The sequence below is a fragment of the Telmatherina bonti genome (assembly GCF_933228915.1).
Source record: "Telmatherina bonti genome assembly, chromosome: 14".
Lineage (NCBI taxonomy): Eukaryota > Metazoa > Chordata > Actinopteri > Atheriniformes > Telmatherinidae > Telmatherina > Telmatherina bonti.
In genome coordinates, this window is record NC_136612.1 from 23586014 (window position 1) to 23730192 (window position 144179).

The following is a 144179-nucleotide window of genomic DNA, read 5'->3' on the forward strand; positions in this document are numbered from 1 at the left end:
TAGCAGTTTGTAGATCTTTTCCTGCTGTAATTGGTAAGCTCAAATTTATGAGTCATTAACAGGCTTCTGTAGAGCTTGGTAAGAAAGCTATTGGTGACATTCTTTTCATTTGTCACTTGTGAACTTCTAAAATCTGCAGGGAAGTGCCCCACCCACCCACCTGAAATATACTGTTGGATGCTTATATTAGTTATTTTAGAGCTGGAAATTACCTATCCTCTTTAGATGATGAAAAAAGAATGACTGACAAAAAATCTTCTGAAACTTTTTTGATGCTGAATTACACGTTATGTTAAAATTTTAATACCATATAAAGGAACCGGCTTCTAATACAGTGAATTAAGTTGAATTATGGAATCTGGTGTTGGCCAACTAAGTGGGACAAGTTTATTGATCATACTGGTTGGTGCTAGCCTGTGATAGACGATATTAACCAAATGGCTGATTTAAAACACAAGCCAATTAGCCAAATAGATTACCATTAGAAAACGTCTGCCCCTTACCTTTTAAAAGAAAGCTTTCCAGATGTTTTTAGAAAGCAACCGGTAGTTGTCCTTTAGGTAAAAATGCCACTCAAACATCCTCTGTTGAGCACTTTTTGCTGGACAGAGAAGCAACAAAGGCAGAAGGCTGATGTCGCTGCATTACCAGACAAGAGATCTTGTGTCCTCCCAGCCATGAGGCTTTTTATTGATCTCCAGTAACATCAGTTCATGGTAATTTTATTAAGCCAAGTATCACATTATGATTGAGTAATGTGTTCTACAGGTAGCTGCCAGAACTTTTTTTTATTGCTTTGTGATTTAATGAATCACATGTGTGTTTTTGAACATTTGTTATGTTGCCACCATAGACTGTCTATAAAGAGATGGACAGAGCCTCCGTGACGTCACCTGTAGGTTTCTGAAGAGCCAAGTTGAAGCTCGGTGGGAGATTCCAACCATCGTCATCTTGGCAGAGCTATGCACGTCATCTCGCCTGAAAAATACAAATATGGGCAAAGAGGTGGAGCTGAGAGGGGGGCTGTGAGCGTCATGGTGGATGATTGACATCGAGCAAACTCCGATCTTTCTGTAGCAAAGAGCTAACCAAGCTAACCCGGAGATAACAGGAGCTAACCAGCTAATGGAGGTAAGCGGGCTAAAGCTAAGTCACGGTGTTATCCGGCTAAAAACCACAGTTGTTCTATGTTCTTCTTACTTGAGGCGGGAGATTGGTACCTGTCAATCAAAAGAATACACCCCTAAATATGCTGAACTTCAAGATTAAATTACTTTTAAACGGGCGAGTTAGAAAAAAAATCACTCCCCCCAAAGTTCTCATGAAGGTGAACCTGACCTATTAACTGAAAATGAGTTTTTGAACCAGGCTGTAAACATGTTTATTTCTGCTGTGAAGTTGACCTTTTTAACATGGGAGTCTATGGGGATTTGTTCTGTTTTGCAGCCCCTAGCAGATGAAGGGGGAACTGCAGTTTTATGCACTTCCACATAGGCTTCACTTTTAACCGCTGGAGGCTGCCGCTTGGTTGCCACTTAAAGATTGTTATAGCTGCTCTGTCTTTGTGCAAAAATTGCAATTTCAGTTTCACTGGCTGTCTTGTTAGGCTTAGGCACCATGACTACCAAGTCAGGTTTTCATCATAGACAAGTGTAAAATACCGCCTTTCAAAATCCCACACATCCCTCAGAAAGTGTGACGAGTTGGGGAAAAAAACAAGTGTCTTTTGGTTTGAGAGACATCCATTCAGGACACGTCTATGGCTAAGTTGAGATGACACATATCCCTATTTTCTATAAATGTAAAGTAACAATCTGGTGACCTGGCTGTGGGCTCTAGTCACTGTTAAGTACTATCCTTTCTGGACATCCTGGATGGCGATGCCTTGCTGGATTATTTATGTGTCTTGAGTCACTCAGCTTTTGATGTTGTGTGACAAAGAACTGAAACATTCAGGGTAATTCAAACATATGAGTAATGCTAAACTCATATAAGATGAACATCTAGGATGCTCCCATAGTAGAACATGCCTCAGCAGGTAAAATCATTAAAGGATTTATAATTCAGGAGCAGTGAGGAGCATCAAGCTACACAGGTCTATATTATCTGTGCTTTTGCATGCATGAAACACTTTGTGATCCCTACAGTTTGATATGAATTACCTCAAGCAGACATATGGATCTGTGGGTCAGCAGTCTGTCTCAGGAGAGTGTTTGATGATGACGTTTTATTGTTTCAGAAGGTCAAGATCTTCAAAGCTCTCCTTCTGTTCTCTACAGGGCACCCGGGCAGCAGCTGTCAGAATACACTCGTCTTTGTGTTTTTATACGAGAGAAGAGGTAGGTCAAGCCCACTCTCACAGAAATGTTTTTACTGGGGGGGTAGGCACTCAGTGGACACCATAATATTGTTGTTCTGCCCTTTTGTGCAGAAGAGCGAGGAGCGTGTGAATCCTGTCGGATGGGACGTCACCACTCCCGAGTCTGACGCTGATCAAATAGCCTTTTTGGCATGCTTCAGCAGTATGCCCATGAGTGTGAATGAATGTGTATGTGTGTGAACTGTTATAAACCAAACAGAACACCATTTGGGCTTTAGATCAGATTTCTACTCTTTTGCACTCCTATAAAGCACTGCGTAAGATCTTTTAGACCGCAGTCTTGTACAACCAACTGTATTTTGACAGGTTTACACAGCAGATGATCTGACTTGACTTGCTGCTTGTATCAGAATATAGAAGAACATCTGAATTATATGGTACCATCAGATCTTTGGAAATGGCCAAGACTATTTTTTTGGAGGAGATAGTGTAACCTTTTTATTAACTGCCTTTGAACCCCCTTTGTGTTTGTGATGACTGTAAAACTATAGATTACTTTTTTCTCTTGCTGAGCAAATGTAAAGATTTAAGAATTTGTAAATGGAGACAGGCTGTAACTCAGGGGTGTCCGAAGTCGGTCCTCGAGGGCCGTTGCCCTGCAGGTTTTTGATGCATCCCTGTTCCAACACAGCTGGTTTCTAGTAAATGGTTACAGCAGCCAATGAAGTTCTGCACAATGAGGGATATATGGAAAACCTGCAGGACTTTGGCCCTCAAGGACCGGAGCTGGGCACCCCTGCTGTAGCTGGTTGTTAATATCACATACATAAAGCTCCCGACTGCAAAATCCTGTCCAAAATGGTGATCTCAATACTAAGTTGAAGAGAAAGAGGAATATTGCCTCTACATCTAATTAAGAGATGAAACACAGGTAAAAGTGTGTGATTGTGGTTTAGAGTTTCCATGTGGTTTGATGGCCTCCTACCTGTTATTTGCCTGTTAGTTACCCAGCTGACAAAGATGCAGTGACAAAAACTGGATTGTTTGACCAACAGTTTTCTTGTGACCTCCTGCGCTCTATAGCTGACCACCCTGAAATGCTGACTTTCCTCAGTATTACCGCTCCACCCTCACCCTTTTCTCTTGACAGGATGTCCATGAAAGACTCCCTCTTGCTCCCTTCACCTGTTTTCACATCCAGCAAGTTGAAGAAGTTCCTTTTCATGCTGCCGTCATGAATTTGATGTTTCCTGTTGCTGAACACGTACACTTGAGACTGTCTGTGGTTTGTGCTTTTGATAGCTGGAATGCTGCTTTGGACTTTCTTACACAGCTATGGGTCAAAATTTGTCAACCTCAGTAAATTTATTTTCCAGCTTTACAGCCATGTAGAATAAGACTGGATTCATGTAGGGATGAATGGAACTTATTTCCTGTAAAGTCCACTGAAATAAAAACAGAGACAATTCAACATGCGAAACTCACCGTTAATTGAGAGATTTAAAGTCCTGTCCTCCATACCCACACAGATTTGCCACAACTGTCATTAAAACATTTTTATCCAGCATAGGATAAAATCTAAGTTGTGTGTTCCCCCTGAAAAGGTTCTCACACTGGAGCTGACTGACTCAGTTTGCCATTTTTCAATGCATAATATGCAACATTTCTCTGTCTTTCTGTTTTTGGAACATCAAGCAATGAATGACAAAACTTAGATTACAAGCAATAAGTTTAAATCAGTGTGGCGTAAAAGACAAAAAACAGGATGCAGCAAGCCAGATTTTTCTCATGTATCATCAGCTGTGTGGTAAGGACTGGGACACAGTAGCAGAAGAAAAAAAAAGCTTTGAACTGGACTTTGATAATTTCCTACTTGACTTTGATCTCAGTGCTCTTGAAAGGGTCGATAATGATGTTAAATTGATTATGTAGCATGAACAAGCTTGGTTTTCTCTCATATCATTCATGCCTCCTTTTTTGTGTTCACTGCAAAAGAAGATCGCTTGCATGCCATATTGCCCTTTCCCTTTCTTCTTCTAAAACAAATAAAGACGTCAAACATCAAAGACGTTCTTGGTTAATAAAAGAGGACCTCAAATATTTTCCATTATGTTTAACATGGTTTTGGGTTTCGCCAGGCAAAGGAACAACAACAGGACAGAATAAAATGACGCCTTTTTGTTGTGCTCCATTTCTGTGTTACAGAGGTTAAACAGACCAAATTTGAGGCTGTTCTTTGATCTTGTTGGCTCTAATTATTCAAAGGTAGTCTCTCTCTCTTGCACTCCTCTACATAAGCCCCCCCCTCCCTACTGCCCAAACTGTAGCTCTCTATTCTTACTGTCCCTTTCCACCATCCTGATTATGATATCCAGAGTTCCTGACTGAAACAACAGTCTGTCAAAGAATCACTTTCCTTTGAAGTCAATGTCAGTCCGTTGAGTTTCTGTCTCGGGCCATAGCACTGACCCCTGACCTGCAGTGATTACTTCCGTGGTGCAGTCAAGCAGAGATAACTGTAAATGCAGGCCTTTGATATCTACTTGAGAACAGGAGGTTGAGCCTAAAGGGAAATAAAATGATGCTCAGGCACTTTAGCATGTGAGTGCACATGTATTCACATAGTTACACCAACAAAGCAGCGCATGGAAGACGCCAAAGAAACTGGTATGACTGCATGATCAAAGCTGTACAATTATCTATGAATATCACTAAATCCAAATAAAAGAAGGTTTGTGGATGGTTGACAATAAAATTTACACATGAATTACAGTTTCTATTGTAGCTGTTATGTAATGATAATCACTATGGTCACATGCACAATGGCATTGTTTGGTCCACTTCAAACAAACCCTGGTCTGCTTCCACGTATAGGATAGTTTGTTTAAAGTATGAACACTTATTCCCACTCTGATGTAGACCAAACGAGGAAACTCTGGTCCGCTTGAAAACTTGTGGTCTCGGTTCACTTGCAAGGGAACTATGGACGTGTCTGTTTACAGTGTGAGTGCAAACAGACTATCCAGAGAGAAAGTAACACAAAATGCATTGTCTTTGGCCAGTTTCTTGTGAAAAAGCTATTAGGTTTGAATCCCAAAGTAAAACCACAAACCCCCAAGACTGCATGAATTAATGTTGCTTTAATGTGTATTTGAAGGGAATGAGCTGGCTGAAGGTATTTGACTCCTGACAGTCAAAATTATGCCACTGTGAAATTTAGATGTATGATTGAGATTGTTGTGGTTCAGATGTTTCTTGCAATCCAGCTTACCGTCCATCCATTTTCTTAACCATTTAGTCCAATACAGGGTCGCAGGAAGCTGGAACCTATTCCAGCAATTATTGGGTGAGATGCAGGGTACACCCCGTTTAGGTTGCCAGTCTATCACAGGGCCAGCACAGAGACAAACAACCTCTCATGCTCACATTCAGTCCTGGGGACAATTTAGGGTGCATTCACATTAGGATTGTCCACTAGACTCAGTCTGATTAGGGACTTGGCCCAGTTGTAGAGGGTCTTATCCATTCAGGCTGAGATCGCATTCATGCTGCACTTTGGTCAAATGCCCCAAACCTTAACAATAATATATCCCCATTCCCACCAAAGGTGGTGCTGCACTGGTATTTAGCAAAAGATAGAATAAGACCTGCATGAGGAAGAAAACTCTGTTGTTAGAACATAGAGCACAAATCTATCGTTGTTTTGAGTTTTTTGTTTTGTCTTATGCAAGTATACTGCAGAAATACACTGCAAAATTATTGCAGTAATAAAAGACGAGGCATTGCATTGCGGGTAAATCACTATGTATTTACTCGAAATGCAACACCATGCCAAATGCAAGAAGTGACTTTTTTTTAATTGTCCCCTTTCTTTATTAGGTCCGCTTAAACGGGCTGAGACCTGTGTTTGTAGGGTGGACCAAGTCTGCTTCTTTGGTCCAAATCAGAATACGTTTGGCGCATTCACAAACGAACTCAGATTCAAATCAAAAAGGCTGATGTGAATGTGCCCTTAGAGTAACCAGCTAACCTAACCTGCATGTTTTTGGATGGTGGAAGGAAACTGGAGTACCCAAAGAGAATCCACGCATACACAGGGAGATCATGCAAACACAATACAAAAAGGCCACTGTTCAAATACCACCACACCATCTCTTCTTTTAAACCATTGTTTCCCCTCCATCTTGCTTTGTTCCACAGTGTGATTCATTGATTGGCAAAAGCATAAGAAGGAGGTGGGACAAACTCACATTGCCAAATATGCTCACATAAGAAAAGGTAAATTTGTATTGTGCATTTTCTTATTCCTTAACTTGGATATTTAAAAAATATTTAAAAAATATATCAATATTTGTATAAACTACAAATAACATTCGGAAAACTTGTTCCTTCTGTTCCTATTTATCACAAACCAATGTGTCATTAGACGTTAAAGGCTTCGGGCTTTTTTGGATGATTAATGAAAATGTAAATTTTGGTTTAACATAAAACCTTGCCTTGCTTTTTGCATGACTGTCCTAAAAATTAAAACAATACAGCACAAGTCTCTGACTTTAAAACTTTATGCTTCTGACTCGTTTTGATGGTACACTGAAAGTCATTATGCCCATTCCTGGAGCCATCCTGGGGATGAGAAACCACATTTTCTTTTTTCTTTTTCCCAGTTTTGGGCATCACATGAGCTGCATTTTTGCTTTACGGCACCACATCACACGCCAGCAAATGAATATCAACACGCTGACCATTTTCTATGTGCACTGTGGTTGATCATCAAAGAAATGCAAAAAAACATAATTGGAAGAAGAAAGGAAAAGAAAGAATGAAAAAGAAAAAAAAGAGAGGTATCAAGAGTCAATATCATACTTATTTTTCCAGACAAGAGACAACTCAGTGCAGGTAGGACACACGATGGATGCTGCTGAATTAGATGTTGTTAGGGGGCTGCAAAAATTCAGTAGTGCTTCTGGAAGCTAGAATAAGCTCTTTGCTAGCCTAGCTAGAAAGAAATTAGGGAAATAGAAACAAAACTACCATTAACACACTTCTAAAGACAAAAAAGTACATGTACACTTTAAAGTACACTTTAAATTAAAGGAAAGGGAGGTTTAAACTTAATTCTGAAGGGCTTTGTTACTTTAAGACAAACCCAAACTAGCCAATTTCCAATGTTCATTTTGCTAAGCTAACTAGCCACTCGCAGAAGATGAATATTTTTAATAAGAAGTCCAGAAACGTTGCCGTCTTTTATAACTTGTTTTTTTCTTGTGTTATGAATGAATTAATGATATAATCAGGAAGTCCATTTTTATTTGATGAAGATATAGAGAAAAGAAAAGACAAGAAAACAAATTAAAAGAAAACAAAAAAGAAAAGAACAGTTCAAAATAGCACTTTTTTTTTTAACCGGAGCCAGGTGTTGAAGTCCCTTAGAAGACATATGGGATGATTTACTGTATAGAAAAAGTTCATTTACCGGGCATCATTCAACTTATATCAGTACTGATCGAGCACGAAGGATGTTTTGTTGGTATTGTGTTCCACTTTTTTTTGTGCCAATATACGGATGTCCTTGATGTGAGCATTTAGTCCATGTCACAGTCCATTTTACTCAGTGGCAGACCTAAATATCATCTGCAGAAGTGTATGGATAACATCCATTCTTACATGCATAAAAATGCACAAAAACTGTAATTGGTAAAGATGCCTTCAGTTCAACAGTCAAACCCACCATCATGGCTGATAAACCAATTCTTCAAAGTTATTACATTTAGAAATAGCTACAGTCAACGTGAGTGAGTGTATTTAAGCCTTCAAAGAGTTCTGTGCCCAACGTTGTGACAAAGGCATATATAGTCATTACTGAAACAACTGTTGACATGTTCCACTAAACAAGACCAGGACTGACCACACTCTCATGTGAAGGACAAATGAAGATGAGCAGATCAGAGTTACTGATGGGGACTCACTCTCCCTCTTGATCCTCAGTTCTAATTATGGCCTTCTTTTCTTCGCTGTGTGCTTCCAGTTGGCTGTGGTGTTTCTTTTTTTTCTGAAGAAAAGAAAAAAGCAGAAAGATCAGCATGCCACTGAGCTGAATGTCATGTACAAGCTTAGAATAGTAAACAGAAAGCCTTGTAATTTGCTGAATGCTTTTGTCATCTTTACCTCAAATTGTTTTTTTTTCTTTTCATTTCAAAACATTGTGAGTCCCATGTACGAAAAGCAGGATTCAAAGGAAGCTGATGATAGTCTTAGGGTAAAATGAATGCAAACATGATTTTTTTTGTGCAATTATAAGTAGGCCTATATCTCAAATAGCTATAGTTTTGCAGGATATAGAAATGCAGGCAGTTTAAGATGGAAAAAAATGGCATTTAAAGTACCACAATGCCAGCCTCTCATTGAACACAAAACCCAGCCATAGACAATGCTTACATCTTACATGTTTTTTGTTAAAATAGTGTTCATGATGCAATCAGCAATACATCATAAACTTTTAGGATGCTTGATTTGATTAGTAAGATTGTACCAGATATGATATTCATGGCAAGAAAGATATCTAAGGTGTGTTTTATATGAGGCGTATCATGAAGCTTATGTTGTTCCAAACATCTACCTCAGGAGGGAGCTGCAACTGCTAAAGATTCTGCCTTAATTTCAGCCACAACCATCGTCAGTAGGTCTCGTCACCTGTCTGTACACTCTCACGTTGGTGCCAACAAGCTCTTAAAATCTGCAGTAGATCTGTCTGCAAAAAGAAAGAAAATGAGTCCGTATCTCAGCCTCTTGTGTCTCTCGTCATGTCAGCACCCTTCCTGTATTCTTTCTGCCATTTCCTTTGATGACATGAGTCCGATGACAACACCACGACATCCTGTTGTATGACTTCCCCCAGGTGACAGCTGATGATGTGAGCATGCAGCAGCTTCTTTCTTCCTTTCATTTCTGTTCTGTGCACATCGTGAGAAATCCTATACCTCTTTGGAACGATTCCTGTTTTCATGTTGATCTTGGCGGAGTAAGTGAGGACCTGATTTAATGCACTTGTTTGGCTGACAGGGCAGTGCCGTTCTTTCATGTCCCCTCTGTAATTACTTCAATTAGTCATGCAAGAGAGGGGGGTTTCAGCTGCTGTCTCTGAGATTATAATTTACTTCCAAACCAAGATAAACTCCGCTGTGTTCATGGCATATTCATCATTTTAATTTCTGTCATTTCGGTCCAAAAGTAACAGGATGAAAGACACCAACAAAGTCAGTCCCTCATTCATATAAATTATATTAGGCTGTTACTGTGATTTATAAGAGGTAGGATTTTAAATTAAGACCTGCGTTTTTTTCTTCCTTTTTTAAACAGTGGCATGTTGTCCTCTTGTCTTTGAAATGTAAATAATTTGACCGCTCCCATGGTTACACCTCCCGTGTAAACAGCCTCAGTGCCATGGGCCCTCCACTGATACAAACTTTATTTTGGGGTAGAATCGGGTCAAAGAGAAGGGACCACTCGAGGAAACGTAATTTTAAAAACCCCTTTCATGTTGTGGAAAAGCGATGGATTTCTGTTGTAGTTTATTGCTGGTGTGACTTTTAAAAGCATCCCTCTGGTTCTTTGAAGTGGGAACGGATCTGCGTTTCCTCTGCAGAGGTATCACTGTGCAACTGCCCGTCTGGTTCTCGTCTGTGATTGGATCAGATTAAATCTTTTTTGGTTGTTGTTGTTTTTGTCCAACAGGTGTTTGAGCAAATCTTGTGTTTGGTCTTATCTCACATAGTTTCTGTGCCACTTAGTCTACATAGTCTACTTCTTGTTAGAAGATTTTTTTTGAAAGTGAGATAAAAACATTTATACTTTTTGATTGTATTATTCATTATGTAAGTAAAATTTCTATTTGAGCATGAAATAACCTTTTCATCCTCAAAGTGGGCCTGCATTGCCTTGAACACACACTCCCTGTGTGATCTCCCAGAATGTCTTGGATGTGTAAAACAGAACTCGATTTTTTTTATTTAAAATGGATTGCTTCTATATTCCTCCATGTTTCTGGACCCAACGTACTTACACATTAGATCCATTTTCCTGTCGAGCTAAGTGAGATCATGCCCACCCAAGACTTCTTTTCATTTGGTTCTCCATTCATGTTTCATGTATAATTAAATAATATGACAAAACACATTTCAACTGTTAATGGACCAAATGGATCAAATTCTGATATGTCTCAGAAATTATAGTAATGTACAGAATGATTGTCATTTAAAACTGCTTCATCACACAGAGATAATGACAGCAAAACAACATGATAATACATAGTCTTAAGAGAAAAAACTGAAACACCTTAAAAAAAAAACTTCAAAAACAAAAATCTAAATGTTATCATGAAATAACACAACATGAACAACTAATAGATTTTGGACTTTTTTTTTTTTTCTTTTTTTTTTTTTTAACAACTTTACATTCCATGCATTTACATGGGAGTTTTAATTCCTCTTTAATTTTGAATAAAAGTTAATTCCGCTTTAAACTGATTTTTTTTTAAAAAAAACAAAAAAAAACAACACATGTAGTGGTTGTTTGTCTCTGTGTGGCCCTGTGATGGAGTGGCAAGCTGTCCAGGGTGTACCCTGCCCTTCGCCCAAAGCCAGCTGGGATAGGCTCCAGCTTCCCCGCGTCCCTGAATTGGATTAAGCGGTTTAGAAAATGAATGAATGAATGAATGCCAATTTCAATTTGGAATTATTATTTTCATGTAAACTCGTAAAAGAATAAGTAAATTCTGAATTATTTAATTCCGAATTATCAATTCCGAATTAAAAATCATGTAACCGTAGCCATTGACTGAAATAATCTATTTTTGTCTAATTTTTTCAAATAGAAGTGTATTCTTAGTATTTCCCCAAAATTTTAGCAGAAACATACACTTCTTGGAAACCATTCAGGCTCCAACTGAAGATCACCTGATTTCCAATTAGGGACTAGTCAACTATGAAGCAGCATGGCAGGGGTGAAAGACAGTATTCAACCAGCTTTTCATTAAGCTTCATTATTTGGCACTGCAGTTACCTGCTTCCTCTCAGTTTCTATGTTTACATGGGAGTTTTAAAAGTTAATTCCATGTAAAAATGACCATGTAAACTCTTAATTCCTAATTGCAAATTTCTATTTGGAATTAAACTTAATTCCAAAGTGGCTGGTTTGTTCACATTTTAATTCCGAACTATTTAAATTCCTCTGTCATGTAAACCTTAATTCCGCTCTAAATTAATTCTGGTCGTTCCGCGCATGCTTGATACCTCGTCCTGTCCCGATGACGCGCATTGTTTTGCCTCCTGTGTTTGGTGGTCTATCTTTCTTCTCCTTCGAGGTTGCTACATAAAAGTGAAGTAGTATACTTAAAAACTGAGCATGAAACAGTATGTCCAGCTCCACTTTTGTCCAAGTCCTTTTAGACAGGGTATTTCTTCACTTTGTTATTGTTAAATTTACTGATTATTTGATCTGGTGTTCAGGTGAACCCTACCTTTCCTCGCTGATGATAACATAATTCATGAAAAAGAACAATTATTTGTTGCTTCCAGTTGATAATGGACTTTTCAGGTCCCAAGCTGACTTTTTTATCGGTCTAAATGATCTGGCCTATTTAGAATAATAAAATAATAAAATGATAAACTGGCACCAGCATGGAGTCCTGCTGCTGTGAAAGGACTATTATAGCTCTTTCAAACTGGCAGGGCTCCATGACTGAGTGTGTACATGTGAATTTGTATGTTTTTGTAATGATATAAACTTTTCCTTCATTTTTAAAAATGAAATTAAAAACATTATATAGATTAGGAATATTTGTTCATCCTCCAGATCTTCTTTGATTATTTTATTATTGAAAAATACAAATATGTTGTTGTGCATCATGTGATAAAAATGGAAGTTCGATGTTGTTTATGGTGGCTGGGAAATGCTTAACAGTATTACATCAGATTAAACACTTTTACATTTTCACAACACACATTTAGGTTAAAGAAACCATGCTTACACGAAATAACAAAAATACAATAGTAAAATGCTTATTTGATGGGACAAACAACTTTACTTAACTTATTACAAAAAATAACTGTAAAAATTGTGAAACACTTGCACTTTTACAGAGTTCTGAATAAACAGCTGAGGACAAAGACCTGACCTACCTGGAAGTGATGTTGTGGGGTTTGGTGTAGATGGGGACAAGACTGTGCAAACAGGAACCTAATCAGTTGCAGAATGGATCCAGGCAGTGCCTTAATCAACAGAGATGTTTTGCCCCATTCAGCAACTACTCTCAAGTGTTAGGGCCATTTATAGGTTACCAGGACACAACTTGGGCTTTCTCAACAATGTGGAATGAGAAAAGTTTGGCTTTAGAGACTTCTGCCATATATAAACTGAATCTAATGGAAAATGCTTAGCTTACGTGGTCTGGCACAGTGTTTCACATTTTGTATAGTTTTTATTCAGAAATGTTGTTTTGCTCTTGGTAAAAGTGTTTCAGCACTATGTTTTTTATTTTGTCCACGTTAACACGGTTTCTATTTTGTAAATGTATATAGAAAATGTAAATGTTTCACTAGAGGTAATATTCTTTTGCACTTCCCCTTTCACTGTAGTTTAATTACTTTTCCTGAGGACTAATGACTGTATTATATATTTAGATAAGATAATACATAATGATCTGCACTTCTATAGGTAACAAGAAACACAACCATTGAGGTATTTTCTTTATTATGTGCCTGCAAAGAATACTTTTCTGCAGTAAAAACCTACTCTGATTATATATCTCAGCTGCTCTTGGTTTCTAATGTCTTTTCAGAGAACAAGAATTTATTTCTCCCTAATTCCAGTTTTTATGCTAAGCTCAGCTAACCACCTGCTGGCATGTTCATGTTTCTTTCCATTATTTCCCAAACCTGTCCTTGAAGTGAAAGAGAGATTAAAGATCAGTGCATTCACAGTAAAAAAAAAAAACCTTTTCAGTGTGAGCTGACCAGGCCATGATCGAAGTATCTTTTCTCACTTTTTACAGATTTAGTTCTGTATGCCTCCAAGCTGCTGAAGCTACTTCATCATGTTTTTATGACCTATTCCGGCCAAACTAGCACTGCGGTCGCACACGCCGAATTGTTCTCTTGACAGCTGTTTGTGTCTTTATAATAGCTACTTGAAGGGGAATAAGTTTTATTTTCCCTCTGCACATTATTTTTGCTGATTCATGTGTCTTTTTATGATGTTGTTTCAGCTCTGAGCAGAATTCAAAAATAGTTACAAAGTGCTATTTCCAAGTATTTATATATCTACCAAATAAACTTCTTTATTGCTCAAATGTTGTTTTTTGGGCAGCAATAAGAGGGGACGACAAAAAGACTCACATTTCTTGATTTCCTCCCAATAAATTTTTGGAATTGTGATGTTACTGTCTCATGTGGCTTGAGGATCCGGGTAGTTTTCTCTCTGTGGTGTGTGAGCCCAAGGGCTTGTAACTCTGAGGTCTTTGTTTGTGTAATGAAGTGGCAATCTGCCTACACAGAGGATCACCCTCAAATCTGATGTTCACTATATCAAGTCTTTCTGTTTTTAATCTTCATTTTAGGAAAAAGTGTATTTTTCACCTCAGTCTTTAGGCATGGTTAACATTGGGGCATATTGGTATATTTGAGGTGCATGAAGAGTGCTTTTTTTCCCATGTGGCTACCACCTCTGTGTGTGTGTTCTTATATTTGACCTCTTACTGATATTGAACCCCTGTTTGGGCTCTGCCGTGCTGAGGGCCAAATGCAAATTGTATCTTAGAGGGCAGCTGGCAGGGAAAGTGCACGCTGCCCAAAGGATGTTGTGTTCTGCCTGACTATGGTGTGTTTGTATAGTCTTTTTTTTCCAAGGATGCTGTGGACTTTCCAGCTGTGGCACTGCAGGATCATCAGAAAAAACAACATCAACATTCGAGTAAATGGGAGGGGGACTGAAAACATGATCCACTCCACAGTGTGTTTGAAATGTTAACTAAAGAAAACAAGCTGTCTAATGGTTTTGTATTTATATATTTTCTTTGGAGGCTTTGAAGTCACGGCCCATGTTGCATGTCAGGCCCCAAGCAACCCCGTAAAGTAGCCTAACTGTGAATATACAGATTCCGAAATAAGCTTGATCTCACCTTTGACTCAGAGATGATTTCATTTAAACACTTTCCTTAAGACCTGGGTGTTCTTCTGACTAACTGTGTGTCTAAACGACAGAGTTACAACTTTTAAATCACACAATAACAAATCACCACACAAACTTTTTAATATTCCTGTATTTGGTAGTGCCTATTTCTAGGGAATAAGATTTTTTAAAAAAGTTTATAAAATGTTTAAATTAGGCAACAACCTGCAAAGCTTTTATGAGTTAACTCAGCTAGGTTGTGTGAACTACCAAACTTAACCCATCAAGACCAAACCCATGAAAAACATGATCAGATGAGTTAACTTTTTTATATGAGGTGTTTATTTGTCCTTTTAGCTAAATAAAAAATAAAGTAAGTGCCAAAATTGTGTGGGAATTTTTACCATTTATTACCATGTGATAGTTCAAAGTTGTAGTGATCTGCTTTCTGGTGGCCATTAATGGACAGAAGACAAAAATCAGACTGTGTTCCATTTGATTTTGAGCAAAGTTTGTCACATAAAGTGATGCAAAATGTCTCAGAAACTGTATCATATATGTCATGGTTGGTTTGTATGGGTTGAGATATTTCTATAAGTCTGCTCATGTCTGAACTGAAATAGCTCCTTTGTTAAGTTGACCGTGTCTCTGAAGTTCTTCAACTTATATGTACCCATTTAAATGTAGGTTCTCACAACAGTGGGTCTTTTTCCTGAGTTCACTCAAAAATGTTTGGCAGCTGGTCACTATCCTTTCTTTAGATTTTCTTTACTCATTCTTTACTTGTTAAGTCTTTATTCCATCCATCCATTTTCTATACTTGCTTCTCACTCATTCCACTGTGGGGTAATGGAGGAGATATGAGTTGAGAGGGAGAGAAGGGGAGGAAGGGAGATACAGACAAGTCGCCCGTCCATTGCACATCCAGCATAGAGACAAATAAGCACTCACACTCACTTCTATAGGGAGAAATTAGAGTGAACCATTGACCTTTTGGCCTGTTAGAGGAAGTTGGATACCCCCAAATACACATGAATACACATGAATAATCTACACTCAAACACCCTCATATACACTATTCTGCCATGTGTGTGAGATCCTTTATTTGGTACTAGCAACTGACATGTATTCATAGTATTTTGTTATGGTGAGATGACACAATTCCTAAGACTTGAACAACCATTTCACCATGCATGTTACCCTCACTTGTATTCATGGGGGCACAAATCATTATCTAAATTTGTCTTAGCTAAACTGTTGTTTCATCGCTCACTGACTTTGTAAACTTGGCATTTGCTCACTTAATTTACATTACCTAACTTTGCTCACCTATTTCTGATTTGGGTTTTTGCAGTGTAGAGGAAAAAGTGGGGAGAAAATGTATGGTAAGTTTTTACAGCCTCGATTCCATGCTTCTGTGATGGATTCATGTGTATTCAATACAATTTTGATTTAATTTTGTCAGTCCACATTGTTTATTAGATGTTAACTCCATAACTTATGCCTGCTGCAAAATTTTTTTTAAAGGAAATGTAAAAATTACATTTCAAAGAAGTTTAGAGAGCTTACCTTCATTCATTATCCTAACCGCTTAGTCCGATGAAGGGTCGCGGGGAAGCTGGAGCCTATCCCAGCAGTCTTTGGGTGAAAGGCAGGGTACACCCTGGACAGCTCGCCAGTCCATTGCAGTGCCACACAGAGAAAAACAACCACTCACTCCTATGGGCAATTTGTGACCAATAAACCTAACATGCATGTCTTTGGATGGTGGTTTTGAAACACAATGTTTTGCCTCCTCAAAAGTTACAGTGTAATTGCCCAAAACATTGTACTTTACAGACTTAAAAAGTAATGTAACCATGTTTAATAAGCTCAAGTAACAGCATATTTAAACCATCTAACACAATTATTCATTTTTTAACATTTAACCATCATTTGCTGTTTAGTTTAATACTTAAAGATGATGGAAATGACTCTACCTACAAACAAAATGTGATACTCTTTCATTGTATTGATGTGTATTAAATGCCTAATCTATAGTATAATAAATCTACAAATACCTCTGTTTTTTGTTCTTGGTCCCCTACAGGAAATTTTCCACAGTTTGAGTAAATGCATTTTATGTTCAAGAGAAGATTCCCTGCAGCCTATAAGACTCCTGTGTATGTGTTTGCCTTGTTTGCATTTGTGTGTCTGTGTGTTTGTGTGCATGGCTGTGTGGGCTGAGGGGTTATTACTGCTTCTTGTTGGTTGCGGCGCAGTCCTGTCTGTTCTGTGGGACATCTGTGGGTTGCGTGATGGGCTTTGTGGAACGGTGCTCTGTTAGTGGAGTTAAACAGGCACAGTCACGAGCTCTACCAGACGCCATGGGCACAAGTGGCCTTGTCTCTTTGAGGCTTCATATACACGCACATTTGGCAACACCCTTGAGCGGAAAAACGACAAAATGACACTTATATGCACATAAAGCACATTCAGTTATAACCACAGGCTGAAGTCTTGGTGGGTTTTTAGGAATATTTTATGCAGTGAAAATGCTTCACTGAAAAACCTGTACCCTAGAGGTTTCCTCTGTCCTGCCAAGCTGGCTAAGTCTCAGAAAGCTATGATTGAGATGTCCCGCAGCTGCCAATGTGTTTGGTTTTTATTGGCTTTACAGAACACATTAGATACCACAACATATCCCAACATTAATTTCTCAGTGATGACTGCAGTGCATACTGTTTTTAAAATACTTTACACAGCAGCCAAAAAAGCTGGGTTTAATTTCTTATGTATAGCAGTCCAACACTTTAATAGCAGCGTTTTTATGGTTATTGATCTAACCTATTTCAGGATGAAGTGTTTTATTTCCATCTTTCTTTGAAGAAATTAGGCTTAAACCTTTCTTAAGATCAGAGCATCCATTATGACTGCCAAACTCATCTGTACAAAGCAATGTGAGATCCCATGAGATGCAACATTTGGTGGAAGATAATTTGACAGTGACTGGAAAATGTGCTTTGGACTGCTTGTTGCAGTTCTCTTTCATATCTGAAAAGCTGTGTTCTTATGTCAGACACTGATAGATTTTAAATTATGTTAAAGGCATAGCAGGATAATGAAGACCAGAGTGTAAACAGGCCAGAGTGATGCTAAAAAGAGGAAAGATAGAAAAAAAAAAAAACTTGGGGGAGATCAAACAGCAAGTCTTTTTACTTTGAAGTTTGTTTCTTTCGTTGTGAGTTGCAGTAGTTTTAGTAGTTTTTAGTTTCAGACATTTTATTAGTCTTCCACAAAGATGCTTCATGCCTTTTCTTACCACCTATTTTTCACACGCACATTTTACATTTCAGTGGCATAAACAGGCAGTGTCCCTCTTTAGGTTTTACCCAGTGCAAAACACCCAAATATGAGCTCTTTAAATCCCACAGCTCCCATTATCGTTGCTGCTCACCATTCGGTTATTTCCCAGTTACAACAGGACTGCTGTAGCCTACCTCATCAGCTTACTTTGATACAAAATGTTTTATTTGTTTTGTGAAATTCTCTTTACACTAAAAGTTAGACTTTGACTTGTGTTTTTTTCTGAACTCTAGTATGAAGATCACACTGGCACAACTGCAGCCGCTGCTGTGCCTTGGATGGTGGGCTCTATCCATCAGAGCGGTCACTTTTTATGAGATTACATGAAAGTGTGGGAAATGGAAAAAGGGTTTGATCTGGATACCAAGCTGCTTTACTGGCGAACTCACCTCAGCTTACACCTGGCAGTGCATCACTTACTGTGGCCCGAGAGACAGATGAGAGTGAAATGTGGCCTCTCTCTCTCTCTGAGTTTACTACAATGGCTTGAGGTGCAGGTTTAATACTGGTACTTTTCAAAAACCCAGCCTTCAACTTTGTCGTTTTTGTGAGAAACTAATGAGCTAATGCATGGGAAGTCTTTAACTTATATGAGACATTTATGTATAATGGAGCAGAATTAACAGCATTCTTGTTAAAAAAAAAAAAAAAAAAAAAAATGGAAATGTCTGTCTTTCATCTTGGGCATTATGTCATTGGACTACACTCCATCTTTAAAGCTGTTCTACCTGAGACTCATGAAATTGCTTCCCACATGCCTATGTTTTAAAATAGTTTATAGATAATTGTGTTACTTTTGTTGGCAGTTGGCAACCTGGAGCAGTTTTTAAAGGAGCCACCTGGCTAATTTCCTTGACGGCATAGTGTTGTAACAACCTGTTAATAAGTCAGCAAAAAGTCGTAAAACCATTGTTGCACAATCGTGATTCACAGCAAATGTTATTTCTCATAATTCTACCCCTGAGCACAGTGTAACACATAACCATCAAAGACTGAGGCCACAAGAAAAGCAACCAACCAGTGTAATTATAACCACTAAACTCATACTTGTTTGATAGCAAATTGTTCTATGCTAAGAAGCAGCAGTTCTAGATTAGTTTCATCCCTCTGTGAAATGCTCTTAAATTCCAATCTGGTGTTAGTTATGTCACGTAAAGAAAAAGTGCTAAAAAAATCAATGAATTAACTGGGGATTTAAATATTCCTGCCTTCCTCTGTTCGTCCAAAAGATTTTGCTTTGATGAGTGAATGCCTGACAGAGATGAAGGACAGACAGAGACCCACTAGAAACCACAGTCGTCAATAGCATGTTTTACAAGAGACAAAACATTCAACAAAAGACAGAAAAGGATAAAGGATGCATTTGCTTCAAAGGTCTTACTGTAAGTGTAATTTCCAAAAGGGCTGGGTTGCCCCCGTTCTGTAATTAAGTTCTTCACATTGGGTTTGTCTGGAATTAAAAGGACTATTGCCACTTTTCAACAAGGATGTTTTTATATGTCTATGTTTGTCTGTGGTGAAGGATGAAAGGGAGATGCCTTCCCCTGTCTCCTGAAAAGTCTTTGCTCCAGTGGAAAGTAGACGAGGAAGAGGTTCCTCTGTGTTTGAACTCGTGTGTCGCGTCTTCCTTGTCTTTGACCACTCAACAGAGGTGGTTTCTTTTTTATTGTGTCCTTGACATTGCCACGCTTTTGTTTTCTTTTCATAAACTCTACCCAGATGACTCTAGATGTCTCGTCTTCACCCTTCACCTCGGATCTTCGCATGGCAAGTTAAATGCACTTTCTTGTGTGTTTGTCAGACATACATCTCCTGACATCTCATGCTCTGTGAAGCCTGCCTTCAGTTTGACTTGAGTGCTAGGCCTTTGCTCTGGAGTAACCCAGAATGACAATCTTTTTCAAGTATCTAACAAAGTGAAAATCTGATGACAGCACTTGAGACTAGTGGACTGTAAAGCATTATCTGTGGTTCCGTGGTTTCTTCCTCAAAGTACTGCTTCAGGGCAGATCCCAGAGTTCAATCACAATCCCTGCTCTGCTTCCAGTCTTCTCTTGAAATGACACCGATACGCTCATGTCACATGTGGGTGTTTTTTCTCAAAAAACCATGGCAGAAAAATTAGGATGCTACAATAAGGAGGGCCAAATGATAATCCTGAAAGTTTTAATTCATTTGAGCCGATAAGTTGAAGCTTCTTTGCTCCCTCCTACTTTTTGTGCAGCAGACATCATGTCTTCCTGATGAAGGATAGTCTGAAACTTTCTTCAAAGACACTTAAGATGTATAATTAATAACAGAAATCCATCATTTGAAGTTACAGAAGCGGACCTTCAGGTCTCTTTGAACCCATCAAATATTGGACTTGTGGTCCTGTAATTTGCCAGAACTAAAGAAACTGGGTTGGGTTTGTCATCCTTGTGCCACCACCTACCGCAAGCACCTCCACCCAACACCCCAGACTGAGTGGCAAATGAGAGTTTTTCTTGATGTGTAAGCGTTTTCCTCTTATCTGGCAAGGCAATTTAGCCATCTTGAAAAATATCTGACAGTCATATTGGTCTCACTGGCTGCTGACAAAGCTCTGAGATGTGCCACAAGCCTCAGTACACTTTGTGGTGTTGTCTGAGTAGTTTGTGTGATGTTGAAGTCCCCCCTGCCCACCCACTGATTCTGGCCTCCTTGGTTAGTTTCTCTGGCAGTGCAGTGCAGCCATGACATGCTTGCCTAAGTTCTGCCAGCTTTGTTTACATCTCCCCCTTCTAGCTAGGACCAAAAAAGGTCTCTGAGAAAGACAAGAACTAAATATAGAGCAGGGCTATCATTACCAGCATAATTTCAAAACTTGCTTGAAGCTACTTTTAAATCTGTAATACAAACAATGACATGAAGTACATTATTGGGGCATGGCCTATATGGGATGTATATTGAATCAATAATGATGCACATCAGCATTCATTCAATCAGTTTTCTGCTTGCTAACAAATTGATGACAGTTTCATTTACAAGACAGGGTGGTATCTCCTTCCATCTCTTTTCCTTGTTCCTTTGCCATGAAGATCTGAGCAAAAACCGAGTTACACGTCTCTCTGCTCTCCGTGGGTGGTCCAATAGAGGAGCCATGTGATCATTCTCACTTAATCTTTTGATTACAATTCAATATGGCCATCTTTTGAGACCTTTAGAACTAATTACATGAGAAAAGACAAGCACGTTGTCTTTGATCATCACTGTACCTGGTCATTTTGATTGTTTCAAATAAAAGTGTGCATTTTTTAGTGAATAAGCTGTATGGATGTAGACGTAATCAAAGGATAGAATTTCTCAGCATATTGTTAAGTTTGATAAATGAGTCTAGAGTTTGAGTGTTTGAAGAGGTGGAAATTTACTGAAAAGTAATGACAAGAATGCTTTGGACAAACAAACCCCATGATATATAAGGAAATGCTTTTATCTTACAGGGGAAAGCTGAGGAGTGCACATTTATCATTCTATATGTAGAAATCCTTCAGCTTAGATGTTACTCCCATGATCGACAGCCAAGATGAGTTTTAGAACTTGGAGTGGAATCCTTTGCATCGGTGATGCACTACATTTGCTGTTCACAGTATGGTGATGAGCAGGTGCACATCCGTGTAAAGAGCATCGCTTATAGTTTTTGTTATGAGATGAAGGTACAGTTCATGTTGATTTCAAGAAGCGTGGTCGCCTGTTGCTCAACCTCTACATTTTCCCTCCTTTTTCACTGTCCTCCTTTCCTTTCTTTGCCCATACTGGGACAATGGATTAGCTCCCTCCATTTCCATGTGACCTCAGCTGTGTCTGATTTTTGTCTACTTGAAATTGGCCATGGGGTTAACAGAGTCCTTTGATCAGTCTTGCCAGGAATAGGACTTGTTTATCTTGTTTATCTGATGATGGCCCCTTAATAGGGGGGCAGACATTTGGTAGGGGCATGCCTTGATGTGGGCCTTTATAGCTGCAGGACACAGGGAGAAGAGAGGACCAGGACGCTGTAATGGTCGGAGGTGAAGGAAAGGCGATTACAGATGTGACTTCAGGGTATCTGAAGCTTGTCTCCTCTCAGCCTCTTTCTTCCAACACTTATCTGACCACGTACACATGGCCCCTCATCATCATCAAAAAGCACAGAAATGCAACATCCTTTTTCTTCTCCTTTCAAGCTACTCAGCTCCTCCCTGTAGCCCCCAAAGATTGACAGTTATTAATCCAAATACTGATGGCTTTTCTATGCAGTCTGTAAGTACAGGAAGTGGCACATAATCAATGAGACTCTCTAATGAGACATTATCCTGATTTCTGTTCACTAATTTGCTGACGGACAAGTGAGGAAACAGTGCATGTGAACAGCCAGGCTCCATCCCATCACTTTCCTGGCTCGACCTCAGCCCTCTGAAATGAAAGCTTTCCTCTCCTGCGCTGCAGCTGGATGCCAGGGAGCCTGCAGAGGTCCTGTTTATTTGTGCAACAATGTAATCAGGGGGTCTGCCGTTACACGACCTAGCCTTTGCACCTTCCCTCTCTCCACCAGCTCATTCTCTCTTCTGTTCCCATCAGCTCCCTCCCCTTCTTTTACCGTCTCTCTTTCGCCACCCTCAATCTTTTTCTTTGAGCTTCATCGTTATCCAAATCCTTTTGCTGACCCTTGTTGACCTTAGGACTTGTTTGATGTGGTTCTGGCACGGAGAAAGATGAAGTAAAGTTGAAAGTTTATTGTTTAAAGTGGACATTTCCATGATTAGATTTTTAGGCATGCACATTCAATTTCTTTCTTCAGGAGATTGTGGATTTTTTGTGTGCGTATGTGTGTGTTTGAGACAGCACACGTTTCACTCTTCATGTGATGATCAATGAAAGTGGCCCCGGACCTTGGTCTCCCACTGCAGGCAGGGACAAAACAAAAAACATGTAGCGCAGTAATATGCTCATAATTTAGTCTGTTATGTTGTTTGAGTCTTGAGATTCCTTCAGTTAATTGTCAAGCATAAGTAAACAAGCTCGCACATGTGGCCACAATATTGCAGTTCCTTTGTCCAGAAGAGCTCTCTGTGTGGGAAAAATCGGTATTTTTCCATTCATTTTCATTAGGTGTTTTACAGAGATGCATGATGAAGCCCATGGGAGCACTAAGGTTTTGTCTCCAATGTATAGAAATATTAATCAACCAATTTTCCTCAAGACTTTGGGTTTCTGCATCCTTAAGCATCTATTGCATACAATCGTAATGAATGATGAATAAAAAGATTTTTGTGATGATACCATGTGATTTTAGTCTTATAAACTAAATTATGCAATTTAGTGATGTATGCATGTTCAAAACTTTAGTGCACTGCAAAAACTGAAATCTAAGTATGAGTAAAAATCTTAAATTGAGTACACATATGCTTATTTTTTTAAAGGTAGGATAATTCTTAGTTTTTATGCCAGAGAATTCCTCTTGTTTTAAGAGTATTTTTACTTGTTTTGGGAAGTCTTGACAAGCCAAATTTTCTTGTTCTGTTGGCAGATAATTTATCTTATTTTAAGCAACATTTACCTATTTTTTTTTCTATTTTTTTAAGGCTGAGTTTTTTGCAGTTTGACTCCTTCTTGTACTACCTTGAACTATTGTCTGAAGCTCATCCCGTCCTTTTATGAAACACAAGCTTCAACTGCTTTTCCAATTCATGCTGCCTCTCATTTCGCAGTTTGCCTCAAAGACAGACAGGCGGGTTAGCTTTGGGCTGGGCTGCCTTCTGAACAACAGCATCTCTGGTTTGGGCTGCTCTGCCGTGAGGAAGCATCTTGTTTTTCAACTGGTGGTTTTCTGAAGCCACAGTGTTTGATGTGGGTTTCCCTTAATCACACAACATGCTCTCTAAACATGAACTACATTCATCTTTGCTCGACGATTTCTGCCCCCCCTCCAAACCGGTTTGTCGCTGCTTTTTTGGTGAGTTATTGTGCAACAGAGTAGCGAAACAAGAGGAAGACAGTGGCCTTGATCTCAGTGAAGTGATTTTGATCAGACCAATCCAGCAATTAGGCTACTGAGGGAAGAATAAACCTCTAATTCTTGATTGGACATATGTTCTTTGTAGTCCTAATGTGTCTCTTCCTTCTATCTGATGGGACTCAGAGTAAGTATTAAACTGATGGCTCACATGGAAGCCTAACATTAAGATGGAGATGTTGTGCTCTTTGAGGCTGAGGACTTTTAATTACAAGCCGAAGGGCCCAGTGTAGTTGTGTTTCCTCCATCTTGCTGAATAGAGGGTTTGCTCGGCGCTGACTGGAGACCTGGTGCCAAGCTCTGGAGTCAGTGTGTCACTGGCGGGTACTTTGTGGGTACGAGATGAGGCGTGCTGAAACAGCTAGCTCGACTCTACAGGGGTCCCACATGGGGGCAGAGATGAAAGGCTTTTATCTCTGCTGAACCCCCCCTTCCTCCCCCATTCCACTGTCTCCTTCCCCGTGGAGCTCTGACTGACATGGCAGGAGGTGGAGAATAGAACTACAATAACCAGACTGGTTGTTAACATATCAGCCATTGATGCAGCTTCAAGGGCATCCCAAGAGATCAAAGCAAAGCATTCAGTCCAAAAGCACTACATTGTCCTGCACAATCTAGCTGTCCTCCAATTCAGCTGTCACTGAATGAGGAAGTGGTCACGAACGGTGGCCTTTCACTGTTTCCTAATGGGCTTTCATGATCCAGCACAAAGAAAGTGTCATAATGGTTTTATACATAGTATAATGTCTTTTTTCGTTTGTTTGTTGTTGAAATTAAACTAAGACTGACCCAACCCACACCTTTGTGTGTTCAGTAAATGATGACGAATGCCTGACAAGCTACCGAGCAAATCCCTCTTTCTTTCTTTCTTTCTTTCTCTGTCTGTCTGTCTGTCTGTATAAAGAAGCTGCTTTTTCGTTCCCTCTCTGGGGTGCTGTTGTGAATATTTCCCATCCCCTCTGGGATTTCTTTATTTTTCAGTTTTGTTTTGTTTTTAAGGCACTCTGCATTTACACCCAGCAGCTCTTTGATGTTGTTGCCTGGGTGCCGGTGGACAAAAGAACCTCCATCAGTTGGACTTAAGGATGGGGTGGCTGGGGGTTAGGAAAGGGGATTGGTGAATAAAGAATCAAAGTAACTGGAATGGGGCCTGAAGGCGGAGGGCTCGATGTCAGACTGTGAACTACGTATCCCTCTTAAAAATGGGCCTGGTTGTCATTGCTTTTCTTTTTCTCAGCCTCTGTACTCCTTTGTGTTCCATGTCATTGTCAACAAGTCTACTTGTGCTCATTAATATTTTTTGGCTTTTGTCGGCGCTGTACTTACCACAGGCCCATATTTTACTCTCTGCACTCAGGTGATGTAAAAGCCCACTAGCAGCTTTTGAGCTTTGTTTGTTCTCTCTGCACTTGGCTTTTTAAGGATCATAATGCCATCCACCTTGCAATGGCTGACAATGCGAGACAATGGCTGCAGAGCCTAATGGCACTGAAGTCATAACCTCTCCCTCCCGCTCTGTGATATCCATCCAATTGCACAGCAATGGCTACTGATGCCACTGCCTCCCATTACACCCCCACAGTGGGGGTGTGATGACCCATCTGTGCTCCCTCGGCACCATCAAGTCCCTGCAGGACCACTCTGGTCCACTGGAAGCGAATTCAGTCAGCAGTCTTTGGTGGAGCCGACACAGCAGCACTCTTTCACCAAGGGCCTCATTAAACCTGACAACATCCCCTCAGCCTGGATTTTATTGTTCAGCCAGCTTAATACTAAATGGCAATTAAAGGCATCACCAAGGTGCAGCCATTAATGCCATTGAGGAGATCAAGGTATTTGCAAGATAAAAATGATAGTTTAACAATACCTGAACATTTCATTTTAGACAACTGGATAAAAGATACATTAAAGTTGTCTCTTTTCTATGGTTAATTGAGTGTATAAGTGTATCATATTTGTTGTAGAAGCAATAATTAAAACAACTTAGACTGGTTTAGCTCTGGAGAACTGGCCCAATACTAAATGGTGACAAGGAAACACTGCACACCTCTAAATGCTAAAGCCTTGGGAAATTACAACGATGTCTCTGCACCGGCATTAAGATCCCACACACACAGCAAATCTTCTAGTTCTTTGACGAAACAAGCAGCAAATTTATGCTCACAAGGTTACGTAACCTTTATGCCTAATGGTATATATAAAGCCTGGCAGTTGTATGTACATGTCTCTTTTTTTTACTTCACTAAATAGTCACAGAACATGCTTATCATTCTATCTCTGACAAGAACACCTATGTACTCAGAGCTGGAAGGAAGGGTGTTGATCACTCATGTGAAGTTTTGTTTTAGTTCAGCATCTGTGTTACGTCAGTGTAAAGAGGTGCTATGATGATATGCAGTTGATCCAGCTCACACTGACAGGATATTTTCTACTACAGTAAACGAAGCTGAGTCAAGCACCATGAGATAGAAGCAACATTTCTCTGTAATTTCTGGTCTTTGCTAACAAGTTCATCATGTCAGACTTTGCCAAATTTATGCTCACAACTTGTTTGGTGTCCCCAAGTGGCAAAAACACAGCCATTGCAGCTTTTTGCAAAAGAAAATGAGTTTCACCCTCTTGACCCCAACATGTATGGCTTGAACATTTCTGCTGCATGCGGAAGTGGAAAACACAGGTAATGCGGTTTTGTTGCCAGGTTGTTTTCCACTGTAATTAACAGATCAAAGCATAATGTTCTGTGTCACTTGTTTAACTCACCCCATATATACACAATCATCAGAGGCTGTTTAGATCTCATACCCGTGAGGCCCACTCCTCTATGGATTACTTTTAAACATACATCTTTACTTTTTATTTGTTTGCTTGTGAGCAGTCACGAAATAAGCAGAGGGTGAAGAGTATCGGCCCCACATGCTGGAGGGGTTCTGTTGTGTAAACCACCCGGGTTGGCGAATGATTACAACTGGAAATGGTCATAGCACAGATGAATGAAAACTATCTAAACAGTCTGCAAACAATCAATATGCACTTGGGTGAGGTGGAGGGATGCCACTGTAACATCTGTGTCACTCGTGCCCCAGGAGAGTAATTAGGCCATATTGAAAGGTTGTGCAGTAAACAGATCCACAGCTTATCTTGCTGTGGTGTGGTTTGACACTGCTGGTTTGAGAAGACAACGGGGATATCACATCTTCTCATTGCCAGTCCGTGAATCTCGTCTGGTTCATTGTTGTTCATTTCTCGGAGTCAGGGAAAGTGCAGAAACTGAAGACAGCTCACTATGATTTCACTCACTTTTTCAGGACTTCAAACACTGTGAAATAACAAAAGGAAGTCTGGCAATCAAAAACCACTATGTTTGTCTATCTCCATCATTACCACATTTTGGGGTTTTTCCATTTCAAAAATCATGTCCGTAGTCACATAAGATAGACTTAAGTAGTTTACTCAGCTGTGGATGAACAAGGTCTGCTTCCCTTCCCAGTGTCATGGATTCAGAGAAGAATCTAATTTTTCTGGTGGCTGTTTTTTTTTGTATCATTGTTGCTGATGGAGGAAGATGAAGGAAGGAGATGAGATGGCCATCAGCAAATACAAGGTTTCATAACCTCAGAAATACTGTGGATATCAAATCCTGCCTGTGTTTTCAACACCTGTGTCAGCACACTTGGATCCCAACTCATAACATGGTTGGTTTGTTCACTTTACTCAAAACCTCAAGAAAAAAGGGACACTTCTGTTTAGTACATGAGCATTCATTTTTATTTCACCAGTTTGTCCCAAGTACAGCTTAGTTATCAAGAAATCTTGTTTTCTTACAATGAGGAAACCCATTTTTAGGCTGGATAAATTCTATTAAAATAAATTACCCATCTTGCAAATAAACATACTAAACTTTTGAGATCTTGTGTTGTTCACTTCAAGCAAAAAATGTTATGTGAAAATAAAAGCATCCTTTTTTAAATGCTGACATATTTCATCCAAGCAATTATACATAAGAAACACAACCCAATGATTGAGGTAGAATATTTGCTGTTTCATACACTTATCCAGCAAAGAAAATCAGCTTTTTGTATACCCTTATTGTCGTCGGTCAATCTCTGGCTTTGGCTGTTTAAACATTTCTGAAGTTGTTTTGGGTTCTCAGCTGTTGCAAATGATTTCTTTGATGTTTAACCTGATCACATGAGAATATGTAAAGCTAGCATGCCTCCAAAGTCAGTTTTCATGCATCATCAAAAACCTCAATTCCAAGAATGTGGTAATGCGTAGTAAAATGTAACAAACAACAGAATACAATTACTGTAAAATCTCACACCCACACTGATGGCAGCACTACATCTCAAAAAAGTTGGAAAAGGAGAGAAATAATGCTGAAAGACTAACTAAGAAAAGAAAAAACACTGGAGCTACATTTGACAACTAATTTGGTTAATTGGCAACAGGTATGTCACAGGTCTGGGAACAGAAGGAGGAGGAGCAAGTTCAGAAACTCAGGTCTGACATGAAGTAATATTTATAGGTTACAGTAATCAAACTTTTAAATTCCTATAGGAAACCGTGGGCACCATGTCCTGAACTAGAGAGAGTGAGGGACCTTCCAGCTTGTTGTCAGTGTTGTTAGTGAACAGGTCTAATTTTTTCACATTTTTTTAATCATTAAGCAAAAACAAAAGCCTGGGATTGTTGAGCAACTAGAATCCTGCATCAGACAATATTGGGGTAACATGATTTCCTAAAACTGCAGCAACTGGTCTCTTCACTTACAAGATTTTTACATAAAGTTATTAAAGAACACAGCACAATGATAAATATAATCTTTTTTCAGCTTTGTTTTTAGATTGTTTGAAACTTGCATTTTGCAAGAAATATTATGTCACAATATCAACATTTAATTTGTTGTTTGTGCTGTATTGGAAATGATATCTCAGTTTATGAGATTTGTAAACCATTGCATTGTTTCTTTACATCATTTTTAAAATTGATTTTTACACAACATTTACACAAGATTTTATAGAATTATGGTTGCAGATGCATTTCAAGCTTCATTATATTGTTAATATAACATTCTAAATTATTATAATTATTACAGAAAACATGACATGACCATAGCTATGTAGCGAAAAGTCAGGAGTTTAATCTATATATAACATATTAGTTGAATCAATAACTTATATTTGTTTTTCTTTTAAGCCATTTATGTGCCAAATATAATGATTGTCAAACTACCCACACAGATTTATCTTCAGCTTTCAAGAAAAAATGGTTTCAAATTGTCTTCAAGTGCTCTGACATAATCCAAACTTTAAATTTAAAACAGCAGTTGCAAGCAAAACAGAGCAACCCCAAACATGACTTCCCCACCTCTGTGCTTCATAGTTGGCATGAGAAATGTCCCCTAAATGTCCCCTAAAATGCTATCTGTAGTCGGCACCAAACATGTCTACTGTTTCTGTGGTCAATATTATATCAAAATGTTGAGGTTTTGCCCTTATGCTCAATGCCAAATTGCAGTTTTGCTTTAGATTGTTTTTGGACAGTAAAAAAATTTCTTCTGCTGTGATGCACTGGCGAGCTGTCCAGGGTGTACCCTGCCTTTCGCCCAAAGACTGCTGGGATAGGCTCCAGCTTCCCCGCGACCCTTCCTAAGCAGTTAGGAGAATGAATAAATTAATGAATGAAAGAATGAATGAAGACTTTCTTCTGGGATATCGTCTATTCAGGTCAAAATTAGGCAAATTGTTTCTGATCATACACATGGACCTTGACCCCAACTAAGTAACTATAGCCTGTGGTGGAATGATGGAGATCATAAACTTGATTGTGCATCAAACTTTTTGTTTTTAATTGTCTGTCATGGAGAAATTAGTAAATGTTTGAAATCCACTTACTCGTAAATGATTTTATTCCTTCTGTGTATAAAATAATATCAGGTCTCTTTTGTCTTTCTTATTTTTTTTTTTATTCTGAGAACTTTATATAACAAAAAAGTTTAAATATTCTTCAAGAAGATTTTACCTATCAAATCAAAATCTCTGAAAAATAAACAAAGGATTGTGGGTCAAATGAAAGTAGTTTGTTTTGTCCTGATACAGATATTTTTTAGGAAAATTTTAGTTTATCCACCATATTTTTCTATTACACCATCTTCCATTTAGGAAATGAGTCTGGCTTAGCTGACATGTAATTAAACTTCCTAAAGTTCTGGAAAGTAATTCATTTATCATTTGAAAAATCAATATTTAAATCAAGTCATTTGCAGGTCTAATATTTTAATGAATTTTCATCCCTCAGATAATTTTAGCTGATAGTTTCTTTATAGTTTAAACATTTCATATCATGTCTTTCTTTAGAGAAGTCTTTATCTACTACTGAAAGAAAAAAAAACTGCTGCTCATTTTAGAGACTTTGATCAATTGTCGCTGCTACTACTTTTGTGCATTCAGTTTATACAGATTATGTTTACATATCATATGTCAGCCCTGTGATGGACTGGAGACCTGTCCACGGTGTACCCTGCTTCTGGCCTGATGATTGCTGGGATAGGCTCCAGGTTTACCCCAACCTTTAATTGGACTAAGCAGCATAGAAAATGAATGAATGAATGTATATTAGAAGGAAAGTGATGCATGTTGTGTAGTTATACTAAATAACCAAAAGCTAATTTCCCTATAACTCCTCAGGCTCCTGCGCCATACAGCAACTCGCTGATACATGTTCTTGGTTAAGATCAGCACAGAGAGGGAAGAATTGAAAACAAGCAAGGAGCACTTGGACTTTTCTCTTGGGGCACTCAGATATGTCATGGATTTGCCTTCTTACAGAAACAGGATACAGGATATTACCCCTCCACTAAAGCCTGTATAGTGCATCAATGCAACAGCTCACTGGAATAGTTGTTTGCAGAAATATCTATTTTAATTATTGATGAAAGATTAGTTTTTAGTCCATGTTAGTGACACGTATGTTGGCTTTTTGAGATCTTAAAGTTGATTCACAGACAAACAAGGAGTTCTTGTGTGTCCTTTGTGGGCAAATATCACCATATTAAGTATGACTGCAAACCATTCAAGGTGAAAAAGGGTGAAAGGAAAAGATGATTAACTGTTCAGTCAACAGTCCCCAGTCAGACACCATAAAAGCCCATACAGAGTGAGCAAAATTCAAAGGAGCCTCACTCTCAGTCTCTGTCTCAGTTTGTTGTTGGATGTGTGTTTCATCGTGGCCTGAGCAATTGAGTGGTTTTTGAGTGTGCCGGTGTTTTGTTTTACGTACAGAGAAGTATGAGCACCAGCGGCGCCTTTGAAGCCTTTTCAAATTTATTGTTGTTTTTCCAGGAGAGGCATTTTTTTTAAAATTACAGCTTGTTGGAAGTGGATCTGCTTCCCTGCTCTTTTTGGAGAGGGTTTACATTTACTGTCTGGAAATGAGCATCACCCTCTCCACTTCATCAGATGACGGTTGAACAAGTCTGGAACAAGTGATCCAAATGTATCTGCTTTCAAAGGTCAGAGGTCACTTGTGTTGGCATCTTAATTAACAGAAATTCTCACTTAGGAAGGAAATAAGAGTTTTGCAGACATCTAAAAGCCAGCTGTCCCATGCAGGAGTACCCATACATCATCCACGGTCCTGCTGTACAATGTGAAACTCTGTTAATTCTGTTCTCTTTTCCAGACGAACATCTTTCCTGCAGCTCTGGTTTATTTCCAGTCTGATGTTAAGACAGCCTTAAGTAAATCACCTCTCCCAGGCGCCCTTTCTCATGCCAGAGAAACAAAAAGAGCTGTGTAATACCCTGCGGTGTTGACTACCAACTCCAAAGTTTCACCATTTCTTCCAATACAAATGTGCAGAAACAGGTGCACTTTTATAGTCAGAGAGGGCGGGGGCATTGCCACAACCTTTTTTTTAAAAAATATTTTTAAATGATATATCCATGTTAGAGATCACATAACTCATTAAATGCAGACCATTAAATCTCATTAATTGCACTTCAGAGATATATATCATACACATTAAAAGGACTAAATTCACTAACATCCTGCATTGTGTAATTAAAACCCCTGGATCAGGTTCTGCAGACATAAAATATATGTGCTTCGCAAATATCTAGCTCAGCACTGTTTCGATATCAACAAATCTAGCGGCGTCCCATGGCTGTACCAGAGGGTGAGGCTATCCTTTTGCTCTGAACTGCATCACAAGGGATTACAGCTCAGCACAGAAGAAGCTGTTTAAGACAAGGACCAACACTGCATACTGGCTTCTAACCCTTACATCTTGACCTCTCCTGCAATCTGACATGAGCCCTTGTCTACATGAAAGCTGTCCTGTTGACTCACAAGGGCTAATTTAGAGTTCCTGTGCCTTTGACCACTGTAAGGACAGACAGCAAACATGATGGCTTAAATTTGTGACAGAAACCTATGGAAGACTTGCATGAGTGTTTATTTACCTCCACTGGCTTGAAAAGTTTGAAGGATGATTGTGCACATGTAGCAAAAGGAATATTTCATTCTTATTGTTACTTCAATATAGCTGCTATCACTTTAACACATGGATAGTAAAAATTCAGCACTAAGCCAAATGGTCTCCATTTTGTTCAAATCAGATGTGCAGCAAAGTCACGTTAATATTTGGCATATTTGCCATTTCTGTCCACTATATGTATAGTGCTACTGCAAGAAATATTGGTAGTCGTCAAATGCTTTTCATGCCAACCAGTGAAGTCCTTTAACTTCACAAAGGCCAAGTATCACAAAGGCCAACCTCACACTGAGCCACCTGCCGCCAGCTAAAGAGATTTCAGTCATTACTTGGCTTCTTTTTAAATATCACCAAGCACAGCTTTCATCATTCCTAATGTGTGACCGTCGGGTTCTCAGCATCTCTACACATGACTGACAGATCCTCTGAGTATTTTTATATCACTGCTTTTGATGGGACCTAAATATAGAGCACTCTGCTGGCCTCCACCTCCCACACATCTTTTGACGTCACCTTGACTGAACGGTGTCTTTATTTTTAGATTCCCCAAAAATTAATTAAATGGCCTTGTTTCATTCAGTTTGTGCAGTGTTATGTAAGGGGATTACCCTGTTTTTGCTGCCTATCCCCTGACCATGTAGGCCACCACACAACAGAGGGAGGTGGAGATGGAGAGGAGAATGGGACTTGAGGGCAATGCATTTAAGGCAGTAGTACAGTGCTCCAGAAATAACCCAGCTGCAGGCCTAATTGTACATCTCTCCTGCTCCCTGTTCTCTCTTCAGCTGCGTGCCAAGGTCTTCGACCTTATCATCCACCTCACTGGTTCCGGAAGAATCCTTTCCGCCCCCTGTGGCTAGCAAAGCTCCAGCCGTTACACAGAGCACAGCAGCAGACCATCTCCAGCCTCAGACTAACAGCCAAGCGCCACAACCATTTAGGAGTGATCCCAACAGAGCGCCCAAGTGGCTCAAACTGCCAGGTATGTTCTAATCATCCCCAGTGTGGGCCTCGTGGCTCCTTAACAAAGCTTAGCCCAAGGACCCCAGGCCCCTTATTGAGGCCCGGGGCTTCCCACAAACCCTCATGTCACAGCAGCATATACATTGGGCCAAGATGCTCTGTATTGGCATTCTCTCCACACACGCGAGCTTCCTGTAAAGCGCATGCGCAATCAACATCTGTAGTCGTGTTTTGAGTTGTTTGGATGGTGCTTTAAAGGTTAGCAAGTTCTTCATGTGTGCAGTTTCACATGGGACATCCATGAGGAATGCACTCGATCTGTGTCCCCTGCAGCATTCTTCCATGGTTAGACAGTTCCGTGCCCACGAGGGGGCCACAAGGGCCTCTTGTCTCCAAGACGCTAATGCATCACAGCCCCAGATGAAGCACAACATTCATGCGAGCACATGCATTCAACAGATGCATGGCATCAAATATTTTTTGTAAGTACTTCTGAATGTGTAGTTGAAGTGATGAGAGTAAATGTAACACTCATGGCAGATGACACCTGTTGCTGCGTGAAGGATTATGACTTCCTGATGTCTCGTGTTTGTGCAGTAAGAAACAAAATCAAAAACACTTGCATAACCCCACTGATTTTCTTGGGCTTCATACCGTTAACCAAATTATTAACCAAATTCAAAGAATTTAAAAGACTTGCATCGCTTATTAAAGTAATGCAGTAAATGATAAAATTTCTTTTTCTTTTTTTTTCTGTGACATGCTCATGGTTAGTGTTTCATGCGCTATATAAGTCTAAAATTGTTATTTAGTTAATATGCTTTGGCTGTTACAGGTATTTATTTATTTTATGGAATGCCCGTTGAGATGTACCAGTTTGTTTTTGAGGGGGTCCAAAATATAAAACATATGACAATACATACTAAGCAACACAACAGGTATTGCAGAAAAGCCAGTAGTCAAGAGGATGGGTTTATTATGAGGCACTGGTATCAGTTTGGACCTAAGAGGATGAAAGCTTTGATGATGGAAAGTTGGAAAGGTAGAAGCTGTGTCATTGTAAAAGAAGGAAGAGAAGGAAGACTTAAAATTCAGAAATAATTTTATTGTACTTTAAAAACTCATTTTCATTTATAATTACATATTTAAAAAATGAATGATAAATGAGCTTTCTTGGAAGTGATTTAATTTAGCCTCTAAGCACATACTCATCATCATAATATAAGATGGTGCATTATATTTACATAACAGTATCATAGTATCACTTCGTTTGTTTTTTTTTTATATCTGCTTATGAAAACAGTGGACGATGCACGATATCCTGCCATTGATTATTGATCCATTATTAGCTAAACAAAAGTTAGTTTTCTGACCCAATGATCCTCACGGCGTTGTCAAACTAAACATCACTCAACCAAACTCAGCTGCTCCTGAAGGCCTGCTCTAGAAGTCACCCCTGGGAAACACAAATCCAGCCTGGGCCTTTCTAAAAAAGTTGCTGGGTCAAATTCCAGGTGCTGTGTCCTTAATACCTATTTGTGCCTGGACTTTCACTTAAGTTGCTTCCAGCTGTATACGAGAACGGTGAGTCACCCGAGAGCCACACACAGAAATAGTGTGATGTGTTGTACAACTATGCTGACTCATAGTCAAGACACTTTGGCTAAATGCACCAGTGGTAGAAAACCAGTAAAGCCACTTGGGTTAGAAAACCCCACATTACCCTCTCCTTTGTAGGCCAGACTCCCCCCTTCTACTGTGATGAAAGTAGAGAGAGCACCTCTGCTACTCGCCTCTTTTGTTTATTTACCTTCAGAATTACACCCTGCTCCTCTTGGACCATGTTCCAATGTGTTTTGTTGTGTTTCCTTTCAAACAGACTATCTATGCGTGTGGTCTCTGGCCATGTTTGGGTAACACGTGCACACATTGGTGCACACACTCTCCCATTCAATTTTCCCCCTGTGTTAGAGATCCCCTTTGCCCTTCCCCCTACCTCTAACCAAACATCGCAGGACAGCAAAAGGGAACTTCAAAGTGGCCGGAGGGGGTACTCCTTTTTTCCTGGCACTTGTCATCATCTAAGGGACTGGCTGCTCCCCTTATTACTCTAATTGCTTCCAACTGCTCCTGGAGGCTTTGATGAAGGGCGCCACGGAGCATGCTGGAAGCACCTGTTGTTGCACAGAGGAGCACAGGTGGCCCTTATTGGTGGACGTGGTGCAGTTGCAAATGAACAACACTGTTGCGTTTTACTTTATTGTAATCATACAAGTCAATTCAAGGCAATACAGAAAAAGAATCTCACTGTAAATGCAGATTTGGGTGAATCTGAAAATGAAATTGCAATGAAGATCTACACATCTGTATAACAAGAACAAAAAAAAGTGAGGAAAATCATCACTCTGGCTCCATCTTGTGGTTACGCTAGAAATCCAGCAGCTGCAAGAGAAGAGACAAAGTTGTGTTTCAACGAAACTGGGCTTTTTTTTTTTGTTTTGTTTTACCTCAAAGGAGCAACAAATTTTCTGGGTTTAATTATAGTTTAATAAAAGTAACTGATTTGTTATTTTCCAATTTATAAGGTACTGGTACACTCATAAGAGCTTACGTTCATGCTGCTTCCTTCCTTCTAGCAACAGTTTATTTTTTATAATATTAGCAGTTCACCCATTTAGGTTTAGCAAACTAGTATCCAAGTAAGAGTATAAAAAAAGATTAATATTCACACTTCAGTAGGAGACACATTCACTAATTTACCACATTTATATACAATCAAACAATAATGTCTGCATCTTACACAACAACTCAAGACCTGATAACACATATGAATAAACCAGTTCTTATGATAATAAGATCTACGACAGACAGACAGACATTGCTTATTTTTAAAGTAAAAATAAAACTGGTTAACTACATACAAGCTGAGGTAGGATCTTTTCGAAATGCTCAATTTCTACTTGGTTACAGTCCTCTGATTCAGCTTGTTTCTGTGATCTCACAGCAGCCTCTGGGAACAGAACAAAATGGTCTTCATCATGCAAGCATTTTCCACCATACACATATATACACACAACTACACTGATAACTCTTTACCTTGTACAAACACTTTCAACATCTCTGCCATGAGCAGTGCAGCATCACCACTTACTGTAATCACACAGAGATGTTTTAAGCCTTGGCACCACAAATAAATAAATAAACGGATGACAACATAATCCGGTTATGAAACTCACGTTTGGTTTTGTCCTCTTTGAAGGAACTAGACAAAAGTTTATGTAAAGTTTCCTGTATGCATAAATAGAGCACATGCAGACGTGAAACAAATTTATATCATGTCTTTTACCGAAAAGTTGACAGCATAAAATACTTTAATTTCTATTTCCGAGCGGAAATATATTTAATTTCCCAACTGTGGAATCGATCGTCCTTCCAATTACTAAACTAGCTTAAGAAAAGTGAAAATTTTACAATATCGCCGGCATTTCCATTTGTTTTCAACAAAAGTACTAATTGTAACGCACAGTTATGAATAACTATTAAGTATTCTTTCATTCGGCGTACATAGTTATTTATTAATCGACTTGATATCCGAATGATTGCGACTTTTTGTCCTTTAAAAAGGAACCATGCACTTAACTCTTTGGGTTTTAACCACATAAAATTTTAATGACGCAAGCAAAAAGGAAAAGGCAAACTTCGTTTTTGTTCACGAAGTCAACTAAGCGCTGACAAGCATAGTGAAGGTTACAAGTTAATGTTGTTGGTCCTACCTTTTTAAAGTAAATTTCTTCCTCATTCTCCGCCATGGTTTGACGCTGGCGTGCAAGTTGGCGCTCTGTGCAAGGATTGGCTGTTGACCCATGACGTAACTAGAACCGCCCTCTTACGACAGTCGCTTCCTATTTTCTCAGTCCTAATGGCACGAAAATTATTAAAATCTTCTCTAATGCTTCACGTTTTTATTTAAATGTGTCCAAATCTGTGTTAATGGTCGTTAAGAAAAGCGTACTGCCATACATTATGTAATACCCCAGTTAAAGACACTGTTACTAAGGGAAGGTTAGTTAAAATAAAAGAAGCTTCTTTTAAAATCATTTATCTACCCTGTGAAATAATTTTTGAAAAGATGTACAGAGGACATTGATATCACCTACATCTTTTGTAACACTCATTTAGAAACTGTCCACTTATTCTGGGCCTTTGAACACACTAGACTCCTGTGACAAGGTATTTGTCACTTTATTTTGGCCGATATCTGTAACGGATTTGAACTTTATTTTAAGCACGTATCATTTAAATTCATAACAAAAAAAAAACAAAAAAAAAAAGACCTGGCTGACTATGTTGTCTGTGTAATCCTATCTTGCTTTTGTCCATATTTCAAATCTTTAAGTTCAAAGATGTTGGACTCTGCCAAGGCTGCCCTTTATCACCGATTCTGTTCATAACTTATATGGACAGAATTTCTAGGCGCAGCCGAGGTGTTGAGGAGATCCGACTTGGTGGCCTCAGGATTGGGTCCCTGCTTTTTGCAGATGACGTGGTCCTGTTGGCTTCATCTGGTCGTGATCTCCAGCTCTCGCTTGAGCGATTCGCGGCCGAGTGTGAAGCGGCTGGGATGAGAATCAGCACCTCCAAATCTGAGACCATGGTCCTCAGCCGGAATAGGGTGGATTGCCCTCTCTGGGTCGGGAGTGAGGTCCTGCCTCAAGTGGAGGAGTTTAAATATCTCGGGGTCTTGTTTACGAGTGAGGGAAGGATGGAGTGTGAGATCGACAGACGGATCGGTGCGGCGTCTGCAGTAATGCGGGCTCCGCGCCGGTCTGTCGTGGTGAAGAAGGAGCTGAGCCAGAAGGCGAAGCTCTCGATTTATCAGTTGATCGACGTTCCTACCCTCACCTATGGTCATGAGCTGTGGGTCGTGACCGAAAGAACAAGATCTCATATACAGGCAGCTGAAATGGGTTTCCTCCGCAGGGTGGCTGGGCTCTCCCTTAGAGATAGGGTGAGGAGTTCAGTCATCCGGGAGGGGCTCAGAGTAGAGCTGCAGCTCCTCCGCATCGAGAGGAACCAGTTGAGGTGGCTCGGGTATCTGGTCAGGATGCCTCCTGGACGCCTCCCTGGTGAGGTGTTCCAGGCACGTCCCTCTGGGAGGAGACCCCGGGGAAGACCCAGGACACGCTGGAGGGATTATATCTCTCGGCTGGCCTGGGAACGCCTCGGGAAGTCTAGGCTTCCCTGCTTAGGCTGCCGCCTCCGCGACCCGACCCCGGATAAGCTGTCGAAGATGGATGGATGGATGGAAGTTCAAAGATATTAAGACGATGCCTTCATTTATCTGCTTTAGTAATGCTTTAAACTGGTACTTTTATACTTTCAACCTCCAGCAATAATGAAATGCTAACAACATTGTCTCCATGCTCTAAATTCTGTCTTTTTTTTTCTTTTTTATAAATTATACATGCTTACAAGTGTAAATCATTCTCTTGCTCTTTGTACAACCCCTAGTGTCAGTTAACATTTCCCATTCATGTGTTTTGTAAATTTTATGTTTTACATTTCTGTATCTGTCAAGAGTTATTACGATTACAGGTTTAATTTAAAAAAAAAATGGTTCTGTTTAATCATGAAAATGGATATTTTGTTAACAGCTCTAATTCAATGATTGTATCTTTTCCTACATACTTGATGTCCAATTAAATTACATTTGTGACTTTATCAACTTTTTAATCGCTCATACTTATTGAGATAATCCTTTGAATAAAATATGCTATGTGAAAATTTTGAGACAACACAAACAAGTTGTTCAATTTTTTTATTCAGAGCACCCATATGAGTCAATAGTGCGTGACATTTTTACACTTATCCAGTGTTAGTGTGATTTTGTAAGCAAGACAAACCACTAAGTGGCTGTGCAAAAGTTAGTATGCCAAAATTGGCAATATGCCATTGCCAAATGTCTGTGCAGAATGCAAGGTAGAAAACTTTCATAAAACAGGAAAATGTGTTGCATATTTGTGTATACATAGCAACATGCTTAAATGACAGAAATCACATTAAAGAAACAGGCTCACAGATGTGGCACAGTTTACATTTACATACCAAGTCTGATATACTTTTGAAAGTGTATGTGTGAAATTTGACAACAACCTTTTTAACAAGGAAAATACATATTTAGTTGTCATCCAACCAATGTGAGTCTTCTAGTAAGTAGCCCAGACCCCGTGAACGGCTTGGTAAAATTTTGACAGGGGCTGCATGAGTCACTGTAGCTGAAGTCTCCTCAATCTGCAAGAAAGATGGGGAATATGCTAAATTATGCTTTTAAAAGTCAAGTATTGCTAATAAATATGTTGTTCTGAAGCCAGTTGCATCTGTTTTATACGTAGTAAGAAAAAATGCCAATGAAACTGGAGTAACACCAATTACTGCTTACCTTTTCACAAACAACTCGATTCACTATCACATCTTCTCCGCCAATATTGTGAGGCCCAGCAAACTCTGCTCTGTCTGCTTCCTGCTCAGTAGAAAACCTCACAAAGGCCATTGTCTTTTCTTTGGCAAGCTCTGATCTGGGAAATTTCTTAATTGGGGATAAAATTCAAACATTTTCAAAAAGATCTTGTTAAACATTTTCAAAATAAAGACTAAGTCCAAATTTAAGCAATTTTTTTTCAACACTTACCTCACACAGTGTGATGGTGCCATATTCCCTGAAGTAATCCTGTATATATCGTTCACTCATGTAGGGATTTAAGTTCTTTATAAACAAACCATGGTCCTGTAATATGATGGAAAATTGACAGAAAATGTGTCGTATTTAACAAAAATGCTCAGATAAATTAAATAAAAATCATAATGATAATAATTGGATTAAGTTCAAAAGATCAAATTGACACTTTGAGAGTTAAGGAAATCTTACCAGTGGTGTCTTTTGGGAATAATCAGCCCAGTATTTCCTTGGAAGACTCACAAACACTATTTTTTTAGCTTCTTTTTTAGTGTTTTTTGGGGGGGAAAAAAGATAATTTCTTTTAACATTGGAAAGAGAAAAAATAAAGCGTGAAGTAAAGTAGGACTGAGAAGTTTAACATCTTTCTTTGAATGATGATACATAAAATCAAGACAGTTTTCACCTACCAGAAGTCATGATTGAGAAGCAGATGTGAGACAGACCCCTTGTAAAGTACACCAATTTAAAGGAGAGCTGCTGCATGTGGAGAAGGCTCATGCAAGATTAATATATATGCACTGACAATCAAATCTCCTCCTACTTCAAGTTTTGTTACCATTTCAAGTTCCCGAAAAGCAGCTGTCAAAGTGAACCAACTTGTTTAGCAGCCAAGAAAAATTTGTTTGGTATTAAAGGGTTTTTTTTTTAGAAAGAGCAGGTAGTGAAAACCTGTTCTTTGAAACGATGGAATTATCTGGTAGTGTGTAGGAACAAACCATTTCAACCTGAAAACGCTGATGCTTTGGATGAAGTGATATTGTTTGTTGTCTTTGCGGTTTTGTTTGACAAAATTAAACAGTTCATGTGGATGTAGAAGTGTCATCAGTAGCATGTTGAGAGCGGTATCATAGAATACTGCAAAATGAAATCATAAAAACAAAAGGGTTTGGAAGCCAAATGACTCCCCAAGCCTGTTTGACGTGGGATTTCAGCCAGAAATTTGTATATATATCTCACAATCTCAAGAGTTTTACCTTTATTCTAGACTTTTACCAGTTTTACAAAAAAAAAAAAAATCCTTTACGATTACACAGACCTTGAAAACTCATCAGGATAATTTAATTACTTTTTCAAGACTGTCATATTGGCTGGAAGAGAACAACTTTTAGAGCAGTCAAGACATAAGAACAAAGCCTTGTCTTCTTTTCTGCTGTTAATAGCAAAGGTAGCACATTTCCTTAATAGGAAAAATTATGGTTTGGAAACATTTATTTCAGCCAGTACAGTTGGTAAACTCCCATCTCAATACTGGTAGGGGACTCCTATCAGGTAACCATTACAGGAAACACCTGTAACTTAGTTTTTTTCTTCTACTTAGTTTTTCACAAATGACCCGAATCATTGTAACAGTCAGGTTTCCTCATTATGAATACACAGAATGTACCTAGAAAGATTTATTGTGCTTTTTTTTTTTTTTTTTTACATTTAACAACACAGTTTAGAAACTATACAAGACTTTCACTAAAATAGTTTTTAAAAATATGAAAATACCTTTTGACAATCACTCAAACATGTTTATTGCTCTGGAGTCAGGTTTTAGTCCACTGCAAAATCACTTAAAAGGCTCAGAGAAGGGAACGAGTTACTTCTTTTACTTTCAGTCTCTGACACTTGATGTGATGAGATAACACCATCTGGTATGCTTGACACAGGTTAGATCTCTGTGGAAAAGCAAACAGGAAATATTCTTCACAGGAATCTTTTTTTTAAATCCAAACATACAACTGTGACAGATGACAGATTCATTAGAACAACACAGAACCTACCTCATCTCTTGGGAGAAATCATATTACTCTGAGTGTAAAGATATTGCAGTTGGGTAATGAGGAACTTTTTATCCTTGCCCTCCTGTATGATATTTTAGAGATATAAAGAAATAACCTTTAAGATTGGTGTCAACATACTGTGTCATGTGTATAGCTCAAAAAAAAAAAAAATTTCCAAGCTTGACTTTATGCAGTTGTCATAGTTTTCTAAGCATGCACGAACATCTCTGACTGCCAAAACAACATTATCCAGCTAAGATTGCAAACAGTAGGACATGAAGTCTTGTAGGCAAATCTGTGTCTCTTCAAAACAAATACCTGAACTGCTGGCTTTTGGACATCTTTAAAAGTTTAATAGTTGTTTATTTTCAATCTTAAAACGGGATTTCTGATCAACAAGAGAATTATTAGATGATACTGCATTTAATTTTACTAAAATGCAGAGTGCATTCAACACCAGCCCTTCTGATCCAATCTCATTCGCTTGATATTTCCAAAAGGAAGCTTATTTAGGAAGAGATAGATGACAAGTTCATTCAACAGCAAGTACCTTCATTATATTGAACAAGAGGATCAGATTATCTTGAGTATTTGATAAATATATATAACACACTTGAAATCTTGAATCTACTTGGATGTCACTCCATCTGACAATGTCATCCTATACTTTCGAGATGTGGTTCAGAAGGTCCCAACCTTGTCACTGAACAAAGTGTAAGAGCTATCGGACACAGTAAAATAAAAAAAAATAAATAAAAAAAAAAAACTTGTGGAAAAGGCAGGATCAGCTGGATCTCCTGACTTCCCACCAAGAGAGGTTTTCAAAATCAAAATATCAAAATGCACAACAACAATGGCACTCGGACAACTGTCAAGTTGAAGCAACTTGGAAAAACTTGAACATACATTTTCTATTTGCTTTTCTAACCGCATGATGATTTTCCTTTGGCCATCAACAACTTGTACGTGGAAATATACCACCAGTCTGGGAGAGAAACAAAACATAAAGAATCAATAATATCAGATTTATAGACAAAAATGAATACTTCAGTAATACTGTGATCATGAGGAACTTACAAAACGACTCCAGCGGCCAAGAATAAAAAGAGTGGGTTCTCTATCAGGACGTCATAGGCCTGGCTCAGCCATTGCAGAAATGTGTGAGATTTCTTTAGCTCCTTGGCCCACAGCTGCCCTGACTCATACATTCTGGTTAGATTCCTGAATGGACCACATGTTGATGAGGGTTTAATCCTGGATGGTGAGAGATAGGCGTATTTAGTTCACCTTAATACTTTACCATTTCCGTTGCCTGTGCCAACTGCCAATCAGCTCACAAAAATGAGGATCTCCATGTTTTAAGCTGACGATTAACACATAGTAGATCATCAATACCAAATCATCAAATTCAACTTAACATGCAATAGTATGGCTCAATTTGTTGATTGTTTTAAGCTCTCTGTAATAACACTCACAAAGTACACATAAGCACACATTTTCTTTATTTCATTCTATTTGGACACAAAAACTTTGCTTTTTTTTTTTTCTCTCTTTTATTCCTGAGTGACCTCAACTTTTCATCTTAGAAAGCAATTAATTTTACAGTATATACCAATATGCTTTCTGAAAGCATTGTTTAAAACAAGAAAAGCACACTGTACTTACATCCAAACTGTATATGTGACAGAGACGGCAGCACCAAGGAACGAGGGGAACCACAAAAGTGTGATGAATAATGTTGTCATCTGAGTGGCCCTCCAGGGCTTTTTAGATGCCTGGCAATTGAGCATCAAACTAAACTGGGGTAGTAATTAGACAAAGAATGTTTCTTGTAAAAGTCTGTCACAACGCATCACCATCATGTGACAGGACAAGACATGCTGTACCGACCTTCTTCATGTAAAACAACATGAAAAGCTTAATAATTTGAACTGCAGGTAACAGAGGAGCAAACAATACACCAAGCCTGGAAATAATAAAAAATAAATAAGTAATTTTTTCCAAGTCTATTCTTAAATATGTTATTTATATATATATATATATATATATATATATATATATAAATACAGAAAATTTGCATATTTACCAAGTCAGCGTTTGTCCATATATGAGCTCTAGCACATTACGAGCAATGTCAAACACTGGCTTCCTGTTCCTTTTTATTATTTTCTGAGATAATTGCCTATTAGGGAAGATGACAGTGAATGTTTCAGTGTGGACATCAGAATGAAGTTACATGTCAGTTATAAAACCAACTTGCCTCCATAGAAATTCCCCCAATAAAGTGTAAAGCACCGTGACAATGAAGTCCATCAGGAGCAGCCGATAAAGTTCTTGGCCCACAAAACTCTCCCAACACTGAAACATGAAAGAACAAACAAAAGCTGGGCTCATATTTCTCTCATATGCACTGTTACATGAGTGGTGCTGTCTTTACTAAAGAAAAATTTAATAAATGTCACGCGTAAATGTCAGGTGTCACCTGAAATTGTGGCTTGTCTTGCAGCTCTGCAATTCTCCCCAGCCAGCGATAACACAACACTCCAATAAGACTGATCTTCAACAACAGATTCCTGAAATATTTAAGTCGAAAACACAAAATGTTTCCATTATCAAACAAAAGAAAAAACAAAACAAAAAAAGCCATTCTTGACGAGAGCCCCTTGTACAGGGTGCACCTTAGGATAATGCAGCACAAAAAAGCATCAATCCTAACATTTACTGTGCCAAAATGACAAACAACCTTTGTTAAAAGACTTTACCTTCCTCTGCCACCCAAATGAAACACAATTCACACTCCCAAATAATTACATGAGAATGAAACAAAAACTTGAGAACAGCACTGTCAGCGCTGAAACTTCTGCTAATTTTTATCCTTTAAGCAAACTGCATAAAGAAGGTGTGAAACTGATTATAAAGATGCACGTTTCATCACTGTGGGACAACAGCTGTGAGCAGCTCAGTCAGAAATCATCTTACTTTTGTTGTTTCTTTGTCAGAAGTTTTATTTCACCACAAAATAAACTCTGCGACTGCTTTTGTTTAAATCAATTCATGGAGGTCCTGGTAGTTTCCATGAGGATGAAATGTTTTTATATGAAACATTCACTCTTCTCATAACATATACTGAAGTTCACTTATGTCTGGATCCTGATGAAGTTTCTGAAGGGAATTTGGGGATTCTGACTGATGATTGATTAAGGCGATCTTTGTTTATTGTTGATCATCAAAAACAGCTATTGAGTTTTGTTTAAATTTGTCTGCATAATAACTATTAAAACTTCTGCAAAACCGCTCCGGTTCACATTTTTTTTTGCTTCCTCTTTTGCAGTTTCTTATCAAATATTGATCAATTCCTGGATAAATTAAGCTGCTATCATCTGGTTTAAACAGAAATTCCAGGTGAAATTGCTCTGACACAGTAACACGTGTCTTGATTCTGGCACTACAGTGGTGATCTCACATGCCTTACCTTTCCTTTGAGATAGGATTATACATGCAGCCCTAGTAGTTGTGATAATGTACTTATTTAATTTTGAGTCAGTAATTTTGAACACGAGGCAGAAAAAAATAGGCTGAGCAAAGTACAGGCTAATGTACTGTACTTTACAGTACATTATGGTAATCCTTTCCTTAAAAATAAGTTGTAAAAAAAGAGGTTATGAGAGTGTTCTTTCTACATATAATTATTTAAGATAATACTTACAAGTTGTAAACAACTTCTCAATTACACTAGACTGTTATATGCATTGATTGCATTACAGTGATCAGAGATGACTTCTGCTGTGAACTGATGTTCCATACATAAACTGGAATTAAATGACACGGCAGGCCATGAATCTGAGAACACACATTTCGCTTCCATGAAATAGATCCAGCAAAACCAAAAGGTTTTGCACAATGAGGGATTAGTTTGAGTTAGGTGTGTTGGAACAGGGATGCATGGAAAACCTGCAGGATCGTGGCCCTCGAAGACCGGAGCATTGTTGCATTTTAATACTTCTTCTTACCTGAAGATGGAGACATATACACGTGTCACGGGCGAGTCATGACTCTCCATCCAAGTGCACAAGTTGAAAACTCCAGGAAGTAAAAGGTTGACCCCTGACACCACTGCACACAAGATCAGCAGCACCTCGTCTTCAGCAGAATGGGATTCAATGATCTTCTGTGAAGGAATGAAGAAGAAAATACTGGGAAAACTGCCAAGTATCAACCAATATGTGGCAACCAGAGTAAAGACAAACTCTTTTTAAATGTATTGTTTGACTGCAAGGTTGTAAATGTGATTGTTGCAGTTCTGTTAAAAAGGAGTAAAACAGGAGTGCTGGGACACAAAAAAACTTGTCTTGACTCGGTCACTATGTCAGATGAGATATTAGGAAACTTGATACAGATTTAAAATAACAGATAAGAAATATGTAAAAAATGTGGCAGGAAAGAAATAGCAGAAGTTACTGAATGTGCTCGGAAGCATATTTTGCGGTAGAAAGAGTTGACTTTGCATACAGACTCAAAGCAGTTACAAATTTATCCTGTTCAGATACATGGCAATTTCTGAAGTTTCCTCTCTTACTTCTGAGAGCATGTGGACTCCCACGGCACCAAGTAAGATGCTTGCCAGACATATGAACCATGCGAAAAGATGGACAAAGAAGTGGTAGAATCTCTGCATGTAGCTCTGTTCCTCCCCTCTGCTGATCATCTCAGAAAGCTGTTCCTGTTGAAAGAGCCGTTTTTGAGATGTTTGAACAGTTTGTTAAAAAGTCATTGTACAGGATGCTTGTTGATGATATGCAACATTGTTCTTTTCCTTCCTTTTTCTCAAAAAAAAAAACCCAACAAACTCTTGCTCATGTTAAGTGTCATATTTGCAGATATGCATGTGTTAAGTATGCAGAAAAGGAAACACAAATGTGTGAATACGTTTTTTAAAAAAGCTGAGCGTGAAACTGTGACCAAACGTGAATTTGTTTTGTGGTCATTTGTAGTTGATCATTATTTAAAGAAGCACTTGTGAACTTCACACATCAGAAGGTTTGATAAATGTGATTATTTACTTTAAGCTGAGTGCTAATTTTCTCATGCTGGAGCCTGACAGAAGATTTCTTGCTGACTTTAAAGTCCCAGCTGCAGAAAACCTTCTCAGCCAAATTCCCGTTAGACTTCAGGACGTGGAAACTTTCGCCAAAGGACTTGGACAAGCTGCAAGAAAACAATATGACCATACAATGAAAAACATGTAGCTGATGTTTTAAAACTAAATAATGCATGAGTTTGTCTCCCAACCTGTACACCAGGATGATGCAGATAGTGAAAAAAGCAACGGCGATAGTGAACAAATAGGCTATGGGTATGTTGTAAGGCACCATCTGTAACTCACTGCTACATTGATGACCATTTTGATTCAAATCAGCAGCTTGACAAGTTTTAATTGTGCCATTTGAGTAGTAACCATAAAACATCAGGCTCTGAGAAAAGTAGCCCTGCAAAGAATGAGAAGTTGAAAACATCTGGATGAATTAGTTCTGTAGTAAGAAGTAAGCCTGAAAGTTGTGCTGAGGTTTAACAAACAGCCACCTCACCTTGCCTGTGAGAAGCTCAAGGCCAGCAAATAAGCTGAGCTGAGACTTGGGAGTCGGAGGAGGAGGGTGGATGGCTTGAGGGAAGATCAAAAACAGGCCATTGATGGCAAATAGGAGGAGATTTAAGAACAGGAGGGTTCGTAGAAATAAGAAGTAGGAGAGCACTCCAGTTCCGTAACGTCCACTCAGCCTCTTCAGGGGTGAATACCACAGCTGGACCGAGCTGAGCACAGAGAGGCAGCTGAACGTGCAGTGGCGCCAAGTCTTGCAAGTGAAGAGAAGAGACACACTCAGACACAGAGACACAAAGGTTTCACATCCCTGAATATAGATAGAAACTGTCTGAACTCACCTTTGAAATGGATATACAAAGATAACAGTTGCACTGACTATTTCTGTATCGTGAACTTTCACACTCAGAACTGAAGGCTAGATGTCTGGGTGGAGGGGAACACAAACAGAGGTACAAGTTTCTTCACAACATGATGAAAGCACATTTAAATGTGTCCAGATGCTTCTTTCTAATCTTTCAATTTTTTTTATTTTAGGAACAAAGTCTTGTGCCAGTACTTGATTTCCTTCTTGTCTGCCAGGCTAAGTGGCATCGCTCTCAGCTTACGCAGGCCGTCATTCATTGAGAGACCTTGTAGATCTAACACCAACTGCTCCCTATCATTTTCAGCAACTCCTGCACAGAAATATAAACTCTTTGTCAAATCATCATCATGCCGATTTACCAAGTGCGGCAGTGGTAGTTGACTTAGCATCTTTGATTCACCTTCAGCATTAATTTCCTCCACTTCTGCCTGAAATCTGGAAGTATGGAGACAGTCATGGGCCGAGATCTGGGCTGGAGGTTGCGGAGGTGAGCGTCTGGCTCGCACAGAAATGCCTGCGGAAGTGCGTAGCCCTGTGCAGATGAGGAGAATCAAACTTTTAAATTCACATGTGCATAAAAAAAATGTATTGTTGAACAAATGGAGATTTTAATTCACCAGCAGTGCGACTCGGCATGGAGGAAAGCACTTTCAGCGTAGCAGCTGACCATTTTTGTCTCTGCAGAGAGCCAGTTTTCCTTCTGTCAGTTATGTTCTCCATCGTTTCACTGCTGCTGGTTGACTCGCTGTCTGCAAGAGGAAGTTTAAAGTCTCAAAAACACTGCAATAATTGTGATTAAATTGTTAGTATCGTTGGCTTATCACAATGAAAACAGTTATTTTACACAGTAAGCTGCAGGGAAATAATTTTTCTCTAGGAAACATCAGGATTTTACCTGAATATTCCATAAACACGTCCATCTTTATAGTTTGAGGATACCTTTGGACAGGAACAGTTGGCTCTGTCGTGTTCCTGCAAAATGTCAAAATATTTCAACCAACCACCTTAATCCAAAAGCATTTGGATAAAGTGTCTTAAATGTTATTGTCAATACACTACAAAGACCACTCTTTCCAAAAGCATGGATTCCTTAAACCCCAGATGCTTTCAGATTTCATCATCTTTAAGAGCAAATGTATTCAAAATATTACAAAACATACTAAAAATGGATCTTTCCCATTATATGCCTGTTTGACAAACCCAGATGAAGAGTGGATTTTAATTAATTGTGAGGCTTTTTTAAGGCACTCTGTTGCTGCATTAGTTGGTGTAACTCATAATAATTAAAATAATCAACAGAGAGAAATAAAAACTTACTCATAGTCAGAGTCCAGCTCACAAATGTTGACACTGAAGCTCCCGCTGTATGCCATGGCTCTATAGCAAACACACACCTTGATTCCAGTCGTCTCTCATTTGGCCCTTGGTGAGGCACAGAGCAGTGTTTTATCACTGACACTGAACCCGAAAAAAAACTGTCAAAGCTTTCTGTTATTTACCCTCCCACAACATACAGCCACTTCTTATAAGAAACTCAAGAAGGTTGTTTAGTTTCCTGTGAAGTTGTCTCAGAATAGATGCTACTTTTGGTCCTGATCACACTGCTGCTGTATGCATCAGCAACCTCCTCAAAAATTAGAAATGTGTCAAATAAAAGAAAAAAATGTAGATGCAAATTAATGAAAAGTAAAATTAACAATAGTACCGAATCAAAAGACACCAGTCTTCCGAAAACACCATACCATACTTCCTCTTTCTCTTGAACAGCTGAGCCTTATTTGCAATCAGACAAATGGTGCATGGCCAACTGTGTGCAATGTAAGCATCTATGATATATTTTATGTTGGTATACAGTAAACAAATAGATATATTTAAATTGTTTGTAATATACAAAATTATGATAATATTTTCAATTAAATATGGAGTGCTCCATTTTCTGGTGGTTCTATAAAAAGCTGTCTTTGCTTCTCTCTAGTGGTCAGAATGCAGGGTTGCAACATTATAGCAAGTTAGTGAACATATCCCTGCAGGATTGTAGAGTTCATATCTTAAAATAAGTGGGGGTATATATATATATATGCACATATGCATGTGTGTGTGTGTGTGTTTGTATGTGTGTGAATATATATTAGATTTGGCTCTTAGATTAAATAATTTACAGTGAAAATGACAGCCTCACAAATATGGACTATCAACAACATTGTGTGTACAGTTTGAGAAAAGCTTTGGTTCTGTGCTTTTATCTATTTACATGTACATTTACCTTTTTTTCACATTATCTAGAATGGATTGAGCCATTTCCAAGTGATGTGAATTAGTGAAAAAAAAGATGTGACCAAAAGTAAATTAAACTTTATTAAGGTAGACTGATTTTATTAGGTTAAACTGGGCTAATAAAAATATTTAATTTGCAATACAAAGTAAAATTTTCAGATAGATGCAACACCCTTGAAACAGCTAAACTGTTATTAGACTGGATCCATAATGGATCAATAATGGTCAGAGATCAACTTGGAGTCGGGTTCTACCTGGTGGAGGATGTCAGTAGTAACCATGTGACGTTTTCAGTAAATGTGTTGTTGGACTTTTTAAAAATGACAATGAATTGAAAAAAAGCTCCATAACTGGGTGGCTTTTTACAACAAAACTTTAGCAAAAAAAAAAAAAAAAATGTGCTCCAAGCGGAAGTGATGATCTTTATGCAGAGCAATGCATTTTGTCATGCAAGTGGTCGCTCTTCTTAATGGGAGTTAATTGTGCTGAAGGACATTGAGTGGACTGAGAACTTATAAGATTTTGCCAGTTGAAAAAAATCTTTCATTACGTAGCCTATATTCCAAAAATGAGCAAGTTTTGTTTTATTTGTCACTAGTTGGTATGTCTTGAGATATGGTATATAAGTTTTCTTTGTGGGGAACCTGAATCTAGGAAGACCTCTCAGTCACATACCAGCAGTCAGTCAATAGTTTTGCAGACCTTCTCTGACATGTCTCTGGAGTTCAACATTGCCAAGACCAATGAGCTGTGCTATGCAGACAACCACTTCTGTTAACACCTCTTAGCATCCAAGGTCAACAGGTGGAGCAGGTTTTTAGCTTTCTAAATATCCTGAAACTGAAATTGACGCCTGTCTGTCCTTTAAACAACATGCTGCCACAGTACACACGAAAAAAAGCCCAGCAACATCTACACCAGCTGAGGAAACTCTGGCAATTCTGTGTAAACAAAGACAGTTTAACTGTAATGTACAAATCACTGACTGACTCCAAAATCGCCTGTTTCTACCTGGTTCAGCCGCCTCACCATCAGACATCAATCAAAACTCAACCATGCAATCACTTAGGCAAGCACAATAATTAACTAACTTAATTATTGTTTACTTAATTCTTTTTTTAACTTGAGAAGCAATGATGGTGCATTTCTGTCAATATAATGTGGAATCTTCATAAATCCTCAAATGGCCTGATTTCCTTTTGAGAGTCAGTTGTTACTTATATCCAACCCCACAAACCTCTAGGTGGAAGTTGACCTCAGAAATGAGAGTTTAATAAGTGATTACAGCTCATATATTGCTTAATTAAACAAATATTTTACTTTACATGGCTGCAGTTCATGTAAGAGAATCATATTATATCACCCAAGCACTAACCATAAGTGAAGAAAGACTTTTTGTTTTGGGCTTGTTTTCATCCAGCTGGTTGCTTGTTTTTCTCACACAACCTGGCAACACTGGTTAGACAGTCCCACTGGCCCGGTAACATGCCCACAACATGTCCACAACAAATCTTTCATTCCTATCTGTTGCTCTTTGTGTCCCTTTTTATTTTATTTTTTTACAGTTTGATGTGTTCAGATATGTGTTCTAGTGTCTTTCACATGTTTTACAATGTCTTCTTTTCTATTTACGTTCTTTTTCATTGTTAAATCATGTTTAATGGTTTTTTTAATCTCGTTTTAATTTATGTTGAATAAATAAACCATTTATATCAGTTCTTTGTTAATCCAGCGTTGGTTTCCTTTTGAAAGAAAGTGCTTTATGGTGGGAACCTACATGATTGAAGGCATGCCCCCAAAGCTCCTAAATAGTATCCTTAGATTTTTTTTTTAAGAAGATGACAAAAGAGTAGAGGGGGAATAACAAAAAGAAAAGGAAAAATAGAGAAGAGGAACAAAAACGTGGGCCTATCGGTGTATTTTAGGTACGGTAACGTCCCCGTTTAGTTTCGTTACGGTTTATTCGAGGTGCTCCTGAACGCATCGCAACGTGGGCGGACTGTGAAAAGTTTTCAGGAAGTTGTTTGAAAAGTCGGAACTCCCCGACCTGTGACAGAAAAGGTTTACAAGTCGTTCTTAGTGTCAGACAGGCTTTTTGTTTGTGTGTAAAAATGCAGAGCAGTGCTTACGGTGCCTCTTTGGCCGGCGGCACATTTGATTTAGGGAGCTTTGTGAAACAGCCTCAAACTATTTTGCGCTGCCTGAGCTGGGTGAGTGACTCCGCTTAGACTTCACTGTTAGCATCAGCTAGCTGTCACATCACTTTCTCTAAACAGCTGTTCGCTGCCAGCCTCCACCTAAAGATTATAATGATGCAGATTTTTAGCCTCGTGTGTTGCTAGAACAGAACATTAAATGCCTCCGTTTAAAATATTTTATAAACTTTATATTAAGTGTCGGCAAATCAATTCAGCTACTGAAATTAACATTAGCTTGTTAGCATGTCCACTGCTGTGTCACCGCAGGACACCTATCACCTGACCCAAACACATCCTGAGGAGGAGCGATCAGTCTTTTGAATTTACAGTTAAAATACTGGACCAAATATCTTACAAAAAATGTGATTATGTTTTCTGGATTAGTAGTTGTGGGCTGTACTTGTAAATATCAGGAAATGATGTCATCTGTTGCTGTGTTGGTGGTAGAGCTGTTTGACAACACAGCATGAGAGTTGGGATTCAATTTGATGGGACCTTACAATAATTTGATAAAACAAAGCGCATAAAAAGAGAAGTAACTACATTAAACTAATTGTTTAAGTTGCAAAAACATTGTTTAAGTTGCAAAAAAAATGTCTAGGTTTGACTTCATATTGTTTTAAAATTGAAATGCCTTTAGTTGTAAAATGTGGATATAGAACAGCAACAATGTTTGTCAGACAGCTGCTGATGACAGTATCATTTCTTTTTCTGGTCATATGATGCTATTGCAACTATGGATATAAGATTAAGTGATAGTTCACAAAAATCCATTTTAACACTTAACAAAGTTAAGTGCCTTAAGATAAGATAAACAATGGCAAAGGACATGGTAAAAAATAGTTTGTAGAATGTACCACTGTTGTTTATTTGCATACATTTACATATATTTTTTTCGAGTGAATAAAAGTAAATCTGCCAAAAATTGAGATAAACTTAATTGGTGTGGACAAAAACTCTCCATGCCTCTTGATTTAATGTAGTATTTTTCTTTGTTTTAACTGTAATCACTCACATTTACATACACAATAAAAAAATAAATAAATAAAAAAAAAAACCTGGCATTATACTTGTCTTCTTGGCCGCCCTCCTGGCTTTATAGCCTTTTATTTACCTTCTGAAGGAACTGTCTAAATGTTAAGTGGCACAATGGGAGTTTTCCAAAAGTCCCCTTTAGCTATTCTGGCTGTGCTTTTTAGAACTTTTTTTTTTTTTTTTTTTTTTTTTAAAGGAGTAAGTTTTTATGTAATAAATTAGACACAGACTAGAGTTTTAATTACTTGCTCCTGAAAGTAACATTGTTTGTCTGTTCTTTGCAGATATTTTCCATTGTAGTCTTTGCATCCATCACAGCAGAAGGCTACATGAACCCGGTGAAAAAGGAAGAAACCAAGTGCATGTTCAACTCCAACGACAGTGCCTGCAGCTATGCGGTGGGAATCGGAGTCTTAGCGTTCTTGGCTTGCGTTGTTTTCCTAATGCTGGATGCATACTTTCCTAAAATCAGCAATGCCAATGAGAGGAAGTACATAGTCATTGGAGACTTGGGCTTTTCAGGTGAGCGATAATTCAGAAGACAGTATAGTAAAATGAAGAACCTGTGCCCTAAAACAGCAAGTATATGCTGTCATCATATGTCATCTTCATCCTCACCTTTTTGCTTTTTTTGGCGTTCAACATGTGCAGCTCTTTGGACATTCCTGTGGTTCATCTGCTTCTGCGTCCTGGCCAACCAGTGGTCCAAAACCCAAGAAAATGCTGGTATCAGAGGCGATGCTGCCCGGGCTGTCATAGCCTTCTCCTTCTTCTCGATCATCAGCTGGGTGAGTCTCTGATGACCTCCATGCGTCACCACAATTTCACTTCACAAAACTGTTTAAAAAAAAATGTGCAACTGATTTGAATCCCATTGTGTAACAAATCTACTTAGTATTAAAAACTTCTTTCAACAGGCTTTATTGTCCTACTTTGCATTTGGGAGGTACCGCCAGGGAGTAGATGACTTTAACCAGGATTACACAGACCCAGCCACCAACCATACTACTCCATACCCACCTGCCCAGTATGCCAACAGTGGGCCCATGGGCTACCAGCAGTCACCTTTCTCCAACCAGGAGCACACTGGGGAGTACAAGCCTCCATCTTACTGAAGAACTGAAATTCAGACACATGAATCCAACCGGGGTCTTTCTTTTTAAATAAAGACGAGTGCCAATAGTTTTTCTTCACAACTTTGGGCTGTTCTTCGCACTCCGTTTTTTCTTCCTCAGAAGGTGTTTGTGTATGTTTGGGTGCACTGAATCTTAGTTTACTGCATTATCACATTGCTTGGTGGATACTTGCTGTGGTGTTTGAAATTTCACACAGGTGAGCTCTAAAGAGGGGTTTCCCTTTTTTTTCCTTATAGTTGATGATTGTCTTAATAGAAGAAGTGATAACTACGTTGTCTCACTATGAGTTTCACTTCCCCTTTCGTTTCAATTTTAAGTGGAATTTAAAGGCTGATAAACTAAGAAGAAATGATAAAATAAGTTAGGACTTATTTTCCTTTGGCAAACCACATTAGTATTTAAAAAGAAAATTTTTTAGGGATGTGTTATTGTCCAGTAGGTTAATGGTTTTTCTTATTAATTTGTAGCAAATTCAAAATTACTTCATCAATAAGATTCAGCAAATGTTTAATCACACAGCAAACACATTTTATTTCATTAATGTTTTTTTTTTTTTTAAACATTTTCTTTATAACTAATGTGTTGCATTTTTTTAAAAAAAATTAACCACTTAAAGATGGCTTTTATGCACTGAAAAACAATTAATATTGCTTTGGTAATTATTCTTTTGAATCAGCTTTGGCTTGAGTTTTTTTTCTTTGCAACTGTGTTTTGATGTAGCCAAACCATTTATAATTTTTATAGGTTAATGTGCCTTTTTGAAGTTCATACACATTTTTTTTTTCACTTAATTTTTTGGAATTCTTTTGATATTGTAATAAATTCATATTTATAATCTTATAAACACAGGCACATGACAATCACATTTTTTTATGGCACTTTGTCTTGTTGGTTTTTCCTTTTTGTTGGACTTCTAAATTTCCACTGTTGAACTTAATTGCTTTATAATTCCTCTTTCAAGTGCCTCATGCAGTGTCCTGTATCAGACAGGGATTTGCCAAATAAAAACTGTTCCTACTTTACTGTAAAGACAAAGACACAATGTGTGTGCTCTCCTTTGACAAATATTTGATGTGGAATTGTGTTGGCATGTGGGAAAGAGGTTTTAAAGTGTGGAGACATTAAAAAAAGAATAGTTGTGTTTGATATATTTTAAGCTTTACATTTGAGTTATTTAAAGCTGTCATGCTGAGCAAAATTAGAATCAGTTCATTATTTTTAACAGCAATAGAATAAATCCTGAATAAAAATTCCTGGTTTTTACTATCAATACAAACAATATGTTCCATATAAATGCTGGTAAGACTCACCATACTCGAAGTAAAGAAAATGTGTGTAAAGTATTGATCTTAGCTCATAAAATATTAGCACAAATTGTATAGCTCTATAGTCAAATTCACAAATGCTTATAGGTTCATGTTGACAATATTTTATATTTTGTCATGTTTCTCGTCCATCCACCTAGTTGTGTGAAATAAAATTTGAAACACCCTTTAAAACCTTCGTTTCAACGAGATTATTGTCAACTAAAAACAAGAGACGATGATTTATTTCACTTGAGCTCCTGAATGAAAAACATTGCCCTATTTAATATGGTAGACAAAACTTTAAAAAATTAAATAAAGATAAAAACAAACACTAAAAGAACAGGCCGTTTGTAGTCAAGTAACCTATAGACTACGACGTCGCGCTGTTAATATGAGTTGTCAAAGTTCCGACAGCACTTTAAGGCAGCATTTGATTTGTCTTCGCATCGACAGCACGCTGCCACGACGCGATGCTGTCGTCATCAGCACACACAGGAAATAATGGTCGTCTGTCCGGGTATCGCAGAGGGAGAAGGAAAAGTCTGATGGAGGATGAATAATGACAACAGAGCTGCAACCACCAGCGGACAGCGGCCACCAGCAGAATATCTAACCTCCGAGGTGAGTCCGAAGCCGCCCGGATTAGAAATATTTCCAGGCCACCTCTGAACGCAGCCATTTGTGATGACATCTGCGTGTTAACCTCTGACAGGATACGAACCGATCATACTGGTGTAGAGGCTTGTGTCACTTTGAACACGTACACCGTAAATCTTTACATTTATCTACCAAATCCATTCTGCTCTTCAGACTTTCTTCCTTAGGCAATGAAAAGTTGCTGGAGGTCAGAGGTTTAGTGATAACAGCGAAGTGGGGAACTTCCCTGATACACCTGAGGCCCCTGCAGCATACAGACTTTCTATTGACCAAAACCAGATCACTAACTGTTCGGGGATCCGTGACATCAAGAAGATTTAAGAGCCTGTCTTTTCAAGCACTTCGTTAACTATTTACAGGTCTTTATACCCTCCCTCACTCTCCATCTGCTACCTTTGAAGCCCACCTCCTCAAATGGAGGCTTATTGGTTAACCAGAAATCTCAGAAGCTGCTTTCATACAAACGAATGAAAACTTATCTTACTGGTATGAATGGTTTTATGAATACTATTTAGTCTGTATGCTAACTTGGACCTTTTTAAATTTACCATTGACAGACTTTTGTGTAGTTGTGCATACCAGTTGTTTTTAGTCATAAATGTAACAAGAAATAACCTTATGAATGAATTGAAATAGTAGGGTGCTGAGTTTTTGTGATAATTTTGCTTTTGTTTTAATTAATTTGCTTATCGGAAAGCATTGTATACTTTTACCGGAAGAGTGGGCTGACAGTCCACTGGCCAGTTTTTCAGATCAGAAGCTAAAAAGTTTGAGACCGCTGTTAACTCTCACATACAGTATAGTTTTTCATCATTAACATCTTTTTTCTTTTTTTTTAGGTGGGTTTGCACAATTACATTAAATACACTCTGGTTAACCACAACAGTGAAAACATCTCAAGATGTCTCCAGCACTGTCATACTGGAAGCTAATCTTTGGGGACCTTTGGGTTCCAGGTCTAATCTGTGAATTTGTAGTGATTCGGACTCTTTCCTGAGCAGCTTATGTGTCGTGGCAGGGTGTATTGTGCTGCTGAATGAGGATCCAGAATTTCCAGAAATAGGATATGTGCCCTGTTAATAAACCTTCAAATGTTGTAGAAGTCCATATTTGCTTTAAGGCTGTTTCCACTGGTTTGTTAATCTGACCAAATGAGCAATTTAATTAATAATGAATTTGTCATGTCTAATCTCAATCACAACCCCACAGACTTGTACTTCACATCCTTTGGCTGTGTAACTTTATTAGGTTAAACAATCTGAAACTGGAGGTGGTTGCATGAAAGGCCTCTGAACTAAAGCCAAGAAGGGTCAGTCAGAAATGAACAAATGACAAGGTTAAAACATCTTCCAGTTCCTGTAGGTATCTGGTTTACTGTGTAACTACTCCTCTGTTATTAAAAAAAAAAAAAAAAAAAAGGTTGAACTCTGGCTTTGATTGGCTTAAAGGACTCAAAGTACTGATTGCATCACAGCAACACCTCTGTTATGTTAAAAAAAAAAAAATTACTGCCATAATTAAGTATTTGCTGTTATCTTCTATTAATCATATGCAGTTGTTGCCTTTCACTGTTATGCTGGTAGTGTCATTGTTCAGCTTCTCCCAACCCACAGCCCTTTTGATTAATGTTGATGAATGATAACTGTGCTGGGTTGGCCTCCTGTACGATTTGCCCTTTTGGACTGGATGATAATCCTCCAAGTGTAGGTAAAGTTCGCAAGCATTGTATTCAAACGGCTGCAAGTCATAGTTGTTATGCACATATAGTTAACAAACAGAAGGAGTGTTTGGAGCTCAGTACTGATTGTGGGGATATTGTGAGGTGGACTTAATGGCACGAGTTGAGAATTCTGGCAGGAGGAGGCGGAAAGGTAGGCTTAACCCTTTTTTTTTTTTTTTTTTTTTTAGTGCATTGCAGCGAAGGTGAAGCAAAAAAAATATATATCAGTGTAATTCAGAAGTGTTCCCTTAAGAGTGTGAGCCCTAATTTTTGTGACCATAATGGAGTTCTTTTTGGCTCAGGGCCCTCGTATAAAAGAGCCATTCAGTTCTTAGCCCCCGTTCAGGAAAAATGTGCCATGATTACATTGACTGTGAAGCTCTGGTAACTGTGTCATATTTCATGCCCAAGTAGAGTCGCGAGGCTATGTTTTAACATCATACCCCGCCGCTGCAGTGTTTGGATTTTAATTGCGATTGTTGACTCAGCTGAGAGGTTACATTAGTTTATTTGGTGTTTAAGCAAATGTCAGTGTATTTAAGCTATTTTTCTCTTAGCAGCTGGGCATAGCAACTGTCACATTAAGTTAATAAACGTGCAAAACTGAGCTAAAGCTGCAGCTAAAGATTATAGCCTGTTTGATTTTGATAAAAATTCTGGCTTGTAGCACAAGCTTTCATTTGATGTGCTGAATTACAGAAAGGCTTGAAAGCACAGTCAGAATTTCTTAGAGGTGGAAGCTTAAAGCTATGCAGTTAATTCTAGTGCAAACTCAGATCATTGAGGGCCTCTAATTCGTGCTGAACTTGACGGCAAGTTGTTGGAGCAGGGAAGACTCTAAAACCTGCAGGACAGTGGCCCTTGAGGTCTGGAATTTGAGGTCCTTTGTCTAATGCAGGACAAAAAAAAACTTTCAGTCATTAGAAATCTCCTTATGTTTGACTCATTTTCTAAACATACTTTAAAATGGTTTATTCACCGGTTCTAGAAAGCATTTGGTGCTCTGTGTATAATATGCAAAGGCAGTGATTTGTTAATCCTTTTTATCCAAATAAAAGAATTGCAACAACTTCCTGTGAAATGTTGAACAGAAGATTTTCATGCTGTTGTTAAGCATAAAAAATGTGGTTTAATGTTGTCTTGTTGAAATAAGAGAAGTTCCCCCTGGATAATGAGCTGTTTTTGCCTTGCAAACCTGTACGGATTATGATTCACATGTGGGCAGCTTAAACAGATCGTTCTAAGCAGTCAATTTGGTGATGTATTTCCTGTTTAACCTGTTCATAGCTCCTGACTTTAGTGCTTCTTCCAGCTTCCAGATTAACCGGGTATACTGGTCAGCAGATATTCACCCCGCCTACAATCCTGCTTCTCCCCTCTTACTCCTTTCAGTCGTGTTTTTACACTCGCTTGTTTGAACTCATATTAGGGTTGTTTTTTATTTGCTTTAAAAGACAAAAATTAACCCGTGTTCTCAGCTGGGCAAGCTTCCCACCATCTGGTGTAACGCTGTTTCGCACGGAGAAGAAAGGCTACTTATGACAAGTATGTAAGTAATTCAGGCTTTCATGGTAGCAGGTTCAGACAGATGTTTAAGACAAACCTACTTTAGAAAATCCAAAGTATTTCTGTTCAGCTGAATTTCCTGAGTTTTAGCTACACAAAGTTATGACTGTGAGAGAAAATTTTACTTTACTTTAACTTGTGGAGCTTACAACACAGAACTCATTTATGTGTCTTGTAATTGCTCATCAGGTCAAACAGGCTTTAGGGCCATTTCTTTATTCGTGTACCAGCAGAAGATTAAATTAGCCTTTTCTGTCTTGCCCAATATTCTTCGGTCTGTTAGTGAAAAAACTTGTATGGTCCTTTTTATAAAACTAGATGAGCCGTTTTCTTGCTGCTTTTAGAGGGCACACCATTCAGATGTTGTCTCCCCCCCCCATGCTGCTAGAAGAGCTCTGATCAGCCAGGGTGTGTTGATCAGAGGGTCTCTGGGAGACCAATTGAAGACTTTAAACACAAGCCAGAGGTTTCCTTCCTGTTAAAAGGGAGTTTTTTCCTTCCCACTGTCGCCAGTGTGCTTGCTCAGGATGGGAGATTGAGTTGGACCCTCCAACTCAATCTGTTGGTTTCCTGATATAGGCTATTATGAATTGGCTTTCATTATGTTTTTTTTTTTCCTGTCTGTAAAGCGTCTTGAGATGGCATTGCCATGATTTGACGCTATATCAATAAAGTTGAATTGAATTGAAAGCTATCTTTCTCTGATTTTCAACAGGTCAAGCCAAGTCTCCATCCTCCATGCCTACCTCCGCAGGCTACAGTCAACTGGAGCAAGATGAGTCTATGAACCCGCTGCGTATCTCTGTAGGAGGTCTCCCCATGCTGGCTACCATGACCAACCCCACCGACCCTCGTTTCCGCCTCAAGTGGCGCCCTATCATGGCTGTGCTGCTCTTTTTGGCTCTGATCCTGCTGGTGTACATGCACTTCAGCTCGGGCCTGCGCTACCACCCTTACGCCTCACACAGCTGGAGAGTCAGTCATGGAGACACCAGGCAATCCGATTCCCGTTACAACGACACCTACCCTCTCAGTCCGCCTGAGCGCATACCGCAGGGCACGCGCTACCGTATCGGGGTCATCGCAGACCTGGACACAGGCTCTCAAAGTGACAAAAAGCTGACTTGGTTTAGCTACATGAGGCAGGGGTACCTGATGGTATCGCAGAGTGGCGACAAGGTGGCAGTTGAATTTGATACGGACAGGGTGCTGGAGAGCCACCTATCAGAGAAAGGCAGAGGGATGGAGCTGTCTGAGCTGGTGGTGTTCAATGGAAAGCTCTACAGCGTCGATGACAGAACAGGGGTCGTATACCACATAGATGGAAACAAGGCTGTGCCCTGGGTTATCTTGCCTGACGGTGATGGGAGTGTCGGCAAAGGTTTGTAAATCCTACTTGTCAGCAGCAAACTTAAATCAGCAGTGGACTTTGACGTACAATAACGTTACATTTTTTTTCATGATAGGGTTCAAAGCTGAGTGGCTGGCAGTGAAAGATGAGCATCTATATGTTGGTGGTCTGGGGAAAGAGTGGACCACCACTGAAGGGGAGTTTGTCAACAACAACCCCGAGTGGGTGAAAGTAGTGGGCTTCAGAGGGGATGTACAACACGAGAACTGGGCTCCCAAATACAGAGCCATGAAGTCTGCCGCGAAGATTGAGACACCAGGTGATGATGCTGATTTATTCTCTCTAATAACTCACTCTGCTTCTTCCTCTGTGCTTTAAGCCTTACTCAGCTCCACGTCTCCACAGGTTACTTCATTCACGAATCTGCAGCCTGGAGCGACACTCTGCAGCGCTGGTTTTTCCTTCCCCGGCGAGCAAGCAAAAAACGCTATGAGGAGACGGCGGACGAGCATCGCGGTACCAACCTCGTCCTCAGCTGCTCACCAGATTTCACAGACATTAATGTAAGCCAGGTGGGGCCGCTTCTCCCCACTCATGGTTTCTCCTCCTTCAAGTTTGTCCCCAACACTGACGACCAGATCATTCTGGCGCTCAAGTCAGAAGAAGACGCTGGAAAAATCGCAACATACATCACAGCCTTTACACTTGATGGACGCATCCTTTTAGCTGAAACCAAGATTGGTGATGTGAAATATGAGGGCTTGGAGTTTATATAGAGGTCTCTGAATCAGAGAGTCCTTGAGGTCACTTCACTGTGGCTCTAATTTGTTTACAACTCAGTCACCATTAAACTTCCTGCACTTATTTCCTGTAAAACACATCATTTCATCCTTTAAAGGATCATCTTTAGCACAAACAGGAAAAGCCCCGCACAGAAACGGGGAACTATTTATGAGTTTGAAGAAACTGCAAATCAGATTCAGCAGTGCCATCTTGTGTTGTGGTGGAACATCACCTTTGTAAGCCAGATGTGGGCTTCGGTAGTACTGTAACAATTTTTTTTTTTTTTTTCAAATGAATGTACATGAACTGATTTATTTTACTGTGATTAATCTTTACAGTAAAAGATGCATTATCATGCACTTACTTTAAACACTCAGATGGTTTTCTTTTTCCTCCATGTTGGAACAACCTGTTCATAACAGCACTGTTTTGTTTTTTGTTTATTTCAGCATAATTTGAAGGATGTTTTGATGAAAATTTAATTCTAATGTCTGCTATTTTTTGGGGGGGTGGGGGGGTGATTTATTTTTTTTGTTAGGGGGGCTGAGCGAAGGAACTGACAATAAAACGTTGATTCCTTGTTTTTTCTGAAGCTTGACTTTTAAGTCACATATGACAAACGAAGCTTTGCACTACTCAAAAACACTTTCTAACAGAATGAAGGACTGAAACAACTAATATTAAAAATACATACAGAGATATGAAAATTCCAATAAATTATACTGAAAATTATTAATTTTTTTCTATTAAAACCGATAAAATGTGGACAATATATATTTCTTTTATTTTCAACTGTTTTTTGTGAACTTATCTCTGCATTTTCCTCTTTTACTTTCATCTGACTTTCTTTTTCAGTTATTGACTCATTTTATATTCAGTCATATTAGTGCCTCACTATTTCCAGTCTTGGATTTTCTTCTTCTTCTATTTATTTGTCCCACCTCCACCAACCTCCTTGAGAACGGAAATATGGCTGGGAATACAAAATGTCAATAAATGAATAAAATGTGAAATTTAAATAAAATCCAGAAAAATAATACAGAAATGAAAAGAAAAGAGGAAATACATTTTCAATAAATAATATCAAATATATAAACAAACTAAAATTACATGGAAACTTGTATAAATGGGGAGTATTAATGTAAAGCGAAATTAAAACAGTTAAAGATGACAGAAATATAAATCATGTCACAATTTGTTGGTTTCCTAATGGGAAAACCTTTGGAATAGTTTTGTTTGATTTGTCATATCAGTTTCTTTACTGAGACATTTTTTATGTTTTTTTTTACCTCTGATTTTGGCAGTTTGTGCCTCGAGGCAGTTGTGCAACAGGATTGTTCTGGTTTATCCAGAAATGAAACTTAAGGAAAGAAGGAAGCTTGCCTTCATATGTAAAACCCTCCCTGTTAGAGCTAGGTAAAGTAGGGCTCTTTGTGCACGCAGAGTAGGGAGTCGCCTGCATGTGAGGACAGCACAGCTCAAAACCAAAGTTGGTAGGTGGCTTTATTATATGCAAAAACTGAACAAAATGCAGTTTCATATTCAGCTTTAAAGGCAATACTATAAAGGCCTATATCTCAGGAAAAGTCTTTTCCTGAGATTATTTCACAATGTAGATGTCAACAGGCAGAACTTGAATCTAACTTTATTTTTGGTGTCAGATTTCAACACTGGTGGTTGAAGATGCTCAGATATCAGAATCTGAACACTCTGGGGCTTCTGCTTCTGTGTGTCTTTGGAAGCGCAATGAGGTTTAACTTGTTCAGTAAGTCATTAAAAGCAAGACTTCCTCTTACTAAAACATATGCTATATATAACTAAACCATAAAATAATTTTCATCTGATGTTGTCTGATTTTAATCTTCTCATAATTATTAACTGAACTAATATTTGACATCCCTGTTGTCATGACCTTTGCCTCTTATTGTTCATACAGCCCAAACTGCAAAAGAGGGTAGTATTAGGCTGGCAGGGTCGAAGAGTATTTCAGAGGGCCGTGTTGAAGTTTTCCATGATGGACAATGGGGAACGGTCTGTGACGACGAGTGGGACATAAATGAGGCCCAGGTGGTGTGTCGACAGCTCAACTTCCCTGGAGCCAAATCTGTTGTCTTTGGGAAGGACTACGGACAAGGTGCCCTTTGGTTACAGTAATCCGCCACAAGATGGCAGTGTGGAGCTGTGACCTGAAGTCCACCACTCCATTTGGTCACTGTTTTACATGTTTATGCCAAAAGAGGTAAACTTTTGACACTTTTTGGCATCTTTGTACTTCTTTTTTTTTTTTTATTTCAGCACCCAAACCTATTTGGCTTGACGACATCACTTGCAAAGGTACAGAAACCCAGCTTGTGTCATGTGGATTTAAAGCCTGGGGATCAACTGACTGCAACCACAAGGAGGATGTTGGAGTCATTTGTGAAACAGGAAGTAAGTTTACTCTTACAAGTAAAGCTGTGCCTTATGCAAAACATCCAGTGTGGTAAACGTAAACTATGTGTCAACACTGCACATTCCTATTTTTCTGTCAAATATGCATTTCAACTTTCATGTGATTCCAGGCAACAATCTGACCATCAGCGATTCGACATACTCACTTGACCACAGCATCCACCTGTCTGATCGACTTGGCCAGATCTTCGACAGCGGGATTGGCTGTGACTTCCAAATCTTTCTCCAGAGTCCCACTGGAAACAAGCTTGAAGATGGCACCCCAGAAATAACTGAGCAAACTATTTGTTCACACAAAATATTCCTCTCACTATTTCCATTCTTCAGTGCTGCTTCGGAAATGACAAACATCACTGTCAGCGTTGACATGTCCTGCCAGTCGCATTTCACCTCCTTTATCAGGTGTGTTGAAACTAAGATGGAATGCTTTGTTACTCTTACAGTGGCTCTTAACAATCTAACCAATATTGTCAATCTGCTTTTTGACAGGTACTTTTACACCTATAAGATTGATGTGACCTTCTCCTCTGCGATGTGCCTCCATCAAATGGCTTCAAAATTTGGAGTCAAGCAGCTGAAAGAGGACATCGGCCGACTGTTCTCTCAAATCCTCCCAGAGGATGCCTCCTTCTCCACCCAGGTGTCCCTTTACCAATATGCTGTAGAGACTGAAGATTTAATCCTTGAGGAAAACTGCCTTCAATTTTTGGCTTGGAACTACCAAAACCTGACCTGCTCTCCAGCATGGACCAGCCTCTCAGTGGAGCTCCTTCGGGCTCTTCTTACCCGCTCAGATTTGGTGGCGCCAGATGAGTATTTTGTACTTCAAACTGTGGAGAAGTGGATCACAGAGAAGGCTAGCTCCATCAGCTTAGAAACCCAGGCAGAGCTGTTGAGTCACATTCGCTTTCCCATGATTCCCACAGAAAAACTCTATGAACTAGAGTCCAACTCTCTCCTCTACAATACGCATAAGAATATGTATCTGGAAAGTGTGTTGAAAGCATTTAATTTCAATTTCCTACTCTTGAACAATCTTCTGACCAATCCAAAGTTTCAAAAGGAAAATCCTGATTACAAACCCAGAATCTACACTGCTAAACCTTGGAGCATTTATCTTGACTCTCCAAGTAAAGTGTCATCAGATCAAAGACAACCAGTTTATCAAAACATATACAACAGGAGACAATATGATTATGGTTACGGCAGATATTATCCCACTCAGCCACCATACATTAGATCCAACTTATTTGGAACACCTGTCCATAACAGCCTGATCTTCCATGGAAATATAACCACCTGGGAAGCAGATGTCCTTAGCACCACGTATGCATGCTCAATAAAAGGTCTGAAGTGTGAGTCTGTCCCTGCAGCAAGACTGGACAACAGAAACTCCTATACGCCACTGCCCAACATCCTCTTTCGTAATCGCCTCCTGCTGATGTGCAAAAACAAGTACATCTTTCAGGTTCAGGGCTTCAAAGGCAACCTGGCTTATGTGTCTACAAATGGTACCCAGGCCTTTGCCTATCCTTGTCCTGATGATAACTACAAATACATATTTGTAGTGAGGCCAGAGTACGTCTGATACAAGAAAGAAAATAATCAGCATAATCAATTTAGGTGCAGCTTCATTACATAGCACCCTAAGGCTTGCTATTTGTGTGTTTCTTTGTTTTCCTTTGCATGGAAATACTACCCTATAGTTTTTAATACCACTTTTGCAGTGGTTCTAAGCATACCAAGCAAACAGTGTGTTAATGTTGAAACACTGTACAGCATTGACTGATCACTCATCACTTGTGGGCTTTTACAAATCTTGACAACAAATACCAACACATTTCCTTGTTCCATGAATTACTTTGAAAGTCCAGCATACAAATTGGAACAAAACTTATAAATAGTGGACATAGATCACACACTGTTTGTAAAACTAATGAATGCATGAACATGTTTGGATTTACAGACCTTTTTTTTCCTCATCTTTGGTGGAGCTGAGCTTTGCGGTGCTCCGTTGCTGTGATCATTTCCAACAGATATTTGAACTCCTCTGAACTAAAAGCCATTTTCATTATCATTCAGTACAATAACCACTCTGTGCTCCTGTTTTCTTAACTTGTACTTTGGATAAAAGCACCTGCTGAGTCAATGTATTTTATTACAGTTAAGTGTGTGTCATGTCACCAGTGTCACACTCTGTACCATATTGTGATGGAAAAAAGAAAAAACTGATTTTTATTCATCTAATTGCTTTCATATATTTCAGTTATAATCCATTCAAGTATTTCTTTTTTGAATGACTAATTGTGTAAAATGTTGTCACGTTTTTTCTTAATGAATATCTAAAGCTTCGCTATCATTTCCTGCATATACAGCAAACAATAAAATTGTTTTTTAAATCATATTTTCTGTGTTTTGACACTTATTTATTTACTCTGAGCTTCATCCTGAAATGAGATACAAAGAATCTACTACTAGTCTGATTGGACTAGCATGCCAAAGCTAGCTAACAAACCAGTTCACTTAGTTAGCCTCTGCATGACTGGAAAAGTATAATCTTGTTCGCTCACTGGAAACCCTATATCCTAACTCCTGTCACTTTTGTCTGTATGTAACCATTTTTCTTCAGCCTTCTTGCAACAGTTTTGTACATGAAACGTGTATAACCTTGGCAAGGCAAGGCAGGTTTATCTGTATAGCACATTTCATGTACAATATAATTCAAAGTGATTTACATAAAAACATTACAGCTTTGCAGCAAGGTGTAGAAAGCATTTAAAAAAAAAGTAAAGAAACAAACAAGTGAAATGTTTCAACGTAAATGAAAGTGATGAAATAAGAGGGAATAAAAATGCTTTGAATAAAAATGATGGTAAGGAACTAATAGTTACTTTGATGAAAGGTGGCAAATAGTTGCGAGTTTCAGCAGAGCTGCAGTTTTCTGAGAGTTTTTTCCACAAGTGAGGAGCATAAAAACTGAATGCTGCCTGTTTGGTTTTTACTCTGGGAACAGAAAGTAGACCTGTTCCTAATGGCCTGAGGGATCTGGTTGGTTCATAACAATTCATAAGATCCTGAATGTATTTTGGGCCAAATCCATTCAGTGCTTTACAAGCTAACAGCAAGGTTTTGAAGTCAACTCTTTGACAGAGGGGAAGCCAGCGTAAGAATCTGAGGACTGGAGTGATATGATCCACTTTCTTGGTCCTAGTAAGGACTCTGCAGCAGCATAGCCAAGCCAAATCTGGAGAGAAATATACTCACCTATATATTCAAGAGGCAAGTAAAAAGGTCAGATTTATCATTGCATTTCTTCTGGAACTTAATGAATGTAAGCTTTATCCGACATTAAGAGAAGACAGTGAATATGAGCAAATTTGTGTTGACTAAGGATGGTTACAGTTTCGTCTTTATGAATCATGGCATCTTCCCAGGGATCACACTTTTGTCACACAAACTGTCTTTATTACTCTCTTTACTTCTGCCTCATACAACTGACACTCACACACTGACAACATGCAGGCCTACATGCCTGGGCAGGTGTATTCATTTGTAGCATGCACTGACTCGGTATCTGTGAAAATCTGCCAAACCAACTCAAGCGGTGCATTCACTGATCAGTGTGTTTTTAAATGACTCGTCAACAATTGCTCTTCATTCCCAGATAAATTCACAGCAGTGGACTGGTAAGAGAAAGGGGAAAGGCCGTTGGATGTCTGCTTTAGATGTGAGTCATTCGCAAGTATGGCAGGCTGTATGTTTATACATACGTATTTCAGCAGGAGGAAAACTTCAGAAATTTCATAATAGGCTTTTGAGTAATTGCTGGCTGCATTCTCTATCTTGTGTCATGTCGCCTAGAAAATATTTCTTTCCACAAGTCATGAAACATGTTTTTGTTTGGTTTATACCAGAATTTTGAAATTTTTTGCCTGACCTTTAAAAACAAGTCATCTTTCTAACTCCAAAATTTCCACCCTCATGGCAGAGACAATACAAGTGCACAGCTAAAACCATTAATGCACCAAAATACAGACAGCAACCCTGAAAAGAATGACAAATTTCTGCAATGAGATAATAAATAATATAATATTGTAGTGTACCATTACATATTACCCCTCCCTGAAGGGTAATACCCACCCCCTCCACACACAAACCCCTCCACCTTATTGTGGTGGAGGAGTTTGCGTGTTCCGAAGATCCTAGCAGCTATGTTGTCTGGGGCTTTATGCCCCTGGTAGGGTCACCCATGGCAAACAGGTGTCCAGGGGAGGGACCAGACTAAGTACGGCTCATCGACCCCTGTGTTGAACACAAGCCTGGGCGGAGATGTTCCCTTGCCCTGGACCTCCCTCTGGAGCCAGGCTTGGAGGTGGGGTACGAGAGCGAGTGTCTGGTGGCCGGGCCTTCACCCATGGGGCCCGGTCGGGTTCAGCCCAAAAGGGTTACATGGGCCCCACTTCCCGTGGGCTCACCATCTGCGGGAGGAGCCGTAGGGGTCGCGTGCAGTGTGAGCTGGGCGGCAGCAAGGGGCGGGGACCCTGGAAGTCCAATCCCCGGCTACAGAAGCTGGCTCTAGGGATGTGGAATGTCACCTCTCCGGTGGGGAAGGAGTCTGAGCTTGTGCGCGAGGTTGAGCGATGATTCGATGATTCATTTTGTAGTCGTATCATCGGACCTGCGGCCACATGCCTTGGACACTCGGGTGAAGAGGGGAGCGGAGCTGTCAACTGATCACCACCTGGTGGTGAGTTGGCTCAGAAGGTGGGGGAAGAAGCCGGTCAGACCCAAACGTGTTGTGAGGGTCTGCTGGGAACATCTGGCTGAGTCCCCCGTCAGAGCGAGCTTCAACTCCCACCTTCAGCAGAGCTTCAAACGTGTCCCGAGTGAGGCAGGGGACATTGAGTCCAAATGGGCCTCTATTGCTGAGGCAGCCAGCCGGAGCTGTGGCTGTAAGGTCGTTGGTGCCTGTCGTGGTGGTAATCCCAGGACTCATTGGTGGACACCAGCAGTGAGGGATGTCGTCATGCTGAAGAAGGAGTCCTATCGGGCCTTCTTGGCCTGTGGGAATCTGGAGGCAGCTGTTGGGTACCGACAGGCTAAGCGGCATGCGGCTTCGGCTGTTGCCGAGGCAAAAACTCGAGCATGGGAGGAGTTCGGTGAGGCCATGGAGAAAGACTTCCTGAAGGCTTCAAGGCGATTCTAGTCCACCATCCAGCGGCTCAGGAGGGGGAAGCAGTGCTCCATCAACACTGTGTACAGTGGAGGTGGGGAGCTGCTGACCTCAACTCGGGACGTTGTGGGTCGGTGGAAGGAATACTTCAAAGACCTCCGCAATCCTACCAACATGTCTTCCAATGAGGAAGGAGAGCTGGGGGACTCAGGGGTGGACTCTCTTATCTCTGGGGCTGAAGTCGCTGAGGTGGTCAAAAACCTCCTTGGCAGCAAGGCCCCGGGGGTGGACGAGATCTGCCCAGAGTTCCTTAAGGCTCTGGATGCTGTGGGGCTATCCTGGCTGACACGCCTCTGCAGCATCGCGTGGACATTGGGGACAGTGCCGCTGGATTGGCAGACTTGGGTGGTGGTCCCTTTTCTTAAGAAGGGGGACTGGATGGTTTGTTCCAATTACAGGGGAATCACACTCCTCAGCCTCCCTGGTAAGGCGTATTTAGGGGTCCTGGAGAGGAGAGTCCACTGGATAGTCGAATCTCGATTGAGAAGGAGCAGTGTGGTTTTCGTCCTGGTCGCAGAACAGTGGACCAGCTCTATACCCTCTTTGGGGTCCTGGAGGGGGCATAGGAGTTGGCCCAACCAGTCTACATGTGCTTTGTGGACATGGAGAAGGCGTTCGACCGTGTCCCCTGTGGGGCACTCCTGTGGGGGGTACTCCGAGAGTATGGGGTACCGGACCCCCTTGTGCGAGCTCTCCGGTCCCTGTACAACAGGTGTCCGAGTTTGTACCACATTGCTGGTAGTAAGTCGGATTCGTTTCTGATGAGGGTTGGACTCCACCAAGGCTGCCCTTCATCACCGATTCTGTTCATAACTTATATGGACAGAATTTCTAGGCGCAGCCAAGGTGTTGACAGGATCCACCTTGGTGGCCTCAGGATTGGGTCCCTGCTTTTTGCAGATGATGTGGTCCTGTTGGCTTCATCTGGTCATCATCTCCAGCTCTCTCTTGAGCGATTCGCGGCCGAGTGTGAAGCGGCTGGGATGAGAATCAGCACCTCCAAATCTGAGACCATGGTCCTCAGCCGGAATAGGGTGGATTGCCCTCTCCAGGTGGGGAGTGAGGTCCTGCCTCAAATGGAGGAGTTTAAATATCTCGGGGTCTTGTTCACGAGTGAGGGAAGGATGGAGCGCGAGATTGACAGACGGATCGGTGCGGCGTCTGTAGTAATGCGGACTCTGCGCCGGTCTGTCGTGGTGAAGAAGGAGCTGTGCCAGAAGGCGAAGCTCTTGATTTACCAGTTGATCTATATTCCTACACTCACCTATGGTCATGAGCTGTGGGTCGTGACCGAAAGAACGAGATCTCGTGTACAGGTGGCTGAAATGAGTTTCCTCCGCAGGGTGGCCGGGCTCTCCCTTAGAGTTAGGGTGAGGAGCTCGGTCATCCGGGAGGGGCTCAGAGTAGAGCCACTGCTCCTCCGCATTGAGAGAAACCAGTTGAGGTGGCTCGGGTATCTGGTCAGGATGACTCCTGGACGCCTCCCTGGTGAGGGGACCCCGGAGAAGACCCAGGACACGCTGGAGGGATTATATCTCCCGGCTGGCCTGGGAACGCCTCGGGATCCCCCCTGCAGAGTTGGCAAATGTGGAAGTCTGGACTTCCCTGCTTTGGCTGCTGCCCCTGCAACCCGACCCCGGATAAGCGGCATGAAGACGAATGAACGAACATTACATATTAACATAAACACATCATAAAGAGCAGAACGTATGTGAAAGAGAAAATCCAAAAGAAAGAGCACGGAACATGAACATAGAAGACATATCTTCAAAAAGTGTTACCATTTAGTATTTTTCACATCAATAACCACATAATGTTTTATGTGAGACTACTTTTTGCAATGCAACATAGTTGTTCAAAGAAAAGAAACAAACTTATTGTATTTTATGCCTTTCTAGCAGGAAGAAAAATTAGCAAGTAGTTAATGACCTCAAGACTTGGCTAATTGATTTGCACTGCACGTTTCATACAGAAGCACATCAAATTTGCTGTACACGATAAACATTAAAAGACAAAGAATACATACAGTAAGTTACTTGTGATACAAAAACCACCATCACTGTCACCATTTTCACTGTCATCACCACCATCATCATCATCATCTGTTAACACTACATCTTCACCATCTCTATTAGAGTACATATGTGAGAAACTATTTAGAAAGAAAAAGAAAAATCCCCTATCTTAATTAAAAACAGGCAAATAAAATGGAGGATCTAAGTTGTAATATTCTGGATTGGTTCCAGTTATTTTAGCATTTTGATACACCTGTTAAAGCACTATACCACAGTAGTCAAGACTAAAAACAAATTAACAAGATTTTCTAAATCACAGTGAGCCATCGGTCCTTTTATCTTCAGGAGGTAAAACACTGATTTAATTAATGCTTTAATGAGGATATCAAAATGTTGTCCAAAATGATTGATTTGAATGAGGCAAACACGATGGAACCAGTAGTGGAGCATTTAAAACCCTGATTCAAGAGAACATAAATAAATGATCAATTATTTATTGAATTACAAGAATGTGTGATGCTGTTGATAAACAGCTTTTTAAATCCCACTTGAAAATGGACGTTTAAGATAGACACCATCATTGCCAATTTTAGGGTTTGTGGAACATCTTGACAAAAAACAGATGCAGATTATATACAGAAGGTCAGATGACATGCAGCTCACTTTTAAGAAAGTTTGTAAGATAAATGTCAGGATACAGACTTTAAATCTGGCATGGTCTCCTTTCATTTTCTGGTTAATGTGGTTAAACAAGTAGGCAAAAGCATTATGTAATTGCTACATGAATTTATTTATCCTATTGACATTTTAAGAGACATAAAGACAGTCAAACCAAAACGTAAATGGATGAAATGGACATCAAGTGGAGGAAGAAGTTCTTAAACCATTAGTTAAAAGGTTAAAAAAAAAAAAAAAAAAAAAAAAAAAAAAAAACCCACACAATTAGTGCACACATTCATGCTGCACTTTGCCAACTTCATGATAAAAATTAGTTTTAAAATACTTAAATTGATATGTTTTTCCAGAAGAAAATTTATTCTACTGCTTTTTTAGGCAGGATGCATTCACACCCTAAGAAAGTGATTCATTATCACCAAATCTACTTTCAACAGAATTAGAAAAGTGACCAAATGCTACTTCACTACCTAAAACGGGGATAATCATTTACTGTAGTGGTGACACTATCTCCTGTTATGTAAATCTATATCATCCGGCTGCGTTAATTTCTTTTTTCATTAAAGCTGCGCCAACCACAGGTCTGCATCACCTTTTTTTCTAATCCAGATTCATGATAAATTATTGCATTTTGCAATAATCTAATATTTCAGCCTTAGCTTCATCTCTTCAGTCCAATAAAAACTTTTTTTAAGTCTTAATAATGGCTTGGCTTTTGTTGATTTAATTTTTTTGTCTTCAGTCTTATTTTCACAGTAAGAGTCAGTCTGACATCAGTTTTTGTCTTTGCTCTTGTCTGGTCTCTCTTTTGTTTCCTAACAATAATGTCCTCTTGCATTTGTTGCTGAATCAGCCACATGATGATTTCCAGTTGCTGGGGTGTGATGTGGTAAAGCAAACGTGATGCTCCCATCGTAATCTGGCTCTGGCTCGCTCTTCTGGACAGAATCGGGGTCTCCTGTTTCAGCGAGACCTCCCTGTTTCTTGCCTGCCTCATGACTATCTGTATAAAGAGACAAGCTTCAGCCTTGCTGTCACCCAGATTATCAGCAGCCTTGTTGTTTTCTTCTCCTGTTTTGAGAGGCCTGCATTCAGCATACTTCCCTCAGCTTACCTGTTTGCTTTTTTCTGGATTCATTGTTTGTCCTTCCTGGTTGTCCTCTACTTGTGCCGCGAGCCTACTTACCCACACTGGTCATCCTCTGTCTCTGTGGATATATAAGACCCTTCTGTTAAAAGCACTCATCCTACTTTAAAGTAAAGTCCTCAATCAGTTCCATTTATTCTCAAACTACTAGCTATCCTGAATCATTTGCTTGTGGAAATGAACTCTTTTCTCTCCCCTCTGTCAGTGAAACTGTTTTTATTTTTGGTTTTCCCTCTGGCTCATCTTTGCCGTTTCCTTAGTGCCTGCTTCACCAATCCCATAAGAGACGACTGATCCTTAAAATGTCTGGTTTCTGAAGAGGGCAGGCCCCTCGGAGTGCTAACATGAGGCAAGCATTGTAATTTGACCCCAGAAATCATCCGCTATTGCTCACATTAGGCTAATGTTTGGGTTAAAAGTTACACGGTATCCTTTTAGGGTTAACTGCTTTTTCTTGAAGTTTAGGGAAATCTTGGGACCTCAGTAAATGTATTCCAGTGTTAAAAATGTTATATCTATTACTTTCCATGAGTAAATGGCAATAAAACTGATGAGAAATGTAAAAATTTCCACTCTTTTCCATTTCTTTTTCCCTATTTGACAGAAAATAACATCACTGATTTCCATTGATCACCTTCAGCAACAAAATTATTTCCAAACATTGTTTGCACTTCAATATAATTTCAGTCTTGTTTTGTGAAGATTTTGGGTCAAACTGACCAACAGTTGAAAAAAAAAACACCATTGTCTTTTTAAACTCCTTTTTTTAAAAAAGAAATGTCTGTAATTTCAAGGGGGCTGATAGCACTTCAAGGGTTAAATATGGAGCTAGATATATTTAGGCTGTTTTTTAAGACTCTTCAACACAGATGGTCAGACAAGTTTAAACATTTCCACAACACCAAATTATGTTTACGTTGTTAATCATTTCACTGCCTGCCTACAAAATTACGGTAAGATGACTGTTAACATAGCTGTCTGTAGAGGAAATCCGGGTCTGTTAGGTCAGTAGTGAAAGTTTCTGTGAAAGCACGTCACTTAAAGCAGCAGTGACTCCATTGTTATACCCTGATAGTCAAGAAGCACACATTGTCAGCAGACTCATGGTGACTAACTGGTAGATTTTGACACCACCCTGTGGACAGCTAAAACCATTTGACCTCAGTGTTGATGTTTTTTTTCTGTTTTGAGGTTTTTAAGGCATATGTTTTTCATCTGGTTGCTGTCCCTAAAGCTATTTGTTAATCCTTATTCACTGCCTTACATTGTCAACAGTGATATGGGAATCGTTTCACTGATGAATGGAAAGATTTTGGGAAATACCCCTGGACCGCGGCTCGGTGCACCACAGGGGATGGGTGGTCAGGTCATGTGGAATGTGTGCAAGCACCCAGGCATAGTGGGTAGGTGGGTGTCAGAGGATGTGGGCCACTGCCACAGTATCCACCAGTTCCCACAATGAGATCCTCTTTTTATGTTTTACCGGGCACTTCCTCTGGAGAGTATTCCTGGTCTTGCAAGTCTGTAATTTGGAGGACTGAGGTTCAGACCATTTTAAAGCACCTTTTGGCATTTTGTAGTGGGTAACATAGAGGGGAGATGGGGGGGGGGGGGGGGGGGGGGGGGGGAGGCTTACATTGCACTTCTTTGACAAATCCCCCTCCTTAAACAAATTAAAACCAAATGTGGATATCCAAATCTTAACTGGAAAGGAAAACTTTGTTCTAAAGAGAGAGTTGCAATGTGGGAAATAGCTCAGAATGATCATGCTGTGAGGTAATTTAAAATGTGCCCAGAAGCCCGGGATGCAATCTGAGCAGAACCCACCACATCAGCCAGCATCTAGGTGCAAAGGAAGCCAACTGTTTAGACAAGGGGAGGCAGGCTTTACCCAGAAGAAGGCATCTGCTGTTTCTTGACTCTGGAAAACAGCAGAAGGCGACAGAAACCCATTCCCGCCCATTTTCATCTTGGATGTGTCACTTCCTTAGATCTGTCTCATGCCAAAATGTCTCCATTGTTGTGCCTATTACGCCTTTTGTTTCTGGTAACTTCCACTCTGCTTACGAGTCATACCAACTTACCACACAAAACTACTGGGAATTTTTCTTATCTGTCTGGCAAATTTTTTATTCCCCCGATAAAGGCAAAGATAAAATTGGATGAATTCCCTGTCAGAAAAAAGGTGCTAAGGATATACTTTACAGACATAAATAGATTGTACTATTCTCCTTCTTTGCTCGCACGCGCTTTGTGTGTTTTTACTCAGACATCTATTGAGAGACATGTGGAAAAGAAAGCAGGAAAAACTGCTTAACCATGGAAAACAGTGGAAATATTTTTTAGAGTGGCCACATGACTGGCAGTCAGTAGCCAAATATGACGTCAGGGAGTGAAGCGGCCACAGTCCTCTTTCACGTTTTCATGTCTGTCCTTTTTATATTATAATTCATCACCACTAATCAAACATGCCCTCTCTGTGATCTCTCCTCTGTAAGCCAGAATCAACACAGAAGCCCTCAAAGCCAAAACGAATAAGATCTTCAGCCTCCTGAGGTGGTAAAGTTTCCAATTAAAGAAGCATCTAGTTCCAGTGCATGAGTGAGCGGTGACACAGAGCTCAGGAATTTACCTGTACCATACTGCTTCTTTCACAAAGAAGGAATTGTTGACAGATTGAATCCATTAAGTGTAAAGGCATGATATCAGCTGTACTTGCTCTAACACTACTCCTACATACTTTCTCAGTGTATTGACAGAAAGTGATTGGCCATATAAACTCTCACTGAAACATGAATAACTGTTCAGAGAAGGATGAGGATTATGTGGCATGACATATGTTAGAAATGAGGATTTTACAGTAGCATAAATCTTTAAACTTGCATAGCAACCACAGCCTTGTCTGTAAAATGATGTAACAAGGAGCTGCTTTCCCTCCCAGCCGAAGGAGAGCAAATATCATTAGAAGCATTAATTTATTGTGCAGAGGTGTGTCGTGGTCCATGAAAAGAAAAAAAAATGTAAGAGGAAACTTTCTGGATTTATAGAAATCCAAATAGGAAATAAGTTTGCTGTGACAGGGGCTAGAGAAACAATCATAAACTTACATTTAAAGCAATATATTCAGTTATAATCAAACTTTTTTTTTTTTATAGTTTAATTAATTCATAAGTAAACCCTGATGTCAAAGACTCTCTCTGAGCTTACATCCTGCTAGTTGTAGGATATGGTGCATTTGTTGAGCAGAAGGAATGGTATGAAACTTCACATCTCAGGTTCATGCTATCTGGAATGATTCTGGTGCTCATCTGAATCTAGTCTATTTATTTTTATTTACTTAAACAGTAGGACACTTATCTTTGTAATAAGAAATAAAGTTTGTAGATTTATTTTTTTCATTTGTTTGCTCAAATTTGGGACATTTCAGAGAGGTCAGTTTCAGTTTTAAAAATGTTCATTTCTTACATAAGAAAGGAACAAATTGGTGAGTGTATCTGGAAGTTCACTAGTTAATATCCTTATTGAAGAAAAGAATCATTTAGCTGCTCTTCCTCCGTCATAAGTGTGTCAGACACAAGGTGACGGAGTTCTCCAGAAGATGTGAAATGTAGGCAGCCCCTGACCCCACATCACTGCTATGACTCTGGCAAAGAGCTTAGTGGGGGCGGGGCCCGCTGCCATCTGCAGCAATAAAACGCGCCTGCTCCTCAGTGTGGTGGAAAACAGATTTGCGGGTGAGGGAGTGCGCTCTGCTACAGGAATGATCTGCTGCTTGTGTCTTGTGCATCTTTGACAGCTGGGCCTTTTCATTTTAAGCTGGGGATACTTTTTCTTCCTATCCAATTTTGTTTTTGCTTCACAAACTGCTCAATTGCATGCTTTTTTTTTTTTTTTTTAATTTCCCTGCTCCACACGTACACACATACACCCACTGTCACTTTTAGCTGAAACTTTGCAAAGATGACCTGGACGATGAACAGCTGTTTTGTCACTCTGGCCATCCTGCTCCTCTGGAGAGTGGAAGAAATGGCAGAGGCTTGCAGCTGCTCCCCTGCACATCCTCAGCAGGCATTTTGCAACTCAGATGTCGGTAAGTTGATTCACTAACAAAGAATCTGAGATAGTGTTGTCAAATGAGTGTTCAGAAGTTATTGTCTACTGATGAATGTGTTTGTTGTGGACTAAAACTAGAAAACTACCAGTTAGCTGTTTAGTTTGCAGTTTTAGGGAGGAAATGGAATTTTTCTTTCTCTCCTCCTCCTTTCCCTTTTTCCTTTCCCTTCTAGTCATCTGTTGAAACCCCTGAAGCTTAATAGACAGCAGTGAACTGTGTGTGTTTAAATGTTGTAATCTTCCATTACCAAGTTAGACTTTCATGTCACAATGCTGTTCGGGAGATAAATAAATTTATGTTTCTTTCTGTTTAATTGTTTTTATTTAAGCCCTTATTTATGTACAATTTATGACTTTTGTTTCATAAGAACACCACATAATAATTGTACTGTTTCTTAGTAGGATGCTATGCAGAGTAAGTTGCTCCCACCAACATTAACGGAGTGGTCAGGATGTTTTGATGCAGATATTAAAACTTTTTTTTTTTTTTTTTTAAAGTCTCTCAAAGACTGCTAGAATATTTTAGCCTTTTACAAGTCTCTGCTTGTTGCTGCCTTTAAGATGGACCTTAAGCTAACAAGAGTCTCAACAGTGACCAGCTTGTTTGGCTATTAAATTGGGGTTTTCTGAGGATCTTTTTTTTTCCTCCTTTGCTTGTGCGTTGCTGGGTGTGTGGCATTTACACAGAAGCTGGCTTATTCAAAGTTTTTTTTACTTGGAAGGATGAAGATACCTTGTTCTTTAGTATAGAATGGACTAAAATTTAATTTCTTTACAATCATTGATTGATTTGTTTTAATTGGCATCACATGGAAGAAGAGAGCAAATAGCTTTGGTGCCTAATAAAAACGATTCTAACCCTTTATTTAAAAATAAAATTACTCAGCAACAATAATTTTGTGCATTTCCCATCATATGTCAAAGTGTATATTATTTGTGCTCATTGAATAAACTTATTGAGTTTATTTTTATTTTTAAAGTTATTTTCTGTAGTGGAAAATCTGCTGAAGCATTTGACAACAGGAAGGAACTTAGCAATGTTTGTTGTTGTTAAAGCTGTCATTGCCAGAAAGGAGCCAAACAGGAAGTAAAACACGATTGACCACAACCATTTGAATTAGAAATGAGGAATTGATTTTGTTTTTGATGTAATCTTACAACACAGAGAAACACCTTTGAGCTATTTCACAAGGCAGGCTGGGCTGTGACTAAGCCAACGTGACTTGTAGTCTTGTGAGCTTCCTGACTGATTAATTTCAATTCTATAAGGTCAGGTCCTAACATGACCCTGACACAACTTCTTCTTACTTCAGCACCATGGATAGACCCTATTACTAACAAACAAGCAAGACGTCACAGGGGTTCTGTCTTTTTTTTTCCAACAGATTTACACTTTTTTTTGTTTGTTTGTTTTTGGTTTTCTCTTGGTTTCCTCTGTGTAATAGTGTGTGTGTGGTGCATGGGCTTCATTAGCTGCATCTGTGGAGATCCTCATTGTTTCTTACAGGGGAGTTGCTTCCTTTTTATAATGTGTTTTTCTCTTAAAAGCTTTTCTTTTACTTCATGTTTATCTTGTAGCTATTTTAAGAGATGTAATTCCTTAATATATCAAATATAATATATGAAAAAGTGACCTAAAAGGATAAACTCAAATAGTTTAAGAAAATGTCAGCCAAGGCAGAGGTTACCATGGTTACTGTGTCACAAAGGTCAGTTATTTGTGGACTTGCACAACTTTTCTTCAGTTGAAATTATGTAAGAAGTCACTAGATTTTGCAATTATGTACAGATGTTCAGTAGCTACTACAAAGAAAATGTTTTATTTTTTTTAAAGGGATTCTTACTCATAATTGTAAGTTGCTGCAAGATTTTAAAAAAATGACTGCTTTGAAGATTTTATGGTATCATGCTGCTCAGATGTAATGTAGTTATGTGGAGTCAACATAAAAATTAATTACTGCAGTATCTTTTATATAAGGGTGATGATTATTTGAAATGGAGAAGAACAAAGAATTACAGTGTTTTTTTTTTTATCACTTTGTAATGTCAAGTGTGACACTTGAAGGTGAACCAATGTGCTTATTCTGAACCATTTGTAGTAGACAGTCAAGATAAAGTAAAGAAAAATAACTGAGGGCACAGTTTAACCATTTATCCAGCAGTATTAATGAAGCAGATGATGGTTTCAATTAATTACTTTCATGTAGTAGTTGCCTTTTTCTGTTGAAGCCTGACTCATTCCTCCCACCATTACCATAAACAAAATACACGGTCTGGTGCAGATCTGATCATTGAGTTCCATTTATCTTGTGAAAACAGAAGCAAGAGTCTTTCCTCTTAAAGTAAAATCCTTCCCTTGAGCCTTAGCAGAGGCAGAGGAATGTTATGCACTCAAATGCTATCCTCATTATGTGTTAGCTTTATACTTTAGTACTTTCAGCGATTAAAGGGTGTGTGTGCTGGCTTGTGCAAAAGAAGGAAAGTGAATCACGTCAAGCCTTGAAAGGCAAAGCTGGCTTAATGTTGATTTCCGTGGTAAACACAGCCCTGCAGGCTGTTTCAACTGAGCTGACATTGAAAGCAGATTTTTCTTTTCTTTTTTCTTCCGTTTCGATGGACTCTGTGCAACAGCTGCTTTACACGCTAACATCACTGGCAATAATGTGTTGCATTAATATTTCCTGCAGATTCAGGTTAAATGCTGCAGTGACGTTCATTTGCAGGGCATCTTCCATAAGAATGCTGTGTGTAAACATGTATTTGTGGCCTCCCTCATGTACAATCAAAAAATGAAAAATTATTAAATAGATTTTTATGCTCCTTTAATGTATCCTTTACATGTAAAATGTCGACAAACACCCTGTTCGTAGTCTGGGCTTTTCTTCCTTTCAGCAAATTATCTTAATGGCTAATTTAAACACAACACACTCTTGTACTTCTGATACTGACAAGGTTATCACAGATTATGAAATGAATATGGAAATTATTAATGCTGAATATATCTACATTTTTGGACAACATCTGGTTCTGCTGAGGAATCAGGTTCAATTTGTATTTTAGCCTTTCTTATACAAACTCTGACCTCAGATGTGAGTGGATGTTCAGGGTCTACAATTACATGACAAGCTTTTCCTTCTTTCCTCTTTGTTTTTTAAAACACTCCCTTGACCACAGTAGCTTGTGCAAAATATTGTGTTTATTGTTTGAGTAACTGGAAAATGAGATGGTTTCCTGAGTTCCCAGTTTTGTGAAACTTGGTTTTAAAAGGGCTTTGTCAGCCTGTTCCATTAAGCACGTCTTGGGAGAGTTAAGCAAAGTGTGTATCAGCAGTATCTGCTACAGCAGTGAGTGTGTGACTGGAATGGATATACTGTAGCTTTATGGGCATTCTTTTTCTTTTATTATATATATGAATAATTATGGCTGGGATGCATTCTTAAATGCTTTTTTCTTGTCCTAAATTGAGTGAAACTTTAACCTTAAATAGTCCATGTTGTGTTTACTTACACACATAATCCCCATGTTGCAATTTTTTAAAAACATTTTCACCTGTCCCACTTCATAACTAATCTCTTATTCTGCAAACTTGAGCAAAAGGGGATTACCGCTAATCCTCTGCTCAGCAGGGACTTTTTTTTCCCCAGAGTTTCTCACCACCTTGGAGTGTATCTGAGAGACCGAAGGATTTGTAAGAATGAAATTCTTGACTGGTACTGGTGTAGATTATCCTTCGGAGCTTTGATGATTCCACCTCTTCTCCCTGTCAGCTTGAATGCTTGTGACAGTACCGCAGTGCTGGTTTTGAAGTGCCGTCCTCTCTCTGTATTTGAAGGTTGTAATACATCAGCAGTGTGACGGCTGCTCCTGTCTGTTGCTGTGCCTGCTTAACACAAAACATCACTCCCTCCCTCTGTCCATGCACACTATATAAGTAGCCAATTTAAACGTTTGTCTTAGTTGGTAAAGAAGCAGGCAAGTGACAAGAAAATACAGTCAGTTGCTGCCACCTTGAGAAAGCAAAGACTGACGTGGAACTTGAGATAGAACATCTGGTTAGGATTAGCTGTGTTTCCAGAGTTCCACTTAAATATCTGTTTTATCTGGAAACCCTTTTCAGCTTGGTAGCATTGTGAATATACAGTAAATTTAGAATCTTGCTGGTAATTTGTAGCTATTCAGCGTTACATTGTGCTTTAATGCTCTCATGAGAAAGCTGTTTGCAAAACAACCTTTTTTTTTTTTTTTTTGACTGGTGAGGATTTGAGCTCAGCTGAACGTTTTCCCAGTTGGAACAGTTTTCTATTAATTTCGAAGCTGGATCCTCAGAGTGCAAGAGAAAAAAATAAAGTAGGGAAGCAGCATGGGAAAGAAAGGGGTCGATTTGCATGTCAGCACCTCTATCCAGACAGAGAGGCAGGCCGGCAGAGAGAGGCCTGGAGGCAAGGGGGAGAGTTCTAGTTCAGCTTTTCAAAGATTGCTGACTGGCTTCCTCCTGCGTCGGCCCAGGAACCTGGAAACAGGCAGCACACATTCCTCCCTCTGATTGCAGCTGATGAAACACTCATGTGCCTCTGTCTTCTCAGCACCTAGCACATGCAGTCTCCTCAGATCCAAGCCACAGTAATGTGCTGCGGCCAGTACACCACCTCTGGGCAGGACTTGTATTAGATACACTTTGAGTGGCTTTTGACATAAATACAGTGAATGTTTATGTGGGATGTTTTCTTTTTTTGCTTTATTTCCAGTCATCAGGGCAAAAGTTGTTGGAAGGGAGGAAGTTGATGCTGGCAATGACATCTATGGAAATCCCATCAAAAGGATCAAATATGACATCAAACAGATCAAGGTACAGGATAAGTCTATCAGTTTTATTTCATTTCTGCTAATAAAATACTATGGAACAGAAATTGGAATATTGTGTTTTTTTTCTTTGTTTAAATAATCAGATGTTCAAAGGACCTACTAAGGATATCGATGCTATCTACACTGCTCCCTCCTCTGCAGTGTGTGGAGTGACTCTGGACACTGATGGCAAGAAAGAGTACCTTATTACAGGTGTTACTTTCATCATATTACTAAGCATTCATTTTAAAGTACTGCAAAGAATTGTCCTTAATGTGTGTTTACTGTCACCTTTGACATCAACTTACCGCTTCGTCCTCTCCCTCCTTCCATTGTAGGCAAGATGGAAGATGATGGAACGTTGCATGTCACACTGTGTGACTTCATTGAGCCATGGGAGGCCATGACTGCCACCCAGAAGAAGAGCCTTGTTCAGCGCTATGAGACGGGCTGCGATTGCAAGGTAGAAAAGTAGATTTTAATAGTAGTTAAAGTTAATATTTATAATACGGTTATAAATTTGCAGTTATGTTGTGTTGTGTCTTTGTAAAGGTTCAAGAGGTGTTTATTACTTGTGGTAAATTACCTTCATTTCTTTGTCTTTGTCTTGAATCTTAGATTACTCGCTGCACCTCCATCCCCTGCATGATCAGCAGCCCTGCAGAGTGCCTCTGGACAGACTGGGTGATTGACAAGATGGTAATCGGAGAGCAAGCTAAACACTATGCTTGTATCAAGAGGAGTGATGACTCATGTGCCTGGTACAGAGGTAGCGCACCACCCAAAAAGGAATTCCTGGATATCGAAGACCCATAACTCCATCGCTGTTGAGAAGTCTGAAGACGTCTGCAGTTGAAATGTTTTAACAGAAATATTAAAAACAGAAATAAAGTTCTAAAAAAATTTTTTTTTACCCCCCCCCCCAAAAAATTTTTTTTTGTGGGTACTACATTGTGAGAAAAATCTTTTTTGTATTGTAACTACAGATCTCATGTTTTCATTAAACAGTTTTATGAACTCAGCACTTTCTGCCACTTTTTCTCCTAACTCTGAAGCACTCCTGATAAACCACTTCTCTGCCTGAAATAAATGGATAATCATCACAATTCCACAGTACTCATGTTATCACTACAGCACAACTCAGTGTGCTTTTCAGTTGCAAGCATTTCTACATTTTCTCCGTGTTATTGTAGCATTTAAAGTGAAATGTAAGTCTTTCAAGCATAATATTCAATTATTGCAATTGTTTTACATTGAAGTTATGGAAATCTGTCTGTATGAATAACAACTTAAAATGGCCTTTTTTGTAAGTGACAGAAGAGCTATTACAAGTAAATGCCTCCTCTTATCTGTTCACCTTCGGATTCTGAGTTTGCAAATCCCTCCTTCCCTCATTTTTATTTTATTTCATTTTGCATTACTCAACTAAATGTAATCAATACAACTGGGTACCATGTTGTTGATAACAAGCTTTTCACCCTGTTATCACCATCATTGATTTGGCTGTGCAATTGTTTTATTCAAGTAATCTTGAATGGGTATTAATGCACCTTGAACACCATTGTCCCGTCAGTCTTTTGGAGAAAAATGATAAATTGGCAAAAAAGGATTTATTTCTTAGTTTTTTGTTTTTTTTTTTGTTTTGTTTTTTAATAATAAAGCTTATCTGTTTATAATGCTTTAGTATGTGTAGGAGTACATTTTATTTAAGGTTTTATGATTCATCATTTATGGAAAAACCCACATTTTTATATTTTTTCATGACAAATGACAACACTGTTATTTTATAAGGAGAAAACCAAAAATGGTAGAAGTATTGGCAAAGTGTATACATTTTGTGGGCAGGAACGGAGAAATTGTAGCCTTGTTAGTTGTCTCACTGGCTCATCATTTAGCACAGTGTAAAAAAACATATTTTGAGAGACACTGAAATGATTGTCAAAGAAATGTCATGAAATACGTGACTGTAAAAAAAAGCTTAATTTGAAATAGTTATCGAGTATGATGGTTTGTGCTGGTTTCACATGGGACTTTGGAGATAAAATATTGTTTGCATGCATATCAGAAACATTTCTGTACATTTGACTATTAAATGCAAAACTCTGCTTTTGGTGTTTGATTATTTTCACATCTATGCAAACAATGAGCCTTTGTTAGTTATTGCAAAAGCCAAACGACTTAATTCAGCAGAGATTAACAATTATGTAGTGTATTGGAGATGGTTTAGAGTCTTTATTGACAATCACAATACAGTGGAAACTGCTGCCCCCTAGTGGAAACAATAGCATGCGACAGTCACGAATCCACGAGGCAATCCATGTGCGCAGATAAGCACTTTATCAAACATAATACGTACATGATTTTATCATAGGATTAATAACGACTCAATTAAAGTTTACTGCTTTAATTTTTTTAAAGTTAATTTTTACATTGTGAAGCGCGAAAACATGCAATTAATCTGTTATAAACTGCATAGTTTGGTGAAATGTTGGATTTGTTCAAATCAGTTTAAATTAAATAATGAAATAATACTACTCTGAACCTAGAAAACACACCATATTCACTATAACAGTACAACAAAACAAATATATCTACATATGAAAGGTTTAAGGTTCCAATGTGCTGACAGATTAGTGGCAGAGCTAGAAGAAATTGTAAAAATGTGACGCGAAAGCAACTAAAATCCATGATAAACTGTCACTTTCGTTTCACATCACTGTGTAAACTTGGCATGCATCGACATTTTTTGCTGTCACATTAAAAATTGTTTAAACATTTATCATTCCGATTGCATCAATGGTAAACAGCGCTGCCTGAAAGTCACGTGTGGCACTCTGTCGACAGTGCAACGTCACGTTAAGCGCCAATTGGCTGAATCTTTCTGTCACTGCATGACCTGTTCTGTGGTTGGTCGAAGACACCTGTCTGTCATTGCTGTTGCCGCCCTCTCATAATGCAGCATGGGCGAAAATACCAGTATCGATAGCTTCATCTGGGGGAGCAGATCCTTCTATTGACACTAATTTTGCCACATCGAAAGCAAGGTGAGTAAAGAAACGCATGGTTATTGAAAAATCAATTATGGCTGTGTGTGTCCAAATTGCTGTCGTGAGCCTGTAGGAGATGATGTTGAAGTTGGAGATTGTTAGCCACCTGGATTCTGACATGCTAACCCCACATTGCAGCAAGAAGGCTGTCGCCACGTTAAGTTAGCTTGCGGGCTAATAGCCACTGCTGTGGTAAAGCCTGTAGAGGCTTATTGTGAGACCGTCGACTGTAGGAACGGTTAAATATCGAAGAGTTTGCTATCTCAGTAAATGCAGATTAGCCGTGTTTTGTTAAAAGAAAAAAGAAAAAGAAAAAAATTAAGCATTACAGGTCGACAATGGCTATGACCAAGGTTAGCAACTTAGCATGTAAGCTCTGATGACTGGTAATGTTGTGCTGCTTCGGCGACAAAAAGGGCTGACGAAGAATTAAATGAACCACGCACACTGAAAATGATTTATATTGTGCAACTGACTTTTTCTCTAAATATGTTTTAAACTAGAGAAGGTGACAAAAGCAGCAGCGCTGCTTCAGGAAAAGTCAATCTTTCTGTTTCCGGTCAAAGAGTGAATTGATGTGATTTAATGTGCTTCTTATAGAAGTACCCTTTTTTGTCTTTGTATTTTGTTGGCCTTTCAATATTAGATATCCACTAACAATGAATAAGTCAATAGCCATTATGATTATAATTTTTAAACAGTTACAGGCCTGTTTTTGTACTAGTCTGGCCTAATGTAAATTGAACATCCAAAATAAGAAAAAAGTTATTTTGCAAGACATTTTTTATATTAAGTTTTAAAACGCGTCCATCATTTTGGAGAATAAAATATCTTGTCAATTTCCAACTCTGTCAGTTATCTAAATATTATTTATTATATGTCAGAAAATGACAATGTGCAAGTAGTTGGAGAAATTAGATTATTTCAAAATCATCAGCAAAATATTTGCGGGCTCAATGTTTTATCAATTGCTCTGATATTTTAATGAACAGTTCCTGCTTGCTGTCATCCATGTTATACAAAAGAAAATATGTCTTGCTGTGCTTTGGGATGTGCAGCCCAGAGCACAAATTTCAGACTTAGTGCGTAGATCTTTGGCCCATTCACATAGCAAAGTGTTTTTGTGCCAAACTCTTCATCCCAGTTTGTTCCTGATGGCGGCCAAGCACCTTGCATGACAGCTGCTCTGATATGAGTTCAGTAATGGGAATTATAAACATATGAAAAGTTTAGCAAATTTGTTTTATGCTTTTAACATTGGCAGTTCTTTTTTTTTATTTTTTATCAGGTGCTAGTAATATTAAGACTTACTAGATATACTCACACATTTCTTTAATAGCAGGTTATGAAGTACCAGGTCCCCATATGACTGACTTACAGCTATATAAAAGATAAAGACAATAAATGTTTGGATCTATCCTAACATGAACCATAGAAGATTATTTGAAGCTGTAGGCCGATGTCCTTACTTGATGTTAACTTACCATGTAATTGTAGTTGTTTAAAATAATCATAAAAAAACCATTTGTCTCCTTCATTCACCCTCATTAACAGCTGGATGAAAGATGTTCTATATCCACATAATTTTCTACTGTTTGATAGTATTGATGTACTAATATCTGTACAGTGTATGTGTGTGTGTGTGTGTGTGTGTGTGTGTGTGTGTGTATATGTATATGTGTGTATATAAATATATATATATATATATATATATAAAGCCTAAAATGCAGAAATATTATTTTTTGTTTGTTTTTTTCTTTATTCATCCAATAAATGGGTGTCATGCTTCAGGAGGACTGTACACATTTTTTTTTATAAGTTTATACTAAGTTTGTGTCATGAAAATTAACAGAAAAACACTACAGTTTGGATGTATGTATAACAAGTAATTGTTAATTGGAAAGTGTGGTCAGCCTCCGTCTCCAATTTTTTTTCTAAATAATGAGGTGTTTTTTAAGAGTGGTACAAATAGAAAATGGACAGTGGCTTACATGTCTGTAAAATTATTTTTTCATTTATCATTTTATTTAATAGGGGCAATGCATATTTATAAACATCTATAGCAACCGATGTAAAAATGTAAAGTCATATCAAACAAGCGAATAATATCCTTCACAATAAAAAAAAAAAAAAAAAAAAAAAAAAAGAATAAAAATGCCATGTTTTTATTTTGATTGCTTTTTACTTCAACTTAAGCTCATACTTTTGCATGAAATTTTTATATCAAATAGACCGCTTTGATGATAAACAGATACATGAGCTGGGAAATGTAAAGCAAAAACAAAACAGTTTGATATTCTGACTTTTTTATATTGATCACACCACATAACTGTAATCTTGAATTTAAGCATAGATATTAATAGTTTGCTTCTGGAAATATTGGTATAAATTAGTCAACATCACTACTGAAAAACTGTCCTCTCTTGCAAAGTTAATGTTTTATCCATGGCTGTTTTTTTTATTTTTTCATATTTTAATAAACAGTTCATGCTTGCTGAATCCGTACTATTAAAAAAAAAAAACAAAAAAAAAAAAACAAAAAACAATTTGTGGGAAAATGTGCTCAATCTGTAATTTCATTTATTGCTCGCATTACCTCAGAGAAAAGAAAAGAGAAAATCTAGGAAAAAAGACACAGAACCTCTAATGGGATTATTCAAATGACTTAGCACTGTGAGTCTTTATAAATAGCAGCAAAAATAGGAAGTTTCTGTGCGCTGTGTACTCCAATACATGGTTAATAATTGCGATATGATCTGTCATCTTGTGGTCCACATACCAGCATCACTGCCTGGTCTAGCAGTTGCATTCCTGCACTTGGTTTCCTCATTGGCTTCGTTGTTCTTAGTAGTATCAGCAGCACGGGAAGGTCAGTGTGCCCTTGTGCATACAGTGCATGTACAGCCTCTCCCCCTTCCTATTTGTGACATCACTGCCCACTCTGATTAGCATGAGAATTTGTGCCTTTTGCTTCTTTTATTGTACCCCTCAAACATCTACATCTCATGTTTTTAATTATACCAAGATTTGCGTTTGAAGCTTCTTGGGTACCTGGGTAAATAAAGCTCCATAGGAGCATGAATGAAGGGTGAACGTAGGTGTCAGTCAGCAACTCTGAATATAAATTTGTGAAAAAGAAACATAAATTGTTCACTTATCCTGATGGATCACTGTTGGTTCTGGAAATGCACACGTTGTGCTCTCAGACTCTTTGTAGTTCACTCAGATACTCTGTCTTTAAAGCTGCACAAAACAAAAAGTGCCCACATCATCTTTTTAAAGCAGCTAATGCCTTCTGTGATTTCTTTTGGATACCTTGTATCACTCATGAATAAAAATACCATAAGTGTTTTGCTGTTTCTGTGTGTGTGTGTGTATTTTTTTTTTTTTTTTTTTTTTTTTTTTTTTTTAAAGGCTTGTTTAAGTGTGACTTGACAACAGCTGTTTCCACCTTTTGATGCTCTCTAAATGCTCATGCTCTCCTGTTTTATACACTTCCAAACCTTATGTTACTTGCATCTGATGTCTTGCATAACTGGGGACAGCTGCCAAAGCTCAGCTGGCTCCTCAGATGCGCTTTGTCCTTATCACTTGTGAGGCAACGTCAAGGAATGAAGCCTGGAGAAGGTCTTATTAAAGCACGCCCTGACAAGTGTGTTAATAGATGCTTCATATTTATAGCTGGGAGACTAATTTAGGATCTGTTTGAACAAAAGATTCATTTATTTCCAGCCCTGGTACACACAAAGCAGTGCAAGGTGATTTTATTGTGAGTAGAGTGTTTATGTAAGAATATGTTATGATGCTTGCCTCCCTCTGCAGGGATGCTCCAACAATGCCGATAGTGGACAAACTCAAGGAGGCGTTAAAGCCTGGTCGAAAGGAGACGAGTGATGAGGGTGACCTCAACAAACTGTTGGCATCTTCAGCCAAGAAGGTCCTTTTGCAAAAAATAGAGTTTGAGCCTGCCAGCAAGGGTTTCTCCTATCAGCTGGACAGCCTGAAAAACAAATATGTGATCCTCAATCCCAGAACTGAAGGTGCTTCAGGGCAGAAGGTCCCTGAACCTGCTCAAATAAAGAGGCAAGGTAATTGGACATTTAGCATGGATTTATATTTTCAATGTTTTCCTTTTGTCCTAAGATACTAGCTTTGTGTGTTCCCTCTCCTTCAGTGTCTGAAAATGTGATTGGCGGTCAGGGTGATGGGATCCCAGCCCCACAGAAGATGCTCTTTCCAGGGAACAAGCTTACTCTGAAATGGGAGCGTGTTTACAGGGTTGGAGCCGGCCTCCACAACCTTGGCAACACTTGCTTCCTCAACTCCACTGTGCAGTGTCTCACCTACACCCCGCCACTTGCCAACTACTTACTCTCAAAGGAGCACAGTCGTGCCTGTGAGTACTTACTTGTGCACTTGAATGTTGTTACCAGATTTACTATCTTATTTACTCGCATTCTTTTAGAAGACTTTTCACAACATACACCGCTTGTAAAATAACTCCTACAAGGCCCATGTGCAGATTAGAGCCAAATAAGAACAGCTGCTTTTTTTTAATGACGGCATCATTTATCCTATTTTTTTTCCTACTTATTACAGCCTGGCTTAGATTTAGTTTTGATTCCAGCTTGAATAAGCCACATCAATGACAAGTGAGCACGTTTTAGTTTAGTTTAGTTTTTTCTTTTTAACAGAATATGAAGTAACTGAGATGTTGATAAGTGTTAGGTTTATTTTTATAGACCTGTCGAAAGAAATCCATTCAGCAGTGCATTGCTAGCACTCAGCGGAGTGATCACTGCCCAGAAATGCTTTTTAACAATAAGGCCAAGCAAATTAGGTTCTCACTGTTATAATGCTGTCCTGTAACTCCATTTAGCTACAGCAGTCAAAGCAACACCCATCCAGTCTCATACAGCTGTGCTGACTAGCATTAATTTAGATATATATGAAGACAGAGAATTGAGTGCCAGCAATTTATCTTTCCCTTTTGTGGCTTTACCAGCAACACTGTAAACAACACTGGACAAATGCAAGTGGAAAAGCATCCAATGCACTTTTTATAGTCTCCGTTTGGAACTTCTGTGGTTTAACTACTGTGAGCCCACATCACAGCTAAACTATAGCAGTAGCCAGATTGTCCTAGCAGTACAGCTGAACTTAACCTTTAACCTTTTACTAACTGACTGATGCTCTCCTCTAGACAAGTAAGAAGTACTTAGAGGCATACAGTTGGAGATCAGTGTTTTTGAATATTCGTCTGTCCTCTATCTTACTTCTGTGAAAGTGGAAACAGATGATTGTTCAGGTTATCACAAAAGTTGATCCATGAATGGTATCAGAAATGTGATTTGCAGGATGGTTTTTTTCTGTTCCATTAGTATCCATCAGCTCAAAATCTGCTCAAAACACTGCAATTGAACAAAAAATGTTTTTTCCCCCCTTTATTTCTGTATGTAAAATGGACCTGTCCAATATTTTGGAAAGACGTGGTCAGTATCAACATTGTGAAGATGTTTTGACTTGAAATAGGAAAAAATATACACTAGATATATTAATGAAGGCTCCATTCCTTTCCAATTAGTGGAAGTTTGTTTTTGTTCTTATTGCAGAAGTAAATGCAATCTTTGGTATTATATCTGAGATGGCAGAATATGTTTGAAATGACTGTTTTGGTTTGGCCAGTTCCCATCATCATTACAGTACTGATCAACATTGTATATCATGTTTTCCTAATCCAGTACAGCCTGATTTTTAGATAGTTTTTTCCAATGCAGTACCTTAATATTCACTTTGAAAATAAGAGCTTTGACAGGATCGCTCTGCTTTTTTCTGCCCTGTTGTTTGTGTTTCAGGTCACCAGTCAGGTTTTTGCATGATCTGTGTAATGCAGAACCACATCATCCAAGCCTTTGCCAACACAGGCAACGCCATTAAGCCTGTCTCCTTCATCAGAGACCTAAAAAGTAAGACCATCTCGCTACAACACAGCATGATTGTGTCTGAGTTAGATGCAGTAAATTGGATCTATATGGCAGCAGGAGTCAGTTGAACCTGAATTCTGAACACAGACAGGCACAGTGATGCAACGCTTCCCACTGTGTCCCATGTGGCACCAACCACCAGTAACTGCAGTGCATTAAGTAGAGCAGTGAGACTGCAGGTAGTGAATGGTTTGGGTTTTTTTCTTTTGTCCAGAGTATGGATGAGGTTTGAGCTGCACTTTTCACATGCTGTGCTTTAGTGTCTTTAGTCTCATGGCAGCCTAGTCTCTTCCGTCCTTACCTGTGTGCTTTTTTTCCTTATATGCTGCTGCAATCATGTCTCTACATTCTTGTGCCTCAATTTCTGTCCCTCCCCCTTTCATCTCCTCCCTCCCTCCTTCCCCAATGCCCTCTCTGTCTCCTTGTGACTGCGGGTTTAGAGGAGCAGCTTTAGCACAAAAATATTTGAGCTACCTGCCTCTCTCCTCCTCCACCAGCACTCAGGACTGTATTTACTTTTCTACACGCCAAACTCGTGTCTTAACCTGAAGCTAAAAATGTGCCTCGACATCTGAAGCTGTCTAAAATGTGAAAAATCTCTTCTTATTCACAGAATAAATCCAATAATTACAAATGTATAGCGTTCATCATACACTAGAACTGATTATTGCATTGCCTCTGGGCTTCAAAGCCGGGGGTTTCATTAACTCAATTAAAGCACAACACATAAATCAAATGCACACAGATTTGATGTCCTCTAAGGAATTGTCTCCTCCTCCTATGGCTGCCTGCTATTGCTCAGAAGTGCATGGTGTCTTATTCCTTTTCCCACACTGATGTGACTCAGTTATCCTCAGTGAGTAAGGATGCTGTGCTGGAAATGTGGTCATGAGCACATCAGAATTCTGCCAGCTTACAGTCTCTCTCTTTTTTTTTTTTCCATTAAGAAATCACACGGGGCAAAGTGTTTACAGCTGCATTTGCTCTAATGCAAGACTTTTACTGTAGATGAGTCAGTTGGTTGAAGTTCCTGACCATAAGCTTTTTAAAAGATCCATCATTCAGATGCATGCCTGGGATTAATGGGCTACTATTATTGGAGGTCAGCTTGAAGTAGCCATTAAAGAGTCTTCTATGAACGTAAGCATATATTGACTGGATAAAAGTTTTATTTTTTATTTACTAATATTCCAGCATGTAAGAAGTTAGTGTTTTACATAGAGGCTTCTTTATTAGATCGTAACAACTTCATTTTGAGGGAAGGAAGTTAGTGTTTTCTACCTATCAACGATTTGGGTAGAAATCCATCCTCTATACAGTAATGTACATGCTGGCTTCAATTTTTAATAAGCGCGACTTGCCAACTTAAAAGATGTGGCTTAAAATGTTTAATTTAGTTAAAGCATTTTGGTCTCAGACATTGAATTGGCAACAAACTCTTAAAATGCCCTTTTGTCTCCCACAGAAATTGCCAGACATTTCCGCTTCGGAAGCCAAGAGGATGCCCATGAGTTTTTGCGCTACACCATTGATGCCATGCAGAAAGCTTGTCTCAACGGCTACCCAAAGTTAGTTTTTTTATGCTTATTGAATTCGTTGTTCTGAAAATAATTTTGTGGTTAACACCTTTCTTTTTACTTCCTGTTATTAGGCTCGATAGGCAGACTCAAGCAACAACTCTGGTCCACCAGATCTTTGGAGGTTACCTCAGGTCAAGAGGTATTGGATGTTTTTTTTTTTTTTTTTCCTCTTTTACCCCTATTAGACAGAAATGTCAGCCACCAGAGATGTGCAAAGTTTTGCATTGGTTGCTTTTGGTATTATTGAACCATTTCTCCTAGTCAAGTCACTGTCAACAAAATGGCTCATGAGGTCTAATATTCAATTATATAATGTAACAATCATCATGTTTAATATCTGAGGCTTATTACAGCTTCAGATACATTTAAAAATCCTTCTGATCATTTAAATTTCATGTAGTTGTATTTCGAAAGCAGTTCATGATTTTACCAACTTCAGACTAAAGAGGATCTTGGGAAAGTTTCACACTGGCCTCATAGCTGACAGTCAGGCTTGAAATGAGAGATTATTAAATGTGAAGAGGTTTGCCCTTCAAGTTTTATCTGACAGCGATGTTTAACCGCATTTATTCAACTCTATCAACACAAGTTGGGTATATTTTTTTAAATTTTGTCTTTCAGTGAAGTGCTCCATTTGCAAAAGTGTGTCAGACACATACGACCCATACCTGGACATTGCTGTTGAGATACGGGTATGTCCTGTCCCCCATGGACTTACGTTGTAAAAACAGAATGTTTACATAAGCTTTCAGCAGCTACCCCGTGATGATTTTTCTGTTCTCATTTTGCAGCAAGCAGCAAACATTGTGCGAGCCCTCGAGCTGTTTGTTAAACCAGACGTTTTAAGTGGAGAGAATGCCTATATGTGCGCCAAGTGAGTTCATTCACTGAAAACATCCCAGAACATGTCTAGTTTTCAAAACAAACATATTCAGATGCAATATGATCATGAATCCCTGTTTCCCTCAGGTGCAAAAAGAAAGTGCCGGCCACCAAGCGTTTCACAGTCCATCGGACATCTAATGTGCTAACGCTTTCATTGAAGAGGTTTGCCAACTTCAGTGGAGGAAAAATAACAAAGGTCAGAAATAAAGTGTCTGTTTGACTGTTTTATAAAAGGCATCTTATTCCTCTGCATTTCTTAACTTTTTCCTCATCTGTTGTTTTTTTCTTCCAGGATGTAGGTTACCCAGAATTCCTGAACATCCGGCCATACATGTCTCAGAGCTCAGGTGACCCTGTAATGTACGGCCTGTATGCTGTCCTGGTGCATTCGGGCTACAGCTGCCATGCTGGCCACTACTACTGCTACGTTAAGGTAGCTATTATAACGTTACATTCAATTTAAAATATGTACTTACATTGAATACATTTTTTTTTAAGAGGTTCGTTTTATTTTTAGTGTTTTAATCCTTTTTCCATTCTAGGCGAGTAATGGGCAGTGGTACCAAATGAATGACTCGATGGTGCACTCGAGTAACATCAAAGTGGTCTTGAACCAGCAGGCTTATGTGCTTTTCTACCTGAGGTGAGACGCTGTTGCGTAACATTAAAAAAAAGGCGTCTGTTCCTCCTGATTTGTCATTAAATAAATTGGTTTTAATTATGTAATCAAGGATCCCAGAAACGAAGAAGAATGCAGATGGACAAACGGCCAAGCAGGGGATGCTGCATTCTGGGAAGAACAGTGCTTCATCAGAGCAGATAAAGAGGGCCAACCTGAATGGACCTCTCTCCTCCCCGCAGGTCACAAAGGTAAAAGAGTTTAGATTTAAGCTGAAAACATAGTTTGAAATAGTGAAACTTTCTATTTCTGCACCTTTTGATTAGTTGTTGCTTATTTTCGTCTAATTTTACGCTCTTTGATAGAAACTTGAGCCTGCACAGCTGCGCAAGATCCAGTCTATGGATGGTGGCTTGGGTTTACCCATTTCCAGGAATGGTGTAAGCACTCAACCCCAGCCCAGACTTTCCAACTGGACGTCGTCCTCCAATGGTCCGTCCAAGCTGTCAGGTGGACCCACGGTTATTGAGGAACCTTTTAAGAAGGTGAAGAAGCCCTCCCCTCAAAGCCAGGTGCAGTCTCGCAGCACCACCCCGACCCCTTCCAATAATGGGGTTAGCAGGACGGAGGGGGACAAGAAACAAGGTGGCGAAGGCAGAGGAATGGCACCGTCTACCTCATATAAGTCTTTGTCTGACTCGTCCTCTGCCGACACCACTGACTCAAAGGTACATAAACAACAATAAAAACAAGTCTTACTTCAGTCAAGACATTTTAGGCCTCGGCTACCAAAGAATGTAACAACACTTACAGTCAAGTCTTAACATTTTTACTGGGAAATAAATCCTGGCAGCACAGACGGATTCATCTACAAATCACGCAAGAAATTTGACACAGAAAATAATAATTTAAGTTCTGGTTCCTGTTACTATCAGCTAACCATACAACTTTTATATTTGAACAGCGTTTTTCACGGGAATCTTGGGTATTAAAATACTTAATATAAAAGTATTCTGTTACATGGGACTCTGGCACTGAGGAGTATTTTCTAGAGCTGTGGAGTTTTAGGTGATTCTGTTTCTTCAGGTGAAAATTTAATTCACTACAAGATTGTCCATTTCTGAATCAAATAGACTATTAGGATTTTCTTAAAGATTGTGGAAGTTTCCCAACTAGAAAAGTTGTAGATAACAAGTACTAGTAAATCTTTGCAGTAATTAAGGTTGAGGTAGCAGCTGCTAGCTCAGAATATAGCTATTTGATTTCCATCCACACCAGTAAATGTTTTTCAACAAAATACTTGTAAAATCCAAAATGGAATTATATCAGAAGTGGAGGGTTAAATATTAAAGTTTTAATATTGCCAAATTTTATTTTTCAACAGGAACTATTTATAAATATGTGTAAAGTTATATAGTTTTCTTTGTATATAACAATGTTTTTAAGATGTCTTGACTTACAGAGTATAGTTACAGAGTTATTGCAGAGTAATGGGGGGGTTCTTATGGCATGTAAGCGGCTGTTTTACAGCTGTTTAAAGGTCTGCTTATGCACAAACGATGATCACAGCCCATAATCTTTTGTTTAGGACTCTGTTGGTCCCAAGAGTGCTCCAGCAGGAGAAACTCCATCCACTCCTCGGAAAGGCTCCAGTATCCTGGCTTCTCCAGCCAGGAGCGTGGAGCGATCTCAGAGCACAGAGGAGCAGAAGACGGCAAAAATAAAACCGCCAGCCATCAACAATATTGCTTCTGAAACCACCAGCACCATGTCACCTCCACCTGCCAAGAAGCTAGCCCTGTCAGCCAAGAAGGTAAACTTCTCTTCACAGCAGCTGCACCACTTCCTGTTGCTATGAAAGCTCATCGTAATTTAGATCCCAGTTGTCACTCCTCTGTGTGACCCCAGATTTTAGTGAGCAGGAGACTAGTTTTATGGCAGCAAGTAAACTCATATTTCTGCTAGTATCTCTGCTTTATGTGATGTTATTTCTCCGGTGTACCCGTCTAATCAACCACGTTAGCACTTGTCTTCCTTTTCTTTAGTTTCTCTTATTTTCTAACCATTTCTAATTCTTCTCTGCCATACCCTTTCCGCTTTATTTTACTCCCTCCATCTTTTCCTGCCATCCCCTCAAATGTCCCCTTTTCCTCGTGTGACTTTCCTTATTTTTGTCTCATTCATGGCTATTTTCTTTAGACCACCAAGTTTTTATTTATGTCAATAACTGCAGGCTCACAGCCGGAGTCCGAGCAACATTGATGTTCTGCCCCATTTGCCACACCAGCTGTCCACTGATCCCATGTATCAAAATCAACTTAACCCCTTCACTGTTACTGCGCCCACTCCCCCTCGCAGGTACGAAGCGTGAGCCTCATTTTACTTGAGGGTTTTTTTTTTTCCTGTCAGTCATTATCTTTTTTTTTTTTTTCTATTTTCTTTCTAGATTCACTCCATTCCTTTCAACTAAAGCCCAGTCATCGCCTTCTGCCCACTTGCGTGAATCCTTTCTACAGCAGGCTCCACAGAAACAGTCCTCTCCCTCCGCACTGCAAAAACCAAATGCTAGCCTTCCTCATAACACCAACGGGCTTCACAGTCCAGGCCTAAAGAGTCGCAAGTCTTTCCATACCGTCAGGTCTGCAGCCAAAGAGCCAGACCTGGACTCTTCGCCTGAAAAAGTCTGTCAGAAGAAGAAAAAGAAAAAGAAGCGACGGCATTCAGAGGTGGAAGGTAGCGCGGAGTCGGTTACAGCCTCGGCTTCCTTTGCACAGTCCAGCCCTACAGAGTCAGCGAGCGAGAAGAAGCGCAAGAAAAAAAAGAAAAAACGAAAGAGGGAGAGCGAGGATGGGGAGGATATGAAAGTGAGGGAATGCGTCTCATCTCATTTAAACTCATCAAATCAAGACGAGGACTGGTGTCAGGGCGGCTTATGGAACCTAACATCTCATTTAGATGCAGAACCGTCAAAGCAAAAGCCTCAGTTATCTGTCACGTGCCCAACACAGTGCGAATCAAATAAAAAAGAACAGGAAAGTGACTCTGTGAAGAAAAAGAAGAAGAAGAAAAAGAGAAAAAAGATGATTCATCTAGAAAAGGCTCAACAGGAAACATCTTTTGCCTGCTCCGTACCAGAAAAGTAAGCAGAAGTTTATTTCAATCTTTGCATGCCCTTTTCACTTAGATAATTTGGAATAGCTGACTGATCATATATATATATATATATATATATATATATATATATATATATATAAAATACATTAATTTTTTTTAAAAATTTTTTTTATAAAAAATAAATTAATTTAAAAAAAAAAAAAAGTAAAACAGGTGCACGCTAAGCAGTTGCATTGACTTCAGTTTTATAACCTCTTTCTAACCTCTGCTTTTATTCATGTCCTCCCAGCAGGAATCCTGAAATAAAGACTGCAGTCATTGGTGATGATACAAAAGATGTGACAATATGTAAAAAGAAATTTAAAAAGAAAAGGCTAAAAGAAGAGACGGAACTGCATGAGGAGAGAAAGCCTGCTGATGCTGAACCTCAGTCCAAAAAGAGCACCTCAGAGAATAATAGGATGGGCAAACAAAGCACAGGTATGTGAATGAGGACTCACTGTACATATCAGTTTCTGTCAAAAAACATAAATTGGAGAACGTGGAACCCTGTAGCAACATACTGTTGCACAATATGACTGTAGAAATGTGCCGCGTTAACCCGCTGTTGCAAACTGTACATAGTGCCAATGCTGAAACATTTATCGTAACGAAATGCAAGACATCTCTACAAATGCAGGCAGAACATGAATATTATACAGGTCAACAGTCAGATAAAACCCAGAGATGGTGCAAAGTGAATTTGTATAAGATATTTTCAAACTTGCACTAAAAGAGCCAACATATCAAACCAAATCAAAAACATATCATTTACTGGCAAACATTTCTCACGCCAAGCTGAATATATGTAATGACTGTCATGCTGATTGTTTTACATAAGCTTATCAATGATGCAGACATCCATACAAACACATTAACTATGATAACATTTGTCTTGCTATAAATTACAAGAAAAATCATGTCATTATTTATCCCTGTTCCTTACTAATGATTCAGTAATGGTTGAATTATGTATCATTTCAGCTTCTACAGGGACATAAATAAATGCATTAGTCTTGTGGAAAACGTTACTAGAAAACATCAGGTTGCAAACTCTCCGTTTGCAAGCAGGCTTGAGAAGTGGGTCAGTTCATTAATCAGGTGCCAGTAAGAGCAGAAACTCAGGCTGGGTCAGACTCCTAGATTGTGCTGGAGTCACTCAACATTTCTTTTCAAACCCACTTTTTCTCCACAGCAAGAAAGACAAGGCAATTTGGCCCATCCCATCTCCACTGGCCAGACCAGTCCCCTCCTGTCAGTCACAGCCGCTCTGCAGCCTTTTTCCTCTCATGGTTAGACGGGACATTTAGATTAGATATGTCAAGCAGGCTCCACCACTCAACAGCATCAACACATTGCTTGTCCTTACACAACAAAAGAAGTTTTGGAAGAGGAGAGGTGCAGTGATGATGATTCCTTAGTCAGAGACACAGAGCAGATTCTTCTGTGGGGTTTGGTGCAGTGAATTCAGTTAAATAACAATAAAAATACAGTCAAAACTTAACTACTTCATATTTAGTCCTAGTCAGTCCCGAATGATTAATTCTTTCCTAAACATATAAAGTCTAATATTTATGTCTCATGAATGGAAAATATTGTAAGTGATCTTGTTTTTCAGTGGAGCAACAGAAAAAAATGACTGGTAGTGTCAGCTTTTTTCCATTGTATCATGCCTCTATTTACCCAGTACTCTCATTTCTTTGGCTTTTAATTATTTCTCTTCTTTTTTCTTTATTTTAAATTAAAACAAACTTGAGGTTTTCATTCATTCCAAGTATCAAATGGAACCATTTTACCCAAATGAGTCTGCAGCAACTATCTCTGCTGTTTTACTACAAGAGACTATTTATTATGATTTTGAAGATCCTGATGAAGTCTCACCTCAATTTCTTTGTTTTTCTAATGACTTCCAGCGCCAGTTGTAGTGTGGGACAGCCAGGTGAAGGACGGCTACAAACGCAGCCAGGTGCCAGCAGCTGATGGAAGTGCGTTAGGAAATGCTTCAAGCCACGTAGCTCATGTAGCCTGGGATGGAAAAAAGACCAGTCAAGTGGTGGAAGAGCTTCTCAAGAATGCCACAGACAAGGCCTACGGAGCTAATGGTGAGAAGCAAGGCGATGAGTTTGCTTGATGGTTCTTTGATTTCACATCACTTAGGGTCTCAAAAAATGTTTTGAATACATGAACACATTTGTGCTTTTTGTTCAGTTCTCAGTTGGGATGGTGAGGTCTCCGCTGTTAGCAGAGATGCCATCGAAGATGTCCGTAGTGCCATGTGTGATACGGTGATAGATGAGTGGGATGAAGACTTCGACAGGGGAAAGGTGAGGAGAAAATTAACACAAGACGTCAAAAATATACCGTCTTACATCAGTGGCATTGTGAACTACTTTTTTCAGTTTGTTTCACCAGAATACTTTCAATTGTTCAGGTAAAGAAAGTGAAGAACTATAAAAGAGAGAAGTGGCGAAGTGGCAGCAACATCTTCCAGAAGATTCAGGACAGGAAGAATAAGTGGTCGGTGACACCTACAGGGAAGAGAGTATTTGGAGTCCGACGCTGAGAGTTTTAATTTCTGTTGAGGCCTTTCTGACTGGAAACCAAGACATTACTGGATACCAAACTTCTCCTTTTCCCTTTTCTCATCACTTTATATTGTTTTTACTTCATTTTCCCAGATTTAAAAGTAAGAAATGTGTCATGAATTATTCGCTGACATTCTGACCAGCAACGCCTTCATATGACATGAAACTAAAACCTAAAATGGCCTCATTGAGAAGTGGATTTGATCTGTTTAATCTGTCACAAAGGATGACCCAGTTTAATCAATGTTTAACAGAAAACCCTTACACATTCATGGCACTTCTGTTGTATGTTGACATCCTTTGAGCCTTAGTTATTGCTCTGAAAGCTATAATGAAATTAAATGCGCCATAACCGAAGAGCTGGCTGGTCTCGGAGCAAATCGCTGCATTTGCAGGCATAAAGGTTTGCAAGTTAGACAGTGTAGAAGTGACCTTTTTCCCTTTCTTAAACCTTATGTTATTCTATATCAGATTGTAAAGAGCTGAACTCATTTAGCAACTGAATTCTATATTTTTAAGTTTCTTTATATGTTTTATTTTCTGCTGCTTTCCTCCCATCTTGTTATTCATCCTACTGCAACATCTGTGCCACATGGCTTTTATGAGGACCAAATTTTGCCTGCATATTGTTGGTAAAATTGAGGTTTAATTTGCCACTTTTTTAAACAGCATAAAAAAATCAAATGTGATTTTTATTTGACTTGTTTTTGTTTTCCCTCACATGTCCATATATTTCAGACTAAAAGAAATAGACTGCAATAAAACAGTCTAATTCATAGAAGCATCTATACATGTATGTTTATGTGTGAATGGTTGTCTTCAGATAGCTCCTTGGTGCAAGGTGCATTTAAAGTGTTGAAGCTGGGGTTTCTGAGGGAACTCGGACACACATCTTTTCTACAGTGCAGCTGTTAAACTGAGCATCTCACGGGTCCTTCTTCACACACCTCATATCTGGGGTTTGGACCTTTTTCATTCTCTGCAACAAACCTCCACACACACTTTTCTCCAGTGTACTGAAATAAGAGTTTGATTTTGACACACAAGGCACTGTGTTAGAGGGGGGCTGCCACATGATCATTTCCTCTTGCTATATATGTATATATATATATATATATATAATTTTTTTTTTTTTTTTAATCTCTATGCAATTTTCTGACTGTCATGCTGGTCATCTAGAAACTGGGCTGAGACTCAGGAACCCAAACCTCCTGTATCCAATCTTTACCAATGTTCAGATCAAACTCTTGTTTTTTCGTATCACTGTCGCCCTTCTACCTGGACCACCATATTGCATCCTGTACATCTTGTAGAAACTCTTTTTATACCAAGTATTTTAGGTGTGGGAACCAAGGAAACATCCTCCACCGACTCTGGGCACAGATGCATAGAAAATCTGATGTTCTAAGTAACAAACTGCTTTGCCACTGCAGAAGACTGTACAGTCCATCTTGTGCTACCTGTGTTTCCCTCGAACGCTGTAAAGATTCGCCCATGCATTTTTCATTCTAAAGATGTTGCCTTGAATTGGCTGTTAAAAATATAGGATTTACTGTTATAAATATGTAATTTAAAGAAGAAAGACAGATGTTTAATTTGCTACTAATAGTCCAATTAGTTGGTGAATGTTAACTCAAGAATTTATCTGCAAATGTGTTTGGTTGTGTTAATAGAGCCATCTGTTTTCCATTGGACACCTTCCCTGTGACACTACAGTGTGTACAGTACAAGAGGTTACAGCAGTCTGATTTCTGTGGGATGTGTTTGTCGGCTGTGAAATTGACAGAGTGTGACTCTGAAAGTGGCACAGAGGAACTCCAACCAGGGTGAATGGGCAGTTCACATGTTTGCATTGATGATTCTGTATTTTGCACCACCTTTTCTGAACCAGGAAAGAGAGCTTTCATAATGAAAGTGCTCTTACCCGATTATTGTTAATGAAAAAGGTGCAATAAAGTTGTGACTTTTGTGAGTTGACTTTTTCTCTGTCTTTTGCTTTTAATATTTCACAGTTATAGAAAATGTACAACAAAGCAGCTTAAACATTCAGATTTCTTTTTCACAATAGAGGGCTAGTTCAAGACTGCTGACAAGCTTATCTTAATTCAGATGGAGGAAAAACCATCACATATACTAAGTGTTAAAAGTCTATTTAAAAGATTAAATGTGTTCATTCTAATATATATTAATTCAATTAATGTTTTGATAAGGAAGTAGATTAGTTTGGGAACAGCTGGATTTTTGCACTTGTGCCTGCAATTACTGGCAAACTGAGAATATCCTGCCCAACATAATAGTTTTGGGATCCCCACCTCCCCCTCACAGTTACATACTGTAGCTCTCTCTAACCAACATGAAACAACACGAAAATCTACTTAACCTGCCTCCAGTTTTAATTCCTTCCACAGAACATGAGTGGGTATTAATAACTTCTAGTGCACATGTGTAGAGGCGTGCAGTGCTTTTCTACTTGCTCATTTACTTTATTCCTCTATCCCCTTGTGACCAAGCCAACTTGGACCTAATAAAGACTTGAATGGTCCTTCTAGATTTCATAGAGACCAAAACAGGTTTAGAAGGGAAACACAACAGTTCTTTATACTTTTTGGACTGAATTTCTGGGATTAATGTATTTCTGATGTAATTATTGCTATGGACTTTAAAGTTGAATATTTTTTTCCCTTCCATATTACAGTAATGCAAAATGTGTTCTCATAGCGCGTGCTTACAGTGTATCTGAACACAAATCTTCCCAGTAAACAACTGGGCAGAGTTAAAGGTGACTTGGAAGTGTGACATCACATGTGGGGCGGGAGGGAGGGGCGAGCAGACAGCATCGGGAACACACTCCCTTCTTAACCCTAAAACGGCAAGTAGGCGCATTGGAGCAACAAGCTGAAAAGTAGCACGTTTAGGTGCGTCTGCATCTCTGAGCTGTAGGCAGGCGCGAGAAGGAGGAGGAGGAGGCGATAACACGAGGAAGGGAGGAAGGTTTCCGGATTGCTTCGGGCGCTCGGTGAGACATCCCCGGCCAGCGACGCCTGCGGCAGCATCAGGACCACCGGGATGGAGGGGGACAATCACGGTTTGTTTCTGATGGTCCTTCCGCAGACGTTTTGAGACACTAAACACACGTGAATGCTGTTTTAGCACCTGCGTGTTCTGCTGTGCCTGTCAGAGATGCCAGTCTGTAGTCTGAGCTGTGCTACTGCAAACAGGCTCTTGGAGGAACTGTTTAAAAAAAAAAATAGACTGAGCTTGAAATACTAAAAGCTGAGTCTGCTTGGGGTTTTATCACGTTGTCTGCTTTGTAATCGTGTTTTTTTTTTAGTAAAGTACATCTGTAGGATGTTGGATTTTTTTATAAGTTGACTTAAAAAAAAGATCAGGTGGTCTCTCTGGTATTCACATGAGAGGCTATAAAAAGATCTGCATGTTGAATTATTGAGCATCACAGTACAGAAATGACAGCGTGGTGGACTCTGCGTATTTACTTTGAAAAATAAATGCAGTGAGAAACAAGCAAAAAAAAAACCCAAAACAAAACAACTTCTTTCCACTCAGGGAATTTGCATCATCCAAGCCAAGCTGATATCAGTCCCGTTGCTAATGAATAAAAGTCTACTGAAAATTGGAACCCTGACATCATCTATAGGATGACTTTCCTGATGATGTCAGGGCTGTGATGAGCCCACTGATGGCTTAGTGAAGGCTATGAGGTTTCGTCTCAATTATTTAGCAATTTAGAGTTTCTGCAAGCTTAATGCATCTCAAAATAGAACCTCCAGCTATGGCCTCATTGCAAGATTTCATTTAATGCTCTGCTGATGGGAGGAAAGGATGGGAATCAACAACTTTTGGTAAGTGAAATTTAGGCTGAAGTGTTCCTCTCAGATAACAGATGTCCACATTTATGCATTTTTTTTTTGCATCCCAGCTTCTGTAAAAACAACAACAAGCCAAACATTTACAGTATGTTTGGGATTATAAGTGGCAGCATATGCAGTTTATTTTCTCTTGGTCCCAGAACAGGACCATTTTGCATTTGCAGACTGTTTCCCTTTCTATTTGCAAAGCAACTGAGAAATTATTATATAATTACCAAAGAAAGTGTGAAGTGTGAGAAAATTCCGAAGCTCTTGGGATCTTAAATCACTCTCTGTCCCTGACACCTCCTTTGTCAAATTTGAATGACTAAGTGAAACTCACATCATCATTTCTGCCCCTACACCATGACTGCTTAGGATAATTAAACTTTGACAGGGACAGAGGTTGGAAATAACACGCAAGACTCACAACTAAAACTTTACAAACCTATTTTTGCTGCAGTTCATACTAAAGGTTTGCAACATGCATGTGGATAATCTGTTTATTTTGCAGCCCAGTAGACATATATGTGCAGTCAACATCGAAAGTCTATAAGAATATTATCATACTGTGTTTTTGCACTCTGCTCCACTGATGTTGCTAGGTGCTGGTGCCCCCAAAGCAGTTATCTTGGGATTTATTGGGTGTGGCTCCGTATCAAGACTTACTTCAAAGACTTTTGAGCTGAAAGGTGTCAAAATGTATTTATCTTTTTTGTCTGCACTTCTTAGTGCAGCATGCTTTCCTCTTTGCATAACAAAATGTGCACATACAAAGGAAACTGTGCATCTGGTTCTAGGCGTGATACTCTCTGCAGGTATGTGTGGTTACTGAGGTTATGGGTGTAATCTCTTTTCAGTTTGTCTTTGGCTAAATATCTGGCATACAAAAAAAATACATAGCTTCTTTTACTTGTTTGCAATATGACACCCTCCCACTGTCATGGTCTATCTTTGTGATAAGAAAGGTTTTCTCCAGCTCTGGGCTTCTTTAACACTCAAACATGCTCAGACTTTCACAGCAGCAACAAAATCTCAGGGGACTATTGAACACACATCTTATAAAAAAAAAAGAAAGAAAAAAAGTGGGACATGAAAATTCAAAAGATTTATAGCTTCAAAGCTGAGGTGAAGTTTTGCTCAACTTTCTTCACCATATTAGATTAAAGTCTAAAAATAAACTTGCTCATCATCATGAATGATTGATAGAACCAGAAAAAACACAATTCTTTTGTTTTCCTTTAATAAACCCAAACCAATCACAAAGAAATGCAGATACAAACAAGCAGAATGGAGCAGAATATTTAAGCTTTGAGGCAGCTGACATTACAATTAGGAAGTTGCTGTAAAGCTCCTCCAGTTTATATTTAGGTCTAAAAGCTTTATCCTTTGTGGTGAGTGTACAATGTTTGTTGTATCAGCAGAAGTGCCGGTTCTGCCTCCTCTCAGCCAGTTGTTAGTCACCAGAGGTGATGTTAACATTCAGCTGGTGTGTAGGAGTTCCTCCAACACAGATCAGTGAGCTCTTTGTAGATTTTATACTCCACTGAGAAAAGTTCTCTTCCTACATTTACTGATAGACAAACGCACGGCTGCTTTAAATCAACATCTCTTGTCGAGGCGGTTTCTTATTTGTAATATTTGCTCATGGACTTTGCTACAAGATATTCAGCCTGCTTACATTTCATTGCTGGATTAAAGTTAAATGTGGTGCTTGCTTGTTGTTGCATGTTGTTGCATGCCTCATCCACCTGGTGGCATGTGCAGCCAAAGAAAGACTTTTTCTGTTTCCAGTTCAAGTAGTGGACTGAGGCTGTCACACTGTACCTGCATTCCTGCATTACAGCAAACCTTAGTCACCACAGTTATGTTGTTTGTCTCGCAGCGCAGCAACACATGACTCATTAAGGTGTGTCCACATCATGGTCTGCCCAAGGCCGGCTCTAGGAATACATACATGAGGGGGTAGGCAGAAATGTGAAGGGGCATCATGCATACACATCATGCTTTAGTCCTTTTCTTTTTTTTTTTTTTGGTGAGTGTTGTCTTAATGGGACTCGTTTGTTAGTCAGTCCAACTCTCAAGGTATAGATTGCACTTTGTCAAGCCTCTACCCTGAAACCAGTCCAGCTTGGGTGGCTCACCTGAAACCAAAACTCCTGCTGGGAGGGCTATTAGAGCAGGGGTCGGCAGCTAGATTTGGCCTGGGGCCAAACGTTTTCTGTCCAACTGAATGTCAGGCCAGAATGAACTTTTCCCAGTGAAAAACCTGTCTGGTCTGTGTATTTACACTGTTATTTATGTATTATATCATATTATATATCATTGTATTCAAAAGGAAACTGGGAATTTGTGTTATGTGTATACTGTGTGTGTGTGTGTGTCGTTTTATTTCTAACATTGTGTTGGCTTGTGGTGTACTTTATTTTTAAGCAGTAGATGAGGTCAGGGAGATGCTGGAATTGAACCTTACACTGTGTGTGTAATGATTATCTGCTTCACCAGGTGAACTAAACACATACATGAGCATTCAGCTCCAACAAAACCAATTATGTTCCTCATCTTTCTGTCTGGTATTTCTGGTCCTGAATTGCAACATTTCTATGATGGGTTAGTAAAAGTGCTGCTCTGGTATGTTGCCACCTCTATCTGTGAACACTGACAGAAGCAGCCGTTAGACTTTCCACCTCCAAACTGAGCTTGGGTGGCCGAGTGGAGGAGAAGCTGCAGCTAGCTTTGGGGTAAACTCCCTTCACTTTACCCTGCAGTAGTGAAGCAGACACAGGACTCTGCTGCTGAGACTGGAAACAGCTGTGTGGTCTTTAATGCTAAAGCTTGTAGCTTCACAACTAAACAGGCAGTTTCTCACAGCTAACTTTTAACCCACCGTCCTCCTGTTGCAGACTGCTGGGGAGAGAGAAGCTTGCGTCTTTTCTGGTGGATTTGATTTGAGGGGGCAAGATGTCTGTTTGAAGAGGCATTGCCCCCTCTTGCCTCGCGGTCTACCTGTTATGTGAAACTTCTGTGATTTCTGCAGGAAATGCTCTTTATCCCTTTCATGTGTATAATCAATTACTTTTAGCAATAACACAATAAAATGTTGGACTTTGGGGAGTTTTTTGTGAATAATGAGCAGACAGACAGTGGAATTTTGTTCAATCTGAGGCTGAACTAAAATGATAATTATTCAAAACCTATGTGTTTTAAAATCAGTTTTACTGGTCACATTAGATGAATTTGGGCAAACAAGGGCTCTGTCACAGTATGTGTATTTTGCTATCTTCATGCCTATGAAAGCTTCGCATAGACTCAGGAATAATCTTTTGACAGTAGACTGCAACAACTATGTGTTATAATCATGAGTCATGCAGAAGAGCTGTGATTTGCTGACTCTTTCTTTTAGAATGTAATGAGCGGAAAAACTAGAAGTGTTTCTGCTGACTCTGCTGCGTGCTGATCCTTGAGTGACAGGGTTGTCCTACTGGTTGATGTGCAGTTGCAGCATTTAAACATGACTGATGTTGCATTTCACATACTGGTTGGTCGAAACATTCAAGCCTGTGGCAATGAGCTGGTTACTGCTTGTTAGATCAAAAGTGATTCCATAACCATGCAAACGCTGCTCTACTATTTGCCACCTAACAGCAAGTTGCTGCAATGCTATCCTTCCCAGAAACATGATTGCAGAGAAGGCTAAGTTGGAGAACTGATTGACTGACACTGGCAGAGAGGAGCAGTTGTTAAGGAGCAAAAGACACTTTGCATAACTGACAACTGGACTAAATCAGAAGGGCAGGCAATGCAATGACAGTTCATGACTGAAGGTAACTGTTTCAACTTTGCTAGAGGAAGTGAAAATCCAAAAATGGATTTGGCACACAGGCGTGTGCCAAATCCTTTAACATGTGGGAAATTACACTCAGTAAGAGTGGGAATAATCTAATCAATACAAATGACTTGTATTTTGCCAGGAGCCAGTCAATTTCTTCTGCCCTGTTGCCACGCAACAATACGATCTTGAATTTTTATTTATTTATTGTATAAATATTTTAAGCTAAAAACATTTAGCAGCTAGAAGCTCAAACCAGCAGAGGCCTGAGATGGCAGTCAAAATCTTAATAAGATTTCAGCAGTTTATAGAGATTCTGTGTAAATGTCATCCAGACTTATGTTTTCATTTGTCTGGATTTTCTATTTGTGGGCACAGCTGATTAGGATGAAAGGTAACTCCTGGAAATAGTATGCAAAGTATTAAGAGGGTGCTTGTGAGAGAGAGAAATAGAGAACAGAAGAGGATAGAAGGACGCTGAGATGACAGCATGAAAAGAAGAACTGGGACGAAAGCAGAAGTGGTTTCAGCATCCTGTCAAGTTTCAGATTCTAAATGATGGGAAGAAAATGTAGGTGTGTATCTGAGATTTTCTGGGCAGTGGAGAAACCATTTAAAGTGAGGTTTTTCACTCATGTAAGCTGACCTTCACACTTGGCAAAGTGACTCAAAATAGCCAGAGAGACTGAGATTATAAAACTTATCTTTTCTCCATCATGATCCTCTAAGACTTGGTTTGGGAGTTTACCAATGGTAAGGACAGAAAGGTGGTCTGGTTGGCACAAAACATCCATTAAATCTGACCCCTCACCTCAGGTGCTTGTACGCTAACAAATGTTTTATGTACACTGAGCTTTACCTGAGTAAACCTTAGATGCCAAGCAAGTGAAAGTAAATGTGGCATGTGATGAATGTTGTCAACACTTTCTTAAGAATACGGGATTCATACAGCATCATTTAACTAACTGCCTACATGAGTGATAGTATAATACAAGAGTGTGTTTAGATTTTATGAAGAGTCAGAAATCTGCAAGATGTGAAGTCTGTGCAAAATTAAATGGCCAATAATGCTGAAGAAACACTGATAAAACCTGTGATTTGACTGGAAGCAGGAAGGTGGAAGTTTTTCTCATACTTATTATCATTATTATGATTATGATTATTATTATTATTATTATTATTATTATTGTTATTATTAGCCTTTATTTAACCAGGTTAGTCCCATTGCTATCAAAGTTGTATTTTCCAAGGGAGACGTGGTGGGCAACAGTATAAACACAGAAATTTTACAAAATTAAAACTTTTTCACATAAAAATATGTGCACACAGATAAAGTAGACTGCAAGGATTCAATACAGCTTTAAAGTCATTCGATGTGACAGGGGCTTTAAAAAGAAGTTAAGAATGTGATTCATTCCAAGTATCAGATAATGAAAAACCAAATGCTTTCTTGCCCAGTTCAGTTTGTACATTAAGGAGTAGCCTGCATTGTCAAGAAAGTAGAAATGTTTCTGATTAAAGCTATAAAATGCAGGATTGTTCTCCCCCTCAAAAATATTCCAGACTCCCCCCTGGTGTTCTGACACCTTGCTCTGATATTTCACCTGAGTAAAACTTTTCCCATGTGTTATCTGACAAGGATTATGTGGTAACTCAAAATATCCCCCTCTAAAAACACACCTCGACCATGCAGTCCGGACTTTTAAATCTTGGAGTTACTTATTCCAAGTGCAGAGAGGCCATCCAACACACCCGCAAACATGGCCACACCTGACCTGTAGTCTCTACATTGACTCCTGGTTCAGTTCAGACCAGTTCAAATTTGCAACATCCTTGGCCTCACATCTCTTTATCTATGTGACTTGGTGACCCCTCACCAGCCCAGGAGGAGCCCTCCGCTCCTCAGAACAACATCTGCTGGTGGTCCCCCAGTCAAGGTGCATTTCCAGTGTCAGGGCCAAAACTCTGAAATCTCCCCCTGGAGTTGTTCTTCATCATGGATCTTCTGGTCAGTCTTAATACCTTCTCATTCACATCAACCTTTGACACTTTAGACTGGTTAAATGAACTGGTGCGTGTCATTCTGTCGGTATAATATGAATTTATTTTTGTTTTATTTTTGCCCAGTACTGGTGGACTGTGGTTATTGTGAGGTGCTTAATAAAAAAAAAAAAAAAAAACTTGAATGTTTGGTTGGTTGAGTGTGGTTAATGAGACCAACGTGGCAGACAAGTCCAAAACCGTCATTTACGCTTTTCCCGCTGACGCAAAAGATTCAAGAAGGTCTAATGGACGCTTTTAAGAAAAGCTGGTCGAAGCGGCGAGGAAGTGGACACACGGACACTGTCTCGCGCACGTCCCCACCCCGCCTCCACAGACCAGATTCCCCGTGAAGAATAGTGTCAGAACGAACTTTGTTTTTGTTGTTGCTGCGCACTCGCGACAACCAGCTAAAATGTCCCTTTAAGAGGAGCATGAAACCGACTTAACTCAGCATCTTCACGGAAGCGCGCGCACTTTTTTTTTGCACTTTATACCTTTCTGAATTCCTCCGCGGAGCCATGGGGACAGTGAGTGAGCTGTGTATCTCCAGCTTTCAGGCGTTCCTGCGTCCAGATGTTCACACACCCCAGCAAGCTCCAGGTAAAAGTCACAACTGTTATCCTTGAATCGCATGGCGTGCTGACAGTGGTAACATGACTGTATCTGATGGATAAAATCATTCATTTGGATCTGTAACTTGTTGACTGACGACATGCCTCCGGCATGAACTCATGACCCCCCAGAGATGGAAACAAACAGTCGAACGGAAATAGAAGCAGCTTCTTGTGGTGCTAAATGGCAGATGCTTCACCAGATCCCATTTAGCACCATTTAAACCTCTGCCCCAAAAACACACATAGACACATACACAGACCAGGAGAGTGTGAACTGATGTCATTGCATTATAGAGCAAATTTAATCTCTGTGTGCCTGATATAGCAGACCAGACTGTGTGACATCTTTGAAACCTCAAGTGAAAACAGCTCATCATTCTGTCATTCTCAGCTCCTTGGTAAAGAGCTAAACCTGGACAAATGTCTTCTTAATGCTTTCCAGTTTAATTACAGATGGAGGAGCAGGATTGAGAGCGGCTGCCTCCAGGATAATGTGCTCAGCATCTGCTTCAGATGTAGTTGTAATAACAGTATGTATGAGTCTTGTTTTGGATCAGTTCTTTAGTGTTGTGTCTGTGTTAAATCTCACTGCAGGATGGTGCACATGTTTCCAGTGGGAGTGTTTAAACTCTGTGTTGGCGTGACAAGGGCTTTGTTAGGTTATGGTGAATCAGCTGACTGAATGTGTACCAAGGGGAAGTAGTGCTGTCTCAGTGATTTCAAAACTCCTGCATCAGCACTGGGGTTGTGCATGAAAAGAGGTGATTTCTTTTTCTTTTTCTTTTTTTTTTTTTTTTTTTTTGAGCTTTGGGTTTCCAAGCGAGGACAGGTCATCGGCATTGTTCTGCTGTCAGAAATATGATGATGTCTGAGTTTCATGGATTTTTGCGAACAAAACTGAGAGACTGTCAGGGCTTTTCAGTAACTCGCTGTTGATTTGAGGTGGTGTTGTCATTTGAACATTCAGCCGTTTCTCAAATATGTGGGCTGAGAACGAAGTTATATAATGCTGTGCACCAATACTGTGTCACATTGTAGCTTATATATGATTGCATCCATTAAAATTGAGTCTCTTATGGTGGGATGAGGTCGTCCTGTGGGCGCATCATACAAATGATTCATGTGTGACTCATCTAAAGGTTGTTCAGAATGCTCCGTTTCTATCAGCGACACTATTAGATCATTTAACCCTATAAAGCCAAACATATATTTGATACACAAAGTTTCTGAGACATTGTGCAACACTTCATGGTAAAAACTTTGCTCAAAATCATGTTGAACCCAGTTTGATAGTTGTCTTCTGTTTCCCTTAATGAATACCAGGAAGCAGAAGATTACACTATAATAATTTGGACATGTCACATGGTAATAAACGGTAAATATCCCCCCAAACTATGGTTAAGAGTTTTTGTTACATTTTGTTAAAGGGCCAAGTAAAGACTTCATATAAAAAAAATTAGACCTATATTTTTTAATTAGTTTTTCATGGGTTGTGCTTTAAAGGGTTAAAATGCGTTAACAAGACACAAAACTTGTACGCTGTTATTGCTATGACAGTTGCAAAACAAACATCACCACAAAACAACAAAAAATCACTTGATGATCTCATGCAGTGATGTCTTATTTTAAAAAAGGAAGTAAAAGCTGGTTCCTCATTTTTTTCTTTCACTTGCCCTTTTGTGAATAATAACTGTTAGTCCAACACAGCTCAACCTGCTCTGTTAATCTTCACACTGCAGAGACAGTGTGTGATATGGGGCATTGTCTTGCTTACAGCAGATAGAACAGGGATTCAGCTGAGTAATACCAGCAGAGTGAACCGGGTGCACCCAGGATTTGCTGGGACTCTTTTGAGCTGCAGGGACATTTGAAGACACTGATTTGTACTGATGCACTAAAAATGCTGTCAGCTGTAGGGACAGTTGGAGAATTTTTGCCTTATCAGCTGGTAGTACAGGACGGTGTGGCATGCAGGTCTTGTTGACGGTTGCCAGTTTTTATTAGGTACTTTTTTTCATCATGATGTTGTTTTTGGAGCTTCTTTGGACTCTCTTTTTTTACAAGTGATTATTTTTTATGATACTAAATTTACATTTCTGAGCTGTGAGTGGGTCAACCAACATGACTTTCTTACTTCATGTTGTTTTCCAAATCCAATAAATGTTAAATGTCGAAAATTAAGCCTACTTTTTACCCTTTTGTTATATTTCCAGTATAGTCATTGTGAAGCTTATTAGCTTATGTGTGCTGTACACTATTCCGTCCTATAAGGGCCACAGTCCTCAAGCTTTTCAGTGTGACTCTGCTCTAATATACGTGTCTCAAATGAACGAGTCATTGTGCAGAACTTCATGGGACTTGTGGGACTGAACTGAGTAGGCCTGCTATAAAGGTAGACAGATCTTTCACGCCAAACAACAGAAACATGTTTTTCTGTTTATGTTCAGTTTGATGTGTTTCAGATGCTGAATAAAACAGAGGAGTGTGTGGGAATCTAAACGTACAATATCCACTCAGTTTTAGCAGGGTAAAATCTTTCGGTTGGTATGACAATAATTTGATAAATTCGCTGAAATGAACAGATAAAGAGGCAAAAGTTTGAATTGTGCTTCAGTGTTGTTCTTATTGTTGGACTGTAAATATGTGTCAATTGTTATATGTTGCCAACAGACTCACAGGGTCTTTGTGGCAACACAGAATCCACCTGCAAAAGGCAAAGGGTTTTAGTCTTTAAGATAAACTTATAAATTGTTTAATTAAAGATAAATAATTGGTTAACTGGTATTTGTGGGTGTTAGTGTGATCATTAATATTCATAACAGTTGAAGCAACACTGTTATGCAGACCGACATCGCTGCTTTAGCAAGAGCTCTTTGTATTTCACACCCTCTTTCTAAATACCTTTTACGCAACTACTATTACATAAATACTTGTGAACAAACGATTACTTTGAAGTACACTTTTGTATTTTTGTGTCATGCAGGTTAGTTATGCTATAAGGTGTTTAGAGATTATATTTAGGTTAATTGCAATGTGATTTTCTGCCCACAAACTGTTTTCTTACTCATGCAAACACCAGTAACACTGCAGTTAGATATATCCCCTTATTTTAGGCCTGCCCTCCCTCTCACCCAGCAAATTATAGGATACACTGATCCTCAGGTTTCATTACCAGCAACTACACCTACAAGTAAAGAGCAATGGTTTCAAAATCAACTTGTGTACTGAGTCATGCATGTGGCAGCATAGTTTCAGACTGAGCTAATGCCAAGGAATGTCTGCCATGCATGCAAAAATCTTCATGGTAGCTGATCTATTTTGCATGTCTGGTGGTAACTTGTGTCTCAAAGAAGGTGAGGTTGTGGTGGTGAATTTAGTTTGTAACCTAGAGGCAGAGAGATACAAGAGGAAGAATACTTTGCTTATTATTTTATCACTTAAAAAATAGATTTTCTTTCTGAAATAATAAAACTGCCACACCATAAATTCCCTTTGTGAAATAATAAAGTGCGATTACAATAATTTATGTTAAAGATTCTTCTGCTGTTTGAAAATATGTTTCAGATAATGAATGAATGGCGCTCTTTTGGTATTTTTTGTTCAGTAATTTGTGTCAGAATAGCTGACATTTAACACGATTTTTCTCTTCCTGCAGGTTTACCTGCAGTTTCACCAAATGATCAGCAGGAGTCACTGTTGGCATCAGTTTTCATTGGATTGGTGGAGAATATCTTCTCTTGCTAAATATAGGTTTAGGAAGGAACTGTACATATTTCTTGGAAAAATAACATGTTAAATGATATAAGTAAAGATAGTAATATTACTGTCTAAACTATTGTACAAATAAAAACCTTTTGCAAAATAGTCCATAATTATTTATTCATTTAAGTACACACCTCTTTTATGTTGCAGATGGATTCAGTTTTATTACAATTATTTTAGTACGTACTGTAGGGGAGCATATATTTAAGTTACCTTTCCTGATCTGTAATACTTAAAGCTTTCAGATAAATTTAGTGGAACATAAACTGCAGCATTTGCCTGAATATCACAGCAGAATCACTGCAGACTAAAACATAATGTTGGAATTAATAATTAAATTACATAAAAATTTTATTCAAGTACAAAACGTGAGTAATTATACTTGGTCGCCGGCCACCACTTCAGAAAAATGGGCAAAATTCAAGGAATCCCTCTTAATGTGTTGGGTGTAGTTGAGGTATCCTTCAAATACAATGTAAACATGATGTACCATTTATGCTAACTTTTCTCCAACTTAACACTCATAATAAGTGCACACTGTGTTGAGGTTTTTTCTGTTTGAAAGCTGTGGCTTAGGCTGTCACTTATGAGATGGATGGACAACTTTTACTTTATTAGAATCAGGTGTTATTTAAAAACAAATTGTAATCCAACAAATGTTAGGTGTTCTTTTGTGAAAGTTAGGTACTTCAAGCTAATTCAAGCTTGTTGGGGATTCCCATTCTGCTGCAAGGTGCCAGACAAGACTTATTGTTTTCTACAACCAGCAACCAGTGTATCATTTGTTCCAGCAACTGCAGAAAAGTGTTCCTGTAAAATCTCAGCTTTACAGGTTTTATTGCTGCCAGCTACAAGGTGTTCCTTAAGTTTATTTAAAATTAAGTACACTTACAATGAAACGTGCAAGAACACTTACTAAACCTAAATCTAAAAAAAAAAAAAAGAGAAGAGTTATGTTTGAGGATTTCCTCCAAATCATCGAATAAGCTAACCAGCTGCATTCTTTTACCATATTTGAACAAAGCCCTCCTTACACTGACCTCAGAAAGCTCGCATAAACACTCTATTAATGTCACATTTATTAGGGGGTTGAATCTGTGTGAGGATCAGCAAGCTGCAGACAACAAGACACTTCACGTGTTAATATAAACTCCTGATCTTCTCATTCAAAGATCAAACAGATCTCAGGTTTAATCTGTCCTGGGTTCTTAAGTGCAGATATACAGCTCTGCTCAGGGAAATGGATGAATTAGTGACAATGAATTGAAACTTTGTGTGAACCAACTTCATTTCACACAGGCTGCATTGTCAGTTCCTGAGTTTGTGCCACACAATTGAGACATTCATGATTCACAGCTTGAAGATGCCATTGTTGAGAGAGGGGGTGAATCTTAGGAGTTTGTCTTAAATCATGGGTTGACACAATTAAATTCCTCTAGTAGCTCTATCCACCAGATAAATGGAGACTATAACAAAACAGAGAAGAGCCATTTTCTACCCCTACCTGGCCTCACGCTGGCTGCACGAGCTGCATTCCTTTTATCCTTCCTGTATTCATGAACAGGCGGAGACAGGCTCAACACTTTCCAATCAGAGTACAGGGCTGCCAGAGTTACACGGACAACAGACCAACTTCTTACTAAATAAGTTGGAACGCACTCAAAATTTTCCCTTAAGATTTACAAACATGACATGTAGCTCTAATAGAATAAAAGCATTCAATCTTTGGTGAGAGGTAGAAAAACATGTGCATACTGTGTGTTGATGGCTGTGATGAAGCGCTGTTGTTAGAAGTATAACGTGTCACCAGGCATATAACACATTACTACAAAAAAAGACAGTCACATAACCACGGTTGTGGATAATGGTGAGTTAAATATTTAAGTTGTGTAATAACTGATATAAGTTTTAGAACAAGAGCTAAATAATCCATTTTATTTAAAAAAAAAAAATAATGCAGTGGTCTCATTATTTCTTGTGAAGCTTTCAAATGGCATACACAGACCTGCCATGAAAAGCATAGGCTTATATTATAGATGCACCTTTCAGGGCACAAAAACAATAGTTTGAAAAGGTTTTGCATCAGGCTGTACAAAAATGTACAAAGGTGTACAAAAAAATGCTTTAAGTGTGCGTCATCTTTTCCCAAACACAGCTGTTGCTATGAGCTTTGAACGACGGTTTAAATTTTGTTTCTGAAGTAAATGTTTTCCTGCTCCCACGTCTGCTTTCGGCGGATGTGGTGATGAACACAAACAGCAACACGAAGACCGAGATCAGCAGCAGCAGTGAACTGCTCTGTTAGCCTGTCAATCAGTCGATCCCTGCCCTGCCCCCATACCATCCCGTCTCAGCGACGGCTCTGTGTGTTTGTGCGCCTGGGTTTGTGAAAGCCTGAAGCAACAGGGTGGCTACGCTTGTGCGTCGTCACTATGATCGTCACTGCCGTTAGCGACCAGCGTTACGTAAAGTTAGCGTAAACAACACAGTTCATTAAAGATGACGTTTTCATCCCAGCACGCTCATGATTTTACATGCCTTCACGTTTTCTGTTGGTGGAAAGGGAATATGGCTGGTTGCTACTACGTGAGAAATTACTTTACGTCATTTGTGGTCTTCGTTTAAGAACTTATATATATAAAAAATACTTTAAAGAAATTTGCCCATGATGTAATTTACCCTGCTGCCTTATAATAAAATATTTAAAGGGGATTTCATGATCAATTAAAAGTATTAAGGGAAAAGTAAAACAGAAATGTAGGGCAGGAAGAGTCCATTTAGGTGGAAACTAGATGAACACACTTGCATGTACTCGCTGAACTAGACACAAGTCAGATAAAAATTTTTTTGCACAAGCCTCAAAGATCCATATATTTGCATCTTTTTGTAAAATAATTGCAATAAAAGCAGTATGTTTATGTTTGTCTGTCTTTTTGTTTCTATCATGTAGAGATGTTTAAAAGTAGCTCAGTTATAACTATAACTGGGCTACTTTTATATGAAGTAAATGCTCAGATATAGTAGTAATATTGAAATCCCATTGTACTTTTCATAGAATACATTATATTGTGAAAGAGGAGCTGTGTCCTCAGCAGTGAGCGGCGAGGTGTTGTTTTATTGTTAAAGGTGAAACCGGAAGTACATAATTTATATCTCGTCAACTTGACAGTAGCTCGCGCTTCGGAGGGCAGGCTGGTTAAAGTCCGATTACTCTCCTTAACACACCACTCCCTTGTGCTGACGGTAGAAACACCCTTAATTACCGAGGGAGTCATTACGCTGTTTATCCAGTTTACTTAAAGTTTGAAAACTTTGAAATTCAGTAAATTGTCGGTAATTATTTTCGGTTAAAGTTTTGTCTCGAGGAAACCTCCGGAAACTATTTCTTTGCAGACTTGAGAGACGCCAGCAGCATGGTGTTGAAATCTGAGGACGGCGTAGGTGAGTGAAATTACGACGGAACTGCATTTTATTTATTTATTTATTTTTTTTTCAAAATTCCGCTCAATATAAAGTTAAACGGCTCCAAATCGCTGTCTGGTGTTGAAAAGTGTTGATTTTCTATGTGTTTATAGAAATAAATCTCCAAATATTTAGACTGGGCTTGCTTATTGTGTTGATGTCAGTAGTTATGCATGGCCACTTTATTTTTCACTGTCGCTATCCTCACAAGTTAAATCTACCATGCCTTGCAAGCCACAAACTCGTAGAAAACGCAAACAAAAACAGATTGCTGTTTCACAGAAGGCGTGTGATTCGCATTGATTCTTCCAGCTAAATTATTACATTTCCACAACATCTGAATGTAAAAAAAAAAAAAAAGTTTAAATGGCATATTTTGAGCTTAAATCAGAAAATGTTTGAACAGCTTGAGGCTTATTGAAGGCCCTCAGTGTCAGTTTTCACTAAATACTAAGCAACAGGTGTGACAGCACAGTACCTCCTGTGTACCAGTATTTTCACCAAGTACTCTGGTTCTGGTTAAACATGATCATGTTGCCTCAGAAACCCACAACATGGTTAGGATTGTAATAGTGCGATGGGTATGTGGCCTTTGGTGTGAAACAGAAGGCCTTTGTTGGTCAGCTTGATTTTTTTTTTTTTTTTTTAAACCTCCTTAGCCTGGTTAGTCTGGGAGCAATAATTAGCACCCATGACTTGCGTCACTATTAATCATGTTGGATAACAGCGAAAGTCTGGTCTGTTGTAAGCTACAGCTCCTTTGTTCTACTGAACTTTTCCTTAGTGGTTCTGGCTGAGCCCGGCTGGCATGCAGCTGCCTTGTTTTTACAGGCAATGAGAGATGGAGAGAGAAGAGAAGTCAATACTTTTTAAGTCCATTTGTCTGTGCCACTTAGAGGTGGGTGGTCTGGGAAGTTAAAGTAGTTGTCACTAATGGTTCCCTAATGAGCGGTGCTGAAAGCTCTAATGGGCCCTGTGGTACGGTGTACCCTGCCTGGCACTAATGCCCTGGTAGTTTGATAATCGTCATCATCTTCCTATAATCACATCGCAGCCTCCTTTCTGCATCAGCTGTAGTCCTCCTTTCCACTCAGGCCATCATTCATGCTGGTTGTTACTGCTATAATAGAAAATTGATTTAACAGTGCAGAGGAGTGATGTATTATTGTATGTGGGGCTGGGCGATATGACCAAAATCTCATATTCCGATATAGCTCGTTTTATATCCCCATAACGATATACATTGGGATATAAAATGACAATATCAAATTGTTTGTGTAATTTTGTGTCAGTCATCAGTTATTTGTCAGATGTGCTTGCCAACGACCGCAGTGACCTCCTTCCATCTGCAAGAAACTATGGCTGTATGACGCTTCACCGGTAAATACCTATACAGTCTATGGTAAATACCTGTTGCAGTGTTTGCGTCTGGAGTTTCTTGATGTTGATTTTGCAGTGTTTGCTCGTTGACTCTATTCTTTATTCTGTATTCTTTATCCTGATTCTTGTGCAGGTGATAAAATGAGTTGTGTCGAAATCCGTTGCTGGGACTGTGAGCTAGTCTGTTGTCCGTTCCATGTTTGTCTTTTTACATCCAAACTGCATCCATGCGACAGAAATTTCCCCTCTTTTATGAACAAGCTCATCAGTTTTGGTTTGGTGGTCATCTTATAGTGATTCATCCTGCTCTGAAACACATCTGCTACTGTATTTCTCCATGTTTGTTTATATATTGCAGCATGCACGCTGTAAAGCGCATCTTGACGTAAAATACTGCAGTAAAGCACCTTATCGTAGCGTAAACAATAGCGCCTCATATGAAACGGTTGACATTTTCTATCATCCAAACAATATATATCGTCACATATCGCCCAGCCCTAATTGTATGTATCATATTTGGGAGCTCAGCAATACTTGGTTGGTTGTGTTGTGGACTTTTTTGGGACCGGAAGACATATATATACTATATTAGACCACTTCAACATATGTGTTGTGATAGGAAGTAATTTTAAATGTTCAACATGTGAAAAACCTTAAAAGTCTCGTGCTCAGAAAACTTCAGATTACATAACATAATCCTGAAAATAGCCCGATCTGAAAGGCTTCAGAAGTTAAGTCCAAAAAAGGCATGAGGCTCAATAGCTTAATGTATTATACTCCGATTTCCATATTCCAAATCAGAGGTCTTATGACGTCCTGATTCTTTTTTTTTTTTTTTCTTTAAAAAAAACCCAGCATATCTCATGTTGTTTTACATTTTTCACACTTTATCTTTTAAATATTAAAAAAATATATTTTTGGTTAAGTAATTAATTCATGATATAAGCAATAAAATATTGAGAATTATTTTTTAAATCATACCTTATTATTATCTCACAGTGAGAAGAAGATTTATTGGCCACATTGGTGCAGAGAAGTCAAGTCTAAACTGGTTTCAGGTTTAAATCTAGTGGCATCTGTCATGAATTTACCTGCCAAGCTTTCAACGTCACTGCATGTACTGTTAACACCTGGTTCATTTGTGAGGGCCATGTGTACACCCATACATCTGTCACCATGCAAACCGGGTAAACGAAGTCTACCTGAATCTGTTGCTTTTTTCAGTCAGAAACATTTTAAGTCACAGATGCATTTAATTGTTTTTTCTATCTTCAGAAATTGAACATCTCTCATTTTTACAACTGTGTTTTTCTTTCAGTTCCACGCTTTTCTGCCAACATTTTATTATTTTACTCTCCTATATCAGCTTTAGTGAAAATGTTTTTCAGGTTTGTCAGCAACAGGTATAGACATGCCTCTCGTTCTTTATAAGAAACCAAATTCTGTGATCATTCCTCTTGATAAGGCCCAGAAATTCAAACTAGGCAGCAGACCGAAACTCAAATGAAAGTATTTAAAAAGAGTCTTAAAATTATTGATCATGACAGAAGACTTTGATTCGGTAGTTCAGTATGCCATTCTTTTGTTTAATTTTGAACCAAAATGTAAGAAACGCTTTGTCAGTGTGGCAAACATTTGAGAACAGTAATCTGAGCTGTGTTCCTGCTCTGCTGGACTTATCTATTTTTAACACTAGCTTTTTGTGCACATTTTAATAGTTAAACATGCATGCAGGGATTCAGTCACAAAGTTGAAAACCAGGAAAGTGACAGAAAAGGTATGTTATTGTCTTTTCTTATTTGGTAAAACCTAAGCTTTTGCTCCTCAACTCAGCAAAGACAACAGCTTACAAACAGGAAGCCAAAACTTTGACAACATCCTTACAGGAAATGACATCTCACAGTTTGTGCAAGGCCAAACATTTCTTGGAGCAAGACAGACAGATACAAAGACACTGAAAATGTAGCTCCACAATAATGGAAACTGGAAACAAAAAAAAAAGACCTTTGACTTTTCCAGCTTTCCCACCATGTGTTGCAGACGTTTGTGTTTGATTGGCAATAAAGGATGTTGACAGTAGAACAGTCCAGATAACAATCAAGGCTGACCGTATCAGAGGACAAAGGCATGCATTGTGGGAAAAAATAGCACTTCCGCCTTTGAGGGAAAACATGCAGTAGCTTTCACAGCTGCTCATCTAAACAATTAATGTCAATAAAACATAAAGCGGGTTATTAAAGAAAGCTGCCTCTTTGTTTTCAGAATGATTCATTGTTCATGTGTGTTTGTGCAAGTTACTGCGGGATGTTTACACTGTTTAGACATCTGTGTGTTTGCTTTAGACTCAAGCAGTATGGTGGCAGGCCTTGCTATACATTCATTAGCTCCGGTCCCCGCACACCCACCCACGTCCACTGGTCCCAACATTCCTGTGCAGCAGCTTCAACACCAGGCTGACTGTGAACTATGTTGACATGTGATGTTAGAGTAGCGATGGGATCATTTCAGTCTGAGTTGCCTTCTTTTGTGATCATTCTGTAGCTGCTCTGAAAGCTGTTGGAAAATGTTATTTGTTTATTTAGTCTAAATGAAAGTGCTGTAAAACATAACCCAAAATTGTCTTTAACTTGTCGGCAGCTTAGATTGGACCAATATCAGCTTTCTGGTTAAAAACAACACCACTGCACTGACAGACTGGGCTGCATGTGGGGGAGCAGTTTTAGAATCACAACCACTACTGCCCTGAATGTGCCCTTTGATGAGGGGTCACAACTTGACATTTCTGCATTTTAAAGGGGTCACAAGCTAAAATGGCTGGGAAACTACACTTTGCCATGCTGTATACATATTTACTTTCCTCTTTCTGTTATTTTAGCCTTAACTTTGTTCTGTGATTGCCTTGAGGAAAAAAAAAAAAACATTTTAATGCGTCTGATCTTCGGCTGTAATTTTTCAAAGAGTATTTTTAGAGTAATATTGAGACTGATAATGACATGGCTAACAGTAGGGGCATTTGAGCCTTGTATTCTGTTTTTAATCTATACATTTTGATTCCTGTTTGAAGCATTTATTAGTCATTGTCTCCTCAGACACAAATTCTTTGTCGTTGTGAGTATTTGTTCGCTTCACTTTTTCACATCCTCTGAAGACCGCTGTCTATAACAACACAAACACCCTACCTAAAGCAAGATATGATGGCACAGTCTGTTAGAGTTGTAACTCAGTTTATAAGCGGAAACCAGGTGGAATAGCTCTTTTATTATGGAGTGGCACAGTTCAGCCAGCACAGCAGAGGGCTCCAGGTTGACTCATCCATCTCTAAACAGACATGAAGCAAGGGCTCACTGCCTCAGACACTCCCAGGGCAACTGCACACTCATTTTTGTAAAAACACAGACTATGAAGAGGAATGCTGGGAACCTTGCTCAGTCTCATGAGAGCATCATTTGCATCTGGATAACACTCATGCACTAGCCTTAACAAAAACACACAGTTGTGTCCAGCACAGACTCCTTTGTTAAACTTGGAGGTGATGTTGTCAGAATGACTGGCCACGTAACGGATCAGGAGAGGAATGTTCTGGCTTGAGCTGTGACTCATAATAACAGCTCATACTAGAGCTTATGTCTTCCTCACACCCTCTATGGGAAACGCCTGGAAGAATAAAACATATCCATATAAAGTTTTGTCTTTATGGGTCTTTGTTTTTTGTTTGTTTGTTTGTATCCATTTTTGGACACCAAACACAATATGTGTTTGTTGTGTTGATATAACCGTTAACACTGAGATATATATATATATATATATATATATATATATATATATATATATATATATATATATATAATTTTTTTTTTTACCATTATAATTTATTAATAGTATGAAAACATGAGTTATTATTAACTTTTTCAAAATTGTAAAAGCTGTGAATACACAGAATACAATTTCTCAGAAAAGAAAACAAATCTGATCAGATTTTGCGCCTGTTGCCAGGAAATCTGTGTATTTTACCATTCATAGAAACAGAGGGCACAGTGGTATGAATACATCGGCCTTCTGTTCCTCTTACTGTATTGCTGTGTTGCACTTGTTTTGTTTCTGAGAGAAAGAAAAAGGCAGAGAAAAAATATGACCACTGGGTGGAGCCTCCATGTTGATGGTAGTGACAGCATGTGGAGAGAGAGTGAGGCGGTGAGTAAGGATTCTTTCCAAATGGACTATCTGTCAGCGTGCTGCGAGCGGGCTGATAGCTGTGCTGTATCACTGAGAAGCCTCAACAGTATCTCCCTCTCTGCCTGGAGGAGCAGACTCCTTTCTTCTGCGCTTAAAATGTGGATGTCTGCTTCACGTAGGATCTAGGAAAAGCAGAAAGCTGGGTCTCTCTATATATGTGTGTGTATGTATATGAATATTTATATATATATATATATATATATATATATATATATATATATATATATATATATATATATATATATATATATATGTATGTATAAATATTTATATAAATCAAGGTGGAGTGAAAACAAGAGGAGCTCTCAGGAAGTAAAGTGACTGGAGAATTTCTCATTCAGGTTAGCACTAAAATATCTTTATTTGGTTTATTATGTTATTTTTTGTAACTTGTCTGTGAGACTTTGGTCTGATTTAATTATGTGACATCCCTCTGCTATACTTTAACAGTGTTAGACAGTGTTAAATCAATGCCGGTGGAGATCATGCTTGCTGTACCATTTGAAACAAACAAGTGAAAACACTACTGGATTTTTTTTTGTCTGTATCATCCTCCAGTACAGTAAACGCTATAAAGGTTGATGAATGGAGCTTGACTGACACATGAAATGACTAACTGAGAACCGGTGTGCACACTTATAACTGTGTTATTGGTTGGGGGTTTGTTTTGTTTGTATGAGATAAGAAGGAAGTATAAAGCTGCATTTTGTTTTACTTTGTAGAATAATTTATCCGAAGACCAGCATATTAACAATTCCAGAGATAAAGCCTTTGTCTAAGTTTAAGTGTTAGGAAGCAAATTAATGTCCGTTGATGTAAAAAAAAAAAAAAAAAAGCCAAACTTCTCAGTCTTGTTGAAGAACAAGGCTCCTTGTAGACACAAAGGGAGAGCTGTGACTGTCCCACCACTCTTCCCACTGTCTCTGTGTTCTCCTGCCATTTGCCTTCCCACGCCTCCCTGGCCAAACACAGGGCTCCTTCTCCTCCCTCATTCCTCCTCTCACCTTCTCCTACCCATAGGCCAGGTTGGATGCTTCTTGGATCTTGGTGCTTTTCAGTCTGGTTATGGGTGCATTTGTCTGTTTATCATGCCAAGGATTAGGAGGTTATAGATGAACAAGTTCTTTCAGATGGCCACATTAAAGGATAGAATGCCTTTACATCCTTTGCTCTGCTCTGTTGCAAGATTTTAATACAGAAGTTGAGTATGTGTCTATGTGTGTGGTTTCAAATATAAATGAGAGAGAGGCCCCTTGGGATTTACTTTAGTAATGAGATGCAGTCTCAGATGGTAGGTCAGCAACTTAAATGGTCATATTTTAAGTCTTTTTTTGTGTTAAGCAGCCAAAAGCTGGAAAGAGTATTAGGTAGACTTCTGTGTACTGCTGTGTGAGGGGTTTTGTCCATTCCAGCAAGCACTATTGATTGTGTGTTTTGCGCTGAATGCATCAAACCTTATTATGAAGTAGACTGCTTCTTGTTACTGTTGGGGCAGTTATTGGTTTTGGCACGGGGGTCGATTGATTGGAGCCTACAGGGACTTTTGAGGGAGGAGGGTGCCTTTTTAGTAAGTTTTAAAGTGGTTAAATGTGTAACTGCACAGACAACAGTTATACAGCAGCAAAAACACTTGAAAGGAAAAGGTCAAGAGAGGCAGGTGGAGAGTGGCTTGATAAATTGATGTTCGTTCTTAAATTTTACTACCAAGTTTGGTTAAAAGGGAAATGAAAGGTCAAAGATAGGGGAGAGACAGAGAATGGCAGAAAGCAGATTAAGCAGAGGAGCAGGGTAATCAAGCCTAAGTGTAAAGGGTTCAAAGAGGGGTGTTTCCTAAACAAAATAAAGGAGGGAAAAAGCTGTAGACACTATGAAATATGAAAGGGGAGCAATTGTTTCTCACAGTTTAATCTTATTTTTTCACTCTGTGCACTTCATGCAAATGTAATCAAAGTACCGTCACACTCACAGGTGGCTGTGCATTTCATTGCATATTCCTTCTGTTAGCATATTACTGGTAGCCTTGCAATATAAACATGTTCAGTGATGCTGACACCTGTTTCTGGGAACCACCAAACAACAATGTTTTAGAGTAAAATTATCCCAATTTTCAGCCCTGTAACACTAAAGATGATACAGTTACTGTTAGAACAGCAAATGATTTTTATAACCTGTGAGTTTAGATTTGTCTAATGTCTTTGTTCAGTAACTGTGCTGCATGGGTCAGCAAAGGAAAAAAAATGATTTAGTTTATTTCTTTCTTTCTTTTTTTTGTCTTGATCCATAAGTGCTGAGAGAGTTCTCTAATTTGGGCCATGTTTGCATGGAGGGGACTGAGAAATCCTGCAAGCATGGAGAATTCTAATTTTCTCCATTTTCCAAGGAGAATTCTTCAGTGATCTGGGTGGATATGAGATGTCTGCTCTTTTTTTTAAAATTTTATTTAACCAGGATGGCAATCAAGATGTGTATTAGTAGGCTCTGCCGCAGTGGGAGAGGAAACTATAATTGGTCTCTCCCTTGATGTCCCATCCCTGGTGCTCTCTGCTGACCCAACCCTGGCTATAAACAGCTTTGTCCTTCTAAGAACACTTCAGATACTCTTAGTAGCAAAAATAAGGACATATTGCAGGGAAAATGTTCATATGATTTAGAGCTCAGTCAAGCATTTGATTGATTGAAAAACTCCAAAAGTAATGATGGAAAACCGTAGACTGGGTCTAAAGCAGTACAGCATTGCAGAAGAAGGCATCATTGTCAGCCTTAAGGGGCCAAGTATTGATTGTTTAAAGTAATAAATTTGGATTTAATAGCGTTCATAAATGTCGAGAAATATTCCAGAGGATATAGAATACGAGCACTTTGGCCTATCCTTTTTTTTTAAAATTTTTTTTTATTTTTTATTAAGAACAGATTTCCATATCACTGCACTATCTTGTTCTCAGCAAGGTCCTCTGTCGATACTTGATCATTGCCAGTAATCTTTTATTGATTAGTCTTTTATTGTAAATGCTCATTGATTTTAAGTTAAATTTGACTGTTTATTTTCTTGTATCTTTGTTTTAATAATCTTTGTGGTTGAAAAGGAAGAGGTCTCAGGCAAAGAGTGAACATTTTTGTTTGGTTATATTATCATAGATTGTAGCGTTGTGATGTTAAACAAAAAAACAAGTTGCTGAATCCTGATTCGTAGCCAGCCTGAAGAGTCATGTGGGCTCTTGTGACTTTACCCTAGTCTTATTGCGCGGATGCACTCATTACATGCACGCCTTCATCTGCATACACGCCTATGTAAGTAATTCCCCTGACTGACCTGTTTTCTAGACAGTGCAAGTCCCTGAAGGGATGACAATGTGACTTGTCTGTTTTTCTATTATTGTCAGCTGACCCAACTCTGCATCTGAGAAAGTCTTGTGGTCAGAATTATACTAGAGAAGTTCAGTACATACTGTAAATGTGGCAAACAAAAGTGTTTTCTGCAACTCCTTTATCACTTCACTAAAACCAAATAATCAGTCCCTCTTTTCTTCATTTGCCTTTTTGCCTCCCTATTTTTCATTTCCTTTTCTGTCCTTGATGACACTTTTTTTGTTGGCAGAAGTTTATAAAATGAGTCAAATCAGCAGTTCAAGACAGGAGAATCAAATGCCTCTCAGTAGATGGTTACAGTGGATGGTTTTCCCCTCACCTGCTGTGTTCTGGAAAATGACACCCATTCAGCGCCTACATATTGGCACAGTTGTGGTTGGGGCTTCTCCCTTCCCTGATGTTGTCTTGCTTATTTTGGGTAAAGTCAAGAAGGCTAGTTTCTCGATTAATTCAGATGACATTAGAGAAGTACAGTGATCCTTTTAAGTTAAACTTTTTTCATTGCAAGATCTGGCTGCCATGTTGCATGTGTTCTACTGATCTTACTTGTGCTCTTGGATAAAGCAAGTGAGTAGAGTTCATGCTTCAATGATCATTTTGCTGTGTTTTTGCCTCCTTGGAGATAAATTATAGTCTTTTCTGCAGATTTCTCTTCTCAGCTCTTCCACCTTGTGGTCTTCTTTTTCAGCCAGGAATGCTGCGGTTGTTTGGTGTTTGTAAATGCAGTCCTGCGTTGCGTTGTGTGGTTTCCTTCATTGTTGCCAGCTGCCTAATCTTGCACCATGTTTCCAGAAAGAGAAATGGACTTCCTACTTCAAACTCGTACTCCCTGTTCCTCATTCTTTGCTGTTTACCACAAGAACAATCTGGAATTACTCAAGTGATGTGAATCTTGAGGATGAAGTACACAAGTTCATGCAATCTTAGATCTATTGGTGCTTTCAAAACATTCATGGCATATCTGATATTATTACTCCTAAGGGAACAAGGAAAAAAAAGTTGCATACATATTTGGTATCTGTCTTTACTCAGCACCATCCTCTCAACTCCCTCTTGTAAGCAAGAGGGTTTGTTATGATCCAACCATGGTTTCCATGGATACTCAGAACATTTTGATGCAGCTGGCTCACAAGAGGTGCTGTAGACAGAGAGGTATGATGTGTAAAAAGGTTATCCAATGTTGGGTGGACTGCTGTGTTCCCCAAACTGTCTGAAAACAAGATGGGGAAGACAGCATTGCTTTGTTTTGGCATTTCTCAACAGCCTGCTGTAAGTCTCCTGCTTTTCTTTTTTTTTTTTTTTTTTTTGCTTCCATTGTACATTGTCTTTGTGTTGAATATTAACAGACATTCCAGTGAATGTCATGGGTATTTGCCTCAAGATGTTGAGACTTGTATGCCTTTTGCTTATTGATAAAGTGTGAAAGGCACAGTTAAGCTAATCATTTCTCTGTCACTCACAGTTCATGTTCTTGTTGTATCTTTTGTTGTGCCGCATGTTTTTGGTGTTTCATCCACTCACCCTGTACAAGAGAGTTAGACATGATTCCTCTTTTCTTTCATTACTAGATAACCGTTGCCTTGTTAAATGTTTCTAGACTTCTGCCGAGTCAGCCATATAGTCAAGCCCTTTAACCTTTAAACTCTGCTGCTGTGTTAATGGGGAAAAGTAGTAGAGGTCGGGTCAGGACAGGGCTCATGCCTGGTCACTAGGGGAACCAGAAGAATGCCTCGCATGATAGATAAAAATGATTCTTGTCTTGTTTGTTTAATTATTTCCAGCATTGACCCAGGAGTACTATGAGGCCAAACATCCAAATAATTGATATCAGATTCTATTCAGCTATTGACTAAAATGATGAAACATTGAATTGGAATATCAGCAATATGGATTGATTTTATTTGAATAACTTTTTCTGCACTTCAGAAATGTATCTGCTTTGCACATATTTTCTACTAAAGTCCTTTATTTCATCACCATCTGTCCCTGATTGGGGACAGATGGTGTGTACTTCACGGAGTCTTCCATCAAGGGCTTTATAATGGCTTTCTTACTCAGGTGAACAGTTTCAAACATTGAAATCAGTCTCTTCTTGACTTACTTGCCCCTTTTATTTAATGCAATACAAAGTTCAGTGCTTTAAACTAAATGAAACCAAACTGTGCTTGGACTTTTCTTAATTTGAGTGTGATTTCATTTGTGCTTTTAGGACACTGCTCAACCCTCAGTAGTCGTCACAGAGCAAGCTAATTATAACTACCTATTGTGTGCTCAGCAGCAGCACTTAGAGACCTGTCACGCTTGTTCTGCTGTAGTACTGATGGTGATGGAAGTGTCTTACCTGACCTGATCGATTTCATTAAGTCACTGAAATGTTAATTTCTCCTCAGATTCTCTTGCTGGCTTGGGTCTCTGCATGAATGTTTATAATAACTCTGAAAGCATGATTAAATAAATCTTTACACAGTCATGCAGTCACCTTTTGATTTGAATAAAAATCAAGTAAAATTAGATTTTGGTGCAACGACACAACTTTAGGGATAAGTTTAAGGAACATATGTGCACAGATGAGAGTTGAGGTGCGGCTAACCCTTAATCTTCCCCTTTATCTTTCTATAGTGCCAGACGACCTCACTCCAGAGGAGCAGCAGGAGCTGGAGAATATCCGCCGGCGCAAGCAAGAGCTGCAGGAGGAAATTCAGGTAATAATGAAAGAAGATATGCCGGTGTACGTAAATATGCCTGCTCAGATCTGGGAGTACATAAACAGTAAAAAGGGCTACAATAAGCATGGTGGAAGACTTTTGGAAACATTTTAAAAAACAGTGACAGTTGCCAGAATAAGATATTCATATAGTTATGCTTGAGATTTAGTGGGGGTTTTTTTTGGGTGAAAGGGTGTCCTTTAAATCCAGATTTTCAAAAAATCTATTTAGCTGTCCACTTCATGAAATATGAGGTGTATCTTGTCAAGTACTCATTTGTTTGGCAAATAATTTATATTCATTGTTGATCCATTTGTGTTCTGTAAATGTACTGTGTTTAACAAAAAAGGGAAACCTCCATTGATGTAACGGGAATCTTTTGGGTATTTGATTAAAATGCAACTTTGAATGTAAAAATATCACAACAAATGACTTTATACAGAATCATTATAAGGTTTGTGTGAATGTGTGTATGAAAGCAGCCAGTGAGTGAAACATTGCTCATGATTCCCCAGCAAAGCCCTGGATTCAAATCAGCTCTGTCGAATTTCCCTAAAGTGGTTTATCTGATTTCTGTCCATGACCAATGCTGATTTATTTATTTTTTTTGACTGAGGATATGATCCCAGAGCACAGCAGATTTATTCTAGATAGCTGCTCATGGTTATTCTGTCACTCAGTAACCAGCAATAGTAAAATATGTCCCACTGGGGATCAGACTGTTAGTGATGTGACTTCCACACACCCCCATGGACACACACATTCTACTTCTCTTCTCCACTCTTCACCGTGGGGTCAGTCTGTATACTGACCCCACTTCTCATCTGTGACTCCCACACCCTCCTCTGCTGGTCCTGTATGTCAAGGCTCCCCACCGCAACCCCCTTCTGTTCTGTATGAGCTAAGCCTTTGTTTGTGGAGGCAAGCATCTGAGGAATGTGTTGTGATTGCGCAGTCCTTGAAAACACAGATGTTCCCTTTGTGATTTGGTCTGTGGTAAGTTAGTATTTTGCAAAAGAAATCGTGCACCAACACTGTAGAAGGGTATGAATGAGGGGACTTGATTATAATAAATAACACCATTTAAAAACCAAATTTTTTGTATACTAAAATATTTTCTTATCCGAAACCCTTTTATTCCACACTTGCGTCAAGATGATGTCACCCTCCTCAACCTTCCTGCGCCAGACTGGCACCAGCAGGGCAGCATGATCGACTAAATCTGCCTTTATGGCCATTAATCACTAAAAAGCAACATAAAATATAATCCACTTATACGCTTTCTTACTCCATTTGTATTGAGGATATTGTCTAATCTCCTCTGGCCAGTGAAATTCAGATTGAGAGGATTGCTGGGGTGAGCACACATATAAACACATATTTTCTGGTATGAGAGTCATTGTTCTTGTTTAGTTTAAAAAGGAGGACAAAGGTGATTGTCCAACAATATTTAAAATGAGAAGCCACTGTTCTTTGTTAATCTTTTTAACTCCAGTGAATATTTATGTAATAGGCCACCTGGCTTACTAGCAAACAGGTAATTCCTTTTTGTTTTTTTTGTTTTTTTAAAGAAAATATATGAATGCTGCGCTTGTTTGTGTTGGACACACACTTCCATTCCTCTCTGTAGTTTCAACTATCATATAATTCACACACTTTCATGTCACTTTTACATGAATGCTTGTTTTCTTTACAGCGGCTGAAGGATGAGATAGCAGAAGTGACCAGTGAGATTGAGGACCTGGGGTCCACCGAGGACAGGTAAATAAATGGGACCAGACCTCCTCCTGATCACACATTTCTCTCTCTGTTTTCCCTAAACTGGCTCCTTGCTTCCCAGCTATTGACTTAGCAAAATGAAGCTGTCAATTATTCATGTTTGATGGCCAAGTCAAGCCTTCCATCACACCAAATACTCTCCCCCAAATTGGTTTAGCTTTTAAGGCCGTTTAAATGTTTTATCAGGCACACCCCCATGATGGGAGGCCTCTTTGAATAATGTAGCGGGTGTGCGGGCAGAAGCAGACAATAGATGGTCTCAGGAGAGGGAGAGCTTGGATCTAGTCTACTCAAGTGGATAGGGATCCTGTCAGCTATTGAGATGATCCGAAAAACTCTTATCAGTTGCATTTGTAACCCATTAGGGAGTCCAGGCATCTTCTTTTGATGTTTTTTTTTTTTTAAATTTTAAATGTGATACATTGATTGAAAACTATAAACGGTCATTTGTGTGAGTGCTGGTCTGTGGTTGACAAAATGCAAAGGAATGCTTGTGGGAAGAACTAGTGACGTCTCATCAACTGGGAATGTAACCATGGTGATAGCAGACTCTTAGGATGCACTTTGACCCTTGAATAATTCAAGCTCTGAGAAATAAGACATTCCCATATGCGTCTCAACACTTTAGCATCTCACATGATCAACACCTTTCTTCATGTCATCTCCAGCCCTGGCCAAAGAATAAAATGTTGTGCTTAGAGGCTGTAAAAATATATATATTATTCACTGGTCTGGTACTTGAGAGTAATATGTGACTTTATGACTAACGAAGACCCAAAAGTGACAAAAAACTATTGATTGAATCCTTTAAAATGGAAGTTAAACTTTTTGATATAATATAGAAATGGGATTTTGGTAAGCTGATATTTTCTGCTTGTTATTCATTGGCATAGTTGTAAACTTTAAAGTATTTTTCATATTTTTCCTACATCCTTGACCAAATAAGGCATTTTATAACAAATTGCCAGATAAATTGATAGAAAGAAAAAGACAAGTTCTTCTCTCCTCATATGATCACATTGACATCAGTACCAAAATATTATAGAATGGAGGTCATTTCCAACATTATGGTCATGAGTTCAAGCACAACTAACTGGGTAATTCTTGCTTTACAGGAAAAACATGCAGAGGAATAAGCAGGTGGCCATGGGCCGCAAGAAATTTAACATGGACCCCAAAAAGGTAGGTGAAAGTTGAATGTATCCCACATGTTTTCATAAGCAGGATGTAACTATGGACCCTCTTTATTTTCAGGGGATCCAGTTCCTCATTGAGAACGACTTGCTGAAGAATACCAGGGGTGACATCGCTCAATTCCTCTACAAAGGCGAAGGCCTCAACAAAACAGCCATAGGAGATTACCTCGGAGAGAGGTCAGGAGAAAGTGTTAATGCTTTATCTTACTCTCTTTTATGCTCTTGATCCTCCATCTGTGTGATTGATAAAAGCTTCAAATGGAGTGCATACTTTCTTTATTACGGTTTCCTCTTGGTCAGACACACGCCCATCCTTTTCCAAACATTTTGCTTATTGGTTCCACATTTAAACTATCCTCTCTAGGCATTGTCTCTCATTCAATAGCCTCCATCTGTCTTTGATTATCTTACTCATTCACCAGTATTAACCAGACTCATAGCTCTGGAACGCATGTGTTGGAAAGCAATTAAGGATTTCACTGTAGATCAGAGATTGTCCGTGCTAGATGGACACACGTAATGCCGGAAATATTGTATTTGATATAGAGCCGGCACAGCCTGGAGGCAGTTCTTTTGTTGCAGTCAGGGTGTGGTCTTCTGTAAAGTCAGACCAGGAAATGGAGCTGATGGACGCTCTCTGCTGGATTGCTATCAAGCTTTCTAAGTGTTTGTGATTCTGTGAGGAGAGGCTAACAGCAAGGGAGTCTTTAGAGCCGTGTGGTCTTTTGTCCACTGAAAATGGTGGTGACTGGATATGACTATAAGCTCCATAGAGCATTCCCATGATCCCACAGGGCAGATCATTTACTCTGAAGGACTTAAAGCTTGGGGATGATCTCATGATCTAGATTAGATGATGAATAAGAGAGGATGGGGGTATATGCTCTCCATTGTATCACACACCTTTTAAGCCTGTTTTAGACAGAACAAATCTGATAAGTTCACAGTCACGTTTCTGTTCGGTATTCTGACATTTGTGTATCAGATGAGACCAACCATTACTGCAGAAGCCCTGTTTATTCCTGCTTAACAACCATGTCCCAGATGAAAAATGAATAAAAATTGTGGAACCATTCTTAATGCTGAAAGTAATAATTGGCTTTTTCCCCTATTTATATGGTCATTGTTTTGAGCTTTTGACATGGTAACTGGTTAGAAACATTTGTTTCCTCCCTGTCTCTTTTAGAGATGACTTCAATGTCCAAGTCCTCCATGCTTTTGTTGAGCTTCACGAATTCACGGACCTCAACCTGGTGCAAGCCCTGAGGTAAGCTAATATTCTCCATTTAGACATAAATCATATGATGATAACTTTTTAAGAGAACCCTGATTTGCAACTAGCAAGGATGCATCTGTCAGCTTTGGTCTCGTGTCTGAGAAGAGAAAATTAATCATCTTAATAGTGGACGTTAGACAGCTGCTGACTGCAGAGTTGTTTCTCATGACAGGCAGTTTCTGTGGAGCTTTCGGCTGCCAGGAGAGGCCCAGAAGATTGACCGCATGATGGAGGCCTTTGCTCAGCGTTATTGCCAGTGCAACCCTGGTGTTTTCCAGTCCACAGGTACTGCCATCAACTCACAAAGTTGTAAAGCTTGTAGTGTTGTCATAAAAAAATATTAACAGTTGAACAGGATAAAATGGATGAGCTTTTATCTTGTGGTTTGAGAAAATTACTTGGATGAGAACCACGATTAGTGTTCAATTTGTTTGAAAGTGGGCTTCTTAATTCAGGAGTGTAACCAGTCTCTGCCAGCAGTGTTAATGAATTCTATTAGTTTAATTACATTTTCTGGTAGATTAATGTTAGGTTAGGGAAAAGATCACAATGAGAGGAAGTTGGAAGCTGTATTTTCAGTCAAACTGAGCTGAAATGACTGACTGTAATTTTGCAGAGGTGGGAGAGACAATGGCCAAACACTTGCACATACTGAATAGGAAGGCCTGTGCAAAACTACTTATGAGGCACTTGTGCATATGATAATGTTAGTAGGCAACAGATCCAACTGTGTGTGTGTGTGTGTGTGAGAAACCCTGAATGATTTCCAGTTTATATTCTGTTAGAATGTATTGGATAATGAAAAGGGCTCTAAAGTGCGTGATTTTCCATGCTGCTGAAATGTTATGCCAAGTCATATCTAAAAGCATTATATCTAAGCTGCTTTATTTAGCAGACACAAAGTCTGCTATGTGTCTCACTTTTGGGAAATCGTTCTCTGAACAGACGGCTCAACATAGATTCAGATGGATATGAATATTACATGGGGCTTTTCAAGCCTAACAGTGCTTATGAAGTGCTGCTGTGTCAGCCGTGTCTTTAAGCCAATGCATGTGTTTCTGATGTGCACGTGGAGAAACACACATGCATTTTTAACTGCCCACGTGTAGTCTGCCCACTCTCTCTGCTAATGAAGCTACTTCTGTCTGCTCCTCTCTGCTGTGGTCCCAAAAGTGCAGTGCTTTCAGCTCAGCTAATTTACATTCATATTTAAACCCAACATTAAACACTGGTACCATTTTTTATGATAACGTCAACTTTTAACACTTCAGCAAGCCTCTCCCATCTGATTGTGTGTTGCAGACACCTGTTACATCCTCTCATTTGCCATAATCATGCTAAACACCAGCCTTCACAATCCCAATGTGAAGGACAAGCCAACTGTGGAGCGATTCATCTCCATGAACAGAGGCATAAATGATGGAGGAGATTTGCCTGAAGACCTGCTCAGGGTGAGTTGCTTTTCCAGACTTTGCCACCAGTGTCCTTCTGCATTTTCCCTAATCTGAAATGTTATCTCCTTGACACAGAATCTGTATGACAGCATCAAGAATGAACCTTTTAAAATTCCAGAAGATGATGGCAATGACCTCACACACACTTTCTTCAACCCAGACAGAGAGGGCTGGCTGCTAAAACTCGGTGAGTGACAGTATCTACTGTGGGCACAAACTGTAATGGGAGCAATGTCATTATTACGACCGTTCCTGTGAAAGAATTTGTTGCGTCTGTATTCCAGTTTATGTTTTGAACAAAACAAGTGTCTCCCCCATGGTCAATGGACTCTGTGTGTTTGTGTGTGGGTGTGTGTTAAGGTACCTGTAAGCACGTGTGAATAGGTGGTATACACATTCGACTAGAGACATCTGAAGATGCTTCAATGTATTATAAATGCGGCCTTGAAATCAGACCACCACATGTAGAGACATTTGAATTATTGAAGACACACATAGACACGCACACATGCCCACAATTACTGACTTTAAAAACTTATGGATGGTGTTTTTGTGCAAATTTCAGCAAAACTATCATGTTTGGAAGCTGATCTGGTATTCAGCTAATCTTCATATTTTTCCAGCCTATTTGCATTTTATCTGAACTCTGTTACCCCTTCAGGGACATTTTTCATTTCCAAATAAGCTAAATTTCAGACACACACATATTTCTGTCATTGGAAATGTTCCAGAGAATCTCGACCTGTAAGATCACTCAACGGAGAGAAAATCACAATCCTAGTTGCCACATTTCTCCAGCTTCTGTTTCCTCTCTGTTGTACAGATTCACAGTGATTTTAAAGAATTTGTAATTTTGAAGAAAAATTGAATCCCATGATCAGTATGAATCTGTGCAACTGACTACAAAAGGAGGGGTTTATAATGTTTCTTTCTGTAGTGACTGCTAACATGCAGATGTGAATAAAACAATCAGGGTGGAAGGTGAATTACTTGATGAAACAGAAATTGATCCAAGTTGAGGTGATTTTTCATGCAGTGTTTTTGGCAACTTTTGTAGAGTTTGCATTGAGTAGGCCTCCCTCTTGTGGACGGATAAAGAACATGTTAATAAAAAAAAAAGCTGTAAAGCACTGCATTAAAGCCTTACTGGAAGGAGAATTAAAAGGACTGGTGCTATAATTCCTTATAATTTAATTTGATTTGTTATGTTTTCTTTTCTTCGTTTGTTTGTTTGTTCCCATGATTTTGGCTGTTGTCTTTCCTCAGGAGGTATGTACACCTGCTCTTTCCCAACGCTAGTCCATCTCTCAGCTCTCAGGTGCTTTTTGGTGGTCTGCCATGCTTTTGTTCTCTTTTTCATTTTTTTCCAATGCCATTCGAAATGGGTATTTTGGTCTGTAAATTGCTTTTCGTCTCTCCATTGACTCATTTGAACTTCAGATGTTTGTCTTTTCAGTGTCTCATTGACCTGGTGGTTTGTCCACACTTTTATCTTTTGTCGAGCTCCGGGCACATTAGTTGCTTGTGGGTTTGACTCGGTACTGCTGCTTTGTGACAACTCTACTCAGCGGCTTGACCCTTTTTTCTCTGTATGCTCTGGTGGTTACTCTCTTTGATCTTCTTTTTATTTGGAAGCTGCATCATACCATTTTTCCATCCAGCGAGCAAAGCACAGAACTTTTGGAATTGATCATGAACCAATTATCTATTTGAAAGGTGTCTTTTGTGTTTTGCTTGCATGGAAAGGGAATAATGCACCCTTTTTATCAGTATATCTCTGCTATTCTTATCTCGTGCCAGAAATGAAGGGTAAGAGTGCTGCGGCCTGTTGCGGTGCTGGACTAGATTGGACCAAACTGTGAGAGGAAAAAGACAGGCAAAGGAGTATGCTCAAAGGGATTTGCCATTGCTCAAATAATTTTTATTCAGCATTTTAAATCTGTTTCTAAAGTGCACCTGTTTTTGTCATTTCCCACTGTGATTTTTTTTTTAGTTTTTCTTTTATTTTGATCATTTATTCGCTCATTTATTGCAGCGACAAAGAATATTCAATCAAAAAAGGAATATAAATGATAAAGTTTTTTTACTCCCAGCCTTCATGTCCATCCTCCCACAGTCCTGTCTTGCATGGGTTACTTGGTCCAGTCTGGCCCAGCATCATCCCTGCAACAATCTACTGGAACTCTTTGTCTCTAAGTGACAGGAAGTGATGTGATCATTAAACCAATCACAACTTTGACCCAGGCCAATCAAATCTTAGGCCATCAGCTGTGTCATTCTGCCATCACGTCTGCGTTACCCGTTGTCTGCTTTCCTTTTTTGTTGTTTGTTTTTTGCCATTGCAACATGCTCATGCATCAGTATGTGGCAAAGAGTCACAGATCTCCATCTTTGTTACTTCTCAAGGGTGTCTGTAGATACTAAGCGTAGAATCAAGTGTGTTGACCTATCATGATGTCTGTAATATGATGGGATATCATATACAGTGCCACTGCTGTTATATGATGATAGACGTGTGTTTTTTCATGTTTAAACAGAAACCTTCTGAAAACTTTGCCTGTCAGGAATGGGTTTCACATTTCAGCATCTTACTAACACTGGTGGTGGGATAGTCTAGTCTAGACGAGGCTTATGTTCCCATGCCATGATTAGAAAAGCTCTCTCCTGCATCTCAGTGAATACTGCTTTTATATGTCTGAGAAATTACTCAACCAAACCCAAACAGGAAATCCTAGTCTGAATGCCTTCAGAGAAGCCTCTTTGCTCCAGGACTAGAATTCCAGCCCTATTGAATTTTTGGCATCCCATCCTCCCAGTTAAACTGCCATCCACCTCTGTGATCAGGTTTCTTCTCATAGGAAGTCTGGGTGACTATTGGGTTAAAAGGTCAACCACAGATCAGCGAGCACAGAGTTAACCAAAGACCCCTCAGTGGATGTTACTGAGGTCAGAGCGTGATCTTCAATCTCTCCTTACTTTCCAAATTCAGCTCTCACTTACTAATTTGAGCTCTCTCAGCATTTATAACTGCCTTCAAGTAATTTAATTAGGGTGGTTCATGAAGTTCAATGAGAGCAAAGCACATCAAAATGCATACTTTGTATTGATTCTGGCTTTCTAGATTGATCCGAGTCTGCAAACAAGGGAAGTCATTTAAATGAGGAGAGTTTCAAGGCACCATGAAAATGTAATTAAAGGAGAAATAGTTTCAATTTAACATCCACCGTCTCCATATTATCTGAACAAATGTAAGGTAATTCATTTTAAATGTCTGTGAAAAGAGTATTTTAAGTTGTGGTGATAGCAGTAAAAGGGGAAAAGAAATATGGTGATGAAGCCAAGGAAGAGCTGTTAAGAGGAGTCATCTGAAGCTGTCATATGTCTGTCTGCACATACATCTGTCTGTCTGCTGCTCGAGCTGGCGCTTTGGTGCTCGTTCCTCTCTTCTTTTTCCCTGTTTTTGTTGAGCTGCTCTGATACTGGCCGTTTGCTCCACAGGGGGACGAGTAAAAACCTGGAAGAGGAGGTGGTTCATCCTCACAGACAACTGTCTTTACTACTTTGAGTACACCACAGTAAGTACTGTTTTTCTCAGTTCCAGCTTCGGGTTTTGCAGCAAAAATGTGATTTACCTGTTTTACATTTGTGCAGGACAAAGAGCCCAGAGGAATCATCCCACTGGAGAACCTGAGCATCAAAGAAGTGGAGGACAAGAAGCCTGTATGTACAGCTCCCTCTCTTGGTTCATCATACAACTGCACACAGTTGGATCAATAATAAGATTAAACATTTGTGCAGTTTTGATCTGCAGTATTTAGAGATATATAATTCAACTTTAGATAAATAACTATATCAGCATCCTGTAATTTCTGACCTTTATATGTTTTATATTTGCAGAACTGCTTTGAGCTTTTTATCCCCGATAATAAGGACCAGGTGATAAAAGCGTGCAAAACTGAGGCTGATGGACGTGTTGTCGAGGGCAACCACACTTTTTATCGCATCTCTGCCCCCACTGCTGAGGAGAAAGAGGAATGGATGAACAGCATTAAGTAAATGCTTGTTTTCTTTCTTTTTTGGTTCATTGTGACTGTACATTTATTTTAATGCAAAGCTCATAGCAGCAAATCAGATGGTTTTAACTGCAAGTACAACTTCAGGGGAAAAAAAGTGGTAAAGCATGATATCAACATTTTTGAAAACTGGAAGCATTACATATATGCCTGAATGTTGGCCTCTCTTTTTTTTCAGTTTAATAGAGAAGTAGAAAACTACCATTGCAGATATGAGAACTAAAACTAGATCACTAGCTGGGTACTTTGAGTTCTGTCATATGGTTAAGTACTGAAGTAGCTTTTTTTAATGTTTGGATCAATTGCAGTGTCATCCAAGTCTTTACTTTGGCTTCCTTTACACCAAACAAGATTTACAACACTTAGACAATGATCATCCGGGTGCCTGAACCCGTCTAGACTCTTAGTGGCTTATTATTGGTAAGCTAATTACCTCAGTCAGACTTTTGTGCGTCTCTCCATGAATTCCCTGCAAAACAACTGATTAGTTGCAATGTTTTCCATGAGGTCAATTGCTTCAAGGGCAAGGTCTGACTGGTAGCAGAGCACTGGTATCAAGCATTTACACTTTGAAGATGTTAGGGACTTGCATCTTTTTAAATTGTAAATGAATCCAAAACCAATGGAAGAAAATTCAATTGACACATTGATTTAGAAATGACTTTGTTTTTTACATCAACTATACAAAAAGTCTGAATTTATTATTCACTTTCCCCTCACCAGGAAGTTCACTGAAGCCTTCTTTTTTATGAGCTGAAAGAATTATACATAAAATATCAATCATATAAATGTCTTATGGGTTCACTTTAACTCCAAAATGATACAAATATACTTTCAAAAGCTGCAGGTTGTATTAAATGCATTTCACGGCTCAGTACAGTGAAAACTAAATCTGCTCTTTGTCTTTGAAAATTTCGTTTGGAAAATTGTTTGTTTTACAACTAATAAGAAAAACTGGGATATTATGAACTGTTTGAGTATTCCCTCAAAGTAAAAAGAAACAAACTATAAATTACATAAACTACATCCTGAAGTGATCTTTTTTGGATTCTAGTTTGTTTCTAATATCTAAACTGAAAAAGATAACTAGTCATGAACATATTCACTGAAATATGCTGTATTAGAGCATCAGTTTGTACAATTGTTTCCAATATGTTTTTGTCTGAAATCTTCTCTGTATGTTCCCACAGAGCTGCCATCAGCAGGGACCCCTTCTACGATATGTTGGCTGCCAGGAAGCAGAAAGTATCGTCCATGAAGAGGCACTAGAACTGCTCAGAACTCCTGACATTGCACTTGAATAAGCAGGGGATTTGCTTGCTCCGTCTGAGCTAGTGCAGATTCCACAGTTAAGGACTGCCTCGGACCTTTCCAAGGGATTTCTCAAGGACACATCCCAGGACAGGCTTTTGGACTCCATGGGAAGCATGCCAAGGTTTTTAGTTCACAGTCAGGGTTAAAGCCTCTCTTACCTCTTGTCTGAATGTCTCCTTTTCTCTCACAGCTTTGTATGTTCTCATTGTCTTAGGCAGGAAGGGAATTTGCTGTTAATCTGAGCAAAATCCCACCTGAAGAATCTTTAAAAAGAACACAACCCATTATACATTGTACCAATAGACAACATGCAAATAATCCTGCAGGCACCCATTGCACTCATTGTTCGTACTCAGCAGGTCTGACCGAGTGAGGAACCCCAACCAAAATATTCTTCACAATCTGAAAGAAAAGCCAAGAGCTTTTCAGATGTGCTTTAATATGTTTTGGTATTATGTGTCTGTTTTTACAGCTTTTACTGTTTAATCCTCCTTGTTGGTAGCTTTTGTAAAATAAAACGGTCTTGCAGCAGATGCCGCAAAAAGGCCATTTTGGGAGGTGGGTGGGAGAAATTTGCCAACTGATAGACCTTTTATAGAAATAAACAAAACAAACACTTTTCTGTTACTAAGAAAACAAAGAGTTGCCACTCAGGAGATTGCTTAAAAAAGAAGAAAAATGTGTTTGCCTGGGTCATCAGGTGCTCCACAAATCCTCATCTTAGGCTGAATTGTTTTTGTAAATGTGAAACTTAAGTGTGTCTTTTGTTCTGGATGGAGGTTTCTGATCCAAGTCTCCAAACTCATTTCCTGAATGCTCCAGAGATGCAACTAGAGGATTAGCTGTGGGCTTTTGAGGTCTTAGGATGCCTGGAAAACACAAGTGTCAGTCCCCTTTTTTGTTTTTTTTTTTCTCTACACAAACCTATCCTTGTTTGTCTCTAACACAAGATCACTTATTATTATTGAATCATACAGAAATAACTTAAATGTTGGAAAACTTTCTTTACTGCTGCACAGTGCCTGGTGCTCTTTGTAGATTTAGTGTGATGAGAATTGCTGCTGGTTAGCGAGTGTGATTTTTTTTTTTCTTTTTCTTCATAAATGTTCCTTTCCAAACCAAGCAAAGCTTTTTTTTTTGTGTCTGTCTTTAATACCCATGCTCCATGTAGTTGCCTTTTTAATTATAAGACCAAACCCATCCACCTCACTAACCATTGTAAAGTACTGTATGCTTTGGCTTGTTTAAGGCATGTTGTTGTTTTGGAGGCTTTAAAGGATTGAATTGATGTCTGGAAATAAGCATCTTGGTGTGAGTAAATACAGAATTACTTTTAGGAAAATACTGTCACAAACCAGTGAGGAAGGTTCTGATGGCTGACCACTTGCTTTGCAGTTGACTCTTGTTTTATGTGTCATTGTTGTGCGTACCCATCACCCCCTGCTTGCTCAGTTTTCTGCTTCTATTCCTCTCTGCTTCTGGAGATGAAGTGCTCCAAGAGCATTTAACAAAACAATCGTAATTCTCAACAGTATTGGTTTATTTATCAAAGTTGTATATATTTAAATGTATAATAGGTATTTTCTCCTTATTTTTTATTAGTTTTGCCAGTTTTCATTTAGCTTTCAGCTATATTTTAGGTTTCTATTATTGCCATTTAATCAATTTGAAATAAAGCCTTGTTTCTCTCAACTCTGACTTTTGGAGCTTGTTTACGATGCTTAGAACTAATGTGAGGCCCACGATGCAGTTCTAAATGTACACCATTAGATGGCAGCATGTAACAGCATTCTTCTGCAAAAGTAAGAAGTATGGTGATAAACATTGTTGATCAATTGCAGTTTTACTAAGTTGGTTGCTAATTAAATTGTGGGTTAAGTTCAGTCTGACTGTTTTGTGTCCGTGATGACTGAATGCTACTTCCGCTTGATGCCATCCTTGAAATTAAATCAAGCGTCATCCCTTCTGACAGGTAGTGTGCATTTCTCCAACCACATTTGGCCTTTTTTTATGTTTTTTTTTTTTTTTTTTTTTTTTTTTTTTATGGAGCCCTTTTACACTGAGTGCTGAAATCCAGCCTTTATTTATGGCTGCATTTCATATTATTTCACATGCTTGCTTTTTAAAGTATTTATGGCACAAATGTCGGGTCAGCGGGGAAAAGGTCGATATTTACAAGTGAATATGTATCATATTCAATGATGCCTGGAAAAGCAATCAATAGAAATGACTTTCTCAATAGAACGGGCATGCAGGAAATGAGAGGGCATAAGTATAACTGTGATAGTGCTGATGTTAAGAACAATGGCGAATGGAGAGAATACTCATGCATATGTTTTTTTTTTTTTTTATATGTAAAGGTCCATTGAACTGCACTGGTGTTTCTCATCAATGGCTAATATGAATAAATGACATGAATTTAACTAGTTGACAACAGTCACTGACGTGAGCATGGAGGAGGGGTGGTAATTTGACTGAATACAAAGTATATCAAGTTCTCCGAGCATTTAAATGTTTTCTGATTTTATTTTATCAGTCTACATATTATTCTCCAGTTCTCTGCATTGAAGTGCAGCTTTTTTGTCTGTTTTATTAATTCATTAACATCCACCTCCAGGTGGTGGTGTCTTTCAGTGTGGAAGCCAGCCCATTGGGTTGGCAGCATTATTCCTAGACCTGCAGAAACACCACTGTCTCCGAGTACAGATCTGGTAAGGATTAAATAAAACAAAAAAACAAACAAACTAGTGCTTCTGCTTTTAAGCACTCAGAAGTGCAGTTTTCTAAATGTCCAGAAGAAGACTTCTAGATCTGATGGCTCATTGAAACTACTGTGTATTTTCACATGTGAGTCACATTATACAAGGACATGGGCGAGTGCTTGGCCACATTAAAAGGCACCTGACAGCCAGCTGAGATGAAAAATACTCTGATCCGATTAAACAAATTCAGAATTTTCTGGCCCAGATACCCTCCAAAAAATGTCTAAAAGCATGTTTGAAGTAGAGTAGGCACATCAACACACTAATATCACTCCTAATGTTAAACATTATAGCTGCACCATTCTTGTATGAATGTTTTGCTGCAGCGTGTGCGGGGGGGGGGGAAGAGAAGTGATAAAATAAAAAGTAGAGCAGTGCATTGTGAAAACATTTTTCACTGCACTGCTAGGGCAAAGGTGTACATTTCAGCTGAGTGCAACTTGAAGCTTACTACAAGGAGACTGCAGAGGTTGCTTTTGGTAAAGTTAGCGAATAGCTGCTCAGTAAGAGGCTGGAGCCGAGCCAAGTTTAGCGTCTCCTGAGAGATTTAAAGGTAGTCACGTGCTGACACTTGAACAATGCCGGTAAGAAGGAAAGGATCTCGCCCATCTTGTTGGATTTGAGAGGGTTCCTGCATCTGAAGTTACTCTGAATAAATGCATGAGAATGGGGAAAACCTGAGTATATGTATATATTTATAGGGGAAAATTACTTGGAAATCATATTAAAGTTAGCTTAAGCTTTCAGTTAGTCCTCTTCATAAGTGATGGGCCGATATCTTTCTGCACACCAACTGCTTTTTAAAGAAACTAATCCCTTATGTTCCTGCTAAACATTAACAGTAAGTACCTAACTATGCTGACACCTGTGGTACACTCTGTGCTTTATAGGAGACAGCCTGTTGTGAGAAAGTCAAATTTCAAGCAGTTACTGTATTTCATGAGTAGC

At 39.0% G+C, this 144179-nt stretch overlaps 8 protein-coding genes across 9 annotated transcripts; 6 read left to right on the forward strand and 2 right to left on the reverse strand.

The window, feature by feature from the left end:
* Positions 1–35619: 35619 nt before the first annotated feature.
* On the reverse strand, positions 35620–37105 carry cenpx (centromere protein X; the record flags this gene model as incomplete). The annotated part of the gene is made up of 5 exons (XM_079252487.1): positions 35620–35738; positions 36218–36306; positions 36393–36446; positions 36533–36584; positions 37070–37105. The coding sequence occupies 5 exons, from the start codon at positions 37103–37105 to the stop codon at positions 35724–35726; spliced, it is 246 nt and encodes an 81-aa protein (XP_079108613.1). The 3' UTR covers positions 35620–35723.
* Positions 37106–41799: 4694 nt separating this feature from the next.
* Positions 41800–49134, reverse strand: tmc6a (transmembrane channel-like 6a; the record flags this gene model as incomplete). The annotated part of the gene is made up of 19 exons (XM_079253074.1): positions 41800–41880; positions 42705–42783; positions 42876–43052; positions 43464–43597; positions 43689–43764; positions 43885–43980; positions 44059–44156; positions 44281–44371; positions 45809–45966; positions 46375–46518; positions 46859–47003; positions 47088–47284; positions 47384–47647; positions 47736–47820; positions 47954–48071; positions 48162–48293; positions 48379–48510; positions 48657–48733; positions 49079–49134. The coding sequence occupies 19 exons, from the start codon at positions 49132–49134 to the stop codon at positions 41800–41802; spliced, it is 2340 nt and encodes a 779-aa protein (XP_079109200.1).
* A 2922-nt stretch (positions 49135–52056) lies between these two features.
* syngr2a (synaptogyrin 2a) lies at positions 52057–55890 on the forward strand. Its single transcript, XM_079253248.1, has 4 exons — positions 52057–52245; positions 53553–53790; positions 53920–54056; positions 54186–55890. The coding sequence occupies exons 1-4, from the start codon at positions 52147–52149 to the stop codon at positions 54381–54383; spliced, it is 672 nt and encodes a 223-aa protein (XP_079109374.1). The 5' UTR covers positions 52057–52146; the 3' UTR covers positions 54384–55890.
* A 315-nt stretch (positions 55891–56205) lies between these two features.
* On the forward strand, positions 56206–62277 carry cant1a (calcium activated nucleotidase 1a). Its single transcript, XM_079252247.1, has 4 exons — positions 56206–56332; positions 60370–61035; positions 61121–61324; positions 61411–62277. The coding sequence occupies exons 2-4, from the start codon at positions 60393–60395 to the stop codon at positions 61779–61781; spliced, it is 1218 nt and encodes a 405-aa protein (XP_079108373.1). The 5' UTR covers positions 56206–56332; positions 60370–60392; the 3' UTR covers positions 61782–62277.
* Positions 62278–63226: 949 nt separating this feature from the next.
* On the forward strand, positions 63227–66599 carry LOC306765757 (galectin-3-binding protein A-like). Its single transcript, XM_079253258.1, has 6 exons — positions 63227–63281; positions 63450–63553; positions 63725–63922; positions 64084–64218; positions 64350–64641; positions 64729–66599. The coding sequence occupies exons 2-6, from the start codon at positions 63472–63474 to the stop codon at positions 65825–65827; spliced, it is 1806 nt and encodes a 601-aa protein (XP_079109384.1). The 5' UTR covers positions 63227–63281; positions 63450–63471; the 3' UTR covers positions 65828–66599.
* Positions 66600–77047: 10448 nt separating this feature from the next.
* On the forward strand, positions 77048–84312 carry LOC306765285 (metalloproteinase inhibitor 2-like). The gene is made up of 5 exons (XM_079252692.1): positions 77048–77399; positions 82168–82268; positions 82369–82477; positions 82603–82727; positions 82883–84312. The coding sequence occupies exons 1-5, from the start codon at positions 77270–77272 to the stop codon at positions 83078–83080; spliced, it is 663 nt and encodes a 220-aa protein (XP_079108818.1). The 5' UTR covers positions 77048–77269; the 3' UTR covers positions 83081–84312.
* A 907-nt stretch (positions 84313–85219) lies between these two features.
* Positions 85220–101198, forward strand: usp36 (ubiquitin specific peptidase 36). Of its 2 annotated transcripts, none has more exons than XM_079252871.1 (20): positions 85220–85308; positions 89134–89399; positions 89486–89707; positions 91167–91277; positions 92761–92863; positions 92947–93014; positions 93497–93567; positions 93667–93749; positions 93845–93956; positions 94053–94193; positions 94303–94403; positions 94492–94630; positions 94745–95107; positions 95968–96192; positions 96613–96737; positions 96826–97518; positions 97783–97973; positions 99446–99634; positions 99741–99856; positions 99964–101198. In XM_079252871.1, exons 2-20 carry the CDS (start codon positions 89147–89149, stop codon positions 100093–100095), a joined length of 3438 nt encoding a protein of 1145 aa, XP_079108997.1. In that variant the 5' UTR covers positions 85220–85308; positions 89134–89146; the 3' UTR covers positions 100096–101198. The 2 variants fall into 2 exon arrangements, with proteins under 2 accessions (XP_079108997.1, XP_079108998.1); XM_079252872.1 differs by having other exon boundaries at positions 97786–97973.
* A 16291-nt stretch (positions 101199–117489) lies between these two features.
* Positions 117490–142207, forward strand: cyth1a (cytohesin 1a). The gene is made up of 13 exons (XM_079253220.1): positions 117490–117672; positions 129292–129374; positions 131074–131138; positions 132272–132338; positions 132411–132529; positions 133539–133619; positions 133801–133913; positions 134931–135079; positions 135158–135269; positions 138581–138657; positions 138734–138802; positions 138980–139134; positions 140346–142207. Exons 1-13 carry the CDS (start codon positions 117645–117647, stop codon positions 140422–140424), a joined length of 1197 nt encoding a protein of 398 aa, XP_079109346.1. The 5' UTR covers positions 117490–117644; the 3' UTR covers positions 140425–142207.
* The last annotated feature ends 1972 nt before the right edge of the window (positions 142208–144179 follow it).

Coding starts and splice junctions, on each gene's coding strand:
- syngr2a (XM_079253248.1), top strand. CDS start 52,147: ATGCAGAGCAGTGCTTACGGTGCCTCTTTGGCCGGCGGCACATTTGAT. Junction 53,791..53,919: donor TGGAGACTTGGGCTTTTCAG/GTGAGCGATAAT, acceptor CAACATGTGCAG/CTCTTTGGACATTCCTGTGG. Junction 54,057..54,185: donor TCTTCTCGATCATCAGCTGG/GTGAGTCTCTGA, acceptor TTCTTTCAACAG/GCTTTATTGTCCTACTTTGC.
- cant1a (XM_079252247.1), top strand. CDS start 60,393: ATGCCTACCTCCGCAGGCTACAGTCAACTGGAGCAAGATGAGTCTATG. Junction 61,036..61,120: donor TGATGGGAGTGTCGGCAAAG/GTTTGTAAATCC, acceptor TTTTCATGATAG/GGTTCAAAGCTGAGTGGCTG. Junction 61,325..61,410: donor CGCGAAGATTGAGACACCAG/GTGATGATGCTG, acceptor ACGTCTCCACAG/GTTACTTCATTCACGAATCT.
- LOC306765757 (XM_079253258.1), top strand. CDS start 63,472: ATGCTCAGATATCAGAATCTGAACACTCTGGGGCTTCTGCTTCTGTGT. Junction 63,554..63,724: donor AATGAGGTTTAACTTGTTCA/GTAAGTCATTAA, acceptor TTGTTCATACAG/CCCAAACTGCAAAAGAGGGT. Junction 64,642..64,728: donor CATTTCACCTCCTTTATCAG/GTGTGTTGAAAC, acceptor GCTTTTTGACAG/GTACTTTTACACCTATAAGA.
- LOC306765285 (XM_079252692.1), top strand. CDS start 77,270: ATGACCTGGACGATGAACAGCTGTTTTGTCACTCTGGCCATCCTGCTC. Junction 77,400..82,167: donor ATTTTGCAACTCAGATGTCG/GTAAGTTGATTC, acceptor CTTTATTTCCAG/TCATCAGGGCAAAAGTTGTT. Junction 82,728..82,882: donor AGACGGGCTGCGATTGCAAG/GTAGAAAAGTAG, acceptor CTTGAATCTTAG/ATTACTCGCTGCACCTCCAT.
- usp36 (XM_079252871.1), top strand. CDS start 89,147: ATGCCGATAGTGGACAAACTCAAGGAGGCGTTAAAGCCTGGTCGAAAG. Junction 95,108..95,967: donor CCGACACCACTGACTCAAAG/GTACATAAACAA, acceptor TCTTTTGTTTAG/GACTCTGTTGGTCCCAAGAG. Junction 99,635..99,740: donor CAAGGCCTACGGAGCTAATG/GTGAGAAGCAAG, acceptor CTTTTTGTTCAG/TTCTCAGTTGGGATGGTGAG.
- cyth1a (XM_079253220.1), top strand. CDS start 117,645: ATGGTGTTGAAATCTGAGGACGGCGTAG. Junction 132,530..133,538: donor GGAGATTACCTCGGAGAGAG/GTCAGGAGAAAG, acceptor TGTCTCTTTTAG/AGATGACTTCAATGTCCAAG. Junction 138,658..138,733: donor ACTACTTTGAGTACACCACA/GTAAGTACTGTT, acceptor ACATTTGTGCAG/GACAAAGAGCCCAGAGGAAT.